Here is a 144,179-nt window from a genome sequence, read left to right on the forward strand (position 1 = left end):
TTAGTGTCATGAAGGAAGATCTTCCTCTGCCCTACAAGGTCCTTCTAGCTGGACTTAGAATCAAATTGACATGAGACAGATTAACAGGAGAAAATCAAATTTAATAGGCATATGTATGGGGGATCCACACAGACATGAAATTCCGAAGACAATGAGGCAACATGGAGTTTATATGAGCTGAAGACGGGTAGGGTCTGAGGATACAGAGGGAAGAAAGGCCATTAGCAGGAAGGTGAAAGGAGTGTTTAGAAAAGGAAGGTTGCTCTATTATGCAGGTAAGTTTTTTAGGTAAAGGGGAATCTCTGTTAATAGCTCTCTTCCCGGTACAGACTCGCCTTTCCAGTATAAATTTAGGCAGCTGAGGGGGAGGCAGAGAGTTTTTCCTGCATCTGTTGGGTTTTGATTACTCTTAACTCAAAATATTCTTTTTTGCCATAGTGGTCGATCATGGGGCATCCTGCCCTGGGCCCTACAATAGGAAAGAAGGGGCTATGGACACTGGATACCTGAAAGGGGAAAGAAAGAAGAATGAAGGGGGAGGGAGCATTGCCAACTTTGGGATGTTTATTCAAACCAAACCTGTTTATCTTCCCTAAGTGACCATGGTGATCATTTAGGAAGTTTTGAGGCTTTCAGAAGAAATCTGGACATCAGAGCTGTGTCCAGCCTTTTGCACTAAGATGCTCTCAGAAGAGGCTTTCATCTCCCTTCGGTTTGCGCCCCACACTCATTAGGCAGAAAGTTCTCTTAGTGGTCCTCCACTAAGCAGTGTCCCCTAAAGGCAAAATTGAGCTGTTTCCCTGGGAAGAGGAAAAGGAGGCTTTTGTGAACATAAATGAAGATGTGGGGCGGGATGTCCTGCTTACTGTGATGACCCCATGGCCAGGTCTGGGCTATTCCCTCCTTTTAAGACCTGCTCCTCCCCTGCTCTAGCCTTTGGATCTGCCTAGGAACAGCCTCTTCATTCTTGCCTCGACTCCCTGAGCACAGTGAGCGGTCCAGAGCAATCAAAATCCTTCCCTAGGATTTAGCCAACTGCATGTGGGAAAAAGGGTCTCTATGATCTGAGGACTGTAAGGTGTATAAAGTTTCTACTGTGGCCCTCCATGTCCTTGTCATTGTAGATTGCACACCGTCTTGCACATGACCTCAGCCCCTCAGTGTTCCTTCCACTTCTCTTAGTAAAACCCAAATTGTCCAAACAATGGCTGCTAATTAATCAGAATAATTCCTCCCTTCCCTGAGTACCATCTTTGAACAATTATTCTTGAAACTAGCTGAACTTCAGCTGACCCTGCTTGCTGAAGCCCTATAAAAAATTCCACCCTTCTTCCCAAGTTAGAACGCTCCTTCTCATGCTGACAGTTATGAAAAAAGACTTATGCTAATGATGCTCTTGTTTTTTTCCACAGAGGATATGAGTAAGAGATTCTGAGATGCTAGCAGCCGGACCACAACTGGTGAGAAGCCAGCCTGGGAGAGTGAAATTAACAAGGGAACAGGTGCTGGAGAGAGAGGTAGGGGGTTCGGGGGGAGATGGGGGCAGAGAGAGAGTGATATCCAATGGTGTTCAAGTTTCCATCCTATTTCTTAAGCACATCTGTTTTTACCATTTTTTTTTGTTATATAAGTGAAAAAGTTAAAATGGTAGGATTTAAAAAAAAAAGGAGAATCACAGCAGTCCTCAAATTTGGCTGTGCAGACATAAAATACTTTTTATAACTCTATTCTGAAAACAATCCAAATCTAGAACCTCTATATCCAGGAATAAGGGTAAACATCTTGTTTTTTCAAGTAGCTCATTCATCTAGTCACTTCTGGGTAAATACTCCGTCAGAAATTCAGGGTTCTCCCTTCACTCCTTGTCAACCCCACTTTTGGGGATGAACGAAGTTGCTGGAGAATCAGGGTACTAAAAGGTAATTTTTAAAAATGTGACTCATACAAATATAAAATGAATTTGTGTTAAAGATTTTATTTTAGTCATTGTTTAATGAGGAAACTAATGAGAAGTAAAAACTGGTTCAAAGGAGATCCCAAGGAAAAACACATCTATAGGCAATCCAGAACAGTGAATTGAATTTGCTGATAGTATCAGGCCAAAACTGGCCTCTTCAGCTAAGTAGAAATTGATGCATCCTCATTGGACAAAATTCATTTGCATTTCTAAGAATGGGAATTATTTGTATCATCATCATTCTTTTACAAATTAACTTCAGTTTCTATAGACCTGTAAAATAGTCAAGGACAGTGAAAGATCAGACTCCTATAGAATCCAGATAATCCTGGAAGTTTGCAGAGATTTTGCCAAGAATTCCGTCTGTACAGTCTGATCCTCTACGCAGGCTCTACAGACTGGCTTAAATAGAAGTGAATTTGAATAACTGAATTTGAGACATTTCCTGCCAAACGACACTATCAATTATTGCCAAACTAAAAATATTCTATTTTCATATAGTCCCCCAACCCAGTTCATGGGCATTGTGACAATATAACCACCTGAATTTCTAGTTTTGCCCGTTGATTTTGACTGTGGCAGGTTAGCCAGGCACATTGGAAACCCCATCACAGCCTTTGGCTCCCCACCTTGAGATGCACCTGCAGAAGGAGTGTTAGCTCAGAAACTAGGGTTTCTCTCATGGGAGCGAATAGGTTTAAGATTTCAAAATCAGACAAAACAGACATCCGATTGTGGACATATAGCCCCAAGTAGGAAAGCCTGCCAACCATGAAAAAACACACCCCCTTAAAAACCAGCACCCCTGTTACCTGGCCCCCACCTGCCTCTTGGACACATTGTGCTTCCATTTGGATATTTCATCCTGACTTTTTGTATTAGGAAACATGCTGCATCACTTTGGGTTCAGTAAGGATCAAGAAATAAAAATATCCATGATCTGGTGGGATTATTCCCGAGAGCTCATGGTGGATTTATTTACTGCCCGCTGGGAGAAAAATTGGTCAAATAAGGCAAATTGAACATTTTGCAAGCAGGTGAAAGATCAGCCTTTTAGAAAGCTCCCCACCTCATGGCTGTGGCGGAGCTGGAGACAGAAGCTGAGGGTCAGTAATTGCAAAGGAAAAGCCAAAATGAAGGTTTGGTGCAGACCCAGGTGAAGGAGCACCAGATAAAATTCTAGATTACGGGTCTGCAGACTAAGAGGAGTTGTCCAGGTGTGCCCCGTTTATTTTGCTTTTCTCTTGTTCCAGGATGGCCTTCTGGGCTTAAATACCAAAGTTGGCATGGTGCTAAGTTGTAGAGTACTAGGTCTGCTCTGTCATCCATCGTTTCATCAGTGCATACGCTAAAGGCATGCTGGCTGTCATCTGGTCTCCCTAAGTCCTCTAGTCTATGTAGTCGCTTATGTATTTAACGTTTAAGCATAAGTGGCTTGAGTCTCTGTCCTACGCTGTGGAGGGTTCAGTGCCTTTCCCAAGGTTTCTGCAAACCCTAAGCTGCGTCCATTGCTGTGCTTGCTCCTTGCTCAGATTTCTGGTCCCACTACACTCCCAGTCCACCTCACATTCCACTTCCAGGTTCTTCTCTCTATCCTTTGTTACCTCATATGGGAAAAACAGCACACACTTCTCTGATTTCCTCACCAATGCAAGAAGTTCATATGTAGCCCACATTTATCAAAGTTTAAGATAACCAATAGTTGTACAATGCCAAACAGCACAGCAGATGATTTAAGATAAAACATGCCTTTTCTTAAAAACCCTTGGAAGGGCGCCTGAGTGACTCAGTTGGTTGAGCGTCTGACTCTTAATTATGGCACAGGTCATGATCTCAGGGTTGTGAGATCGAGCCCTGTGTCAGGCTCCACGCTCAGCACAGAGTTGGCTTCAATTCTCTCTTTCCCTTCTCCACTGACCCTACCCCCACTTGTGCTCCCGCGCTCTCTCTTTCTCTCTCTCAAATAAATAAATAAATAAATTCTTAAAAAAAAAAAACCTTGGAGAAAAATACATGGAGTAAATGTGGTGAAAAGTTGATAAAGTCTAAAACCAGATGGTTACATAGGGTTAATTACACCATATTTCTGATTTTTAAGTTCTATAGTTTTCACAAGAATTTAAAAATACACTAATCCTGAGATCATGAAGATATTTTGCTGTCTTTGTTAGTTAGGATGACAGCAAGACTGTCATAATAACAGAGTCTCCAAAACACAGGGACTGATGACGTACAAGCTTATTACACTTTCACATAATAGTCTTGAGATCTACCCTCTTAACAAATTTTTCAGTGTGTATTACAGTATTGTTAACTACAGACACCAAGTTGTACAGCAGATCTCTAGAACTTATTCATCTTGCATGACTGAAAGTTGATACCCACTGAGCAACAACTCCCCATTTCCTCCTCCCTCCTGCCCCTGGTAACCACCATTCTACTCTGCTACTATGAATTTGACCATTTTAGACACTTGATATAATGGGATCACAATGAGATATCACCTCCCACCTGTTAGGTTGGCTGTTAACAACAACAACAACAAAAAACAAAAGACAACAAGTGTTGGTGAGGATGTGGAGAAATTGGAACCCTTGTATGGTATTGGTGGGAATGTAAAACTGATACAGCTGTTATGGAAAACAAAAAAAAAATTTAAAAAAATTAAAATAGAACTACCATGTAATAATAATATAATATAATTCAGCAATCCCACTTTTGGGAATTGGCATCAGGATCTCACAGAGATATCTGCACTCTCATGTTCATTGCAGCATTATTTACAATAGCCAAAATACAGAAACAACTGAAGTGTCCATTGGTGAATGAATGGACAAAGAAAATGTGGTATACATTGTTGATTTGCAAGCTCATTGGGAACTTCACCGCCCCCCCCCCCCAGTGTAATATGAAACTGGCCCACTGTAGTGAAGAGCAGAGAGAGAGGGAAGGAAGAGGCAGACCACTTTGGACTGGTAGGTGGCAGAGTTTAATAAGCACAGGGACTTACACACAGGCTGTCTTGGGTGGCCGCAAGATGAGTAGATTTCCACACCTCCCTGCCAAATCCTCCAAGTTTATATAGAGGCTTAATTAGGTTCATTCATATATACCATCCAGATGGTCTCAATACCACATCATCATCACCAGGTTATGTCCTTGAAGAAGCCTCTGAGATCAGGGAAGGCAAGCAGAACCCACATTCCAAGGACAGGGGAGGGCTGTGAGATGCTCAGGCCAGCTCATAGGTCAACTGGCAGTTATGTCCTCTTGATGACCTCCTCCAACATAAGCATGCAATGGAATATGGTTCAGCTTTTAAAAAAGAAGGCTACCCTACCATATGCAACAACCAAATCCAGGTTCCTATGGATGAACCTGGAGGATGTCCTGCTAAGTGAAATAAGCCAGTGACAGAAGGAGATAGGGTCTTTAAAGAGGCAATTAAGTTAAAATGAGGTCACGAAAGTGGGCCCTAATTTAATATGACTGGTGTTCTTGTAAGAAGAGGAGGTTAGGACAGAGGGACACACAAAGGAAAGACCATGTGAGGACAGAGGGAGAAGATGGCCCTCTACAAGCCAGTGAGAGGCCTCAGAAGCAGCCAACCCTGCGGACACACTGATCTTGGACTTCTCATCTCCAGAACTGTGAGAAAAGAAATTTCTGTTGTTGAACCCCCCCCCCATCTGTTTTTACTTTGTTATAGCCGCCCTAGCAAAGGAATACATTGCTCATTTGGATGTAAAACAGGTTTCTTCTCCACTTCACAAGTCTGAAAGCCTCCCTTGTTAAATCCTTAACCTCATTAAGCCTCTTTTCGAAACAAAAGACCATTCTCTCAGGATATCTGCCCTTTAGCAGCACAGAGCCCCCGTAGAGGCTGAGAAATTAGTCTTTCCTCAAATAAGATCAAACTCTTTGGCACATCAGTCTCCCGAAGTTGGAAGGGCGCAGTACAACAGTCTATTCTTCCTTAATAAAGAATATTCCAGCTCTTACGAAGCGGGCAGCATCTACCGCCAGAGTGTCTTCTGTTGGCTGGGAATGGCGGTTTCGCCCTTCCCGCTCGTGCGCACGCTTGCATTCACGCGTCCACTTAACCGCGGTCAGTGAGAGCCTGCTGTGCGCAAGCCGCGGTGTCAAAGCCCAGCCTGTGCGGTGCTGCTTGAAGGAGGTCACAGAAAAGAACAGTCGCTGAAGGCAGATGTGGAGGAAGAGAGCAGTTCTTTCTTTCTTTTTCTTTAAGAGAGTTTGGGAGATACGAAGCACTGACGGGAATAACCTGATGGAAGGGAGACGCGACGAGCGCATGCGTTCGCGGGCCTCAGCGGGCGGGCGCTGGCTTCCGCTTGGCGGGACCGGTGAGTGTCCCCGCGGGACATCGCGGCAGGGAGGGAGCCAGGTGCGAGCACCGCACAGGTTTCTCCGGGGGGGCCGGGGTGGGAGCCCCGGAAAGTTCTCGTCAGATTTTCCTAGGGAATTGAGAATCTAAGAGGTCGTGAGTGTGTCGGGGGGAGGGGCTATCAGAGCTTGGAGGAGAAAGTGTAGAATCCTCTCAGAAAGTGGGGGAGTAAGTAGCTCGCTGATGGAAGCGGCTCTCCAATTTTAGGGCATGTCAGAATCGCGGGTCTTGCAGTGGTGTTTCTCCCTCAGTAGGTCTGGGGTGGGGCCGGAGAATTTGCCTTTCTAACGAGGATCCGGGTGATACTGATGCTGCTGGCCCAGGAATCTCCCCTTGAGAACCACTGGACTGGGACTAGACCCTCGTTCCTGCACTTTGTCTACAATAAGACTGTCACACGGAGATGTATACTGCACGGGGGCATTTGGGTGAGGGCTGTGCCGAAAAGTTCTTGGAATTCTGACGGCAGAAGAGAGCCCCAAGTGGGGATCCAAAGCGACTCTCTTGCCAGCACAGAAAAGGAAGAACTATGGGTGTGGGGACACTATGAAGGCGCACACATGAGTTGTGTCTTTCCACTATGTCAGCTTTATTCAATCATTAAGCAAAGTTAAATCACAGTGATAAGCAGGTTCAGGATTCTAAACTCAATGACAATTCACCATGTGATTCAACTTGGCTTCTTACATAGCGCACAGAGCAGGACAGAAGACAACCCACACAACAAACAAGATGACAGAAGGGTGTGGAAAATTAACCAACCACGTGCAAAGTCGGTCTGTGGGCGCGCAGTTGAGATAAGGCCTGGGTCTCGTCCTGGTCAGCTCTCGGCACTCACTGCTTCTGATGTTCAAGCCGGGAAGGATCTCGGTTCAGTTACCAGATCAATCGGGCAGAGCCTTTGGCAGTGGTTACCTTTTTTAAGTGGTCGGAAATTGAGGGGTCGGGTCTGAAGAGTCTGACAGTTTGCTGCCAAAATCCTTCCGTTTTTAAAGGGATTGAATCAGTTTTGGGTCTCTGCAGACCTTGTCTGGTTCTGCTCATTATCAGTTCTGGGGTGTCACCTGATGTGGGTCCCAGTGACATCGCCTACCTGCAGTAGCTTACCTGCTTGCGTCACTGCTTGACACAGGCCCCTTCTTGACTCAAGAGACTCCATTTTGCTCTCTACAACTATAGAGAAAAAAAAAGGTAACGTTAACACACAGAGAGAAAGGGAGCTAACGTACTTCTTGCCTTTATTTAGAAGTCTGGAAAGTTTGAGAAGCAGATTACAAAAGGACTCCAGCAGTCAAGCACACAGGGAAGGTCCTCCCACAAACGATGAAGGGCCTATAAGGTGGTGTCCACAAGAGTGGGTAGAGAAATATGGAAGATAAAGACCGCCCAAGGGAATATCCTGCCCATCCAGCCGGGTGAGTGAAATAAATGATCACACTTTGCAATTCAAGCAATTTTGGCTTCCATCTGCAAATGTTGACCTGATGGTTGTATCGTGCTACTTCCAAAGGTTGATTAATTCCTTCTTCAGATAACTTTGGTAATGGTGTCTGTTCCACCGTTCACATACTTTCAGAAGCCCTGGAAAAAGGGAAATCAATGAACAACAGTCGTATTCCAGGTAATAAATGGCAGGGGATTTGGTGAAACCTATGCCCAGAAACCAGAGTAGTATCTGTTTGTTCCTTCTTTCAGATTTGATCTTTAGATGCTCTCATTACATCCATTTGCTTAAGTTGCCTTCTCAGACTTTGGCATCCCCCACTTGGCTATTCTGGAAGTCATGTTGCTAATCTCTTCAGGCCTACCCAGTCTCAAGTTCATCTCTGACCTCTCCACTCTGTCTGATCACCCCACTGCTCTTCAATTCTGGCCGAGTTCTGCATTAAGAGCTCACACCAGCACCAGTCAGTAACATGGCAGGGTGGAGAATTCTCACCTCCATATTTTTTATTCACTTATTTACTCATTCATCCATTCATTTAAGAAACATTTATTGAATGCCTACTATGGATCGAGAACTAGGTGCCATAGGAGGATGTTAGAGCCAGGGAATTGAGAGATGAATGTGACACAGATTCTGTTACGGAGCTCGCAGTCTAGTTAGGGGAGATAGACATGTTAACCAGTAATTGCCACGCAGTGCAATGTGCTCACCAGTGGAATTACACACAGTTTGATGGTAAAATGGAATAAGAAGTAAATAGCTGTCCTTGGGGAAGAACACAGAGAAGACATCCCAGAAGAGGTAATACTCGATCTGGTCCTAAAGGTTTCCACTCCGAGGAAAAGATAACGGCATTTCATACAGAAAGAATGGGGGAGACGTAAAGGCTCAAAGGAGTATGGCATGTTTCGGAGATGGCAATTGGTCTGATATGACAAAAGAGGCAGTTTTGCACTGTGCTTAATTGTGCAGGCTCCAAAGCCGAACTATGTGGGTGCAAATTTGGCTCTACTGCTCTTACTCCCTGTGTGACTTTAGACAAGTTATTGAATTTCTCTGTGCCTGTGTTTTCCTACGTATAAAATGTGGATAAAAATAGCTTCTATCTCATAGGATTGATTTGGAGATTTAGTGAGTTAACACATGTCACCTTCTGAACAATGCTTCGTATATAGTAAGCACACAGAAAATGTTGGTTATTATTGCTGACATTACTGGCTGTCGTCGTCGTTGTCATAATCATCATCCTAGCTTTGCCTTTTTCTTTTATCATTGAATCTAACTAGTTCTACATCTCTGTTCTACCCTGCATTCTAAATATTTCTTGAATCCATACTCTCATCACTTCCCTTTTACTATTGTATTACTTTAAGCTCTCATCATCTCTTCTAATACCTAGAAAGTGTGCTACTTGCAAAGGTTTAGCCCTCAGCCCTTATGTCTTTCCCAGCACCTTCCAAGCTTCCTATCCCATAAACTTTTTCATGGAGCAAAGAAATCAGTGGAGATAATGTTAGATAGGTAATCAGGGGCTAGATTATGAACAGTCTACATGCCAGGATAAGAGGATTTGACTTCATTCTGTAGCTGATGGAGAACCATTAAATATTTTAAGCAGAGAGATGACTTAACCAGGTTTACATTTTATTAGGATGAGGTGGAAATTCTGGAAATGGAATCTATAGGTCTCTCTGGAAGATTGAGGAAGAGAGGAGAGAGCAAGCGAGGAATCAAGATGATCCTTAGGGGTTTTGGCTGGAGATACTTGGTGGATGGGGTACTATTTTCTGACATGGCTACAGCGTGGAGTTTGGGAAGAAAGGGGCTAGAAATGAAGCTTAAGAGAAAAGAATGACTTCAGTCACAAAACATTTTGGACTTTTCCCTCTGAGTCCAGAACTAAGCATAGAGGTTTAGATGTGTTTTTTTTTCTTGGGAGAATGAGAACAATCCTTCTCTCCCATTGGCCTCTCTTTTCTGTGCATCCTATGATGATATTCTTCTCTTCCCCAATCTTTGATTGCTCCCCTTTCCTTTTCAGGCTGCTTAAAATCCAACCATCATTAAAGAACCGGAGAAAACTCTACCTCCTGTAAACATCTATTGTATGTGACTACTCTAGCCCACATTAATATCTGTTCTGATTGCCCATCATACTGAATGTTTGTATGCTTGGTCTAGTGCTTAAAAGGTGTCTTAGTTTTAGCTTCCTTACTACATTAAAGTACTACTCTTAAGGGCAAAACAATGATGGAGTCCTTCAAAAGGCACATAGTAGGAACCCTAAACTACTTTATGGTTTCAGAGAATGTTAGAGGGAACTTTGAGATCACCTTGTCTAGTGGCGTCCACCTAGAATCTAACATTCCAGGACATTGTCATCAGTGTCCATATGCCATTTTTTTAAAGACCATAATAGCTATTGTACAATTTCTTACATCAAGTCTTTCCAAGCTGCTTTGGGCAAGAGCTCTCTCAATCCAGTTTATTAACTCTGGTGATTGCATAAGAAATGAATCAATGGTTTAACAAATTACAGATCCATAGAAAAATATTTTAAAAAATAGAGGGCATGAAAAGAGGACAAAACATTCTTTGGTAGTAGAAATTAGCAAACATTGATCTCAGCCAACTGTCATTTTAATGAGGGCCCTCGTTGAGAAGCTAGCCCTGGGGAACAACCTACTAAATAGCTCCCCTGGGACTAGGATGCAGGTCTCCTAGCATCTTGCTGCATGGAATTCAGTGCTCCTCCATTGAAGGATCCTCATCAGTACCAGGAATTACTACTGACTGGCAGGATGAAAGAGAAGGAACTACCATTGTTGAGAGTTTAATATTTACTAGCCACTCTAGTGGCTGTCTTGTTATACATCATTGCATTTCCTCGCCACAAAAACCTATTAATTTCATTTTGTTGTAATAAAAAAATTTTTTTAGGTAATGAAACTGAGACCTAAGCGTCTGCCTTCAGCTCAGGGCGTGATCCCGGCATTCTGGGATCGAGCCCCACATCAGGCTCCTCCGCTATGAGCCTGCTTCTTCCTCTCCCACTCCCCCTGCTTGTGTTCCCTCTCTCGCTGGCTGTCTCTATCTCTGTCGAATAAATAAATAAAATCTTAAAAAAAAAAAAAAAAAAGAAATGCTCCCCAGGTCCACCAAGTCAAAAAGTGGTAGAGCCTTCCCAAACTCAGGAAGTCTCTGGCTCTCAGGTATATATTCATCCCATTTTTGAGAAAAGTCTATGATACAGGAAGCTTGAAAGGTGCTGGAAAATATAGGGGCCCAGGGCTCATGAGAGCACTGGGCAAAATGAGAGAAGGTCCTAAATAAACTAGAAAATTATTTAAAGCCAGTTCTTTTCAGGATTATTATCTGGACTGAGCCTCATCCTTTGCCCAGCTCTGTACTTCATTTCTCTAAGTTTCTGTTGCCATAGCCCAACCCCTCCCTTCTCCCGAAATCATTCTGAAACATCCATCCACTAAGGGACAGCTATGGAGATAGGCAACTTTGCTATGAAAGCACTGCACACTCCATCCTTTGGCTCCTCCTATTCCCTGAAATCACCCTTTACAACCCAGTTTTAAATTCAGATATGTTGAACTTCAAATTTAGAATGTGTTCATTGTAAATTAACTCCTTTTCCACTGTTTCCCATTTCTATGATGGCATTTTTATTTTTTTCATCAGCTGGGCTCAACACTTCAAACTCCATCTTGTCTCGCTCCCATGAAGGTCTAAGATCTATATCCCTGGTGTCTTTCACAGCCTTCTCTACAATCCAAGGTCACTACCACTGCTCTGTCATGGCCTCCATGACCTCTTGCCTGGATTACAGCAATAACCTCCTGTTTCCCATCCCATCTCACTTTCTCTTTCCATCTATTCCATATATCTCTGGCAGATTAATTTTTCTAAAGCTCTGTTCTGGTCATGCCCTGTTACTCCTTAAATACCAATATTTTCCTGTTGCTGCCAAAATAAATACCAATGCTCAAACTCCCATGCAAGCCTCACCCAATTTCATTTCTCATCCCTGATCTCCCCATGTAGCATCTTCTATGGATAACTACAGAAAAGGTCTTCCATACACTGATTCCCTCTGGCTTTTCCATCTTTGTGCATTTGCTGACACTGGGATGCCTTACACTCATCTCTCCACCCCTGCTGTCATTTGGAATCCTATGAAACAACCTTGGATCCTCCAAAAGTAATTTTCTGGTGACCCCCAGTTTAAAGGTTCTCTTGGTTTTAGCCTCCTAACATATGCTTCTCTCTGGCATTTATCAAGACCGTTATAGTTTGGTTCTTTCTTTTCTTATGTAGTGGGTATAAATGTACAACTAAAATTCAGAAAGTCAATAAATGTCAGTTCAAAACCATATTATATCTGACTCCAAGTCCCAATGCCTCCAGATGAGTGGAAAAATCAATCTTCCCCAGGAACAAATGAGAATCTAAGAAGCCATGGTATCCACAGAGCCCAGGTAATGAAGTTATGAGCCTTTAGTTTCTAGCCCATCATTTGGTCCCATCATCTGAGCTTCACAGTTCCTTGGAAGAAGCCCATTGACTGGGACATGCCCTCTTTTCACCACCCACTCTTCCCCCACTAAACTCTGTCCTCCTGTTTATGGTACTGGTGGAAGGAGGGACGGTCTCCTGCCACCAATGGATCTGGCTGAATTCTATTCCCTTTCTACTTGGGAGAAATTCCTCTCCTCTCTTGGCCTTCACAGAAAATCCTTTTTCTCTGCCTCTCCTTACTGGATACCTAATATTTTCACAAAAATCATAAAGTCTTTCACAAAAGTTTGAAGGAAAAATTGTCTTCCCATATTTCTGTTTTCTGCCCTGAGGCAAGGAAGCTAATGAGCTCAGCCATCTTCTTAGCCTGGGGGAGGCTGAAAAATCACAGAGAACAAAAACACAAGTTCTTACTTCAATCCAGAATCCTGCCACACTTGTCTAAATTACCCAATGACAGCAGTAGCCTTACTCATGTTTCTATCCTTTGCAGCCTGGGCACATTGCAAAAATATCTGGCTTAGCAAATGGACAGGACTCAGGAAGATTCCCTTAGGAAATGCCCAGTTTTTGTTTCGTTTTGGTTTTCCTCTACCATCACACATCCTGTTGGTTCTCCTTTCTCTGCCCTTGGACAATATCTTGGGCAGATCTCTTGGCTTTATCTGTCACTTCCAGGTACTAAAACACTGTTGTTATCAGCAGTTAGGAAATCCGGACCAATCTAATGGTAGACTTTTGCTCTCTCATGTGCTTCACAGCACCTTCCTTTTTCACTGCTCACACCTAACCTGCACTCAGAACCCTGGAGTCAGGAGGGGGCCTGTGGTCTGTTGTGACTACACAACCTCTCCTGTACCCCGGGATGCTACTGACACCTCCACATTTAGAACAAGGAGCAGAGGGGAGAAAGGATGGTAGGAAACGGGGCAAAATGTGAGTGTTTAGCCAGTGTTGTTTGAACAGCTCTCTTGGCTGTCAAATGCCTTCTCTCTTGTGGAAAAAGCCTGAATACTGGCTTGTTTTTCTTGCAGGGAACATTTGTGGGTTCTTTGGAGGACACTCTCCTCGCCCATGTTCAGACTTCCACTCTGCTGTATTCTTCACTGTATGTAATACACACTTTGGGTAATTCCCACACAGCTCCTTCTCTTGTGCCCAGCTTCTCTCCCTGGTGTCCACTTGGCTCCCTAGAACACTTTGTGCAGGCTTGCCTCCCTTGTCCCATGCCCCCAGTGAAACTTGGCAAGATCAGGCCACTCGTCTTGCCCTGCCACCAGGGGCCATGTGGGGCCGCCTCTGTCTTCATCAGGTAGATACCTCAGCTCCCTGGTTCCATGTAGATTCCCCACCCTGGTGGGAGAACTGGCACACCTCAATGACGACTAGGTGCGCGGTCTCTTTCCCCCGGCCGATCTGAGAGGTTCTCTTGCTGTTTCCTTCACTTGCCTTAGGGTAGAGGAACATTCCTCTCCTACCTGACAACTCTCTTTAAAGAAAGTCTCTTTCCACCACTAAATCCCTAGCCTGTTTCCTTCACTTGCCTTAGGGTAGAGGAACATTGCTCTCCTACCTGACAACTCTCTTTAAAGAAAGTCTCTTTCCACCACTAAATCCCTAGCCTTCTCTTAGACAAGCTGGAGGTGGTGACAGGCCAAGGGCCATATGATCACATTTGGCCACTCTTAACAAGTCCTAAGTACATGTGCCCCACATCTCGTTTTAGAACTTGTAGTACTCCTTAACTATTTTTCTCATCTTTGGATTTCTGCTGAGATTCTGAGACAACAGAAATACCTGTTGAATTAAATAACCTGCAAACCTATTCGTTTCTTTGGGTACATGCACATGATATAGTAAGGAAAACAACTTATGACCAAAAATAATGGACTTCATCCTTGTGAACATATTCTAAGCACCAATTGGATTAGGCAGGCTGTCTGTCTCCCACCCCATAAGTGTTGGAAAGAAGCCTGTCGAATAGCCTTTCTTTATCACCTGTGGTAGATCTTTCCTTGATCATTTTAATTTATTACATGACAAATGTTGGTATAAGTAATTACATTTCAACTGCTTGGGGGAAGTATTTTTTAAATATCTGTCAAACATTCACTTGAAAAAGTTGAGGTGCATTTGCAAAACTTAACCTTCTTCTTCTCAAGTGCCGATTCTTTTCTGAACCCAGAAAAAGGACTAACACATTCACCTATTTCCTACCATACCATGGAAAAAACCAGTTACCCAGTGTTCTAGAAGAACTGTTTGCGTGAGAGGAAATAGCTTTTAGATTCAGGCAGAACCTTCCTTACCATCCAAGCAGCTTGTGGAATTGAAGAGCCCATAAAAGGATGGGGTCAGAACCTCAGATTGCAGGCACCGGCAGACAGTTGCGGATGGAACCCAAAGCCAGGCTCTGCAGGGGCCTGGAATTTAACCTTGTGATCTGGAGGAAGTGCTTGTGTTTGCATTTGTAACATGTTTTTCTTTTAATCATTAAAAATCATTAGTCCTGACTTTATTTGTGTTTCCCAGAATATGGCCCAGGGACCATCAATGAGAGAATCAACTAGAGAGCATGTTTAAATGTAGATGCCTGGGCCCCAAGTTAAGACTACAAATTAGGGCCATGGTGTTGGGATCCTAGAATTTACATTTTCAACAAGGCACCAACCTCTCAGGTTTGAGAATCCCTGTAAGCTTCACTCTCCTTGTGGGCACAGGCACTCTGGAGGCGTATCAGGTCCAGGGCTGTTTGTCTTCTTGTAATAAAACCACCAAAGCCCCCAGTTTCAGCTTCCGGTCTTTCTTGGTACCCTGCTTTCCTGAAATGGTGTCATGTTTGGTCCCCTATTAATCCATGATTCTTTGTCTCTTTTTTCCTCCATTTTCTGTCTTCTACTCTTCCCACTTCCACCTCATTGAGATCATAGTTTTGTTGAGTCAATCAGAGTCCTTAAGTTTCATTTTTAGAGACATTTTACGGTTTGTTTCTTATGTCTCTCTCTGAATCAGTTGCACTCTGGCCAAGATCGTTTTTTGTTTTTGGGGGGTTTTTAAGAGATTTTGTGTATTTTTTTTGAGAGAGAGAGAGAGAGAACACAAGCAAGGGGAGGGGCAGAGAGAGAGGGAGAAGCAAACTTCCCACTGAGCAGGGAGCCCGAGGTGGGGCTCGATCCCAGGACCCTGGGGTCATGACCTGAGCTGAAGGCAGATGCTTAACCAAGTGAGCCACCCAGGGGCCTCTGACCAAGATTGTTCTAAGAGGTACTCCATGACTGGGATATTTTCTCTACAAAATTCCAGGATAGTTTTTGCCCCAAACTTGAGATATACTTCTCAAGTTCTACAACTTGGTTTAATGCACAACTGTGAAAACGTATCTGGCCTAATACAAACCTTTAGAAATGTTCAGAGTCAGAGTCAGTTTTATTACAAGAAGACAAACAGCCCTACACATCCAAATCCAGTCCACAAAGTCACAGGTCGTGGCATTGCCAAAATGGTCCCTGCAGGTATATTGTTCTCAGCCAAAATCCCACTGTTTTAATTTCTCAACATTCCCAGCCAAGAACCAAACACCAGAATCTTTGAGAGGTCAAGCCGCTTCTCATCTGAGTTCCTCCTAATCAGTTGGGAAACAAAAAAAGGGTGGCAGATGGAGGCCAAAATATCATTAATGATAATAATAATAATAAATTCTAAGGTTGAAATAAGGATCATAATTAAATTAGGCAAAGGGCCAAGACCTAAGAAGGCAGAGCACCAGCTGCTTCCCAAGAGCAAAATGTGTAGAGCTGGGTGGAGCATGCCCAGGATATTTTTGCAAGTGTACCAATCAGATTAATTATGGCCCTGCACCCCCCAACCCCCATATCCATGGCTGAGTACAGGGCCATAGGGAGAGAGGCCAGGAGTGTAACTAACAGGACACCATTCATTTTAAAGGAAATATAAAATGCAATAGTTGTTTCCCCTACAAAGTTATTTTATGATCCAAAATCTGTGATTCCAAAGTCAAAAAAGTTCTGAAACAAAAACGTTTTCTTGTAAGTTTGTGGAAAACTCATGTGGTGGCAAAATCAGGCCTGAAATGATATGAGGTTACCTATGGTCTTTATGCCATTTGGTTGAATATTCATATGCTTTGATACTAAAATATAAATGTGTTTGATTATGGGATCCTTCCCCAGATTCAGTTAGATGTGTTATTTAAAATACAGTGTACGTACCATGTTACCTTTCTAAAATCCAGACAATTCTGAATTGTGAAGCCTATCAGATCTCTAACGTTTTGGGGGAGGAAGTATGGGAGACAGTGATTGGCTGAAGATAAAGTAGTAAGACATCTCACGGATGTGAGGAAAGCAAGTGTAAGGGAGGAAAAATATCTTTTTCCCCTGTCCTTCTAAGTTCTTTGTTGGGGCCCCTGTAACAAAAGACAGGAGAAAATCATATACATTGATTTAGCCGAAGTTTTATATGACATGGGAAACTTCATAAGGAAATGAAGACCCGAAGAAGCAGTCAAACCTGAGTGTGTTTTTATGCTAGGTTTGATGAAGAGCAGAAAGTCGGGAAAATGTGACAGAAGGAGAAGGGGTGTGAGCTGAGTGTGGTGAACATGGGGAACCAGCAAGGCCTGCTGGCTCAGATTCCTCTTGGTGTCTTAGAGATAAGGGTATTCCTTTCCTCTGGCTATAAGAAGGGCGCTTCTTGCATGAGGGTTTTGTATCCTGGTTCAGGTGAAGGTCAGAAAATCTTTTCTGCTCCTGCCATTTCTTAAATTCCTTCAACTTAAAATATTCAGTTCATCAAGGCGCTGTAGTTTGGGGAGGATATCCTGAGCACTGTCACAAGGGAGGGGGGAGCTTGCCTAGGCTCTTTGCTTGTGCTATGAAAAACAAGGTGAAAGTTTATAGTAATTAGAATTTGATATGGGATTATATGTCATTTATTTACTTTTGGACAATTATATAAAAAAGGAAACCTAAATAAGGGACTGTTGTTCCATCGGGAGATGCAGGTGCCAATATAACACTGCTGGCAGCAGTCCATGGGAGTCATGGTGGTGGGGATGTTAACAAGCACACGGAGTGAGTTGGAGGCCAGGGAAGACCATTCCACTTTTCTATAGAAGGATCCAGATTGGAGTGTGCACATTATAAGGCTATGCAAAGAAGTATTTGAGTTCTCTTTTTTACTGGCTGAACATTTCCTGATTCAACACTGAGGATATAGTATATCAGCTAGATAGTTCCATACAGAGAGCCAAACCATCTGGACAGAATCAGGATGTCTGTCTCTGAACCTGCCCTCGTGGAGAACAAACAATATTCAATAAGTTTTCTAACAGCCAACCCTGCCTAAGTGTGCAAATGCATGTGAAATTATTCCATTAGCAGTGGAAAAGCCTACGTTACAATCCTCAGAGAGTATTTTCTCCTGGAGGGAATCTCGGATAGCACAACAGTTTCTGATACCAGAGGCATAGAAACACATCTGCCATAGATTGCCACAGAGTTACAGAATTTTCGAGTTGGTAGATAGAAGTCATTTGTTTTCATCTCTTAATCGGTGAAGAATTTTTCTAAATAATTTCATTTTCTATTATTTTTGAAATAATTTCTGTTATTTCCTAAATAGTAATGAGGTGATGACACCTCTTTATGGAGCCCTAACTCTATGCACAGTGCTAAGTGCCTTGCAAGGATTATCTCATTTAATAATGGTAATAGCTATTGTTTCTTGAGTACCTTCTCTATTCTAGATACTGAATTTATACTCTCATTTAATCCTCATATCATGTCAGCAAGCTAGGTGGTATTTTTACCCCTCATTTCACTTAGAAGGAAACTGGGGCCAGTAAGTTAAGCAGTTTATCTTCGAACCAACGTAGTGGGTGAGTGGGAGAGCCAGGGTTGAAATTAGAACATTTAATCACAAGTGTGTCCAAGGCACCAGCCAATCAGACATTAGCTTCTGAGGTCCCCCACTATGCCAGGCATTAACACTTCAGTAACTGGACCTTGGGGAGGTAAGGCTGGTGGACAATTGCTGAGACCAATCTGAATAAAGCAGGTTGCCTTATCTAATGTGAATGGGCTGCATCCAGTCAGTTGAAGACTTTCATAGAAAAGAAAGGTTTACCCTACTCCTCGGTAAGAGAATTCTCTCCTGATGGCCTTTGAACTGAGATACTGACTTTTTCTTGCCTTCAGAGTAGAACTGAAACATTAGCTCTTTCTGGGTCTCAACCCTGCTGGCCTTTGGATTGTAACTACATCATTGGCTCCTCTGGGTTTCTAGTTTGCTGATTCATCCTGCAGATTGTGGACTTGTCAGCCTCCATAATCATGCAAGCCAATTCCTTATAAATATATATACACAAACATTCTATTGGTTCTGTTCTGGAGAACCCTGACTAGGACAGAGGATAATAATAGTAATTGCTTTGTCAGGCTGTTGTGAGATTAAAGTCCATGTATGGTATTCAATACACATACTAGTTGCTCAATAATTGTTAGCTTAAAAAAATACTCTCTGATTTTACATTCTTGATATTAGCAAACATAATTCCCATACAAGTCCAAACCAAAAAATCAGAAAAACTTCACTTATTCTCCTAAGCAGAATTTGTAGCCTCAAATACGTCAGAAAAAAACATTTTTAAATAAATGGTGGGGGAGGTTGGGGCAATTCATTATCATGTGGCCTAAGAATTTCATGATACCCAGAATCCCAGGAAGGAGTGAAAAGGAGAAGGAAGAAAAAGAACTAACATTTAATCCTTAGTTACCCTGCATCGATCCTGAAAAGTAGTTGTTACTCTTTCCATTTAACAGTCAGGGCCTGAGAAGATGGGCAAACTGAGGTACAGGAAGAGGCAGGGCTCAGGGCTTGGATGCAGGCCTCAGGTCAGTTTGTCTGAATCCCCTTTTCTCTGACCACCACCCTAGAGATGGTCAATCCCATCATGTTCAGATGCAGAAACTCAAGACCAAAGAGCTGAAGAGCCAAGCGTCTTGCCCTGGAGCTAGAACCCTGGTGTGCTCCTGGCTATGATTTGCCTTCTCGAAGAATAGAATCTCCCACCACTACCTTTACCCCAACTGAACAGAATTATTTCTATTTCCTTGTTTCCACTGCTTGAATATATAGCTACTTTCTAGCAACTGAATTTGATTTGTATTTGCGTGCTTGTATGTCCCTCTTCCTATGACATTGTTGCTCAAAGGAGAAGACCAGATCTTGCATCCCTCAGAGCCCAGCGTAATTCCTTGCATATAGTAGGTGCTCAATAACTAAACAGAACAAACGAATGGATGAACAGTTTGAAGTCTCTGTTTCTGTAACATTGATTCAGGCTACCTGGAGTAATTCCTTTCTCACTTCCACCTTTCCTCACCCTCCAGACCTCAAGAGACCACACCAACTCTCATTGACATAACAGACAGACATGCTCCAAAGCAAAACTAGCAAGACACACGCATCACAGAAGACTTGAGAACACGTTCCTCTGAAATGTAAATGGTTCTAACTTGAGTACTCTGTGTTTCAAGCCTCCCTCTGACCAGTTCCTTTTGACCAAGTAAGAGAGAATGAGACTGAGAGATAGACAGACAAACAGTTGGGCAGAGGAGGGAGACAGAAAGAAAAACAGGGAAGGTAGAAAGAAAGGAGACGTTAATTCTGCATACACTTTCATATTTTTACAGGCAGCAGGAACTATTAAAAACTGCTTCCAGAACAGGAGGTCCTGTTTCCTAGTGCATCAGAAGGATGAGGAATGTTGATTTAAAAATCAGGTATTAGTGGAGCCCAGAGAGTAGGAGAACATTTTCATTTATTCTAAATGTCTCAGGAGATTGATAGGATGGAAAAATGATACTGGCAAGAAGTCCCATCTCATTCCCTATTCATATCTGCTAGGGGGACAGTTCTTAATTTTTTTGAGTCTGAAGATCTGAGACCCTTTCAAGACTCTAATGAAAGGAATAGACTCTCTTTCTAGAAAATATGTGTTTGTGTGCATACCTATGCATGAAATACATGTGAAACATAATTTTGAATTCAAAGATCCCTAGAATTAAGAATCAACCATTTATATGGGTGCACCCATGTATACACCCATGTACATAACTCTCCTTGTGGTTCCCCATTCTTCCCAGCCCTGGAACAGCCTCAAGCCTATGTGACATAAACACTGAGGTCTGTTCTTCCTATCCCTTCCTATCCTTTCCATAGAAGTGTGCTTCTACCTGTTGATGGCATTCTAGGTGGTCATTAGGTTCGTATTTCTGATATCTTGTGGGTGAACAGGCTGTGAGCTCGCCTGGGGACAGAAACCACTCACCTTGTGTCTTTGGGGAAATGTGTTTAATCTGTTCCAACCAAACAACTCCTAAATGAAGATTTGGAATTTAGTAAAGTTGGGTACTTAGTAAGTTGGAGGCAGCCTGTGCTCCATTTGTAAAAGAGAAGAAATTATCCTGTCAGACAACCGTGGAATTGGGCTGTAAGCCCAAAGACTGAAAAGGATGCCTATTATGGGAAAACACAATTTTCAATTAAAAACTGAAATATATGGGGCGCCTGGGTGGCTCAGTTGTTAAGCGTCTGCCTTTGGCTCAGGGCGTGGTCCCGGCGTTCTGGGATCGAGCCCCACATCAGGCTCCTCGCTGGGAGCCTGCTTCTTCCTCTCCCACTCCCCCTGCTTGTGTTCCCTCTCTCGCTGGCTGTCTCTCTCTGTCAAATAAATAAATAAAATATCTTAAAAAAAAAAAAAAACTGAAATATATACCCCACCACCTGAGGCCTCTATACCTTTAAGCCCTTTGTGCTCTCTGTGATCTAATGTGTCACTTTAGTAGTGTTGGTAAGTGTAGGGAAGGTTAGACTTTGTCCAGCCAGTAAGAATTTTTACATAAACATAGATAAAAAAAATTTTTCTGCAAAGCTGAATAACCAGCTCTTTGAATGATCTGAAACCACCTAAGATTTCAGTAATTTGAATTTGATTTTGATGCATAGTCTTCTATAGAAAGCACGAGAAAAAAAATGAATAATTCATGAATGATGTAGGTACATTCATGATTTATTTACAGCCCAGCACTCATGGTAACTCAGAGAACATCAAACATCCTACACTGGCCTGCCATTTAAAGAAGCATTTAGAGGGGGAAAAAAGGAGAAGCAGAACACAGGGAGATGTACTGTTAACTTTATATAAGGGCAATGAATAAGAAACCTAAATATTTGCTGAGAAATAAATTGGATGATGATGAAAATAAAAGTTGGAGAAGTATCAAGAGATTGACTCTTGAGGCCATGAGAGAAACTGTATATGCTGTTATTTGTTATGGCCTTCTCTCTATGCTTTTTTGTAATTAATTCTTCATGGGAAGAATTAATGGGATTCAACATAGGAATTTGTCGCATTCAGTCCACAGCAGCGTTTATTCCTGAGTTAGGAAAAATCTAGACAAAACAAAACAAACGCAGAACTCTGAACAGATAAAAGCTCTCAGTGGGCTAAGGCCATCGGGGCGTGGAGGTCCATGAGGTCCTGGCTCCCAGACGTGATGTGTGGTTGACTACCTTCCCTGTTCACTTTCAGACCTGCTGCATCACTGCCTGTGGTTGCCCCAGTGGCCCAGTCATTTGAAGGCTTTATGGGAGGCACGTTAAACCATACAGGCAGTTAGAGCAGCATTTAGGGTAACAGGTGAAGCAGGACTCCTTTTTCGTGTCAAATTTTGTTATATCCACAGCCGTTGTTAGGGCATGATAGCCGCGCAGAGCAGATATGACGTCCACCACAGCAGGTCCTCTCAGGAGGATCATAAATGACGATAAACTGGCTCCATTATTTTTTTTTAATGGTTCTTCTCCAATTTCCTCTCCCTTGGGGTTTTGAATTAGCCTGTGTGATATTATTAGCATCTGTCTTACTTTCTCCTTTAGGACAAAGAATAAAGTCAGTTGCTTTAGAAGAACATATAAACATCTTACAAAACAACGGGGAAAACTGAGGGTTTTTGGAATGTGCAGGGCCCAATTAAATGGGAAAAAGTGAAGCTGACCCCAAGTCATAGAAACAATAGTTATACGATAGGAGCATCTGGGTGGCTCAGTCAGTTAAGCGTTTTCCTTCAGCTCAGGTCATGATCTCAGGGTCTTGAGATCGAGCCCCATGTCCCATCCAGCTCTCTGCTCAGCAGGAAGACTGCTTCTCCTTCTCCCTCTGCCTGCCACTCCCCCTGCTTGTACTCTCTCTCTCTGTATCAAATAAGTAAAATCTTAAAAAAAAATAGTTATAGAATGGAATAAAACTCTTCAACAGAGAAATCTTAGGCTGTTTGGTGTGGGCATCATAGCATAAACATCTCCCACAAGCCACACACACCACTGAGCCAAATTCAACTAAGATTATGATACTTCTAGGGAGGTTGAATCTATGTACACAACATTAACAAATGACCTACAAACAGACTGAATACTGTGGACTAGCTGCGTTGTAAGTTCCTCTAAAACAACAATATCAATAGGGGTAGGGTCTGAGATTATTTGCCACTGCAAGGCTGTTGGTGGAGCACCGGGATGGAAGACTTTCCAAGAAATCTGCTTTTACTGAGAGGGGTCCTCCTCTAGACCTCTCTCTGGAACAAACTACCTGTCATGACCTGTAGTGACTGGTGGGGCAAATCACCTAACATGGGGTTGAGCCTAGAGCATAGCAGTCTGGGAGGTAACACAGAGTGTGGGGGAGAGAAAAACAGCTATACCAGGCTGTTTATTTCAAAATGCTGAAATTCTCTGGTCTGCCTGATAAGCACAGGACAGTAAACCCAGGGGATTTGGCCCGGGCTGGAATTGATCAGACATGAGTTGCACACAATGGCAAACAGGTTTGCACTGGCACTCTAAGGCTCCCCAGCTCATAAAGACTCTCTGGACTCTTGTGTTGTGAAGGATCCTAAGGCTATATAGAGCCCACCAGGAAAGTGAGCTATGAACAGTGGCGTTACCTACCATGGACCAGGGGTAGGAGAGCAATGGCCAGGTGCCGTATACGTACCACCATCTCTGAACCACACACTGACATTGAAAACTTTGGGTCTAGAAAAGTAGGTTGGAATCGAGTCATGGGGAGCTTTAAATATTAGACCAAAGAGTCTGGCCTTTATTTTGTGAAATTTTGTGGTTCATTTGGTCAGAACAGTAGTTCTAAAAATAGGGCATGTAAATGCCTTGGGCAAGATTCATTCTCTCCACTTGTCAGCAGGCCTACGTTGCTTGCTCCCTGTTGTCCTAAACATTCAGTCACATCTTACACTTAAATCTCCTGTAGGTATTTGAGTTTGCAGCCCTGTTCCAGGAATTACCAAATTGTTGATGGATTGTGAGTTGGAAAATGACATGCTCAGAACATACTTTAGGAAGATTATTCTTGCAGAGATGTGAAAGATGGATTGGAGGGAGAAAAAAAGAGTAGAACCTTCCGGACTAGTTAAAGAAGTCCCTGGAACCTTCCATGTAAGCGTTATACATACATAAACTGGAACTATGGGAATAAAAAGTAAGCTAAGAGATGTTGTAGAAGTGATATCAAAGTATAGATTGGGTGTAGGTGGTGGAGAGAAGAGAGACTTCAAAATGATGTTAAAGTTAAGCCTGGGACTGGGTGGAGACTGGTGATCCCATTAAGAAATAAGTAATTCAAATAGAAGAACAAATTTAGGCTAAAATGTGGAGAGGAAGGAGATAAGCAGATGAATTTTAGAACCCAGTTATTTTTCTGATGCTGCCACTGTTATAGATGGTCTCGCTCACAACACAGCATTTCCCTGAGAAAAGCTGTGGGTCGGGCATGGTATCTTGTTTTATCTTTTCCAAGACAAATGGGGGAAATCCAGTTTGGACGGCTGGCTGTGGTTAAAGGTTTAGTCTGTGGCCATGGAATGAAGCCAGATTAACTGGGATGAAATCTGTGCCCTTGTCCAGAAAAATAAAGGATGAACTGGTAATCACCTTCAGCCATTTCTGTTACAACATCTGATCAGGTATTGGCTTCCTGGCTTCAACACCTGGCCAGCTGGATGGTCACCTTGCCTTGCTGCCTGGCCCGGTATGGATAGATGTCCCACTGTCACACTTGTTTGATGCCTCATCTCTCTTGATCAAGTGTGAGATTGATGGGGTGAGCATGATGGAGAGTGGGGGAGTATGCTAGGTCAACAAGTGTGGGTACGTGCAGTCTTGCTGGACACCTAGTATTGTCCCCTGCCTGCCAATCCAGTCTCTGAGCACTGCTTCAGGGTGCCGACTGAGGGGTTTGCTAATGAGACTTGCTACCCATCCCTCGCTCAACATCTTCTCACTGATACTTGATGCCAAGCCCTATTATCACCTGTTGAGTCCTGGTTCAGTTATCAGCTAACATAGTGGCTTGGTATGACCTTTTTATTGTTTTTCATAATTCCATAGGTTGACCGGGATGTAGGTAGATGGCTCGCAGGACACTCACAAAGCTGTGGATGGGGCTGCAGTATCCAAGAGGCTTCATTCACATGTTTGGCCCTTTGACAAGGGTAACCGGAAGCTGGAGCCCATGAGCTGGGGTACTATGGCTGGGTCTTCTTCTCTCACCATGTAGTATCAGGTGTCTCCCTTGCCCTGTGTCTCCCTCACATGGTCTCTCCAGCAGCAGCAGGGTGGCTGAACTTCTTAAATGATGCTGAGAGGTTTCCAAAGCACAAGTCAGAAGCTGCCATGGTTTCTGATGACTTAGGCCCAGAACTGGCACAGTGTCCCTTCTGCCTTGGTCAAACTGCATCATAGAGCCAACCTAGATTTACAGTGGAAGGGGCTACACAAGGACGTGAATATTAGGAGGTGCAATTCATAGGCTACATTGGATGTCCCCACTTCTCTCTCAGAATAATCCTCTGAGGACTTCTGTCAACTATCTCCCATACCTTCCGATCTCAACTCCAACCTCCCTCCTTCCCCCACTTCTCTCCAGCTACTCTGGCCCCCTTCAGCCTGAGAAAGGTGGGATAGAAGGAAGCATTCCATGAGGTGGTGGTGGGAGCCTGAGTGAGTCTTGCCAGACATGTAGGAATCCTTTACATAGACAAGTAATGGTAAACAGGGTAGAACATTTAAGAGCACTGAGGGCTTTGAACATTACCAATTGTGTGGTTAGAACATAGAGTAGGTAATGGTGTATTTATTGTAGAAGATGAGGCTAAAAGAGACAAGGAGAGGCCAGCTGACAGGAAGGATTGTAAGCAGGAAACACTAGATTGGATTTGAATTTTAGAAAGAGCGCTCTTTGGCAGTTTGGAAGATGCAGTAGAAACTGTGGAGATTTAAAAAAACAGAGATACCAATTGGGAGGTTATTACAAACTATCAGGCAAGACATGGTGAGGGGCTCAGCAGGTCTGTCTCTAGAGTCTGTGAGTCCCTGGGCAAAATATTTTGGGGAGCACCGTTTATATAAGAAAGTTGATTGAAAGTGTATTACAAAGTTTATGAGCCCATAAAAGAAGATTAACTGATGGTTTAAGAAATGGGTGGAGTAGAGATTCTCCTAATTGTTTTCTATCCAATCAGTGCATGAAAAGATTCCTTGTAGGATCCAGGGCCCTGTCTCTCCCTGTTCAGGTCCAGGAACTATCTCTTCCTGCTCTTTTTTGTTGAATACGTGGTTTCTGGCTAATTTAGATCTCCCACTGCAAGAAAAAGGTAGCAGGGCAGTTATTAGTCACAGTGCCAGGGCTCTTTGTGAGCTACTGGTATAGAAATAAAGTAATACAGATCTTCTTGTTCCTGTAGCTCGCTAACATCCGTTATTTCGTGCTGGTCACATCATCACTCACAAGGTGGCATCGTCTGTTGTGCTGCCTCTTGAGTACCGCTTCCAGTGCTTCTCTTGGGGTTTGTTATGGTGTATCATTGACAATGACCACAAATGCAAGTCTTTCCAAGGTATGCAGGAAAATGTGAGCACTAATTTGTTTTCTGCTCATGTGATATTTATTGATCAGAATTTTATACCTTAAATATAAAATAGCACATATTCCAGGCATGACTTCTCTTGAACTCTTTAGGCTGTAATCCCTACATTCCTAGAATGTTGTCTCTTTTAGTGTGGATCCCACTGGTGCCTTCCACACCACCACCTGCAAAGATGATAGGGCAGGAGCCTGTGGGCCTGCTGGGAAGAGCATGGTCCCACTAGACAAGCAATGCCCATCCTTTGTCGGGCAGGCCTTTAGAACAACCTAGGAGGGGCACCTAGGTGGCTTAGTCAATTAAGCGTCTGCCTTCGGCTCAGGTCATGATCTCAGGTCCTGGGAAGCGAGAGATTGGAGGTAATGGATTCCTGCTACCACTGCCAATAACCTGGGGTGCTGGGACCAGGAGTGGACTGCAGTTGGAGCAGAGACACTCGGGGGCCAAAGCACAAGCTCACACAGACAGTTCAAGTCCAAGGAAGGCAGTGGACTGTCAGTAACCGAAAGCCCTGAATTCTTATGTCTGTTGTGAGTGTCTGCACTCTTCTGGCAATGCAGTCCTGAATGATCCTGTGAAAGAAATACTGCACTGGCCAATAAGAACACTCTGCCTGTTAAACTACATGCCTGGACCTGGGGCCCAACCATGTGACCCCAGAACAGTCCCACAGCGGCCAGCTCCAAAGTTCTTTGAGAGAATTGCCAATCCCACACACCAGGTAGTTTCAGAGAGTTCTCTGAAGAGGAGACATAGGGGCCGGGAACCATGTGGCCTCGCAGTGCCAGTCCCAGGCACTGGAAGGAGACTCAGAAAGCTTTGAGAAAGGCACTCTAACACATACAGCCCCCTTTGTCACAGGGCCTTAGACAGCTGGTCTGCTTGCCCATGTCTGAGGGTGGTTCTTGCAGTTTTAAAGGGTACCAGATTAAAGAGCTGGGGTTCCTTTGAGAGATTCTTAGAAGATGTGCAGGGAAATGGCCATAATAATGATTGCCAAACTCCAAATATTTTTTCAAACAAATCTTCCATGGAACACCAGTGTGTAAAACAGATACAAGCTCAGGTGTTGTGGATGAAGTGGGACATGAGGATTCAGAATCTAACTGAGGCCCAAGTTCGGTATCCCTACTCCTGAGACACCTCTGTCTCCCTGGAGCCCTAGGAACACCTTAGGGCTCCGTGGAACACAGTTCAAAAACTGCATATCTAAAGAATAGGCTGGTGGGACGCCTGGGTAGCTCAGTCAGTTAAGCGTCTGCTTTCGGCTCTGGTCATGATCCCAGGGTCCTGGGATCAAGTCCCGCATTGGGCTCCCTGCTCCGCTGGGAGCCTGCTTCTCCCTCTGCCTGCCGCTATCCCTGCTCATGCTCGCTCTCTCTCTCTCTCTTTCTGACAGATAAATAAATAAAATCTTTAAAAAATGAAACAAAAATAGGCTGGCGATGGATATTAAGGCTGACTTGCCATTCACCCCACTCTTAATATTGTAGCCATCCACTAATGTTTCCCCTGTGGTGGTTTCTAATCTGCTTTGGAAGTTTGTTGAAGAACTTAAGCCACTTTTAAAATCTTTTTCAGTTTCCCTTTTCCCTCAGGAATCCAATTAAAATCTTTACTAAAGTCTCATTGTTCTCCCCTGCTTGCAACCCTTCCTACCTAAAACCATAAGGAAGATTTAGGGAAGGGAGTTGCTATTTACAGATAATTTATTATGACTCCACAAAAAGAAGGAAACACCAAAAAAAAAAATAGTGGACCCAAATCCTAACAACCCAAATGGATTGGAGCAAAACATGTCAGCGAGCCTCACGCACCTGTGCTCGTTCTGCGTTCAAGAGGCTGTCCCAGAGATCCCATTGAAAACTCACTTAGAAATGAGTTATTTTTGCTGGAAAGTCATGTAATTATTTCTCCTTTCTTCCTTCCTTCCTTCCTTCCTTCCTTCCTTCCTTCCTTCCTTCCTTCCTTCCTTCCTTCCTTCCTTCCTTCCTTCCTTCCTTCCTTTTCTTTCTTCTTTCTTTCTCCCCCAAAATCCCTTTACCAAATGGCTGCAGGAGCATTTCCCTGTTTTCTGGAGAACAGTAAGGCTATTGTGCCTTAAACTGAAAAGACAAACAGCAAAGGAGGCTGACCTGACCGCCCCAACCCAGAGACAAAAGGGCTGCTTTGAGATTCTCGCCGACCAGCTGACAGTATTTTCATTATTTCTGTGAAGCCGAACACTGGAAACCTTTTAAAGGAGCGGCACTTTGTGTCTCACACCCAGGGCAAGTTAGCTAACATAGCGCATATTCTCCCTGTCCCAAAGCTTCCAGAGACTACTGGCTTCACTCAAGATGCAGAAACAAAACCCAAACTGGTTGTAATGATGTCAGATCAAAACTGACTGCTGAAAAAAACGTGGAACGACCAAGAGGAATCTATTTCAGTGGCCTGCAAGCAGACGCCTGGCTAAAAATTGAGAGGAAGGATGCAGAGAGTAAGGAAGAACAGAAGCCAGGTCTATTCCACTGGTAGATGGAGTGAGTTCATCTAAGAGGAACTGCTTTTGGATCACTTCTCTTTTCGAGTCCTTGCACAGTGACCCCTAATGTGTTGAGTCCCATGTCTTAACGGTCCTTGAAAAGGTTCCACTGTCAGAGAAATGTGCAGACTTAGTCCTCTTATCCTCCCTGCCTTCCCAGCACCCCCACCCCACCCCGCAAGGCCCCTTCAAGTGGGGAGGTGCTCATTATCAACTCACGCATTTCACCATCCATCAGGACACAGCTCAGTGTCACCTCCTCTGAAACCTGCTTGTTCCTTTTACTCAGGATTAAGCTGTTACTACCGTGAGCTTTAAACCTTATCTGCACACATATACCTTGTGCTTTATTGTACTGTGTATTTTAATGAGATGACCCTCATAGGCACGGATTCTGTCTTAGGAACGCTTGATCCTCTAAGAGCATCGGCACAGCACTTGACTTTTCTGGATTTTCTGACCCTTGGGCATTAATTTAGAAGGCCAGAGGCTTGGTAGATTTCAAAACAAAGAGACATATGGTTATTGGCCATTTTGATGATCTCTTTTATGAGGTACCTGTCTATGTCTTTTGCTTACTCTTCTCTTAGGTCACTTGGCTTTTTCTTATTGGTTTATAGGATTCTTTATATATTCCGGATAAGAATTCTGTGTGGTTATAGTATTGCAAATACCTTCTCCTACTCTATGGCTTTATTTTTCATTCCCTTAATGGTGTCTTTTGGTGAAAAGACATTCCTAATTTTACATAGTCCAATTTATCATTTATAGCTAGTGTTCTTTATGTCTTAAGAAATCATTGCCTGGGGTACCTGGGTGACTCAATCGGTTAAGTATCCGATTCTTGGTTTTGGCTCAGGTTGTGATTTCAGGTCATGAGATCGAGCCCCACATCAGGCTCCATGCTCAGTGAGCAGTGTGCTTGAGATTCTTTCCCTCTCCCCCTGCCACTCCCACTGCTTATTCACACGCACATGCTCTCTCTCTCTCTCTAAAATAAATAAATAAAAAATCTTTAAAAAGAAAAAAGATGGGGGGCCTGGGTGGTTCAGTCAGTTGAACATCTGAGTCAGTTAAACATTCGTGGGATTGGGCCCCACGGGACAGGAAGTCTGTTTGGGATTATCTCCCTGTGCCCCTCCCTCTGCTCTTGCATGATCTCTCTCTCTCTCAAATAAATGGTTAAATCTTTAAAAAATAATAATAAAAGAAAAAAAGAAAAAAAAGGAAATTATTGCCTAACCCAATTGTAAAGGTAGTCTCCTAAATTTTCTTCTAGAAGCATTATTTTTTTTCACATTTAGATAATCAAATGTGATCAACTTTTTCTAGACAGACACGTAAATATCCATGACTCTCAAGTCCACCACTGTTCAGACTAGTTCTATTTACAAATATGTAATAATGCCTTGTGTAAGTTCTCAAACATTTACCTTTAATATCTTAAAAGAGAATACTAGCCAAGTTGTTACAGTTTCCTATACTATATTTACTTCTCTGGAAGCCCTTTGGACACAAAGCCAGACTAAGAAAGGCGGAAAAGATGGTCTGCCAAAAAAATCTTTGGTGTTCAGCAGTTCCAGGTTTAAATCCCAGTGCTACTTTTTAGTTGTTTGTGACCTTGGGCAAGTTACTTAATCTCTTTCAGCCTTGGTTTTCTGATCTGGAAGATGGGGGTAATAATAGCTAAGATGTTGGAATGTTTGCTATATGCCCATGTTCAACTCTGTGTCAAGTGCTTCACCGGCATGATCCCATGTAAGCCTCAAAACAACTCTATTAGTTATGCATGGTTAATATCACATCATGTCCTCTTTGCAGATAATAAACAAAGCCACAAAGCGAGTCATTTGGTAGATTTGAGATTTTAATCTGGGCAGGCTGACCCCAGGGCTCATATATGTAAACACCGTGCATTCTTTCTCCCTATTGAAAAATCAAAAGCCATGTTCTGGCCATAAAATGAGATAAACCATGTAAAGTGCTTAACTCAGTCCTTGGACCCTGTTAAGAGCTTCATAAATGTGGGTTTGTGAATATAATAGTGATTAAAGAACAATTTATATTATCCTGATCCTTAGGCACTTTAAAAGTTAGAGCTACATTCCTTATCCGCTTCAGGAAATGACATAAGGAAATCTTTCCAGTTACACATGAGAAAATTATGGACGTCACGTGTTGGTGTGATTGGGGTTAGAAATCCTTACTGACTGCACAACCAGTATCATAATTTCAACGAATTGCTTAATCTTCTTGCTCACTCCATTCTACCAATCGTTCCTTCCTTCTTCCACCCAGTCAATATTTATTGAGGGCTTAGTATGTGCCAGACCTGTTCTAGGAGCCAGTAGCACAGCCGTAACACAACAGTCAAATTCTCGGCCTTATGGAGCTTACCTTCTGGTTGGAGAAGATAGACAATAAATAAATAAATTGGTAACTGTAATATTAATAAGTGCCATGAAGAGAAATAATGCATGTTAAAATAATAGAGAGTGAAGAGGCAGGGAACAAAGGAATTCATTTATGGATAGAGAGGTCAGGAAGGCTGCTTTGTTAAGGTGACATTTGAATAGACACCAAAAGAAGTGAGGAGAGTCATGAGGATACTTAGGGGTAGAGGTTTGCAAGTAGAGAGAACAGTAGTTTGGGGGCCTGAGGTGGGTATGTATTAGAAATATCCAAGGAATAGCAAGGAAGCCAGTGTGCCTGGAATGGAGTGAGCATGGCAATAAGTGAAACTCGAGAAGTATTTGGGGTCAGATCATAGAAGGCTTTAGGACCTTCGTAAGGGAGGGTAATAGTGAGAGGTAGTTTTACAAAATGATTAAGAACATAGTTTCTGTTGGCAAATTCTCCAAGTTCAAATGCTAATTTTTTTAAATTTATGTGACCTTGAGCATTATGGTACCTCTTTGTGCCTCATGTGTACAATGGGTACACTTTGTGCCTTATCTGTACAGTTTCCTCATCTGTGAAAGGGTATTAATAATATCAAATTAAGCCTGAACAAATTCTGGATTTTTTTTTTTTTTTTTACATCTGGGCAAAATGCTGAAATAAAAGCATTTCTCTTTTGGAGTTGTGATTCATGGAAGGTAGGAAGATTTTATTTGCATAAATACCCAAATTGTATTTTTTTAAACATTTATTTATTTATTTATCTGAGAAGGAGACAGTGAGTGGAGGGAGGGGCAGAGGGAGTGAGAGAATCCCAAGAAGACTCCCCACTGAGTGCCGAGCCTGATGTGGGGTTTGATCTCACAACCCTGAGATCATGACCTGAGCAGGAATCAAGAGTCAGACGCTTAACCAATGGAACTACCCAGGCACCCCAGATTTTTTATTAATTATATAGAGGGTGGTATTTCAGACTTCTGTCATGACACAATTGACAAAAGAGTATCAGTGATAGTATTTCACTAATCAGTAATAGTATTGATCAATAAAAGTACTGGTAAATAATTACAGTGGCTTATCAGTGATAGTATTTCAATCAACAAATAACTCTCACATTACCAATGAGTTTCCAGTGAGACTTAAATGGATCTGAACACAGACCACATATCAGACCACATATCAGAATGAATTTCTCCTGGACTAATTCAGAGCATTTCATCAGGATGGCTTAAGTACTATGAATGAAGACAAATCTAGGCCATAAGGATATAGCCTAAAAAGGAAGACAGACCTTGATGGAATCACATTAGTATTAGTGTTCTAATTATGCAGTATAATTAGATTTCAGGTCTAGACTCTTCTGAAAACAACGTAAGCAGACAAGTACATTAGGCCAAGATTTTAATTCAGAGGGTAGAATGAGAATACGTGTTTTGTGGGGTTGTTCTTTCTGACCTCCATACAGAGTGTGTGTTGAGGTTGATACACATTTGGCAGTGCCAACGCCTTCGATGGCTTTGATTTACTTCCCAAAGTGGAGAAAGAAATACAAGTGAAGGGGAAATTGGGCTTTATTTGGATTCCTTGTTTCCAAATTCTGCATTTATATCTGTAAAGCCTTAGTTGGCCATTAGCCCAAGCCTGAAGAGTTTATTTATTCTCCAGGGTGGTAAGTAAGCAAATGGTTTGAGCAGCACCCTCTATGCTACATTCTGAAGTAAGGGATGGTTGCCAGTATAAGAAGTCTTGCTTCATTTTTGTTTATTCAACCGTCACTTTGTTAAACATCCACCGTGTTGGCCATGAGAAGCTCAGAGTTCCACCCTCCCTGGTATCTTTGCTCTTTCCTCAACAACAGGTTCAAGGGCAAGAAGAGTCCCTGTGACAGGTTTCTGGAGAGTACAATGTTATCGGAAGTGTTTAAATTAGTCTGTTTTGGGGAAAACATTCTGCTGACACTGACTGCGTGGGTACTTTTCATCTCAAAGGGCTAGTCAAGATGAGCCTAGAAATTAAGTCTATAGAACAGCAGGTCAAAGACTAAAAATCAGGGATGCTGTTGCCTAGGAGATATCACAGCTCCTCCCACTCCCCCCACACCCCCACATTTCACTCCCAATAGGGAAGATTGTGGCCATACTGTAGACTCTAGATGCCTTTTCCTTGATAGGGCCAAACCCTAAGACAAAAGGCCTAAGAACTCAGGCTAGTCTGGGTAAAATACATAAACCAAGTTGCACGCGGTCTACTCTAGGTCTCAAGGGTATGTGCTTGGGCTTGGGCCAGAGCCCAGCTAAATATAACATGCTTCATTGCCAGTGTCATTTTCTGTCCATGCATTTCACTCTAGAACAGAATTCAGGTGCACAGGGTTCCTTGGCATCAATCTCTCCATTGCCCTATATTCCTAACAGGTGGTATAAATTTTGTGGGCCAAGAAAGCATTTTCACTGCCAAGTGGAGCATCTGAGGAGTAGAGGTCCTCAGAGAGTGAGGGAAGTTTTTATCGGATTTGGTATTAGCAGAAGAAGGGATTCCTTTTGGGTGCCAGCTTGTCCAGGACTTAAAAAATTCTGGGCCAGCAAAGAGCTGTGAGAGCCAAGACCAGTGTATCAGTCAGGCTGCCTGATGGGTCTGGAGGCTCTGACTGCCACTGATCTGGAAGGCAGGCAAGGAAGCCAAGTCAGGAGGATGAGCTCACCATTGCCTTACTAATGTCCCATGTGTAATAAAAGTGGGTGGCAGGGAGAGTTCTCTTTCCAGAGAACACTATGTCTTATTGCTTAGTCAAATAAGGACAAGTACGTTTCAAAATGTGTGACATTTCAGCAGGAGGCAGACACAGGTCCGCAATCCTTTCTCTGCAAATACAAAATCCCCAAAGCTCTGAAAAACAGAAGGCTTTTTGTAAGGGCAGGGACAAAACTCATTGGGGGGGGGGTGCAAAACCAGTTCTGACCTTTACTGGCTCAGAGTGCCTACCCGTCACTATCACATCTGCTGTGTGCGTTTTTGTTAGTTTGGAATTTGGATTTAATTTCACTCTTGAAAATATCTAGCTGCCAGATTTTTCTTAGGGGTCACCCAGACGTTTCACCACTATTTTCCTCGAGCTCTGGATGTTGCTCTTTTTCTTTACTATAGGATCGATCTATGCAATGACAGCTCTGTAGAAATCCAGGCCACAAATGGCCATCGGTTCTGTTACAGAACTCTCTGATTTAGGTGTCAGGAGAACAGCCACGGAGCTTGTTGAGAGCTGCCTGGAAGGATCTCGCTATGACTTCAAAGCTCGGCTGAGTTACTTCCTATAGCACACCATCAGTTATCTATCCCAGTGTCACTGACTACTTGTCCTAGGGTTTGCTCTTATGTCCTTCATACCCATTTTGAAATTTATGTGGGATTTTAAGCTGGATTAAATAGAAGGGGCTGTAGTATGGCAATGGGTATTACAATTAACTTCACTGGTTTGTTTTTACTTAATGTGGTAACTAGAAACTTTAACATTATATATGTGGCTTGTACTATACTTTTATTGGACAGAGCTGCCTTAGAGAGTTCTAGTTACTTTTTTAAATGAAATGTATGTGTACATTTAAAGAGTACTTAAATTTGAGGGATTACTAACACCTACCATGCTTTCCCCTCAGCCTCAGGGCCTCTCAGGAAGCAGTTTAAATCGCCTCTTCATTTACTAATGACCAAAACCTCAAATGTTTGGAGGGTTAACGAGAACAGAAGGGAGTCAGAGAAAGGGAGATGGTCTCTGCAGGCAGTGTCCTTATCATATGCTGTGAAGTGAGTTGGCCAAATGGTACTTACCATTTGACATGTGAAAGGGAAGAAAACAAGCCAGTGTTTATTCCTGATTTTGTAGTCCAACCTCTAATCTCTCTCCTGCCTCTGTCTTCCAGGAGAGTGGGAGGCTTTGGGTTGGGAAATTGAGTGGCCTTCAGCATGACTAGGATAGAGTGTGGGGAAGCTGGCTCCTCAGAATAAATAGGTAAAGACAAAAAAACAAAAACAAAAACAGAGAGTAAGCATTTGTTTATACTCAGTGGTCTGCACTCATAGGAACCAGTAATCTCAGTCTGAGACAATGGGATCCAGAGAAAGTCAAGGCAGTAAGAAGGAAATTCTAGAAGCCCCCATCCACAGGGGACAGGGAGTAAATAGCTGAGTGCAGCAGTCTTCTGACGGATGGTGAACAGACAGCTCTCCACTCAGACTTGTCCCTGGAGGCAAATGGCAACACCAAAGTTATCTCTCTTGAATGAAAGAGTCTTCAGTTTTCTCTCTTGCTGTTCACATGTTATCATTTTGCCATTACAAAGTAGAATGATGGGAGCACCTGGGTGGTTCAGTCGGTTAAGCGACTCTTAGTTTCAGCTCCGGTCATGACCTCAGGGTCGTGGGTAGGATCGAGCCCCATGTGGGGCTCTGCGCTCCGCTCACAGTCTGCTTCAGATTCTCTCTTTCCCTCTGCCCCTCCCCCCACGCCCACTTGTACTCTCTCTCTCTTAAAAAAAAAAAAAGAAAGAAAAAGAAGAAGCGGAATGATGTGTGAAGTGGAAACTACAGCAACTCCCCGTGTCCTCCCACAGATAATGTATGGATAGCAACATCTACAAATGTATCACTCATTTATTTCTGCAGATGCACTATTCTGAGTATTATTACTAACCGCCTTACGCATGATGTCTTGGAACATTTTAGGGGAGGTGGAAATTTTTTAAATATCTTGCTTTGAATATGGTAGTACAGAAATATGTACTTTACAATTGATTTTTCTAAACACCGTATAAATATGGAATCAGAAATTAGCAGAAAATTTCTAGAATATTGTAACTTATTGAAGATATCATTAAAAAGGTTAAGGTATTAAGATTTTAAGATGCTCTTACCATCTTGGTATCTGATTTACTCTCTTTCTCTCTCTATGGTTTCTTTGTTACTTTAAGGTAAGATCATTGTGTAGTTTTTTCCTAACACCAAATACATCATTCCAACACCAAGCAAATCTCTAATTCTCTGACACCAATTGGGTGTCCAACAATCTAATTAAATTCTGATGCTAAGTACCCAGAGTTAGCATAGACCCCACAGGTTAAGGGTTCAGTCCCACAAGACTGCCCCCACTTCAGACTCCGACTGCAAATATGGTCCCCAGCCTACCCACACTTCTGCCTGGCTGACTACCAATTCAGGGGTTCCCACAATCCCCTCTCAGATTCAAGAATTCACAAGAATGTCTTATAGAGCTCAGGGAAGTGATTTGTTTACTATTGTTTGTTATAAAGGACATAACTCAGGAACAGCTAAATGGAAGAGATACAGAGGGCAAGTATGGGGACGGCAGTGATGCCCTTTCCTGGCATTCCGCCCTCCCATCTCCTTGATGTGGTCACCAACCAGGAAGCTCTCATTTTGGGTTTTTATGGTGGTTTCATTATGTAGGCATGATTGATTAAATCAATAGACTTTGGTGATTGATCTCAGTCTCTAGCCCTTTTCCCCTCCCTGGAGGTAGAGGTGGAGGTGGGGCTAAAAGTTCTAACCTTTTAATCACACAGCTGGTTTTCATGGCAACCAGCCCCTTTGCTAAAGCGATCTAGGGCCCCTCCATGAGTCACCTTATTAGCATAAAAAAGAGCAAATTTTAGGAATTTTAGAAGCTCTGGGGACAGCTGGATGTCTCAGTCAGTTGACTGTCTGACTCTTGATTTTGGCTTGGGTTATGATCTCAGGTCGTGACATCAGACCTGTGTCAGGCTTTGCACTGAGCATGGAGCCTGCTTGAGATTCTCTCTCGTCCTCTCCCTCTGCCCTCTGTACTGACAGTCTCTCTCTCTCTCTCTCTCAAAATAATAATATAATTATTATTATTATTATTATTATTATTATTATTATTATTATTTTAGGAGCTCTGTGACAGGAATCAGGGACATAGACCATGTATTTATTTTTTATTATGTCGCCAAAATGATCATGATAACTAATATCAATCACTGACATTTGAGGATGTCAGACAGTGTTCTGGGTGTATGCAAGTATTTGCTCATTGCTGTGTGGTAAGGGCTGACAGGGTGAAGGGGAGACAATGTGTAATTCTCAGAGATTCTCTTGCAGTAGATAGACAGGAGAAGAGAGGCACAAGAATCAGCATTTTTAATAAATAGTCTAAGTGATTCTAAGTCAGGTGGTCCACAGATTACTCCTTGGAGAGAAAAAATACACTCTTTAAGCAATTTTGACACTGTTCTACTTTGTTTAGCCCAACACTGCAATAAGATCAAATTGTATGTTTTTATTAAGATTCAGAAATGTCTAATTTATATTCTTTAAAAAAATTTTTTTAGGATCTTATTTATTTATTTGACAGAGAGTAAACGAGCACAAGCAGGGGGAGCAGCAGAGGTAGAGGGAGAAGCAGGCTCCCTGCTCGATCCCAGCACCCTGGGATCATGACCTGGGCCGAGGGCAGATGCTTTGCCGACTGAGCCACCCAGGCACCCTAATTCATATTCTCTAAAGCTGATATATCTAATGTTTGCAAAGATTTTAATCTAATGCTAATTTCATGTCATAGAACTTAAGAGGCACTCAGGCCAATTTGGTTTCTGAAATGGAAAGCAAAGGAGTACTTGAAAATCTCTAGAGCCCCCGTAGACTTCATCAAGAGTTACACCTTAGCGATAAATCCAAAATCCAAAAGCAGAGCTTCTCAATCTCATCACTGCTGACATTTGGGCCTGGGTCGTTCTTTGTGGGGAGCTCTCCTGTGCATCATAGAACGTTTAGCAGCATCTCTGGCCTCTATTCACAAGATGCCAGGAGCACACACCCGTTTCCTGCCTCCAGCTGTGACAATCTCTAGTATCTCCAGACATTGTTCCATGTTCTCTGGGAGGCAGAAGCTGCTCCAGTTGAGAACTGTGATTACCTCCCCTCTTTTCGCTTCTCCCCTTTGGCTAAGTGGTTTTATGTTTGGGGGGGACCTATGCAAAGAAGAGAGCTAGTTAAAGGCAACAATGAGCTCAAGGTCAGTAAGAACAAACCACTGGCTCTTTCTCTAGCTCACTCGGTGTCTTCTTCTTCTTTTTTTTTTTTTTTTAAAGATTTTATTTATTTATTCGACAAAGATAGAGACAGCCAGCGAGAGGGAACACAAGCAGGGGGAGTTGGAGAGAAAGAAGCAGGCTCACAGCAGAGGAGCCTGATGTGGGGCTCCATCCCATAACACCGGGATCACGCCCTGAGCCGAAGGCAGACGCTTAACCGCTGTGCAACTCAGGCGCCCCCGCTGGGTGTCTTCTGGAGCTCAAGGAAGAGCCCCTAGTGGGATGGGATGGCATCAGAGAACTTTGTGCCTGAACTCTCCCCACCCCCCAGCATTTAGTGGGATCCTGAAATGTACACTGAATCATTCTGCCCATTTTTGTCACAACTAAAAGTTCCCAGATTAGACCATTAAAAGCATTACCTTGTCCACAGGAACATTTCCAGGAGCAGTTCTTAGGTGTTAGGCGCGTGCTTCTACATAGGTCTGTCTGTCACCGTTCCCGTCAGAAGCAGGACCTGGGACTCTGGGGCCTCTGGGGATCCAAGATGCGAGAAATGACAGCACAGGAGACATTGCCCACATTACTGATAGTTTGCCTCAGGTTGTTGAGACTGGTCCAAGCAGTTCCATCCTTGCAGGATACATCCAGGTGGCCAGGCCACGTGGAAAGACATCAGCTGATCACTGATTTCCCTGTAGATTCAGGAACTTTATGTGTAGCAAGGAAGAAGAGAACAGAGATAAAATCTTCTCCTTATCTTTGCTATCCAGAAAATGAAGTATGTCCTCTTAGAGTCTGTTTGGATGATTCAGTTTCCACAAGATGATTCAATTTTGACAGGATGATTCAACTGTGGAAACCATTTTTAGGTTTTCAATATGAAATGAAAAGGAGCTTTCTGAAATTGTCACTGTAAGGGGCATGACCGGACCTGGGCACATGTAGTTGGACCAACTCGTCTGTGATGCGTCCAAGAGTGAGGGCTACCAGAAGGACTTCTTTCCCTAAACCCACTCCCCCAGTCATCCTACTCTTGTCTGAAATTAGAAAACCATTCAGATGAATGGAGTTACACTTACAGCCCAACCACAGCCCTTTAAAAAATTCAGATATCCCTGGGAAGAGTGACAGTTAGGATGACATCAATCATTCACACTTCAGTGTGAATTAGTTTACTATCTGGCACAAAAATGAGGAATTAGTATAGACACTGAGACTTTGAGGGGCATTTTTGAGGGAGGTGGGAAGGGAGGGATTGTTTGGGACATGGTATTTTAACACTGATCATCTAGAATGAAGAGTCTGAAGCAAAAATTAAGGGCTAACAATTTCCTCTTTTTATTTAATGCTTTATTACCGTTGTTTCAATATCAAAAATAACACACAAAATCAAACAATACAGAAGCATATAAAATAAAAAAGTACAGTTTCCTCCTCCATCCAGTTCCACTGCCATGTAAATCAGTATTAACATTTTGTTTATAGGTATCTTTTCATTGGGTTTTTTGGGAATGTTTTTCCATGTTTATGCAAGCTCACATATGCATGTATAGTAAAGAGAAACAGTTTTTTAAGTTTTTTGTCTTTTGTCTTTTTTTTTTTCTTTACAAAAATGAGGTTATTCTATATGCTTAATAATTTATCATGGACATCTTTCAAAGTTAATGCCTTTCTCTCATTCTTTAAAAGAGTTGCATATATTCTATGATATAGATATGCCATTATTTATTCAACAATTTCTCTGTTTGCAGCTTTGCCTTTTATTTCCAGTTATTTCCTGTTAAAGGTAATGCTTCATCATGTAGGAATCAATAAGTTGTGATATAGTCATATAATGGAATATCATGGTCAAAAGGAATGGACCAGATGTAATAACATGTTTAAATCTTAATACAGTACTGTATGGTGACTAACATAATACAATAAAAAAAACATTAAAATAAAAAAAATCTTAAATACAATCTTGAGTGGAAAAAAATGCAGAATAAAATTACCTATTACATAAAATATTAATCATATAAAATAAAACCATGTATTGATTATGGAAATGTATAGATGTAGTAAAGCTTTTTACAGAAAAAAAGTACTTCAAAAAATATCCAATAGATATATCTGCATGTGCTATTGGTTTTACTTCTGTAAGACAAATTTATGGGGTATTCCACCCAGGACAAAGACAGCAAATTTTTATTCCTTTTTCATATGACATGGTTTGAGGTGAATTCACTATTCTGTTTACCAGCTTTTAAATATGTTTCAACTTGTCTAATTATGTAAATCCTATTTGGAAAAGGTAGAGACATAAGAAAAATAATAATAATTTAAAATTCTTCTTCAAATGTATCGAACTGAACACAAAATTCCTAGGGGAGTTTGAACAGGACATATTTAAGCTGACAATTCTCTTTCTTTGTTCTCAAGCCTATACTCGAGGGATGGCAAAGAATTGTGTTCACTTTAAGGGCATCAATCTTAATAGTTTGATCCTGACTCTTGAAATAATAAATATCCCAAAAGGGATTTGAGAAAATATTTTCTCAGTGGTCCAAATACAAAGCATGAACAGTTTGTCTACCCCAAAGAGATACAGAATAAAACAATGAGGACTAGGCAAGTCTGTACCCTTGAATTTTAGGTTCAAGGGCTTATCCAGTTTTTATGCAGTATAGACATCAAGGATGAAATGTGGGATGCAGGAGACAGTGAGTATGCAGACACACGATCCAGCCTTGCCTCCACGCCTGACACTGTTCCTTTGAGGGTGTTTTTCTACCCGTGCATCGATGTGTTTCAGCAGCCCAGCAGGGCCAGGGCTGGTGGCCTGGCACGTGGTCACTCTGGGAAAGAGCCTTGGGTGCAGTTTGCAGCTGTGGTGCCTGCCCTGATCTAGGCTCTCCACCTGCGACTGCAGGAAGCCTGTCTCCTGGTGCTCTTGAGTGGCAGTGCTCTTCTGCTCTCCCACATCCTTTGCCAAGCAATTTGGCAAGGGCAATCGAGGGAAAGTAAAACAGGTGCCCTCCTGTCCTTCAGCAAAGTGGAACAGAGGAACTTGCTTGCTTGCTTGCTTTTCTTTCTTTTCTTCCTCCCTCCCTCCCTCCCTCCCTCCCTCCCTCCCTCTTTTCTTTCTTTCTTTTCCTTTCCTTTCCTTTCCTTTCCTTTCCTTTCCTTTCCTTTCCTTTCCTTTCCTTTCCTTTCCTTTCCTTTCCGTCCTTCCTTCCTCCCTGCCTCCCTCCCTCCCTCCCTTCTTCCCACTGAGATATAGTTGACATATAACATTAAGATTAAGGTGTACAACCCACTGATTTGCTGTATTTATATATTGTAATATGATTACCACTGTAGCTTAGATAACACCTCCATGGTCACATAATTAACATAGTGCATTATGATCGAGATGTTTAAGATCTAGTTTCTTAGCAACTTTGAAGAAGTATAATGTAGTATTGTTGACTATAATCTCAATGCTATGCATTAGATCTCCAGAACTTATTAAAAAACTAGGTGCCAGTTTGTATACCCGTAAACAACATCTCCCCACTTACCCCACCCCCCAGCTTCTGATAACCACCATTCTACTCTGTTTCTATGAGTTCTGCTTTTTTTAGATTCCACATATAAGTGATGTCATACAGTATTTGTCTTTCTTTCTCTGACGTATCTGACTTCGCATAATGCCCTCAAGTTTCATCCATGTCATTGAAAATGGCAGGATTTCCTTCTTTCTTGTAGTTTAATAATATTTTATTGTACGCATTTATACCACATCTTCTTTATTCATTCATATATTGACAGACTCTTAGGTTGTTTCCATATCTTGGCTATTGCAAATAATGCTGCAATAAACATGGGAGTGTGATATCCTGTTTTCATTTCCTTGGATATATACTTAGAAATGAGATTGCTGGATCATATGGTAGTTCTATTTTTAATTTTTTGAGGAACCTCCGTATTGTTTTCCGCAGTGGCTGAACCAATTTATATTCACACCAACAGTGCTCAAGAGTTTGCTTTTCTCCATATCTTTATTATTTCCTGCGTTTTTTAAAAAATATTTTATTTATTTGTTAGAGAGAGAGAAAGAGAGCACAAACAGGGGGAGCAGCAGGAAGAGGGAGAAGCAGGCTCCCCGCTGAGCAAGGAGCCTGATGCAGAACTTGATCCCAGGTCCCTGGGATCATGACCTGAGCTGAAGGCAGACGCTTAACTGACTGAGCCACCCAGGCATCCCTATTTCTTGTCTTCTTGGTAGTAACATTCCAACAGATCTGAGGTGAGATCTCATTGTGGTTTTGATTTGCATTTCCCTGACGAATCGTGGGGCTGAGCACCTTTTCATGTACCTGTTGGCCAATTGGATATCTTCTTTGGAAAAATGCCCATTCAGTTCCTCCACCCATTTTTAAACTGGATTGTTTGTTACTGAGTTGTACGGGTTCTTTGTCCTACATTTTGGAAATTAACCTCTTGTCAGAAAAATGGCTTGCAAATATTTTCCCTTATTACTTACGTTGCCTTTTCATTGTGTTGCTTTTTCTTTTGCTGTGACGGGTTTTTGAGTTTACTGTAGTTCCACCTGCTGATTTTTGCTTTTGTTGCCTGTGCATTTGGTGTCAGAGTTTCCTAAATATATATTTTAAAAACCTCTCATCTCATCCACTTGTCAGAATTCCTTCCTTAAGGTAAGTTATCTTATCTTAAACAGTACCTAGTTGCAGAAGTCACAAACTGAAGTCTCTCTAAACCCTTGCTGAGAGAAAACAGGGTCCAGGGCCCAAGGGGACAAGGAAGAAACCACTAGGCTGAGTATTCATTATATACCCCAAGTTCTGGAGAGGGAAAATCTACGTCTCCCTGCCCTATTGCCTGTCCACCCTTGAAACTGTCTTTCATATTATTTGTAAATAACCAAAATGTGTCAGGTGATCTTTCTTTTTGTTCCTACATCTCACTATACTTACTACTATCTCCGAATTTGTAACAATTCTAAGATTATAAAATGAAAGTATTGGTGAAGGCATGTTCCAACTGATACCAAGTCTCTTTAGGTCTTTAATTCCCTAATACAAAGCCAAATTTATTATTTATTTGAGTTATGGGCAGTATGGAATTTCTGCTCCCAAAGTACATGCCAGCCTTCAGGTACAAGACAACTAGCTGTTAGACTACACACCGGGACTACCCCCTGCCCCACCAAAGTCGGCAGAATGTCTCGGTCTAGTTTGGGCATCCTGTCCATACTCCTACCCCAGCATTATAACAGGACGCACACAGATAAGCCTCAACCTCTAGGTTATTAGTGTCTAGAATTCAGAGACTTATTTTTATTTAGATTCATCTTCTTGGTTTTAGCTCCCGGTACAGTGCCTTGCACATAGTTGACACTCAACAAATGCTTGTCCACTATTTGTTAAATGAAAGAAATGGATCAGGGAGGGAGATCAACACGTACTGAGCACCTGCTGCATGCCAGGCTCTGGACTAAATGCTTTGCAAAAGTTATTGCAGTATTTGGTATTTGTTAGTGTTCTGTATGCTGGATAGCTCCAGGAATCGCACTAGGACTAGTGGAGACAATAAGAAGATACGTTTCTGTTCAACATTAAGAACTTTGTAATGTTCAGAGGTGACTAAATATGGAGCTGGCTGTCTCAGGGAGGGTGAGTTCCCTGCCACTCTGCATAGACTGCACATGGTACATGGGGACTCAAGCATCTGTTGGCCAGACCAGGACCCCTCACTCAGATGCCCACGGAGGCCAGGCAAGGAGCATAGATGAGAGAAAAGGCCAAGCGTAAGAAGTACTTCACTTCCCCCTTAACTCCATGTAAAACAGTTGCAGCAACATGATGAAGAGTGGCTGACTCTCAGCCTCTAAATTGGAGATACAGTAGGAACTAATGGGGTCTGGGTATATTCCTTCTAAAGAGCACAATTGTTATTCAGCGCCGATAGTTTTCATGCAGGGACATGGGTCCTGTTTTAAGAAATCTTTCTATTTTCAAAGAGGAGCCAGGAATTCTTCTTTTTATAGAAAAGCTTCTAATTCTTAAATGTGCTATCAAATTCTAATGGGGGAGAAAACCCCAGAATGGGCCACATCTGTACATTTGGTCCACGGTCAGTTTGTTATCTCTGCAACTAATAATGTTTAAAGTAACTTCAAACCTGAGATTCTTGGAATATTTGCTTTATAGAATGGTTTAATCCAGTGTTGGGTTATAAATGATAAATCCTGACATTGAGAGATAATGGCCTAAGTTCACAAACTTTCTAACTTTAACTTTTATTCAAGGGGATTGATTTGTGTTAGCTCTGTTTTATTTTACTGCTACGTTGTCGTTATCATCATTGCATCAGAGGCTTATCTGGTTATTTTATGTAACTTCCATCAACCACAAGGTTGATTAATAGTATAGGGACAGAAAAAGCCAAGTAATCTTATTATGACTTCCTAGCCCAGGGCTCAGCTCTCAGGGGGCATGGACTGACTATGATGAATTAAAACCTTGTCCAAGGGGCGCCTGGGTGGCATAGCGGTTAAGCATCTGCCTTCGGCTCAGGGCGTGATCCCGGCGTTCTGGGATCGAGCCCCACATCAGGCTCCTCTGCTATGAGCCTGCTTCTTCCTCTCCCACTCCCCCTGCTTGTGTTCCCTCTCTCGCTGGCTGTCTCTGTCTCTGTCAAATAAATAAATAAAATCTTTAAAAAAAAAAAAAAAAAAAAAAAAACCTTGTCCAAGATGATGGACTCATCAGTAGTCATATTCTGATGGTGCCAGTTTTGAATAATCTTTCCGGATGTTCCCTTAGCAATTAGAAAAGCCCCATTCCTAGTGAAGCTCTTTTGACCGGAAGGTCAAAAAGGACTTTGAATAGAAGTTTTTATCCTTCTGTATCTTTATCCTTCTATAAAGTGACATCTTCCCTTCTTAATTTGGGTTGATAGAAGCTGTTGTCTATTATCCGGAATTCAGAAAAAATGGTGCAGTAACCATACCTGTCTTCTTGAGGGAGGATATACGATGTCCTAGAAGGTTGTAATTGTTGATTTCTAGAATAATCAGGATCAGTTCTGCTCTAGGCTATAGGAGAAGACCAAGTGCAGCCCTTTACTTTCTTTTCTTTCTTGAGTTAGCCTGTTTGTTTATTTGTTTTGCCACTGGAATGATCCTTGTTGCCACCCCTACAATTTTGGTATGGTCCTAAAGAAATGGTGCCAAGGAAGTTATTTGGCTAACTTGTAGGGTTGTAAGACTTAGAGTTACCTTCTTTAGAAAAAAGGAGACCCTGGAGTCCCATGTGGTGTGTCCTCTTCACCAGGAAACAGGGTTAAGGATAAGTCTGTGGATGGGGCGCCTGGGTGGCACAGCGGTTAAGCGTCTGCCTTCGGCTCAGGGCATGATCCCAGCGTTATGGGATCGAGCCCCACATCAGGCTCCTCTGCTATGAGCCTGCTTCTTCCTCTCCCACTCCCCCTGCTTGTGTTCCCTCTCTCGCTGGCTGTCTCTGTGGAATAAATGAATAAAATCTTTAAAAAAAAAAAAAAAAAGGATAAGTCTGTGGTAAGGAACAGAGAATTTTCCCGGGGCATGCCTACTATATATGTCTTCCCTAAAATAACATGACGTGAGCAGTGTTGGGAGAAAATCCTCCAAAGGGCTCTAAATTTCAGATATTACAAGTTAGGTACTGACTTCTAGATGCTGACAGGCCTAATGTTGCCCCCCCCCCCATAAGAGTGGTGGCTATTTCCTGCACTCACTGCCTCTGTCACCTCACTGTGTCTCCTTTTGCTCTTTGTCCCTCCAACAGCTTGTGTAACCAGTTTCTCATATGACTTGTCTGTTGTTGCAATTTCTGTCTTCCTGACTGGACCCTGACAAATACAACTTGGTTTAAGATAAATTCTTTACTTATATTTCCATCGGAGAATTATGTTGTCGGTGACTATTAGGGGTCCTTAAGACTGCCAATTTGACTTTTATAACTTCACTTGAGGCAAGAAGTCTGATAGAGGAAAACAGTTAAAATCATGAGCAAGTGTGGATTTTGAGATAACTTACAAATTTCAGTTACTATCCTATTTCCTTTTTGTCATTGTGTGTCAGGTGTTTCTTGGAAATAGCATTTAAGGGTGGTTTATTTTTTTTAAGCTCACTCAGTTTCTGACTTTAATGGGCAAACTCAGTCCATTCATAATTAGTGTAAAAACAGATATACTTGATTTTAGTTTTCATTTGACTGATTTTTAATAATGAACTTTACAGTTGTTTCCTTTTTTCTTTTCCCTGTTTTTCCTAGTTTGGTCATCCTAAATTTTATCCCCGTGTCCCTGAATAATCAAAAGTTAACTAAATGACTATAGAAAAATGTCTTATATATTTTTAATTTGAAAAAAAGGCCAGAGGTTTAAAATGCCGTTTTTCTAATGGTCATTCTCTCATTCACCTGGTTCTGCCAGGGAATCTTTTAAGGAAACTAGGTCAGCAGAAGAGATTCAGAAGATGTCATCCTGGGTGCTTTCGAACTCAACAATGGTGAGATTGCTTTGACTCTCCATTAGATATTTCCACAGACACACTTTCTCTAAAATGTAAAGAAAAGCAAATCAAAAGAGAAAACCTTGAAATAAAAAAAAACCTTTGCTACGAAAACAGCTTTATTAACCAAATTGATGTGAAAGTTGGTGCCTGCCTTTCTGCTCCGGCAAGTTTTGCTATGCTTTCCCTCTCTTAGGAAAGCGCTGCTTACGCTGGAAAACTCCTATTCACCCTTTGAGATGCATCTTTTTCAGTAAATCTTTCCCTGACCATCCTTCCAAACTTGCTTCCTTCTTTGTACACCCCCACACGACTAATGCACGCCTCCCTTACAGCCCTTATTACACTGTTTTGCAATTATTTTCCTCTGCTCTAGGTTATGTGCTGTTTGAGGGCAGAAACTTTCATTCATCTTCCTATTTCCAGAACCTAGTGCCAGTGCTTAATAAATGCTTGTTGGGTAAATGATTAATTGTTTTGCCAATAGTAGTGGTTTATTTACTACAACGTATTTCTGGCATCTCTTTTATTTTTGCTTTTTTCCTAAAGCAACAGGAAAAAAAAATTCAGATTTAATGTTGCCTCTAAGGAACACAAGTAGTATCCTCACTAGTCTTATTGCATCCCCCTAATATTTTGAGAATTTGGGTTGAGGCCATCTGCACCCATGTGTCTCTCTGCTCCTCAAAGATTCTTTGGCAGATTCCTGTGTGTGTCGATGACTAACCATCTGAAGTCAGTTTTCAACTTTCTTCCTCACGGGCAAACATTGGCAACTAGCCTAACTGGTAGGCCTACTAGCTAAAATCATTTCCAGGAAGACTTCCTTAGGACTTACCCAGTTTTGGGTAGTTTGGAGCTTTCTTTTTGAGATGCTCAAGTGAACCCCCATCCTTAACTTAAAATGATATTTTTAATCCCTTCTTTCCCAGATTAAAGCCTTTATTTAGCATGACAGCAACTGAATTCCCCAACTCTGCCAGACATTCAACTTGATTATAAGTTCAGTCAGTACCTAAAATCAATACAAAAAAAAATAAAGTCAGAAGGTTTGAAATATAAATCCATTAAGGCCTGACATTTTCTTGAAATTTTAGCGAATAGCACACAGTCACTCTCTGCTCCAGCTATAAAAATAACACTATGAGTTTAAACTAAAATAAGTAACTTGGGCCTCCTTTATAAGAAATGCATCATTTAAAAAAATGCAGAGAAACCATTGGGAAGCAATTTCCACAAATGCAAGGACTCTTCATTGAGAGTAAATATTCTAGTCTACACACTAGAGTGAATACAATGAAAATCACCACCAAACTGGCTCAAACACAAGGGCTAACAGAGCTGTTGTCATGGAGTCCATTTGAAAGGGATTGTTGGCAAGACAAATTCATCCAGAGGGTTTCCAATCTCAAGTATTTATGGAGGCTGGAGACCGAAGGGGGATCCTATGAGATCCGTGGCCACATTGGCAGAGTAGAAGTACATGGACTCCTCCAGGAAATGGAAAACAAAACAAAACAAAACAAAAATCTAGAGGCCTCTTGCTTTTGTCCACTGACAGGCTGAAACAGTAAATGACCTGTACAGCCTGCAGATGTCTAAGTAGATGGGAGAGTTTGGATAGGTTGAGTCACATTATTTCCCTCTCCTTCTGGGCTGTCAGACTGCCTTTCCCAGCTCTCCTACAAGTCAGATGTGGCCACATGTCTGAGTTCTGTCAATGGGAAATTCCCACTAGACACTGACCAGGTGGCCTACAATTCAACTCAATTCTGAGAGTACTTACCTAGAAAATAGCATCAGATCCTACAGGTTAAGGACTCAGTTGTATAAGACTGCCCCTCCACCTTCTTGAGAAGTCAATGTCAGTGCAGGTTTGTCACCTGTGCTTCTGACCGAGTGGCTATAGATGGGAGGTTCCTACAACCCCCTCCTTAGGTTCAATTCATTTGCTAGAACATCTCACAGAACTCAAAGAAACATTTACCAGTTTGTTATAAAAGGGTAAGTTATAAAACAGTACATGTGGGAAGGGGCTCAGAGCTTCCCTGCTCTCTGAGCTTACCACTATCCTCAAATTTCCATGCAGTCACCCACCTGGAAAGCTCTCCGAATCTAGTCCTTTTGGTTTTTTATGGAAGCTTCATTAAGGAAGCATGATTGATTAAATCAATGGCCATTGGTGATTGAACCAGCCCTCCTCCCCTCAAAAATCAGGGGGTGGGGTTGAAAGTTCCAGCCCTCTAAACACCTGCTTCCCCTAGCAAGGAGCCCCCATCCCTTCTAGCGATCCACCAGTCACCTCATTAACATAACAAAGACACCTTGTCCCACTGTCAACACTTAGGCAGTTCCAGGGGTTGTAGGAGCTCTGTGCCAGAAACAGGGATGAAGAGCAAATATGTATTTCTTATTATAAATCACAATATCACAGATTGGATATAATGAATAGTAAAAATAATGTTCATAAAGAGTTTTTAATCATGTAAATGGTTATTGCTAAGGATAGCAGAATATGCCATCTCAAAATATGAATGTAGGAGTTCAGGACATGCCACCTCAAAATATGCTGCTTTGGCATATTAATTATTTTGAGTTGCAGACATTTGAAAAACCTTAAATTCAAGAAGGGGCTTTCTCTGAGCTCCTCATATCTGCCACAAGACACAACAGTAAAAGGAATGCAGTTAACCCCTCTCTGGGAGTTTCACTAACCAGGAATCACTGATTCCACACCCAAACTTTATCACAAATTATTATATCTCTCGTCTATTTTTTCCAAGAACCCATTCATCTTCCGTAAAGATCACTTGCTCTCCCCTAAGAGGCCTATACCACCCCTCCCTTCCTAATTGAGATTTTTTTTAAAGGTTTTAATCTATTTGAGAGACAGAGAGGCACAAGAGCGGGGAGGGTCAGAGACAGAAGCAGACTCCCTGATGAGCAGGGAGCCCAATGCAGGACTCGATTCTGGGACTCCAGGATCATGACCTGAGCTGAAGGGAATTGCTTAACCAACTGAGCCACCCAGGTGCCCTGCAATTAAGATGGTATTTAAGCCTGAACTCTAAGCCACCTCTGAGTTATCAATTTTCCCCTGGGCATCTCCCAAATATACATGAAGTATACATGTTAATAAATTTCTTTTATTACAGAGGTCTTTGCTAAGAACTCCAAGGGTAGAGGGAAGATTAATTTTCCTCTCCCCACAGTTGTTAGAATGGTATGTGAAAAGAACAGGGTGTAAAAACTTTTTTTCTAAATCATCTCCAGTGCATTTTTGGAAAGTGGGAAAAAATACGCCAAAATGTTCAAGTTAAAAATTGAAAGAATAATTTCATTGGAAATCCATATTCCTTCACCTAGATCCAATACTACCCATCCTTTGGAGAGCCCCTTTTCTCCTCCAGCCTTGGTCCTCCCCAAGGGATGAGAAGTAATCTGAGCCAAGAGGCATGCTCATCTGGAGCTCAGTTTCCACCACAACCCCTCACTTTTATTCATGCTGCAGGTATCCTAGACCCTGGAATTCCTGCTACTTTCATCTTTTGGGGGTCTGTTTTCCTGAGGTTAGACCACATCCATTATGCATATCTTTGGCCCAAGGGTGGCCAAGAAACAGCCGTTTGTGGGAGTAGGGAGCTGTGATATGGATGTGTAGGGGAGGAAAAGTAATTTCTTGGCTAGACCTGTATAACCAAAGACAGATTAATAAGAGAAAAACAGAAGTTTATTAACATGTATTCCTCATATGTGCATGGGAGATATCCAGGGAAAAATGAGTAACTCAAAGATTTAGTTAGAACCTGAGTTTAGGGATGTCTGGGTGGCATAGTTGGTTAAGTGTCTGCCTTCAGCTCAGGTTATGATCCCAGGGTCCTGGGATCAAGTTCCGCATTGGGCTTCCTCCTCAGCAGAGAGCCTGCTTCTCCCTCTGCCTGCCACTCCCCCTGCTTGTACACTTTCTCTTTCTCTGACAAATAAATAAAATATTAAAAAAATAAAAAGAACCTGAGTTTACATAGTATCTTAGCAAAGGAGCAATACATTTTTATAGAAGTGACAAGACAAAGGAAAAAGACTTTGAGTCTCTAAGGACAGCAAATAATATGGGGGCAGATATATAGGAAACTAATGGTAGACAAAAGCTGAAAGTAAAGTTTATTATGTAGATTCTTCCAGTGCCATCTCCGGCCTGATAGGATCTAAAGTTATATCTGGTGATCAACTTTTGTCCTTCTTGGTAGAGGGGAGAAGAGAAATACCTTTAAATATTTATGTCCTGGTTTTAGGCAAATAGAGGGAGGGCAGGGAGCTTTTTTATATCTGCTTCTCAGTTGCCTTCAGCTCAAGATAATCCTTATGCAAAAGGGGCGTGTTTTGGGGTTTCATATTCTGCTACCCCACAGATGGTGCTTGAATGCATGAACTGAGGCCCACACAAATGTGCATAAAACCCCTTATGATATGAATGGACTTAGGGATGGGCAGAGAAATGGAACTGGCTGCAGGCCAGGAGACCAGGGATGGCTTTCCTTGAATTACTATGTTCTAACATAAAACTTGCAGGAGTTTGTGAATCTAAATTTAAACTTGGATTCCAGATCATTATGACGATGTATTAGTCAAAGTAAAGGATAGAATGTATTTTATTATTTTATGAGTTTGCTTTATAACTTTAAATATTTAAGCATGATATATAAGTCTCCATTTTTACTTTTGACCCAGGCCCTGCAGGGTTAGGAACAGCCTTGCTTAAACATACCAATTATCAACATTTTGCCACATTGGCTGCTCTATCTATTATCTATCTATCTATCATCTATCTATCTATTTCCATATGCCTTTTTTTTTTAATGCTGAGCCATTTGAAAGTATATTTTAGACATCATGACACTTTCCCTCTAAATAGTTTAACATCTGTTCTCTAAGAACAAGGACATTCTCCTATATAACCATAATACCATATCACCCCAAAGAAATTTAATGTTGATATGATAAAATTATATAAAATATTGCTTATATTCAAACTTTCTCCATTGTCTTAATAATGCCTTATCATAGATTTTTTGTTTTTTGGGTTTTTTTCCAATCTAGGATCCAATCAAGGATCACCCATAACACTTGTGTTTCATGTTGTTTAGTAATAAACTTACAAAAAGACCAAGAAAGCCTTTCTCTTAAATGGAGGTCAAATTAGACTGCTTGGCATAATTGGTGGAATGTTAAAACACTAACCACATTTTTTGGAAATAGAATGCAAAGTCTCCAAAACTTTAAGGGAGTGAAGAGAAAAGAAATGCCAACAGCCTTTGAGCTTTAATTTCAGTTTTTTTCTGAGGCTGTTATTCCTAAGTGATATTCACTTGCTTTTTTTCCTGTAGGCTTCTGTTATGATTTTATATTTGTCCTAAAATTTAGGAAGAATAAAGGCAGTATTAGATGAAGGAACTTTAAAGTATATAAAACTTTAAGCCAGTTGGTCTTTTTTTTTTTTTTTTTTTTTTTTTTTAAAGATTTTATTTATTTATTCGACAGAGATAGAGACAGCCAGCGAGAGAGGGAACACAGCAGGGGAGTGGGAGAGGAAGAAGCAGGCTCATAGCAGAGGAGCCTGATGTGGGACTCGATCCCGGAACGCCGGGATCACGCCCTGAGCCGAAGGCAGACGCTTTAACCGCTGTGCCACCCAGGCGCCCCATAAGCCAGTTGGTCTTAATAAACAAATTTGCACTTTGCACATTTGCAAATCCTTGCAGTGCTAAACACTGATTTCCTAACCTCTCTCTTGGCCAGACTTTTTCTGTTTCCTCACACAGCAGTATGACATTGATGTTTCTGAAAATTCAGTCATTTTCTGATAGCTCACTCTTTTTTGTGGCAATAAACTGTAATGTTATGAGCATCTGTCTTATAAGGTTTCATTCACAAATAAAAATGTTCTTAACAAGAAACACATTAAACAGATAAACATGGGGCATTAGAGATTAATATCTGTAGATATTCATTTGGGGTGTCCAAGATATTTTTATTTGAACACACGAGTCCATGGGAAAACTGACATTTTTTTGAATATTTATGAGTGCAAGGAAATAAGCAAAGAACTAAAAAGTACTTCACAGACAAAAACTTGATTCCTTAAAGATTATGAACTTCAAATTATTTGCTTTATTTTAAATGCATAAATAGAGGTGCCTGGGTGGCTCAGTCAGTTAAGCGTCTGCCTTTGGCTCAGGTCATGATCTCAAGGTCCTGGGATCAAGCCCCACATCAGGCTCTCTGCTCAGTGGAGAGTCTGCTTCTTCCTCTGCCTCTCTCCTGGCTTGTGCTCTCTCTCTCTCTCACTCTGTCTCAAATAAATAAATAAAATCTTTTTCTAAAAAAGTCATAAATAGCTGAAGATCAGAAAGATAATATTGTCAATACAGTCTGTTGTGTATATATAGAAATAACAAATTCCTATTCATTACACAACATTTTACATAGACAAATCATCATGCATTTAAGTCAATGCTATTGAAAGTATGATGCAAGGGGAGGCACAATGAACAAATTATTTGTTACCAGTTTTTGAAATAAATCTCTAATTAGAAGATGGAACTGCTCCTTCTCTGGGTGCCACATCAGTGAAATGAAACTCAGATAACTTTCATGTCCCTGTAAATGCTCAGCTCCACCAGAAACAGACTATCCAGTCAGCCAGCCCCCACTTGCCATGCCAACTCTGGACTCTATACTTATTTCCTTCTTCCTTCACACTCCAAGCAAGGTTGACTGCATAGCCCTGGCCAATCTGATATTTCTATTTCTTTCTTCCTTATTCTTTACTCTTTGTTCTGTAAAAGCTTTCAGCCTTCCTCCCCATTTTACAGTTCTCTGAATGGCGGCTGTCCACTTCATGAGGTGTATCACCTAATTTTTCTCTTTAATCATTTTTTAACATAGTCCATAAGGAAATAAGTAATAAATGGAAGGTGAGCATTTAGAAATTTTTAAAGCAAAATGTCAGAGTACTTTTATATATGTTGAATCTAAGAGCAGAAAACTTGCCTTATATTTTGTCTTTTTATTCCATTTTTCTAGTTTTGTTCTTTTTTTTTTTGTTGTATTTTATAGAAGTTTGAGTTCATGATGGATTGGGAAAAGAAAAACTGGTTCTTCACCTTAGATAGCTTGAGAAACACTGTTCTGAACATGGTGTTTGGCAGGAGTGTGAAATGTGTGTGTGTGTGTGTGTGTGTGTTTATATAGTGTTGAAGGAAAAGAGAGGTTAAGTGGAAAGTCATTTGATTAAATACAATATCATTTGCAAAAGAGCTGGGGTTTATGTTTAATAATAAAAGACCATATATATTTCCCAATATGATGCAAACAAAGGGGTTCAGAACAATACCACCCTCACCCTCCCCTCCAAAAAAACCATGCCACTCCTGCATGAGGATTAGCTTGAGCTGAAGGCAATCAATACCCAGAAGGCTCAGGAAGAGCTCTTAAGGTCCCCCATAACTGCCTAAACGAAATATAAATTTCTCCATTTGTGGGGAAAATCTGCAATAATAAAGGAAATTTACATTGGAAAGGGGGTCTATATCAGGAAGAGAACTACTACCAGAGATAAACCATTTTTACTTAAGAAATGCATCTGCAGAACCTGTATTTGCCAAACATTTCCTCCTCTCCCCTTCCTGTAAATTGCCTTCCACACTTTAAAGCCCCAGTACCCTTTCCTTTCCTTAGCTCAGGATGTTATATAAACCTAAATTGCCTGGCTGCCTTGTGGATCTCCTGTACATGTACATAATTAAATTTGCTTTTCTTCTGTTAATCTGTTCTATGTCGTTTAATTATTAGACCAGCCACAGAATCTAGAAGGGTAGAATAAAAATTTCCTCCCCTACACAAATTCAGAAACCGGCAAATGGGCTAGCTAATATTCTGTTAATATTTGAAACCATTTTTAGGACATACATGAAACAACAAAAGATGTGCCAGGTCACAGCGCTCCAACATTTTTAGGGTTTTGTTTTGCTTTTCGCCCTGGTTTACTTTTTTCCTTTCCACTTGTTTTTCTCTCGCAGTGTCCACACTATCCAATAATGGCTTCCCATGTTACTAATGTAGGTCCCTCTACCCGTCTAAGTTCTCAGCTGGAGTCCTTTAAAAAAGACAGATTAGAGGTACCTGGGTGGCTCAGTCAGTTAAGTATCTGCCTTTGGCTCGGGTCATGATTCTGGGGTTCTGGATTTGAACTCTGCATTGTGCTCCCTACTCAGTGGGGAATCTTCTTCTGCCTCCTCCCACTCATGCTTGCTCTCTCTCTCTTGCTTACTGTCTCTCAAATAAGTAAACAAAATCTTTAAAAAAATTAAAAAGACAGATTAATAAGAGAAATCCAAACAGAAGTTTATAACATATATCTAATATATACATGGGACATACTCAGAAAACTGAGTAACTCTCAGAGGTGGTGTAGAATTCAGGCTTGAAAACCATCTTTAGCTAAGGACAAAAGAAGGGTGTGGGGGAAGTCAGTTATGGGGAGATGAGCAGGACAAGTCTGGTAAACAAGAGTAAGATTTGTGGTGAAGATTTAAGTCGGTGACTTCTGCATTGTTGAGTTTCTTGTAACTTAGTCATCCTTCTCTTCCTGGTACAGAGAGGGAGACAACCTTACAAATGGAAATTTCCTTATAAATATAAATTTCTTTTACAAAAGGGTAAATTCTATTCTGTTTTCAGAGCTTCTCCTGTGACTGCTATTTCTTGAAATACTCCCGATGCCAAAAAGGTATCCTTAGGCTGGCATATTGTGCCACCCTTCACTAATCAGGGTCAATATCCACATTTACTTCAGATTTGCCTCAAACTCTCTCAGCAGGCTGGGTGTGAATCACTTACATCTTTCCCATCTCCTGTTCTTCAGGGGTCCATCTCTTTCACTCCTCCAAATGGTCCTTTTTTCTTTTACTTGCCTCTGCTCTTCCTTCCTCCATCATAGCAGTTCCTGAAATCCCATTTTCTCTAAATGCTTTCCTTCCACTAACCTCATCCCACACAGATCGCTTCATTAGATGATCTCAGTGTTTAGACATATTTGGTATAATTTTGAATTTTATACAATAGTTTGTAATTGTTCTCAAGTCGTGCCTCCTGCTGGCCACCCACTTCTACAGTAACATCCCTTTGGATTCTAAATTTCCTCAAAATAGGACTAGCTACTCTGGTTCTAGAGCTGCACTGCCAAAGATAACAGCTATTAAAGTCAAACATTTTGATTTTTAAAAGTTACCATTAGAGGGGCACCTGGGTGGCACAGCGGTTAAACGTCTGCCTTTGGCTCAGGGCGTGATCCCAGCGTTATGGGATCGAGCCCCACATCGGGCTCCTCTGCTGGGAGCCTGCTCTTCCTCTCCCACTCCCCCTGCTTGTGTTCCCTCTCTCACTGGCTGTCTCTATCTCTGTCAAATAAATAAATAAAATCTTTAAAAAAAAAAAAAAAGTTACCATTAGAGGTGCCTGGGTGGTGCAGTCAGTTAAATGTCTGCCTTCAGCTCAGGTCATGATCCCAGGGTGCTGGGATCAAGCTCTGCATTGGGCTCCCTGCTCAGCGGGGAGCCTGCTTCTCCCTCTGCCTGTGCCCCCTGCTCTTGCTCTCTCTCGCTCTCTCCAATAAATAAATAATCTTAAAAAAATTAAAATACATTAACATTAGGTAAAATTAAACATTCAGTTTCTCAGTTGTATTAGCCAGATTTCAAATGCTCAATGGCCACATGCAGTTAGTTTCTATCATAATGGACACAGTACCTTTGAAAATGCTTAAAAGCGTAAAGTTGAACAAACATCAAAATGGGTGCACTAATGCTTCAGCCATGCTTGATTTTAAAGTAACCTTTTTTCTCTCTTCTGCAAACCTCCCCTTCTCCCTTCTTAGCCTTCTGTTTCAGGAACCCAGTACCACCCTAAAGACAGATCAACAAAGATGGCAGCACACACACAATTCCTGTCAAAACTGACTAGATCCTGTATTTCCTTATAAAACCTTCCAGCCCCGTCCTTCAGGCAGGCTTGCAGTCTTCGAAGGCCTTAGCCCACTCCAGGCTCCTTTGCCCGCCAAGCAATCAAGCTCTTGTTCTTCTTTATCCCACATTCTGTCTTCCCATTATATTTCGGCTCCATAGCACAGAGGTCGGTTTTCGACAACACGTTTAGAATATTTTCATCATTGCAGAAAGTTCTACTGGACAGGAATGGTCTTGTATTCCCCATAACACCTCACTGTTTACAGAAGATAAACAGCAAATGAATATCTAACAAATACTATAGAACACATGGTATTACTAATAAGATTACTATTATGGAGATCAAGAAAAGTCATAATACATCATAAATACTGAAGGGTTGGAATGGGATAAGAGATAAGATATTATTAGAACTTAAAAAACAAACACCAACAATAAAAATAAAAGAAAACACCTGCCCTCATTTATTTTTGCAGTCGCACGTGCACACATGAGATCCTTGTGAGAATAAAATGAGAATCTCCATGAATATAAAGCTCAGGCAAGTGTGAGGGATTGTTAGCAGTAATTACAACAACGTGAACAACAATTTGACGGTTATTCCTGGTTTTAAGACAAAGGAGATGGGATGGTGAGGTGAAATGGTTTGAGATGCACTGGACCGTTTCCTTCATTATTTTTTCTCACTGTATTTTACCATAGCATTTGCAGATTTAGTCTCTCCAGGGGAGCTGAACACGCAGGAAGCACTGACAAATAAATATTGCTGCTTTCTGAAGCATCACGATGTACCACCCACCAAAGCTTTGAGCCCTGCAAGTAGCTGAGCTTGTGGACAGGTCCTTCTCCATCTGGTGAGCAGCATTCCCGGGTTCTGAATCCCATTGCTAGAGAACCACGCGTCCCAGGCAGAGAAGCCACGGACTCTCCAGGGACTCCCAGTTGATGGCTGCCCTTCAGCACTGACACTGGACTGTCAGTTGCTTTTTCTCCATTCCTTTTTCTTTTTAAATCAAGTGCAGGGCCAGGGGAGGGGGCGGTCACAAAACAACAGCTTCTGGGAGGATAGATGTTGCTGTGTCATGTATAATTGAATAAAAACACAACGCATGTCCTCATTAGTGTAACTGTAAGCAGAAAGACTCTCAGAGCTGGAAGAGGCATGAAGAGCCACGTAGCCCTACAGAGGAGGAAATTCCTGTTAAGAAATGGTCACCCCGTCTCTGCTTAGGAACTACATGTATACTAGTGAGTGTCCTCGCAGGAAAGAGAGGGCACTCTCCGACCACGGCAGCAGGTGCCTATTTACTAACTCATGGGCAGGCTTTACAGAAATCAGAAAGGGGTAGTGCAGGGCTTTGAGACTGGTGGTCTCGGGGAGCCCCATGTCCCCTGGGCCTGAAGGGGCCGTGGAAGGCAGCAGTCCTGGCACTCTGAGAGGGTAGTTGTCTTAGGGTGCTGGGCTGCTTTAACAAAATACAAGAGCCTGGGAGGCTTGAACAAGAGACATTTGTTTCTGGAAGTTCTGGAGGCTGGGAAGCCCCAGCTCGAGGCACTGGCAGATTCGGTTCCTGGTGAGAGTTGGTTCCCTGGCTTGCAGACAACAGCCTTCCCACATGTCCTCACGTGGCAGAGAAAGAGCAAGCTCTGGTCCCTCTTCCTCTTCCTATAAGAAAGCTAATCTCATCATGGGGGGTTGCCTTCATGATCTCCTCTAAACCTGATCACCTCCCAAAGGCCCTCCTTCCAAATATCATCACTTTGGGGGTTAGGGCTTTAACATATGAATTTGGGGGAGGGGGACACAAACATTCAGTCCATAACAGTAGCAACGGAGAGGGCTGCCTGATAGGAGTCATCACCTTCAGTAGAGGGATGAAGATAATCTAAGGCAATAAGACATAGAGAGCCAGGGGAGTAAGTACCTGGATCTCCCTCTCCACCGGTCCTACCATGAGCCGATCCCCATAAGAAGCAGGAGGATATGGTGGCTGGTGGTTGTGGTTCATATCATGAGCCTCTTTTGGCACAGAGCAAGATCAATAAGGATCTGAAACAGCAAAGAGAAAATTCCCAGCCAGACTCTCAGGACCACTTTTCCCCCAGGATTGACTAAATGTGACAATGTGTATAAGGCTCTTAGTCTAGCCCACAGTACTTTGGAAGCTCAATAAATACTAGTACGCTGGGTATGAATTTTATAGTCCCAGTCCTCATTACTCAGGTATACACATATTCAGCTTTAAAAAACTGCTTAAGTGGGGATGCCTGGGTGGCTCAGTCAGTTAAGCTTCTGCCTTCAGTTTAGGTCATGATCCCTGGGTCCTGTGATTGAGCCCCACATGTAGGGCTCCCTGCTCAGAGGGGAGTCTGCTTCTTCCTCTCCCTCAGCTCCCCCTCCCCTTTCATGGGATCTCTCTCTCAAATAAATAAATAAAATCTTAAAAAAAAAAAAAAAACCTGCTTAAAAATGAAGTTTGGATCTCAAGTTCCAGTTTCTGTTGAGTAGATCGCAGATAATGTCATCTTGCCGAGTCATTATAACGCAGTCTTTTTTGAAAAATTCCTTTTCTTTAGATAAATTGCCACATTCAAAGGTTTTCTCTTCCATCTTCTTCTCCCTTTCTCCCCTACTCTCCAGGTCTAATCTAAATTTCTGGAAGGGTCTTATGAATTATGTAGGCATTAGTAGTACATGACTCACTGCCACCCTCCATCCTCTTCTTTATCATCGCCTATTCTTTCCAGCTCTATGGTTTATGACATGTATTCGACACTCTGACTCTTCCAGGCTTTATCCCTAATATTCACAATCAAGCTTTGGCATTAAAAATAAACAAAACCAAAAATTTTCCAGTCTCCTTTGCCCCCTTAGCTAGATATCCCAGTGCGATGAATGTTATGTACAACCACATACTGCTGTTTTCAAACTTGGTGTTAAAGTGTTTTACTCGGAGTCAAATGTCATGGAATTTTGTCTGAAGTAATTGAATTAAATAGCAGAGGTGATATTTAATCAGAGACAAGCAGCCAGCTATGATCCTATTTATCCTGACTCTTTTGGTGCTTCATATTTACTAGGGAGTAAGACTGACTATCCAATAGCCACACATCGGTAATATTTGACCTACTTTGTCAGGAGAGACTTTAATTTTCATAGATGTGTAAGTTTGAGGTTTGGCTCTCCATTGAGTTTCTGTTTCCAGATAATAACCCTTTTTTTTCCCCTTTGGCCTCACTGTATGTAAATGGAAATAAGTTTGCTGGCATCTCTGGGATTCAGTTTGGTATATGCTGCAAGGGGATGAAGGAATAAAATCAATGATAACACTTTGATTTTTTAATGTATTCTAGAAGGATATTTGCACAGCTTCAAATGCTCTGCATATTGGAATTTTGACATTTTGAAATAGGATTAATGTGGTCTGTGGTTTGTACCAATATTCAAACTGGGAAAGACTGGTGCTGATTCTAGACGTGAAGGTCATCACCTAAATCCAAGAAATGACGAAGGAATGTGGAGCTACAGCAGTCGTGAGGATTTAGCTCATCTGCCCGCCCTTTGTAGTTAGTTCTGAACAGCTGAGAGACTAAAGTCCAGGTTCCTTTGTCCGTGTTAACACGTGTGCATCCAATAGAAAAATAAGAATAACGAGCATTCTGTCTTCAACATACACACCTAGGGAGTCCAGTAGCAGCTACTGCAAGATCCTTACTTGCTGAGGGCTTGTTAAATTACATAAATGATACAGAATCATTTATTTGTCTAATACTTACTGAGCGTCTACTATGTAACTGATACCGGCCTAAGAATTAGGAATACCTCAAGGCATCCCTGCCTTCATGGAGTTTACTATCTAGTGGTAAGAGACAAAAATAAAGAATAAAAATGTAAATTATATGGTAAGTTAGAATGTGATAAATGCTACTGGAAATAGTAAGCATTAAAAAAGGAAAGGCTTCTACGTATGTGTTTCTGTGCGTGTGTGTGCAATTTAAAGGCTGATGTGAGAGGAGGCTCAACATCACTTGTCAGGGAAATGCAGATTGAAACCACAGTGAGATATCACCTTACACCTGTCAGAATGGCTAGACTCCAAACAATGTGAAATAATAACAAGTATTGGGGAGGGTGTGGAGAAAAAGAAACTTGTGCCCTGTTGTTGAGAATGTGTATTGGTGCAGCCACCATGGAAAACAGTACGGAGGTTCGTCAAATAGAAATAGAAATAACATATGATCCAGTAATTCCACTACTGAGTATTTACCCAAAGAAAATGAAAACACTAATTTGAGAAGATGTATGCACCTGTATGTTTATAGCAGTGTTATTTACAATAGCCAAGATATGGAAGCAACCCAAGTGTCCATTGATAGATGAATGGGTAAAGAAGATGTGGTGTGTACACACAATGGGATATTATTTGGCCATAAAAAAGGATGCCCTCTTGCCCCTTGCAACAATATGGATAGGCCTAGAGGGTATTATGCTAAGTAAAATAAGTCAGAGAAAGACAAATATCATAGGGATTTCACTTATATGTGGAATCTGAAAAAACAAATGAATAAACAAAAAGCAGAAACAGACTCATAAACATAGAGGACAAATTGATGGTTGCCAAAGGGGAAGGGGTTGGGGGGAATAAACAAAGTGGGGGAAAGGGAGTGGGAAGTATAGGCTTCCAGTTCTGGGATGAATAAGTCACAGTGATAAAAGGTATGCAGAGGGAATATGGTAGTGGTATTAGGATAGTGGAGTATGGTGACAGACGGTAGCCACACTTGTAGTGAGTGTAGCATAACAAGTAGATGTGTCACATCACTACCTTATACTCCTGAAACTAATGTAACGTTGTGTGTCAACTAAACTTCAATAAAAGAAAAAGGGGGAAAAATTAAAGGATGATGAATAAGGAAAGCCTCACTGAGAATGTGACTTTAAGCAAAGATTGAGGGAGATGAGGAGAGACCCATATAGTAAACCTCTGGAAGAAGAGTGTGTCACAGTGAAGTGCCAAGTACAAAAGCCGTGAGGAGGTGCCTGGACTGTTAGAGACCAAGCAGGGAGGCCCCGGTGGGTGGAGTGAAGCAAGCATGTTGGGGAGGAACAGAAGAAGTTGGAGAAGTAGGAGAAATGGCCAGATCCCGTGGGCCTTGCAGACTTTAACTTTTATGGAGCTGAGAGGCCTCGGGAGGGTTGTGAACAGAGAAACTACATGATCTGACTTCTGTTGTAAAAATATCATCTGGCTGTTATATTGAGAATAGACTATGTGGGGGCAGGCAGGAGATGGGCGCCGGTAGGCAAGGGCAGAAAGCACAGAGATGGGCTGGGAGGCTATTAGGATACTCTGGGGGATCTAGAGACCATTAACAATAAGCCAGGAGAGTAATGGAGGGGCATGAACCCATGTAGCTGCACGGGAGGTGATGAGAATCATCAGATGCTAAGTATATTCTGAAGGTGGAGTCCACAGGATTTGCTCACAGATTGGATATGAGCTAGAAAGAGAAGAGAAGGAAAAGTTGACTCTGAACGTTCTACTTTAATCAACTGGAAAGGTGAGGTTGGCATGGACTGAAGTTGAGGAAGACCTAGAGAGGAGAGGTTTGGTGAGATCAGGAGGTCAGTCTGGATATGCCAGGTTTGACATGACTATAAGACATCTGTGGAAGGCAGGGTAATGACCCCCCAAAAAGGGCCATCCAGTTTCTAATCCCTGAAACCTGTGAATATGTTTGGTTACTTGACAAAGTGGATAGAATTAAGGTTGCTAATTAGCTGACCTTACAATAAGGAGGGTTCCTGCACTATCCAGGTGAATGTAATATAATCGTTAAGTCTTTAAATGTGGGAGAGGGAGACTAAGAAGTCAGTGTCGGAGTGATGCAATGTGAGAAAGACTTGACTGGCCATTGCTGGCTTTGAACATGGAAGGGGGCCACAAGCAAAGAAATACCAGCAGTCTCTAAAAACTGAAAAGTCTAAGACAATGGATTCTCCTGTAGAGCCTTTAGGAGGAATGCAGCCCTGTTGACACATTGACTTTACCCAGTGAGACCCATTTTGGACTTCTGACCTCCAAAACAGAGAGATAATAAATTCATGTTGTTGTTCTTTTTTTAAGATTTTATTTATTCGAGAGAGAGCGTGTGTGCGTGACTGGGGGAGGGGCAGAGGGCAAAGCAGACTCCCTGCCGAGCAGGGAGCCTGATGTGGGGCTCGATCCCAGGACCCTGAGATCATGACCTGAGTCAAATGCAGACACCCAACTAACTGAGCCACCCAGGCACCCCATTAAATTCATGTTTTAAGCCACTCAGTTTATGATGATTTGTTGCAGCAGAAATAGAAAAATGTAACATTCAAGCGGAGATATCTTATAGACAGTTGGATATTTGTGTCTGGACTTGGGGTAGAGGATGGGGATCTGAATTTGGAGTTACCAGTATATTGATGGTACTTAAAACCAGGGGACTGGATGAGATCACCCGGGAAGTGAGTAAAATCAGGAAAGAGAAGAGAAAAATCCAAGGACTGAGCTTGGAGGAACTTTGACATTGAGAGATCAGGAAGATGAGAAGGAGCCAGCCAAGGAGACCTGGAAGGAGAAGCTAGTGAGGGAGGAGGGCAACCAGGTGGGTGTGTGCTGCCCAGAAGCCCAGTGAAGGAAGTGTTTTGAGGAGACAGGGTGAAGACACGTGTCAAATGCTGACAGGTCACATAAAGTGAGGAGGTGGGAATGGATCGCTGGATAGAGCAATATAAAGGTTATTGGTGAGTTTGACAAGAGCCGTTTGGGCAGAATGGTGTGGGCTGAAACCTTTTGGAGTAGGTTTTAAGCAAAAATGGGAAGAACAGAATTGGATACTGTGAGTACAGACACATTTTCAAGAGTTTTGCTGTAAGAATGAGCAGAGAGATAGGGTGTTAGCTGGAGTTGAGAGTGGACTTTCTGGGTGTGAGTTAGAGAAATGACAGTTTATTTGTGTGTTGATGAGAGTAAGCCAGCAGAGAGGACCAGAGAGGCCAGGAAATTGCCTCAAGTGCACAGGGCCTGTGTGGAGCAGAGATGACCTGTCCCAGCTGAGGTCATCCTAAACAAGCCCTCCCTCAGAACGAGAGCCCCTTAGCCAACCAGCCGCTGACCGTTCATTCATGAGTTAGCCCAGCCAGGACCAGAAGAATGGCTCAGCTGAGCCCAATGCAAATTGCTAACCCAGAGAATTGTGAGCTTAACAAGTGGTCTCTGTGTTAGGCTGATAAGTTTATGGGTGGTTGATGGGCAGAAAAAGGTAACTGGTATTGCGTCAAATTAGTTACATGTGTTTGGGGTGTAAGTGACCATATAACTTCAAGATCATAACTGATTAATATGCAAGAGGTGTTAGTCATTTCATTGCAATGAGGTTATAAGAAAGCTTTTGCTCTTATAGGCCTGCCCAAGTATAATGTGTATTTTATGCTGAACTTTCAATTTCCTTTTTCTCTGGGGAACGAAGGGGGAATGTAATCTTCAGTGACTTATTTATGACATGAAAATCGATATTCTTTATCTCAATAGGTGACAAAAAATAAGAATAAGTAACACTATCACTGTTCTCTGAATGCCTGTCTAGACAACACCCAGGAGCTGTTTTCTCTTGCTCTAATATTCTGTCATTTAATTTTTTTACAGTTTCACTTCATTTCCTTTGTATAATCATGAGGGAATCATTTGCAACTCAAATTTTTTAAATTTGGAAGCATCATTTTTTCATGTTAATTCGCTTGATTGTGACAATTATTTTACAATGTATATGATGTCAAAACATCAAATTATGTACCTTAAATATGTACAATTTTATTTGTCACTTACACCTCAATATAGATGGGGGGAAAGGAAAATAAATTTTGGTTCTTCAAAGAAAATTCGTCAAAGGAAGGAAGGAAGGAAGCCTCATTTTCCAAAGCTTTAATTGCCCTTAGTTCTGAGCCAGAAGTAATTGTGCAAACTCACTTTGAGGATATTATAACGGCCTATACCTTTGTAGATCAGGTAAAATGTACACATGGTTTCCTAGAGGTGTGAGGCAGTAATTTGCTAGCTTAAATCTAAGAAACGAGTTTGCCCAAAGGCACAGTGATATGTTAATCATCATTCCTGTCCACAGAAGTTTTTGAGTCATTTTGTGCTAGATCATTATACAATGACCTATCAGGAAGTGTTTGAGAGACCATGAAAGCATCTCATGACCGCGAAGGACCGCTGTTGTTAACTGCTCTATATGACAGATGATGGAGAAGTCCTAGAAACCATGCTATGGGGGGCATTCTTGATTAGAATTGTGGGAGCTCTTCTGAACTTGACATCCACTGTAGAATGCAGGCTGTGTTAGCCGATAGCTCTTCCCCACTTTGGTCTCTAGGTATTAAACACTTCCTTATCTATACAATAGAGAGTCAGTCTGTACTTCTATATAATAATAATTTTATTGAACACATATGCTAGGAACTGTTCTGAAACCTTCATATACATTACCTGCAAAGGAGGTAAAACATTGAATGCCCAAAGCAGTTGAATTCCACTATTTAACTTACTTATTTACTGAGAGAGAGAGAGAGAGAGCAGGGGGCAAGGTGGGGAGGGGCAGGGGAAGAGGGGGAGAGAGGATCTTAAGCAGGCTCCATGCCCAGCACAGAGCCCAATGTGGGGCTCCATCTCAGACTCTGAAATCATGAGCTGAGCTGAAATCAAGATTCGGACGCTTAACTAACTGAGCTACCCTGGCACCCCACTTAAATTTTTAAAATTCTTAGACCTAAACATAGTCTTCAAAGATCTTCGAAGGTCATTTTGTCATGAATTAAAGAGCAAACACATGAATTAAAGAAGTATTGAAAGAGAACCAAGCCCTATGGCTGCGCTTCAAAGCAATCAGTGGATTCACAGGAAGACCAAGTAGGAAAGCATGATGGAGAGTAATGTACCTACTGGACAGCCGTGAAAGAAGGGAAATTTTGGCAAAGGCAACCGTAATCTTGAAATACTAGAGATGGAAATCACAGTGAGACCCCTACTACATACAATAAGGTCGTTTTTCTTCCTTTTTAAAGTTCTGGCTTGAGTGAAGCTGATTTTAAAACCAGGTAGCTAAGAAAATGCTGGTACTAACTTGTGTCTTTTCTTATGAAATATATGTTGCCAAACAAAGTGCATAATTTCCAGGAATGGTGAAATAGATGTTGCTCATATGTCCCAGGAGAGGGGAGGTCTTGGGGATGCAAAAATGTCTTAGTGATCTATGGCCGCATAACAAATTACCCCCAAATTTAGCAACTTAAAACAACAACAGGGCATTACCTCACCTAGTGTGAGGATCACAAATCAGGGGGAACTCGGCCAAGGGGTTCTGGTCAATCTGTCAGCAGGGACAGCCATCTTCTGAAAGCTTGAATGAAGATTTGAGGAGAATCCATTTGCAGATGTGTTCACATGGCTCTTGGCAGAAGGTTTCAATTCCTTACCTTTTATGTTTATAACCTAATCTAGGAAGTGGCGTACCACTAGTTCTGCTGTATGCTAATGGTCAAACAGACCAACTCTAGTAAGATGCGGGCGGGAACTACGGAAAGGTGTAGAGCTCAGGAGGTGGGACTGTGGGAGGCTATCTTGGAGTTGGCTTTGTTTATGGTTTATTCACTTATAAAAAGTCATTTGGCCCTGCCAGTTAATGGGCCAGCATCTGTGAATATACCTATATCCTTTTTTTAAAAAAGATTTTTATTTATTTATTTGAGAGACAGAGCATGAGCAGGAGGGAGGAGCAGAAGCAGAGGGAGAAGCAGACTCCCCACTGAGCAGGGAGCCTGATGTGGGTCTCCATCCCAGGACCCTGAGATTATGACCTGAGCCAAAGGCAGGTGCTTAACCAAATGAGCCACCCAGGCACCCCTACCTATATCCTTTTGGATTATACAAATCATAGTTCCAGAACTTGGAGCTGAAAGGGATTGTTTTCAGGGCCCCTGGGAGGCTCAGACGTTAAGCGTCTGCCTTTGGCTCAGGGCGTGATCCTGGCGTTATGGGATCGAGCCCCGCATCAGGCTCCTCCTCTGGGAGCCTGCTTCTTCCTCTCCCACTCCCCCTGCTTGTGTTCCCTCTCTCTCTGGCTATCTCTCTCTCTGTCAAATAAATAAATAAAATCTTTAAAAAAAAAATGAAAGGGATTGTAGAGATAACCCTCTAACCCAACCCTCATTCTCTTCTAAGACTTATCAAGGTAGAATAGGGAAATAAAGCCCAGAATGTATTAATGATACTCCAAACCACCCTCTCCCCAAGAGCTGATTCCGAATTTTATCTTTAGACCTGTCAGTACCTCTTATCCCAGTTTTATTGAGAAATAATTGACATACACCATTATATAAGTTTAAGGCATACAGCTTGGTGGTTTGATTTACATAGATTGTGAAATGATTGCCACAATATATTCAGCTAATGTCCATCTTCTCATATAGCTACAATAAAAAGAAAAAGAAAAAAGTTTCTTCTTGTGATGAGAACTCTTAGGATTTAGTACCTTAACAACTTTCCTCTATATCATACATCAGTGTTAGCTAGGGTCATCATGTTGGACATTACATCCCTAGTATTTATCCTTTACTTAGAAATTAGTATCTTTTGACCACCTTCCTCCCCTTACTACTTCCCTGTCCTAATATCTCTTTATAAAATATTAAATCCAGAGTCTTTTGTTTATGGTTTGTTTTACTGATAAATCACAATTACCCAAATGTTGAATCAAATTTAATTTCCATAGGTCAGTATTCATTCAAGTAAATGTTCATTTTTTAAAATTTCTTTTTGGGTCACCTGGTTGGCTCAAATGGTTAAGCATCTGCTTTCGACTCAGGTCATGATCCCAGGGTCCTGGGATCAAGCCCCGCATTGCACCCCCCCCCCCCCGGCTCAGTAGGGAGTCTGCTTCTCCCTCCCCTTCTACTGTTCCCCCTGCTTGTGCTCTCTTGCTCTCTTTGTCAAATAAATAAGTAAAATCTTTAAAATTTCTTTCTTTTCTTTTCTCTTTCTCTCTTTAATAGGGTGGGATCTTTAACTTGCATTTTGCAAGCCTTAGGTATGAGGGTTTTGTCAATATTTTATTTTTGAGTAATCTCTACACCCAACGTGGAACTCAAGCACACGACCCCAAGACCAAGAGTCTCACACTCCACCAATTGAGCCAGCCAGGCACTCCCTTTATTGAATGTTATTTTGTGCCAAATGCATAGTAGATACTGGATACATTGTTCAACATAACATTCAGTCCTAATGAATCCTAGTCTATTGGAGACAGAGGATATATTTATGGAGCATTGAAACAGGTGCTGTGTGAAAAAAGAGGAAAATATTGTTGCTCTAAAGGAGCTTAAAATCTAGTACAATTGGGTGCCTGGGTGGCTCAGTTGGCTAAATGACTGCTTTTAGCTCAGGTCATGATCCTGGGGTCCTGGGATCGAGTCCCACATTAGGGCTCTCTCTGTTCTGCAGGGAGTCAGCTTCTCCCTCCCCCTTTGCCTGCCACTCCCCCTGCTTGTGTGCTCTCTCTGTCTCTGTCAAATAAATAAATAAAATCTTTTAAAAAATCTAGTACAATTAATTTTGGAATTATGCATGTAAAATGCTAATTGACATAATTTACTTTTCATATAACTGGCCTCGTAGCACTGCTGTGCGGCCAAAAGCCTCTAAAACTATGTTGGTGGTGGCTGGATTTGTTGAGGGCAATCAAGCTGGCTCCGTGTTGCTTTAATGTGATTATATTTTTAATGCTTTTATAATATTGTCTTGTTTATACACACTGGAGTATATGCATAAAACAGAAAAGTAATAAACAGGGTGGATGCATTTAAAAATCTCCAGTTCACCATGGGATGCTTAAAGAATGCTAAATGATGACAGTTGTCCCCATTAGCAGCGGCTTATAGCAGCATTAGTAAATTAGTTTTAAAAAACAGTTGGCATTAGGCCCAAGATCTGCATGGCACCATGAAAAGTGGGTTCTTCCCAAGGACAGGGGATGCCACAAGTTCTTCCAGCATTATGGTTATTGTGGCTTCTTCAGTCAATGTTTGCATCCAGGAACTTGTAAAGAAAGCTCACTATGTAGGAGATAAACTGCTTCTCGGCAATATCCCCCCAAATCCAAACAGATTTTGGAAGGAAAAGTTCTCTTTGGATGATTTCCAGAAACCCCATCTTGTCTAATAATGAAACTTCCATGGATTTGCTCTCTGACTGATCTGTAAACATTGGTTCCCAACACCTGTCATTCAGGTCTGAGTTGTACTTGCTATGGGTATTCCATTTGTTCATCGGCACTGTGCTTTCTTTCCCAGTAACCAGCCAACTGGAGGGGGAGCTGGAGCTGGAGATAAACATTCTGGTTTAGTATTTTCTGCAGAGTACCTAGCAGGGCATCACATACAAGAAGGCACAGAATGAACGTTCTTTGATAAAGCCAAAACTGCTGTTAGCATGGTTTCCAGGCCCAGGATGGGTTGGACTTGTTTCTTCTTTTCCTTGATAATACAGAATGTAGGCATTTATTTAAAAAAAAAAAAAAAATTCCTTGGCATTACAAAGTAGCCTAGAGGCAAAAAGAAGATATGATTAACACAAAGGGTCTGAGAATATCATGGTGGAAAGGGAATAGGCTTTGGAATTAGATATTTATTCCATTCTTTCCACAGATATTTCTCAAAAAATATACACACACTAGTGAACAAAATTGATAAAAATCCTGTTTTGGAACTTGCATTCTAGTAACTAAAATGTGTGGTGTCAGAGAGTGATAAATGCTAGGGAGAAAAAGAAAGTGGGGAAAGGGTGAGGGACAGCCATGAGTGAGGGCGTGGCTCTAATAAGAGAAGGGGAGGGAAATCCTCACTGAAAGGTGACATTTGAACAATATGTGGAGGAGGTGAGGAAGGGAGGCGTGTGGATATGGGGGGAAGCGCACTGAGGCAGAGGCAACACTTAGGGCAAAGGTCCCGAAGTGGGTCTGGCATGCAGGCCAGTGTGGCTGGAGAGGAGACTGGAGTTTAACCCTTGGCCTGCTTCAGGAGTCACCTACCCTCTTTAAGCCTCAGTGTCCCCCTCGCCCCCCAGGAAAAAGTAGAGATGAGAATGCCTGCACAGCTTACAGGATGGTTGGGAAGACCAGACTCAGTAGTAAAGCTAGAGAGCCCAGCACAGTGCCAGGTGTCCAGGTAAGAGCTTTAATTAAAATGTGAAGGATGTTTCCCAGCACTGATGCTGCTTCTCTTCTTCCTGGAAAATGAAGGGAGTAACAGTACCTTGCCGGTTTGTCGTGAGGGGGGAGGGGTGGTAAGATGTGCCACCCCAAAATATACCTCTTTGGCATAAGAATTATTTTGAGAAACAGCAGACAAAGGAGAAGCTCTGAAAACAGATTAGAAGTCACCCTTTTGTAAGGGAACTTTACATTTATGAGAAAATCTCCATTTGTAAGGGCGTCTCCCTCTCTGTCCCAGGGGGAGAAGGATGACTAAATCACAACAAACTCAACCCATCTGTGGAGAAGGCACTGACTTAAATCTGCATAACAAAACTTACTCTTGTTTACTGTACTTTTCCTGCTTATCTCCCCATAACTGACTTCCCCCATACCCTTCTCTCTTTTGTCTTTAGCTGAAAATGATATTTAAGCCCGAAACTACCTCAGAGAGAGTTACTGAGTGTCTCCCATTCATATATCAGGTATACATGTTAATAAATTTGTTTGTATTTCTTTTGTTAATCTGTCATTTGTTAGAGTTCTCAGCAGAGAATTTAGAAGAGTAGAGGGAAAATTATTTTTCTTCCCCTACAGGAGTAAATGCAATAATACATAAAATGTTTAGCTTAGGGGCGCCTGGGTGGCTCAGTTGCTTAAGTGTCTGCCTTCAGCTCAGGTCATAACCCCAGGGTCCTGGGATCAAACCTCATGTCCAGCTCCCTGCTCAGTGGAGAGCCTGCTTCTCCCTCTCCTTCTGCCTGCTGCTCTGCCTACTTGGGTTCTCTCTCTATCACTGTCAAATAAATGAATATAATCTTTAAAAAATATATGTTTAGCTCAGACGGAGACACATGGTAGGCCCATAACTAATGACAGTTCTCATTACTATTAGATGCTTCAATAAGGCATTCATTAGGATAGACATAGACAAAATTGGAAGAGCAAACTCATGCCACTAACCAACAGGATTAGGCAGAAAACAGGAGCTAAGTTCAGGGCCCAAGAGAACCAGGAAATATAAAAGCAGTAGATCTGAAAATCAGGGCAAAGTGATGATGAATTCCATCAAAGTTTTACTGAAGCCCAGGGCAGGCTTTGTGGGTAATGTGATTTATTTGAAGGGGCTGGAGTGGGAGAGACAGCAAAGCAGGGGCAAAAACTAGGTGAACTTGAGGCTTCAATATAAGGCAGGAAATATACCCAATCGGCATCATAACGCCGAGTGAGTAGAATCAGCATAAACAGACTTGGCCGCAAATGGGCTTCCACATATGTGGAAACCCATAACTGCTAGGTGGGAGGACAGTGGGGAACATTTGGATGAGAATAAAAGTAGAGAGAAAGCAAAAATGATGTAGATGTGGGAGGATACTAAAGACAGTTCCATCAGAAGGAGGAACTAGAAGTTGTATTCCTGAATGAGACAACAAATGCTGGCCAAGCTATCTAGACAATTTCTAGATCCCAGGTTCAATTAAGAACAATGCACCAAATAAATTCTTGATAGTCTGAGTATTTTGCTAGTTAACTTAAGGGATTATGAAGGTGAATAGATCTAGTTTCAGATGTGTTAGGTGAATTTGGATAAATTAACCTCTCTCAGCCCCGATTCGCTAACAAGTAAAATAGGATAGTAAATAAAGTTATCTTAAGGACAATATATGAGAAGTCTTTTGAAGATGGTTAAACATTTTCCTAGGATTTTATCTTTCACTTAATATAGAAATGAAAAAAAAAAAGAGTTGCTAATTTGGGGGCGCCTGGGTGGCACAGCAGTTGGGCGTCTGCCTTTGGCTCAGGGCGTGATCCCAGCGTTGTGGGATCGAGCCCCACATCGGGCTTCTCTGCTATGAGCCTGCTTCTTCCTCTCCCACTCCTCCTGCTTGTGTTCCCTCTCTCGCTGGCTGTCTCTATCTCTGTCGAATAAATAAAATCTTTAAAAAAAAAAATTAAAAAAAAAAGAGTTGCTAATTTGGATTTAATTTTGACCAACAAGGCAGAACTTGTGAACTGAGTTGGAAACTTAGAAGAAAGGGGAGAAAAAAACAAAGATTATCTACATTAGAGCTGTAGATAGAGCAGCGCTCAAGGCATAAGCCTTAGATCAGAACGTTCCATTCCATTCCTCCAAGAGTTTCCCAAAGCACCACCTGAGAACTTTGTTTTTCCTTTTTCAGCAGGACCACCCAGACTGCCACACACTTCACGCTTCTTTGAAATGTTCCCTTTCCCTTTGTCTTTCTGTTTGACATTTTTGTGCAAACATTAATTATTTTCTCCCCCTAAGTGGTGGGAAAAGTGCTGAAGTTAGAGTCAGGAGCACTCAAGGTCTCTTTCATTTCACACCCAGGTACATGACTGCTGCCTTTTTTCTCCATCCCTCCTTTTCTTCTTCTTTCCCTTCTCTCTTTCCCTTTCTATTCCCCATCCAGGCTTGCTCCAAACTCAAATTCCAAATATATGGATTGAAAGTGTGAGGATGGCAAGAGCTCAAGTTCAGTGAGTGGGGCCCAGGTCAGGGCAGCGTGCGAGAGCCAGTGGCAGCCGGTACAATCTCTCAGTTACTTACCCACTCCCCTCTTGGAGCAAATGCTCTATGTATTCCTGCCTTCACCCCAGATGACAGTATCCTGATTGTGTTCGGGGTTGCAGTGTGCCCAGCCCTAGGTAATAAATCATGATCAGGTACAACAAATCATTATAAATCTGCTTGGCTTCCCCAGCCTCCCTTGCTGCTAGAGGTGGAGTGGTGGATATCACTCATGTCCTTTCTTTTCTGGACATAATTCCCCTGAAGTTAAGCATGGCTGTATGACTTGCTTTAGCTAATGAAATAGGAATGGAAATTTCACCTGTCACTCTGGATGGAGGGATGTAAGAGCCGATGTACAATACACCACACTCTTTCCCTGCTGCCACCTTAGCCCTACCCCACTGTTCCACTTATCAATTGCTGCATCACAACTCACCCCATAACATAGTGGCTTATAGCAACCACTATCTCGTGCTTCTGTGAGTTGACTGGGATCAGCTAAGAGGTTCTTCTGTTGCTCTTTCTGGAGGTTTCTCATGTCGGTTCAATCAGGTCATGGCCAGGGCTGCAGTATCCAATGGCTCACTCACATGTCTGGCATCTTGGAAAGGATGGCGGGAAGGCTGAGCTTGGCTGGGTCTCTCTCTTTCTCCATCTCATCCCAGGGCTTGTCAGTTTCCATCTGATCTTTTCGTGTGGTTTCTCTATGTGATCTTTCTAGACCTAGTGAAGAGTAGACGAATGTGCCACCCCAAAATATGCTACTTCAGCATAAAGGATTATTTTGAGCTAAAGGCAACTGAGAAGAGTAGATACAAGAAAAACTCTCTTCTTTCCCCCATCTCTCTAAAAACAGGACATAAATTTGTAAAGGTGTCCCCCCTCCCCTCTATACCAGGAAGGACAAAAGTTAATCACCGGAGAAAAGTCTAGATGCTTATCAGCCCATAGACTACACCAAAGGAATCTATATAGCAAATCTTACTATAGCCAGCCCTGATCTAACATTTTTCCCAAATAATTTACCTTCCCCAGTTTGCTGCCCTAGAAACAAAGTCTCTTTCCTTTGTCTTGTCATTTCTCTAAAAATTTACTGTTCCTCTGCTAAGATACTATATAAACCAAAGTTCTAATCACCTCTTTGAGTGACTCATTGCTGAGTGATTGTGTGTGTGGGGGGGGTACATACGTTAATAAACTTCTGTTTGCTTTTCTTGTGTTAATCTAACTTTTGTCAGACAAGGTGCTTCCAACTGGGGTAAGGTTCCTAGGAGGATTCTCCTTCTCTACAGTAAGTATGTAGTAACACAGAGTTTTGAAAAGCATAAACTACCAGCCTTTTAAAGACTTAGGTTCAGGAACAGCACAGCATAGCTATCACCACATTCTCTTGGTTCAAGCAGTGACAACCAAACCAAATGCAAGATGGTGGGAAATAAATACCAATTCTCTATGTGGGAAGTAACAAAGAATTGGTGGCCATTTTTAATCTACCACATTAACATTTACCATTAGAAAACTTGATCCCCTTCACATAGACCTGGAAGTGCTCAGATTTGGGATGGAGCTAGGGAAGACACCTGTCCTAGTTGTAGCCTGTCAGCTTTCACCCCAAATTCCTGTTCCCAAATTCTTCTTGGTTGCTTCTGGTCATTTTATTACCAAATCTCCATTTCTTTCTGATTTATTTCTTCCCCAAATAGGACCATAGCTGCACTTCCATTCTCCAAGGTAGTGGAGTGTCCTACTGGTAGCCATCCCTCTCCCTTAGGCCTGCTTTTCTGCCAAGTTTTTGAGGGTTTCCCTAACTCTCTAGGTTTCCTTTTTCCATTTCCTCTCTTACACGAGTTCTACTTTTTATATCTATCCAGACAAGACCAGAAGTCATTTTGCATTAAAAAAATCTCCTTAGCTCAGTGAGAAGCACTTTGACTTTATCCTGCTGATCCTTATCTCAACCTCGGCACTCCACAGGACTGGCCCTGGGCCTTGTCTCCCACACCTAAAAGGCCCATCAATGTGTGAAATGGAAATAACAAGGATTTATCTTGTGCCTTTTCTTATTAGTGACTTACACTTTTATCTTTTATAATTCTTATGTGTGGCCAATTCTCTGTTCTGTCAGAGCTGACTGCTGGTTTTGGGGGGGATTATGATGGTAGCGGTAGGAATGCAAAGAGGAGGTGAAATCCATACCCAGCTTTTGACTTCCAGAGCAGCTGGGAGACTAAATAATTGTTTTAAAAGACATTCTTTTTCAAGAGGTGAGATGACTTTCTAAACTTCTTGAGCCATCATTAACGTATCAAGAACAGAGTCTGATGGGCTAAAATGGAAGTATTATTCCAGAGAGAGAGAACTCGGAGTAAGACTAGTCCCCGCTACAAAGGTATAGGGGTATTGGGAGGTGAAGGTGGACGGCCTACCTCCTGTCCTGAGGGATTATGGGAAGAAGAAGGGAGACACAGGTCATAGAACAGGTAGTGAGGCTGGGAGAACCTTGTGTCATTCCCATCTTCTCCAAGGTTGATGTCCTCTCCAAGGGAGGTCATCAAATCAATAAGAGGAGCGCAGACAGCAAAGGGCTTTTGTTCTTTCCTTGTTTATGGCATTATCACAATTACAATTAAGTAATACACTTGTGCAGTTTATGTTTGGCGACTTTCTTTTGCTCTCGTCCAGAAGCTCCGCAGAAGCTGCCTTGTTATTGCTTAGCAGTGGCACGCACAGAGTCGAGATCAAAAAAGAGAGGGAGAGGTGCAAAGAGACATCTGAGGTAGAGCTCATGACTCCTTAGGGTCTATACGGAATGTGAGGAATCTAGAAGTTCTCAGATACCCTTAGGGGCTGCTGAAAATAGACGGCTTTCAGGCTGAGAAACTGGACACAAGCTATCACTATGTGGGGTGAGGCCAAGAAGCCCTGTTGCTGGAAACTCAAGGTGGGACTAGGAACGTCTGGGATTAGTGGTTGGACTTCCCACAACAACCAGCAAGCGGGGTCGGGGTAGGGGGGCAAGTCCCACAGGTGACCCTAACCAAACTCAGAGAACTGACCGAGATGAGTTCCTCAGCTGCAGGCTTTAGCAGCCACCATCTGCAGGATACTCTGAAGGGGAGACCAGACCCAGCCCCCCTCCATGGGCACCAGCCTGGACACACCTGAGGACAAGACCAGGTAGTCTGCAGTAGAGACAGCAGGAGGACAGGCTCCAGGCCAGCCCCGGCCCCGTCTCCCTTGTGGCAGCGAGATGCAGTCTCTCTCTACACCCAGAGGCCACGTTGAGGAGAGGAAGGGAAAGGAGAAATCCAGCTCCCACAGGAAGTTTAACTTTCAATCCACAGAATGTTTCGTTAACACAGAATACTTTAAAGCAAGTGCACCATCCATTAGAAAAGTTCTCCCCACCCCCACCCCCCAAACTGGCTGCTACCCAGTGGAATGGGACTCATGAGGATTAGGTCTGCTACAGAAAATAAAAATTATGCGGTCTTTGTGCATTTCAGTTTTAGTTTGCTCTCAGTTTGCAACTTCATTTTTGTACGTTCCTTAACAATGAGAAGGTTTCCTACCGAAATGAATTCTGCAGGGCCCTGGGATCCAGAAAACTGCTGCATTCATTTTTAAAGCAAAAGTATTTCTTCCCATTTCATCAGAAACCATTATCCCTTCTAAACTCCCCCTTTCTCTCAGGCTTTATTTAGAAAGATCCAGAACTGAGAAAACAGGAAACTCAGATTACTAAGCACATTTCTAGCACATACCCTCTAAATAACTTGACTCCTGGACTCTCCAGTCACCTTTTCGTGTTGTTTGCCGCTTGTCTGAAGGAGGCTGTCAGAAGCTGTCACCGAACACGCTGAGCAGAATGGCCCAGGTGTGTTGGGAGCCGCATCCCAGCTGCCCCAATTGTGTAAACTTTTCTAGGTTCCCATCTGTCTCAGCCTCAGGTAACTGTCCTGCTGCATCACAAAAAAAATTTAAGCTCCTCTTCTTAGTTCAACAGAAATAAAGTTGGGGGGCGCCTGGGTGGCACAGTGGTTAAGCGTCTGCCTTCGGCTCAGGGCGTGATCCCGGTGTTGTGGGATCGAGCCCCACATCAGGCTCCTCTGCTATGAGCCTGCTTCTTCCTCTCCCACTCCCCCTGCTTGTGTTCCCTCTCTCGCTGGCTGTCTCTATCTCTGTCGAATGAATAAATAAATAAAATCTTTAAAAAAAAAAAAGAAATAAAGTTGGAATTGTTCAAGAGATATTTTCAGCAAACAATTAAGAAATAATTAAAAAATCAAAGTATAAAAACCAAGGATTTTTTGGAGTACAGATTTATTATAGTAAATGAAAAAAAAGAACAAAACAAAAACCAAACCTGCCTCTGCAGGGAGAGCCTCATATGCGTAGATTTTGGGGCATTCAACCACAGCCTCGTTTTCCTCTTCTTCATCCTGCCTGCGGACTCTTGTCCTAGATTCTGAAATACCTCCTGCGATTCTCTTCTTTCTTTGAGCATTGTTTTTCAATTTGGCAAAGTCTGGAGATACTTTTGGTTGTCTCAACTTAGGGCGGACGGTGCTCCTGGCATCCAGCGGGTAGAAGCCAGGGTTGCTGCTAAACTCAGGACACCTCCCCTCCCCCCCCAACAACCACCAACACACACAACAAAGAACCATCCTGCCCAGAACTGCAACTGTGCTGAGGTTGAGAAACCCGGCTGTAAGGAGAGGCATGCGGAACCACCCCACTTCGAGAATCCTACCCACTGTGACAAGTAACTGCTATGGTCAAAGGAAAGTTCTCTCTGGAGAAGAGAAACAATCACAATTCTGTATTAATTCATTAATACAGAATAATCTATTTGTGTATCAAATGTTTTTTGGTATCTACCAAAAAATGGCAGTGTTAAGCAGTAACAAGATGGGCAGCTTCTACTCCTGCAGAGCTACGGACAAGTGCAAAAGAAAGTCATTAAACATAAAATTATATAGATATAATTGTGATAATGCCATAAACAAAATATATGGGCTGATACAAGAACACGGTGTGAAGGGAAAACTGGCCCCTCTAGAATCAGTAAATCTTAAAATTTTCTAAATATTAAAAATTTAATGAAAATAATTCTTCATGTTTTATTCCCTTGAAACTTCATCATGACTATTTTCAGTGACATAGTCTTTTTGGTCTTTTTAGTTTTCTAAAGGAGTATTGTGACTCTCCTTGTTTTCAAAATGTTCGTTTGACACTCTTTTCTGATATAATGGCCTATTGAAGTCTGTTTGTTGCTGAGCACCAGCCCTACCTTTCCTGTGGATACCAAAGTGATTCCAGAAAAGGATGGAGTTGGAGGGAAGTCTTGGGTTTCTTCAAGAATTAAGACCAAAGAGACAGTCTCCAGTTTCTAGCTCTTGGTCAATTTCCTTCCCTTCATATAGATATTCAGTAAGCAACAAGACCCATATTTCAAAATTTGAGTCTATGATCTTTTCCCAGGAGTGTTGATAGGGTAACGAAATATTTAAGCCGAGACCTGAGGATGAATTAGGTAAAGCTGGAGGAAGTGGAGGCAAGCATTCCAAGAATGTGAAAGTCTATTTGGTATGTGTTGTCATGTCAAAGTAATCCTTAGACACAGAAAAAGTATTCATTATGGTCTCTTGCTTCCTTGTTCTTAAGAGCAAAATCCATTTCTCTAGAGAGAAGATCTTGATCTTGGACTTGTAGCCCTACCTAGGGGGAAGGGAATCCTGCCAAAATTTGTTTTACTGTGACTCCCAGCCTGCTATCTTGCAAATTTATGACAACAATGCATGCAAATTTGACAAACGCATGCAAAAACAAACCAGTGGACATTCTCCATTGCAAATGCACAATGCTATGCAACAATGTTTCTGTAGCTGCGACTGAGTGTCTTGCCAGGGCAGACCTTTCTTTCCCTTTTGAAGCCCAAGATTCTGTGGAGAATCTGATGAAGGCTATTGATCTTTCCCCTGCAAAAGCCAAAATGTTTGCATACAGTTCATGGGGTTTCCAATTCTGAAGCTCATCGACCTCAAATTAACACAGCTTTTTTCAGGCTGTAACAATGAATAAGGAAGAAGAACATGCTGGTGGTGGGAGGTATTGTGTCCTGTCTTACACGTAATGAGTTTGAGATGCATATGGCAGGATATTCAGGTGGAAAGCAGTTTAAAATGCTTCCTGGTTTTGTATGATTTTATAAGCATGTTGAAAGTAAGAGGAAGTGGGTGGGTGTGTATCAGTACAATGGGCCCCATCCCTAGAGTCCAGGTTCTCCTGTGTCCATATTTAGAAATTTTTTTTTCCTTAGAAAAATGTTCATTGTAGAAAATTTTCCTGGGTTTCTGCCTATTTAAAATATGACCCACTGTTTACATTTTTTAGGTCCTTTCCATAATCACTCCCTACTGCAGAGCCAGATTACAGACAAGGCAACCACATGGATATGTGGGGAGCCAGTCTATGAAGAGGGGCTGAAATGTTGTATTAGTGTGGAAAGTAATACTTGACAAACTAAGGCAAACTTCTGCTCCCCCTCCCTTGCTCTGCTCAAGATTCTTGCTAAACTGCCCTTGGAGGAAACTGAGCCTATGAGCTACACTGTTTTCGGGTATAAAGTTTGGGGGTTGTAGTGGGCTGAAAATGCCTCCCTAAAGATATCCACATCCTAGTCCCTGGAACCTATGAACGTTACCTTCTACGGCCAAAAAAGGATCTTTGCAAATGTGATTAAATGAAGGGTTTTGAGACGGGGAATTATCCTGGAGTATCTGGGTGGGCCATAAAAGCCATCACCTGTCCCCTCATGAAGGGGAGGCAGAGGGAGATTTGACACAGACAGAAGAGGGGCAGCCAGAGAGCAAAGGGGAAGGACAGGTGACCACGGAGGAAGAGGTTGTAGTGATGTGACAAGTCAAGGAAGACGGCTGTGATCAGAGCTCAAAGAGGAAAGGAACAGCTTCTTCCCTAGAGCCTCCAGAGGGAGCACAGCCCTAGTGACGCCAGTGATATTTGTTTCAGAATTCTGGCCTCCAGAACTGGGAGAGAATGAATTTCTGTTGTTTTAAATCAGCGAGCTTGGGGTACTTTGTTATAGCAGCCACAGGAAACTAACTAGGGGCTAATCTGGGCAAAGGAGGGGAGGACGGACTGTCTAGATCAGAGCCTGACCATCAGTCTCAGATTTTTGAGGAAGGTTTCTGGCTTCCTTTTCCTTTCCAACCCCTAATATGTCTTTCTGAATCCAAGTAAACCTTCCTCTCTCACCTTGACACTCTATTTTAAAGCTCCACTGCTCTATACAGACCGATTTTGATTTTCTAGTATAAAATCCCATTTTGTTTGTTTTGCCTCCTTCCCCCTCAGCTTATATTCCCTGCCTCCAAATAATCATATATTGTTTTGGAAGTCTCTCTGTCTCCCTCTCCTCCTTTCCCAACTCCCCTCCTCTTGGGCTTGATCTTAAAATAAAAGTTACTTACAATAAACAGCCTCTTCTTTCTTTTCTTGTTATTTCCTCCACTCAGCAGCTCAAAGCTGTCGGGCTGCTTGCCCCCAAGTGTTTGAAGCCACCCACACACTTTGAAGCACAGTCCCCAGGCGCTGACGACTCAACACTGTCAAATGACAGTCACAACGCCTTCATCATTAGTTTGTCAGACGCACTATGGAAATGGGGCTGTAGGATGTAAGGAGAAAAGGAAGATAATATTTCATGACTGAAATATTGTAAATCCGAGAAACAGGAGATAAATTGGGCCAGGTGATTATTTTTGAAGAACCAGTCGTTGAGAGTGAGAACTAAAAGGAAATCTGTATCAGAGAATTTGAAAAACCCAAAAAGCTATGTCAAGCCTTTTTGCATGAAGACCTCCTGGTGCTTCAGGGAGAAATGGCATAAAAAAGACTCTAGGAAGACGCCAAGAGATAGGGCACCAGGATCACAGGTGAACATCTTCATGCAGGGCTGAGCAAACTATGACCCATAGGCCAAACCTGGCCCACCACCTGCTCTTGTGAATAAAGTTTTATTGGAACCCCATCGTGTCCATTTATTTACATATTGTCTGTGGCTACTTTTGCACTGTCAGAGCAGAGTTGAGTAGTTATGACAGACTGTGTGGCATGTAAAGCCTAGAATATTTAGCATTTTGCCCTTTATGTTAAAAAAAAAATGCCAACCCCTGTTATGATGAAACTGTAGCAGTAGGACTGGGTATGGAAAGTAAACTCTAGCAATGAAATTATGAGTGTATTAGTTTCTTAGGGCTGCCATAAGAGTTTATTATAAGCTGGGTGGCTTAAACATTAGAACTTTATTCTTTTGGACCTCAGGAGGCCACACATACAAAACCAAGGTGTCTGGAAGACTGATTCCTTTGGAAGTTCTGAAGGAGAATTGATTTCCATGGTGGCGGCCAGCATCCTTGCCATTCCTTTGTTTGTAGACTCATAATTTCAGCATCTGCCTCCGTATTCACATTGTCTTCTGTCTTCTCCATTTCCATCTCTTAGAGGGACACATCATTGAATTTAGGTCCCATTCTAATTCCACAATGATCTAATCTTGAGGTTTATGACTTCATTAATTACATCTGCAGAGACCCTTTTTCCAGATAAAGTCACACATTAACAAGTACCAAGGGTTGGGACTTGGACATAACTTTGGGGGGACACAATTCAACTTACTACACCACCACCCATTAAAAAATGTTAGCCACCTTGGGGAAAAAGGAGGAGGCTTGAGGGACTTGGAGATGGCTGGGAATGTCGTCCACCCACTCTTGAACGTGGACCCGGGAGACAGCAATTACATACATATTTAATTTTGACATATAGTTTTTTATATTTTATGAAATATATTCCGCAGAAAACTCTGACTCCATCTGACAATCTACATGTAGAAAATATGAGGAATTTAAGCCACTGTGGCCCTAAAAGCAGCAAAGTGAGTAGAAGGCATATGAGGAGGACCAGGGGCTCAGGACCAGGAAAACGGGTTCCTGCAACCTCCGTGGTTGACACGGACAAGAGCCGCGGCATCTTGTGAAGCTGTTAAATAGCAGTGTCGTGTGAACTCAATGAAGTCCTTTCAAGTCTGCAAAAGTCTCTTTTGTCAGACAGCTTTATTTTTTTCATCACGACTTGAGAACAAGGAGGCGTTGCTACCCTCTGTGCGTCTCATCTTGTCCTTTGTTTCATTCTCTTCACCAGATTCCAGATTAACATTTAGACAGAACTGGGGAGAGGCGGTTGCAGCTCATATTTCTTCTAGAATTTCTTCCCTTTTCAAGCTGGGGGTGGGGGGGAGCCACAGTCAAGTTAGCACATTTTTGGGGAAAAGTCTGAGTAGAAGTGACAATTTTCTTACAGGGATTGTCCCTGATTATCACTAAAACCAAGCTAGAGAGAGTGAATTCGGAGATCAGAAGGACTCTTCTCCAAAGAATGGGCAATGAGGTTACCCTGAGAATGTGTCGGTGGAGCCCCAGGGCATGAGAGATGAGACAGTCAGGATAGGTGTCAAACTAGGTGGAGCCCAGGGCATGAGAGATGAGACGGTCAGGATAGGTGTCAAACTAGGAATTCCCTGTGTCGATGTCTTTCTGCTGTGTCCATGTCTTTCTTAGACCTAGAGTAAGTTTGGTTTTCCTGTGTGAACCACTCTATTGCCTCTAGAAGCTGGGACAGATCAAGGCTCCATGACTTCTTTGTAATTTGAAGATATTTTCTAAGGATTCACACCCATGTCACACTGGTTTCTTTATTCTTTCCTCATTCAGGACAAAGTTTCCTGCATTCGTTAAATATAACTTGCATTTCCCAAGTGCCTAAGCCTAGTTAAAAAGAGACGCATAGGGGCTCCTGGGCGGCTCAGTTAAGGGTCTGACTCCTGATTTTGGCTCAGGTCATGATCTCAGGGTTGTGAGGTTGAGCCCTGCTTGGGACTCCTCGCTGTGTGTGGAGCCTGTTTAAGATTCTCTCTCTCCCTTTCTCTGCCCCTCCCACCTCTAAAAAAAGAGGAGGTCCATAAATGAGTAAGTCGTGGGAATAAAAGGCACGGCATGAAGAATACAGTCAATGATATTATAATAGCTATTGTAATCTATCTGTAATGGAACAGATGGTAGCTACACTTGTGAACATAGCATAACATATAAACTTGTCAAATCACTAAGTTGTACACCTGATGCTAATGTAACACTCTGTGTCAACACTCGATTTTTTCAAAGGGTCCATAATACGAATTTTTTTAAAAAGAAAAAAGCACTTCTTTCTCTGAACGTACCATAGCGGAGGTAAAAATTTTCCTCTACCTTTTTTTTTTTTAAGATTTGTTTATTAGAGAGAGAGCGTGTGTGTGTGCTCACAGGAGCAAGGGGGAGGGGCAGAGGAAGAGAAGAGGGAGGGAGAATCTCAAGCAGACTCCATGCTAAGCCAGCGCTCAGTGCAGGGCTTGATGTGGGGCTCGATCCCATGACCCCAAGATCATAACCCTAGCCAAAACCAAGAGCTGGTTGCCTAACCAACTACGTCACCTCGACACCAATGTTTAACTTCCTTTTTTTTTTTCCTTACACAAAAATCAATTTATTTCCTTAGGATACATCTCTAGAAGTGGAGTACTGGGTCAGAGGGGAGCTTTTAAATTTAAATTCAATTAATTAACATATAATGTATTATTGGTTTCAGAGGTAGAGGTCAGTGATTCATCAGTCTTATATAATACCCAGTGCTTATATAATACCCATCAGTCTTATATAATACCAAGTGCTCATTACATCATGTTCCCTCCAGTTACCCCGTCCCCCTACCCCTCACCCCACCAGCAACCCTCACTTTGTTTTCTATGATTAAGAGTCTCTTATGGTTTGTCTCCCTCTCTGATTTCATCTTGTTTTATTTCTTCCTCTTCCTCTATGATCCTGTTTTGTTTCTTAAATTCCACAGATGAGTGAGATCATATGATAATTGTCTTTCTCTGCTTGACTTATTTCGCTTAGCATAATACTTTCTAGTTCCATCCATGTCGTTGCAAATGGCAGGATTTCATTTTTTGAGGGCTGCATAATATTCCATTATATATATATATATATATATATATATATATATATATATATATATATACACATACATACACACACACCACCTCTTCTTTATCCTTTCATCTGTCGATGGACATCTGGGCTCTTTCCTCTACCCTTTTGAGGTTTCTGGCGGGGGCTGACATAACAGATTTAACAGGATGGGCACCCGTGTGGCTCAGTCAGTTAAGTGTCTGCCTTCGGCTCAGGTCATAATCTCAGGGTCCTGGGATTGAGCCCTACTCAGCGGGGAGTCTGCTTCTCCCTCTCCCTTTGCCCCTCCCCCCACCATGCTTGTGCTCTCTCTCTCTCTGAAATAAATAAAATCTTTTAAAAAGAGAGAGAGATTTAACAGGAGAAAAGCATATAAATTTGATTTACACGTACATGAAAGCTCTCATGGAAAAAATGTATACCCCAAGAAGTGAGGAGGCCTAAGTACTTACATACTAGATGGAACAAAGAGTAGCAATTGTGGAAAGTAACTAAAATATATGGAGACTAAAGGAAGCTAAATTAGTTTAATAGCCTAGACACCCTTCTCAGGTGATTAAGAATGTTTCTTCCTCCCGGTGTAGGGAGGGCACTTGTTTTGTGGGAATTCAATCTCAAGCTTTCAGGGAAAAAAGGTAGGTCAGAGTGCCCTTCTTGTATCTGCTGTTTTCAAGTGCCTTTAACTCAAAATAATTAATATGCCAAAACAGCATGTTTTGGGGTGGCATGTCCTGAACTTTTTAGTGCCCACCTGTTCTTTTGGAACTATGGTCCCTTTCCAATTTCTTTTGTACAATTCCGGTGTACTGTGATTCACAGACTAATGCGCAGGCTTGGGAGTCAGAGATCTGAGTTCGTATTTCAATTCCATCACTTACAAGTTAAGTAGTTGGCGTTTCTAAGCCTCCTTTTCTTCACTGTTAAAGGGGGAGGGTGTAAAAACATACCTACTACATAGAAAAGAGTTCTGGGAAGCCTGAGACTGCTGTCATCAGGAAGGCCTGACTGCAATGTTGGCTCTTGCCTGGTGTCTGGGAACTTGTCTGGTATTTGGGAGGGTTCCCACTGTTCCCTGAATGAGAAGCATGGTTCATTGTGCTTAAACTGTTCGTAAAACAATGTAGTTTATGCTGAACCTCTGCTTTTCTTTTGGGAGTCTGAAATTCCAGTACATGCCAGGCAGAGAGTGCCTACACAACCATCCCCCGATAAAGCCCCCCCCACCCCAGACCCAGTCTCTAACGAGCTTCCCTCACACTTTGCATGTGTCATCGCAATTCAGTGCTGGGGAAATTAGGCACATCCTGTGTGACTTAGGAATTTTGGAAGCTTGCACTTGGTTTTCTCCACTTTTACCCCATGTGTCTTTTCTCTTTACTGATTTTGCTGTAATAAATCCGAGTCTTGAGTAAGATTGTATGCTGAGTCCTATTTTCCTTCCAGTCACTGAAACAGGGTGTGTGTGTGGGGGGGGTGTGGATTTGAGGACTTCTGTCTTTGTTCAGGCTGCTATAAGAAAATACCACAGAGTGGGTGGCTTATAAACAGCAGGAATTTATTTCTCACGGTGCTGGAGGCTGGGATATCCGAGATTGGTTTTGCTCAGGTGAAGGTGCTCTTCTGGGTTCACACTGGTGCCTTGTCTCCGTGTCCTCACATGGGGGAATGGGTTAGGCAGCTCTTCAGGTCTCTTTTATAAGGCACTATCCATAGGCCCTCACTAACCAATGGATTACTTACAACCAGGCACAGTTACCAAAAAAGGGAAAATTCCATAGCTACCTCAGAATATCCACAGGCTCTCTTATAAGGCCCTAATCCCATTCCTGAGAGTTCCTTCATGACTTAAGCACCTCCTAAGGCCCCACCTGCTAATACTATCACCTGCAGGGGTTAAGACTTCAGTTTAGCAAACTCTTGGGAAAACTTCTCTCTTCTCCCCCCTTCTCTTTCTGTTCTTCGTCAGCAAGGTCCAGGACACACCTGAGGGGGGGGGGGGCGGGTCAGGAAGCCAAACCAATCAAGTCAGAGTTCTCTGTGGCACATGGGGGAAAAGGAAATGGCAGGGATCCTTCAAACATTATGTGTGTTCTGACACACACCCGAATTCGTGTTGTCCATTTCGGAGTAGTCGACTTGAGAGTCTCCCTCCTTTATTACCAATGCCCCAAACACTTCAGGAAATGCACTTTTGGAACTGCCTTACAAACCACTGAAATGGAAATCTACTGCATCCCTTTGTGATCACATTCCACAGAATACAGCTCCCGCCTGGCACCCCCACGGCTGTCAGGATTTTCCTCTTTAATTGTCACAGGCCTCCATTGCTCTGAGCTGGGAGAACTGAGTGGCTCAGGGCCAGCCCGTAGGCCGACTGGTGACAATCAACCATGCCCAAGGGCCCCTGGCTGTAGACATAGGCTGGTACAGGAGAAGGGTGAAGGAGGAAGGAAGAAAAGAAAACGTACAGAGAGAAGAGCACAACAATGGGGGTCAGAAGGAGAAGGCAAAATTGAGAGGAAGGAATAAAAAAAGTAAACCCTTCTTGAAAGCAGAGGAACAGTTAATGACTCAGATTCTCCAACCTCTGAATGCAGTTAAGTTTGTTACTTTGGTTTCCAGCAGGTTCCCAGCCACCTGGTGAAAGGGGCTGGGGGCGGGTGGGAGGAGGAGGTGGGAGGGTGTGAAGAGGGACTGCCCAGAGACACGGGTTTGGAGCTTTGTTATCCACTGAGAAGTTGCTCTGTTGATGATTAAGCTTTGCTCTCAGATAGTGGGGCTGTGAAGCAAGCTACTCACTCTATCAATAGAGAAATCAACGTGTCCTTTCTTTTCAAAGTTCTGAGGCCATTATCTGTGGTGTGACAGTTGACTACAATAGAATTAATTGTCATATCACAAATGGTGGGTTAAGGGATGAATGAGTGAACCAAGTGGGTGGACAGGCCTATTATAACCGAGAATACAGTTTGATTAATACAAGGAAAGGCTGAAGAACCAAAAACAAAACAAAACAAAACAAAACAAAAACCTTAAAAAAATAGGGAGAAAAATTGATATCAAGAACTTAAAAATATAGGTTGTAAACCATGTGCATAATGATATAAAAAGGGGGGAAATCCATGCTTTTTTCTCACCCCCACTTCTAAATTTCACTGATGGAGGGGCACCTGGGTGATACAGTCGGTTTTGGCTCTTGCTTTTGACTCAGGTTGTGACCTCAGAGTCCCAGGTCAGGCTCTGAGACCAGCGGGGAGTCGGCCTGAGATTTTCTCCCTCCCTCTCCCCTGCCCCACCCCTCCCTTCCTCTCTCTCTCTCAAAAAATAAATAAATAAATAAATAAATCTTGAAAAAAATAAAATAAATTTCACTGATGGAATAGACAAAAATCCTGCCTACATGTGGCTGCAGTGTGTGTGTGTGTGTGTGTGTGTGTGTATGTATGTTTGTGTGCGGTGTGTGTATAAAGCATTCCATATTTTTACTAAGTTACTAGTTAAATACCTAGTGCTGTTTCATGCTGTACTTTGCTCCAGAGTGTAAAATAAGTTAGGTGACTAGTGATGGACCCAGATGTTACTACTGAATAATTTTACCTGTAGCTCTAATACAAGTTTTGAAAACAAAAGCATATTGTGCACCTGTATAAAATCTTGTTGGAGTTTTGGTTTTTTTTTTCATCTTTTCTTTCCAATACTGACACCCAGAAGTAAGCTGCCTAAGGAATTAATCTATGTTTTGACATCTTGTATGTTGATTTTTTTAGAGATAGTCTTTGTTATTGAATCAGAGATATTGAAGTCCCTGATAAAAGTCAAGAGACTACTTGTTATTTGTTAATAGATGTGTCCTATTATTATTATACTTGACACGTTAATATACAAAATTTGTTTTTATAGAATAATTTGAAACCAGGATTACTTGGCAAAAATAGATTTTACAAAAAAAGTGGAAGTGGTAATCCACTCTAATGATAATTGAAAAAAATTGTTCTTGGGTGGATATAACATATGCTAGTGTTTTTTTAATTAATTTTTAAAAAGATTTTATTTAATTATTTGACAGAGAGAGAGTACAAGCAGGAGGGGCAAGAGAAGCAGGCTCCCTGCTGAGCAGGGAGCTGGACATGTGGCTCAATCCCAGGACCTGAGATCACAACCTGAGCTGAAGGCAGACACCCAACCAACTGAGCCACCCAGGCGCCCCTATGCTAGTGTTTTTTTTTTAAATTAATCAGTTGGGTATCTTAAGAGGAATACAAAAGAGTGCAAAAACTTCATGCATACGTTGAAATGTTTATCATTGCCTTTCATTTTATAAAATGAAAATTTCTAATAAAACTGAAAAATAAAATTTTAATACACTTATCATCTTGGTACTCTTATACAGATGGTTCCCTACTTATGATGGTTCAACTTGATGATTTTTCAACTTTACGGTGGTGCAAAAGCAATATCGATTCAGCAGAAACCATACTTTGAATTTTGATCTTCGCCCAACCTACGAATACTCTCAATTCTGTCTCATGCCGCTGGGCGGAGGCTGCGAGCCAGATCTCCCAGTCAGCAGGTGATCACCAGGGTCAACAACTCACAACCATTCTGTCCATGCTATTTTTCACTTTCAGTACAGTATTCAATAAATTACATGAGATACTCCACACTTTATTATTAAAATGGTTTTGTGTGAGATGATTTTTTAAAAGATTTTATTTATTTATTTGTCAGAGAGAGAGAACAAAGCAGAGGGAGTGGCAGGCAGAGGGAGAAGCAGGCTCCCTGCTGAGCAAGGAGCGGGATGAGGGACCCAATCCCAGGACCTTGGGATCATGACCCGAGCCAAAGGCCGGTGCTTAACCGACTTGAGCCACCCAGATGATTTTGCTCAACTGCAGTCTATTGTAAGTGTTCTGAACACATTTAAGTTAGGCTAGGCTAACCTATGATGTTAAGCGTATTAAATGCATTTTTGACTTACAATATTTTCAACTTATGATGGGTTTATTGGGACATCGAGGAAGATCTGCACTTAGTTTTGTTATGTTTATCTAAAGTGGATCACAATTCTGGCTGCATATTAGAATTATCTGGGGGAGTTTTTATATATTTGTTTGTTCATTTGCTTGCTTTTTAAATCTTGATGCCCAGGCAGCAGCCCAGACCCATAAACCAAAATCTCCCAAGGATGGAGCAGAGGATGTGGTTTTAAAGTATCCCAAGTGATTCCAATGTTCCAGCAAGATTGTGATCCACTCACTTAAGTAGTCCCTGATCAACCTCATTTTCATCATCACCCCTGTTAAAATCATTCCCTCCTCAGCACTAAAAGGAGAGCACGTAGCAAATTGTATCATTGCCAGTGAGGTGCTTGTTTCACTGTTCTGTAATCTTCAGTACCTGACAGGTGCTCAACAACGCGACAGGAAGAACACACACGTTCCCATCCAGCGCCATGGAACGAGCTTGCCACCATTTTACAGATAACAGATTCCTCCAGAGCATAGAGATGTGACTCATTTAGTTACAGTGCACAGCTCTGAGTCACCTGGCACGGGGCCAGTCAAAAGTTTCAGAACCTGATGTTTCAGATTCTTATCCAATAGATATTTTTATCCTGGGAGCCCGACTGAGGATGCAGCTGACTGAATCAGCCCAGGGTTTCTCTTCGGGAAGCAGTGGGAAGCCACTGCTGCTCCCTGCTTATGTAACCATATGTCGCACAAGGCTGACCCATGGAATGTGATCCAAACATTATTTTTGTCTCCCTCTATCATTTTAAACTAAATTCAGTGGAGATCAATTTCTCTTGTCCATGAATAAAGTCTTTCTTGCATCACTCTTGGTGTCAGTCACTTTTAGTTGTAAACCAGTCTCATTTTAGAACCTTAATATATTCAGTTGCACATACTGATCAAAAATCCAAACTTGAAGGCAGGGTTAAACCATCACCCCTTCTCCAGCCCTGGTCTGCTTCACAAGCTTGCGGTGATTTATTGAAAAAATGTTCTCCTTAGAAGAGGAGTGGCAAAAACAGGATAAAGCTTGCGGAAGGGGGAAGGTAAGCAAGAATGTAACCCTAGCTGGAGACTAGTTTGGATCTGATCCCAGAGGGAAAACCCTACAGCTCAAAGAACATCACAAAGACAGTTCCACCTTGAGGCAAGTTCAGTTTATATCCTCCTGATAGTTGGGCCAAGGTTTGTTGTGGTGCTCAGGGTGGGGGTGTCCAGGTGGTGGGTGCTACCTGGCTGAGGGCAATTCTCCAGAGAAGGAGACAGTGCATGTTGGTATGGGTGGGAACGAGGGGTGGGCCAATTGGTCAAGGGGATTTGGAGGGGCATTAACAATGTCTACTATACCCATGCTATTCCCCCTATCTAAAGATTTGTTGCTTCTTAATCTTATCTTGATCTCCTGGAGCATTTCAAGGATTACGAACAGATTCTTGGAGACATTTCCTTTTAAATGTACTAAATCGGGAAAGGGAGTGTCTGTCTCGTTCACGTTGATATCTGAATCTATCATCTTGCTTCCCTGTTGAAAGAGAGGCAGGGAGAGTTCCATTCTAATATTCTCTTACTCTGAGCAGTGTTCAGGGGTTTGATACCAGTGACCGCAGAGCTCAATGCCTTCATTCTACAGGACAGAGCCCAGAATGGTGAGTGAACTCAAAACCATGTTTAGCGGCTTCCCTGGTAGCTATGAAGGATTTGTGCTCTTCATATTCTTTCTCTTCACAGACCCCACTTGAGATACAGCTGGTGAGAAAAGGGAGTCTTCTCTGTCCTTGAAATTGAATACAGTCAACTAGGACAAACCCATTACTTTCTCACAAAAAAGCAAGCACTTTAAGTAAACTGGACTAACAAGCCACAGATAACAACTTCTAGAATATCCATGACTAAGCTGGGGCTAGGACAGTTTTTTGGAAATCTTATGGAAGCATTCAGGAGCTACAGGAAAAGTAACAGAGAGAAGAAACCATGATCCGGTGTGGTAGTATATCACCTATTTCCCCAAAAGCCGGGGCTTCCAGAGAAGCCGTAAAATGGCTGGAGTTAATCAGGGGTGAGGAGTAGCACAGGCAGCTGACGGAATCAGCTGGTTTCCCATGCCCATTTCTTCCTTGTTCTCCTCTGTTACACAACAGAAGAGTCCCATAGTCTGGCATGGCGATAACCACCCAGGACTGAGTGATGATGGCAGTCTAGTTTGCTGAGTCCCATAGCCGGCCATTTAGATCTATCTTACCCACCTGGTTGGTCCCCATAGGTAACTGGGTTTATGGCTTCTCAGTTATGATATTTATCCAGAGCCATATAGTTAGTGACAGATTTGGGTAGGGGCCCATGCCAAAGTTGAAACTTAGTAGGCACTATCATGAAAATTATAGAGGGGCCAGGACCTACAAGTACTCCCTGCCTGGTCCAGAAGTGGTGTTTGATGTTGAACCAAATTGGGATAAGTATTCAGCCAGGCTGGCCAAACATAGTTCTGGTGAATATAATGAAGAGACAGGTGATGGACAGTAATCCAAAGAGGTCTGCTAGACCAGTTCAGAGTCTTGTGGCAAGCCACTGGTTGCCATTAGAAAAATTTGGTATGAATTAGCAAGGCCCCGGGGCTGGCAGTGAGGAGCAAGATCTTAATCCCAGCTTGAAGGAATGGAGCACTGGTCAGAAAGAGGCAGAATTCAATCCTGGAAGAAGAGCTGTAAGATCAGGAAAGATCTAAGGGCAGAATAATAATACCGGGACATTGCTAGAACTGGTACCTAAAGTCAGGTCAAACCTTGGAGGTGGGCGACCCTTGGCAGAGTCACCTGAACTCTGCAAGTTTTTCCTTGCTAAGGTCCTAAAGCTTGGGGTGGGGGCCTGAGGGGTAGCGAGAGCTTAGTGTGGAGGCAGGAGTGTTTCAGGGTCAGGTAACCAAGCCAGCGATACATTTCCTGCCAGTCTCTTTGCCAGGCGTCTCACCCGCAATTTCTCATTCACCTGCAAACTCAACCTTCACAGGAGTAGAAAACTGACTTTGCCCTGAATCTTCACTACGTCTCATCTCATATCTCTAATACCAACGCTGGAACAAAACAAAGGGCAAATTCTGAGAATTCTTCAGCTTGGCCGCAGGTGGAAAAATGAGCCCACAATGTCATCAAGTACCATGTGAAACAACAATTGCGCTTGGCAGCTGTTATTTTAGCGGGCACTAAGGTTGATGAAAGAGCCCAGTTGTACAAAAAGGGGGGGAAATACGTGACCTCTGTGGACACAGCTGATGAAAGACTTGTCTCTGCACCTACAGATACAAAGTTTCACTGAAATACATTTGAAAGTGACCTCTTGGATAATCGTGCCTCACTATGAACTGACTTTAGTTTCTAGGGTGTGTTTCTTTTCGTTAAATTGTGGGAAGGGTCAATTCTTTAATGTGGGCAACAAAACAAAACCCTTGAAAGGTCATCCAGGCTGAACGCATAATAATTACCTATATTTTCTGGGGCCCTGCTACTGGCCAGGTGCCCTGCTAGCTGCTTTATGTCTCACTTAATTATCACAACAACCCCAGGGATTGCTGAGCACTATTCTCGTCTCTATTTGCATGTGAGGAAACCGGAAGCTTAGAAAAGTGAAGTGAGTTACCCACATAGACAGCGCAGGTGAGAAGTAGAGCCTGATTCAAAGCAGCTTGGCCTGGGCCAGAGGCAAAGTGTGTAAGTCCTCCCCATGTGGCCCCATTGCTAGTTGACCACCCAGCAGCCACCCTCACAAGAATCTCACATTTATTCCAGGTGGCAATACTAAAGAATTTTAATCTACCAGTGTAGTTGATACAGTGTTCTGCTGGCCCCAAGGAATGACTTCCCTGTGCCCATGCCCTTTTCAAGGTTATGACTTGTAATAAAAACCATGAGAACAGCCAAGCATAATAATAACATTCAGTCAGCGCTTACTCTGTTAGCCATTCTGAGCCCTCTACGTGATTCTGACATTTAGTTGGTTATCTAGTTATTTGCTTATTAATAAATTTGTTATGTAGCATCAATATTAATAGGCACATATATATAAAATACGCATATTATACATAAATACATAAAAAAACGCTGAAGTATCCAGTTTATCCATTAAAGCACTGTTTAATCCCTAATAACGTGAAACCAGTGTGCTAGTTTGAGTCTGAATCCTGTGAGTCGACAGTCATTTGATAAAGCAAGAATAAGAGGATAGAGAATATCTTTACTCTGGACAGTTTTGAAATAAGTAATATCACGGGTCTTGACAGTCTCTTATCCCTCTGCGTGTCTCAGTGTTCTCTGATCCCCCGCCCCGCCCCCACACCCATTGTCTTCCTGCGGCGCAGGTCCTGAAGTGTGATACACCACGTTTATCAAACTCCTCCCACATGCCTCACGATTCAAACCTGACTTCAATCAAAAGTTGCCTTTCTCATTGTAGAAATTTCAGATCGCTTTTTGGAGGAATATAATCTCTAATGAGGAACTTGTGGAGAGAAGCAGGAGAGCCAGCCCAAGCCATTGGGAACGCGGGGCCACGGTATCCTGAGATGGGCATGCGCACAAAGGAGAGCCGGGGCGGGGTCTGGAGACTCTGGAGTCTGGCTTCTGCCTCTCCCACATCCTCCCTGCTGACGACAGGGCTTCCTCGTCCGCTTCCTAGTTCGAGGAACCTCTCAACCTTTCAGACACAGTTTGTACAGTAGCCTCGGTGGAAACTTTGGAGGTAGGAAGCCGCGGTGGCGGTTCTTCATATTTTTGAGCCGGTTTGTCTGACATGTAGTAAAAGCATGAAAAGCTTTAAACATTGGTCAACCCAGCAATTCCACATTTAGGATTGGTTTTTCAGCAATTAGTGAAGGAACACACTACAGTGTTTGCCAAAATGCCCTTTAAAATATGGAAAACAGGCAACAACCCAACTTTCCAAAATAGAGGGTCACTGGAGTTTTTTCGTTATTTCCCCAAAGTGTTATTTAGAAAATTAATTTCTAGAAATTATCCTTGAAGGCTGGAGGGGAAGTAGGGGAACCCTCCATTTCTTAAATAACATGTAACATTTTTGTTGGGGTTTGTTGTTTCTTTAATTGTTCTACAGTTAGAGTGGAGGCTTACCAAGGGCAGGCGCGGGGCAGCCTCCTTAGGTGCAGCGAGCAAAGGAGTACATTTTCTGTAAAGGATTTACAAAAATAATAGCTTGAATAACCAATTGAAAAGGTTGGTCTGCTTTTTGTTATCACGTGCTGGCTATTCTAAGCGATGTCAGTGATAAAATGCTCTTCCCCACAGAAACATTTTGTTGGTTTAAGTTTTAAACAATTGCCATGGTTACTGTGGAGTTTAAGTAGGTGTATGTAAGCTTCAGAGTGGCATATCTTGCTCTTACCCTTTAATTAGCCTTGTATATCAATTGGGGGTTAATTTGGAGAACTAGCAATTATTCAGTGGCTGCCATTCTCTGTCCTCCCCGCACCCCACCTGTGCCTCCATCCCAATGCCGATTCAGCCACAGAGTCTTGTGAGAATACAGTCCGAATTGTTCAGAATCATTTTCACTCACTTCAGGTGTATTTTTGTGTCTCCACCCCCTTTGGTACTACATATTTCCTCATTTAAACAAGTAGACTTGAAAGAAACAATCTTAGCATAGTGACTTCAAAAACAAACAAACAAACTGAAGTTGTCTCACTTTAATTCTGACATTCTCGGTGACCACTCTGAGTTTATTTGTATCTAAATTTTAAAAAGTGATAATGAGCGTAAAATGGTAAGTGTGATATTTTTGTTTAGTAAGTGCAAAGTTTACTTCATGCATGAAATACTTTACTGAATTTAAAGTGCTGTTTTAAAAAAAAAAAACCTGTAACTTATTATTCTCTTTAAATTATTGTTTGTTTTAAACCTAAAAAAAATCAAGAAAAGAATGAACGTTCCTGATTATTACATGACTGTTACTAAAAATAACTTTGTCTTCTACAACGGCAGTGTGTTGAAAATTCATCTGCTTTAAGTGTCAAATACCTTAGGTGTGCCATTGCTTGGGGGGAAAACCTACCAAGGAACCAAGTGTTACTAAGATTTCTCTGAGACTTGTGAAAATTTGGTGGGAAAGCAATTTGCCACTGTGCATGTTAGTTCTTCCAGAAAAGAAGTCTGGGGTACATGGATATGTAATCATAAATTCCTTCCTTGTGCATGGTTTGTGCCCAATAGCCCACAGTGACATCCATCTACCATCATGGAAGATAGCAGTACTGAACAATTCTCCAAACTTTCAGAAGTAAGCAGTGCTTCAGAAGCTGAGTTATTTAAGGATAGCAAAAGCATTGAGGGAGACATTTAACGTCTACGATATTCATGAGTAGATAGAACTCAAAGCAACCTATTAAGAAAGTAATCTGGCATCCCAGAAGAAGCACAAATTTTGGAGAAGACCTGGACTTTGGTTATGACCCTACCAAAATAATTTTCTATTAATTCTTTCAAAATATTTATTGATTCTCCACCATGAAATTGCTGGGAATACAATGACATACAAGACAGATACGGTCTTGTCCCACAGGAAGGGTACTCCCTACCACCAAAAAAAAAAAAAAAGTAGGGGCCCCTGGGTGGCACAGCGGTTAAGCGTCTGCCTTCGGCTCAGGGCGTGATCCCGGCGTTCTGGGATCGAGCCCCACATCAGGCTCCTCGGCTATGAGCCTGCTTCTTCCTCTCCCACTCCCCCTGCTTGTGTTCCCTCTCTCGCTGGCTGTCTCTATCTCTGTCAAATGAATAAATAAAACCTTTAAAAATTAAAAAAAAAAAAGTAAACACACAAATGGATGAAACACTTATTTGTTCTTTTAAGTGCCATGAAGGAAACAAACACATGGCTTCTCATTGCTCCTAGGATAAAGACAGAAGTTCTTAATATGGTCCCCACCATCCTCTCCAAGTACATTTACCACTTCTCCCTTGCTAGGTCTGCCTCCTCTAGCCACAGCCTCCTTTTAGTTCCTCAAAAGCACCAAGCCTTCCTGTTTCAGGGCCTTGACCTATGTTGTCCACCTACCCCCTACTTTGCCTCAGTTAATTCTTTTTTTTTTTTTTTAAGATTTTATTTATTTTTTTGACAGAGAGAGAGACAGCCAGCGAGAGAGGGAACACAAGCAGGGGGAGTGGGAGAGGAAGAAGCAGGCTCCCAGCGGTGGAGCCTGATGTGGGGCTCGATTCCAGAACGCCGGGATCACGCCCTGAGCCGAAGGCAGACGCTTAACGACTGAGCCACCCAGGCGCCCCTGCCTCAGTTAATTCTTAATACATCCTTGGATCTCAGGACAAATATGTTGGCAAAAACATTTCCCTGATGTCCACCTACCTACATATCCACTCCACATCCCCCAACCCCAATAATTAAACAATCAGTCGCCTTTTCATATATTCCCCCATAGCACCCTGGGCTTTTTCTTCATAACTCTGTAATTATTGATTTATCTGTGTGATCACATCTATGTTCTCTCCCACCACAATCTACCGCTGCTGGACTGTAAGCTTCATGGGGGCAAAGTTCTTCTCTCTTTGACTTGCACCATTGAATTCCCAGGTTGTGGCCCAATAAATACTTGTGGAATGAGTGAAGGGAGGGAGGTGAATATGTGAACGTGCCACCAGGGATGGGCCTTAAGAGAATTCTATGAGGAGGGGCACCTGGGTGGCTCAGCTGTTAAGCCTCTGCCTTCGGCTGGGGCCGGAATCCCGGGGTCCTGGGATCGAGCCCCACATCGGGCTCCCTGCTCGGTGGGAAGTCTGCTTCTCCCTCTCACACTCACCTTGCTTGTGTTCTCTCTCTCGCTGTCTCTCTCTGTCAAATAAATAAATAAAATCTTAAAAAAAAAAAAGAATTCTATGAGGAAAGTCTGACTGTCCAAAGAACTTCCTCATTTCTACTCTCCCTCGGCTGGCCTGCTAGTCAGGTTATTGTTGTTGTTTTGAGTTTTTGTTTTTATGAGTACCCCCTCTTTTTTTTTTTAACTTTCTTCTACTTCTTTAATTACATTTACCTTACTTTTTTTTTTTTTATCGTTTGGGCTTTAGCCCCATCTTAATTTTATAACTTTCCATTCCAAAGCTTTCATCTCTATTTCACTCGCCCTTAGGCTTTTGAGAATTATAAATATTTATTTTATTATATTTTTATCAACTAATCTTAATTTGGATTATTTGGCTCTAGTCTTACTCCTTTTTGTCTCACTGCTTTCAGTTTTTCTATATCCCATTTCAAATACAATTTTAAAATAGGTATCATTTCATAATCTATTTTTAATTTGTTAATTTGCTTATTTTTAATTTAATTGATAGATTAAAGCATTATCTGACCATCTAACCTGTCTTTTTTTTTTGGAGCTATACTCCATTTGTTCTCACTTCCCTCTTTCTTTCCCTTCCTCTCCTTCAACCCACTGCTTCCCTCAATGCTCTTATCCCACTTCCACTTCGCCACTTTTATTTGTGGCGACTAGAAAGTTGGAAGTCAGAGAAATATGAACAGTGGAGAGAGTTTGCTTTATGAACATGGAAAGATAGCTGTCTCTTCCCTACCAGTTTTCCCTGCATCAGCCTCAGACTTGTTAAGAATGGTTTCCCCAGAACCCCATTACAGACGATTTGATGAATTTAGTTAATTCTATTAGGAGAACAGGCCTTATTTTGTAGTTGGAATACTTGATTTACTGGAACAGTGTTGCTTATTAATCCCTCACCATCTAGTCCTTAGATGAGGAATTTAGGGGGAACTATGCCAGCTCCATGCCCAGGAGAAGTTCAACCCTGGAGGGGATTCTCTAGGTAGGTGCTCTCCAGGCCTGATCCTGGTGAGATGCTAACAATAAATACTAGTAGGATGTTCCAAAGTGGAGAATCCACAGCTAGTGCTTTGGTATCATTTTAAACCAGCTTGCACTCATCATTCTACCAGGGATGATTCCCTTCCCTTCTTGCCAGGTTGAGAGGACGATCTTCCTGGGTTCTGACTAGTCTCAACTCTCTTCCTTGTCCTGAGGGCTAGTAGAAGCTAGAGAGTATGGCTGAAGGCAGTCTCACAAACAGAGTTTTAACTAAAAGAAGACGACTCATTCCTTTGCTTCAGAATTAGTTTAAATTTTAAATCCCGTACCTGATCATTGACGTCCGCTTAGAGGAATGGATTTCTATGAGGTAGTAGAAAACCCCCTCACTATCTGCTCCTAGGACATGGGTCTCTCCACCATTCTAGGAAAAGCCCTTGCACCAGGGATTTAGGCTGAGTTAGTAGGATCTTTTGCCCATCACTCCAGAGGAGAGTTAGATGGCACTCTGGGAGATCTAAAGGACATCCTGACTATATACTCACACCCCATCCTCCCTCCTCAAATCTATCATTGGGTTCCTTTGTAGGCTTCTATTCTCCTTTACTCAGTGAGATCTGCTTTACTCCACACTCATTGGATAGTCTAATTCCCTTCCCACCCGGGTTCAAGAAGAGAAGCACTCTTATGGTATAGACCTTCAGGTTCTCACTGTCTGGCGATTCTTAAGAAACTTCCGTTGAAAATCCTCCTTTGACAAGCTCATCAGCTAGCCCCATTCCAACACCAGTGATCTGGAACTGCAGAACCAATTGAATTTCCTCAACCTTAAAATGTGGATAATAAGATCTACCTCTTAAGGGTTCTTCTAAGGACTGCATAATATATTTATACGAAGCAGCTGATGTGTATGTATACCAGTGTCTGGCATATATGAGAGGTGGTTAATAAAAGTTAGCTATTTTTATTATTGGATTTATCTCCTTTCCTTTTAGAAATAGATCTGATTCATCAAATCCATAGATCTATAGTTTCTGGCACAGAAAAATATATTCAACACAATCTAGAAATCTTTCCAGGAGGCCAAGCCCTGTCTCATACTGAAAATAATTTGTTGGGTTAGTCCTGCATTTTATTTTTTTAAAAATTGAGTTTTAATCCCAGTTTGAGCAAGTAGGAATTACCCTTACTTCCCACTGCTCGAGTCTATGCTGGTATGGTGTATCCATTGGCTGAGACAGTCCAAATGTTATGGTAGGACTTGGGCTATAAACACAAAGGCCCTAGAGCACTTTCCATGAGAGAAGTGAGTTAATCCTTGTATTCTGGGCACATTTATAAATGCAAAATTAACCCACCAACATGATTTACTCCATTAGATACCCTCAGTTTCTTCCTCAACCTAAAATCAGATTGATCGTTACAAAAATCTACAATTTTAGTTTGACAGAATTTTATTTTAATAAGGAAGTAGACATTTAGTGTTTTAGGGTATGGATTAGAAGTGTACTTTTAGAGAACAAATTGTAGGGAAGCCCATAACCACTTAACCCTGCTGCAAGTCTAAAACCAGCCTAGGTCAATTTGAGCAGAGTAGGCCTGGGACAAAGATTCATTTCTAGAAGACTGAAATGGCTTTAGAAACTATGGTTATTATTATTTTTTATTATTTATAGTAAACTTTATTTTTAGTGTATTTCATTTGACATAATCTCAAAGTAGGTCAGTACTCTAAGATGAGCCAAAGAACAGAAATCCTAAAGTTCATAAAAGATGTTTTTCATACTCTTCTGTGTAGGGCATGGGTTTTCAGGGCCCCCAATGTTGATACCTAACATTTCACCCCTTGAGAATTTACCTATAGATACAGAAAGAAGTGATAACATCAACATACAAGAATCAAACGTTATAAGAGTATAATAAAAAGCTCTTGGGTTACATACTACCCATCTTTTTAAGGTTATAATGATAATGACTGATTTCTTCTCCTGGAAAGTTCAATGTCATTTTGTTTTGCTTTGTTTTGTTTTAAGTAAAATGTCAGAATTGTTTTTCTTAATATAGTAAAAATAATGGAAGTTTTTAAATTCTTCATGAGTCCAAGCTGGGACACAAGTATTACTGATGGAGTCTATCAACCTACTGACTCCAAGTTTGGTGATCATTAGTCAGCTGGCATCCGTGATTAAACCTGTAGGAGTAAATTTTCCAGAGTGATAGAATCTCATTCCCATAATACCAGCTAAGGTTCCAGATGTAGCAAGGAAAACCCAAAAGTTCCACAGATCCTGAGATAGCTGATAAGCACCTAGGCCTGCTAAACTACTGAAAAGAAGCCCAGCAACCAATGACAGGACACCACCTGCTTTTGTATAGCCAGTGATCCCATCAGAAGCAACCAGAACTGCATAGCCAAAGCCAATTCAATGTAAAGGCACTAGTGGGCCAGAGTCCTTCTGCATTGTTCTTTTTCACTGTGACCAGACAGAAGATTATACCAGGCCTGCACCGAACTGCTTTCCCATAGGTCTGCACTGGTTGACAAGGGTGCACCTAGATTTATGGTTATTAATTAATTTGGTTATTACAATGGCAACAATAGCGACATTTATTGAGAACTTACTCAGCACCACTTCATTTGCTTCCTGGTTAGCTAAGCTGACAGTTTTAGAATTGTGAATTCAGGAGATTGTGGAAAGTGATTCTATGTTATCATAACATTATCTGAGCACAGTGGAAAAAACAGATTCAGAAATCCAGTTCCTGGGGCACCTGGGTGGCACAGCGGTTGAGCGTCTGCCTTTGCTCAGGGTGTGATCCTGGCGTTATGGGATCGAGCTCCACGTCAGGCTCCTCCGCTATGAGCCTGCTTCTTCCTCTCCCACTCCCCCTGCTTGTGTTCCCTCTCTGGCTGGCTGTCTCTATCTCTGTCAAATAAATAAATAAAATCTTTGAAAAAAAAAAAAAAAAAGAAATCCAGTTCCTTGTTCTGAGCTGACCAACAAGTGTTTGGGAAGTCTCAGGCAGATGCACTTTTGCTAAGGGGGGTTAGGCCACTTAAAAAATGGACTTTGAAAGACAAGGCCCTAATTCACACATGTAGGATCACTGATTTATACAAGTATGACACCTGATTCAGTGGGGAAGGAATAAACTTCTCAGTAAATAGTCTGGTCAACTAAACATTCATGTGGAAATTAGTAATGTGGACTCCTACCTCACACCATATAAAAAAGTCACTTATAGTCAGTTGTAGATCTAGATATGAAAGGTAAAACACTAATGATCTTAGAAGAAAACATAGAATGTCATCATATCCTTGGGGAAAACTAACACTTTACAAACAGGACACAAAAATGTTAACCATAAAAGAAAAAAAATGGATTAATTTGGTTTTAATAAAATTGTAAACTTTTGATTCATTAGAAGACACCATTAAGAGAATGAAAAGGCAGGTCACATAGTGTGAGGAAATATTTGCTATACTTATATCCTGGAAATGACTAGTAAATAACTACTGAAAGACAGATAATCCAATAGAAAAATGGGCAAAAGATTTGAACAGATGTTCACAAAAGAAAATAATCAAATGTTCAATAGAAATAAGAGAAGACATTAGAGAAATGCAGATTACACTGTGATGAAATATATCCCCACCTGAATTGCAAAAGAGATAAGAAATACTAAGTGTCGGAGAAGCTGTGGAGAAATTGGAATTCTCAAAGTATAAATTGGTACAAGTATGTGGCAAACTATTTGGCAGAATCTACCAGAAGTTGAACATACACATACTCTATAACTCAGCAATTCTACTCATAGGTAAAAACCCAACAAAAGTGCATGCATATATGCACCAAAAACATGCTCAATGATATTCACAACAACACTATCTGTAATAGCCAAAAGTTGGAAACAGCCCAAACGCCTGTCAATAGTACAATGGATGAACAAATTGTGGCATATTCATAACATGTAATGCTGCCTGAGAATGAACTCTTTACGATACCTGGCGCAACAGGGAGGAATCTCATAAGTTTACCATTGAGTGAAAGAAGCCCAGCACACACAAAAAGCACATATTGGATGATTACCTTTACGTAAAGTTCCAAAACAGGCAAAACTTAATCTAGTGTGAGAAATATGCATAATGGTTGCCTTTGGGAGAAGAGTAATAACTAGAAGGGGCTTCTAGGGCGTTGGTAAAATACTGTTTTTTGGCTCAGGTGCTGGTTGCATGGGTATGTTTATTTTGTAAAAAACTCATCAAGCTTGGGCACCTGGCTGGCTCAGTCAGAAGAGCAAGGAACTCTTGATCTTGGGTTGTGAGTTCAAGCCCCATGTTGGGGGCAAAACAAAAAAACAAAAACAAAACAAACAAACAGCCCCCCCCAACCCTCAACTCATCAAGCTGTACGCTTGATTCATGTGTGAACTTTCCTGTATATACGCTGCACTGCAATAAAACTTTACTACGGAAAGGCAAGGGCCAGTGAGTTTGGTCGAGGCGAGTGGTTGTCCTGTGAGCTCAGGCATGAAGAGAAACAAAATGATTACAGACATACACATTCAAAACAAAACGCAAGATATGCACTAAGCATCAGTAAAGGTTATCGCTGGATAATTGGATCAAGGGTACTTTTCCCCCCTGTTTTCCAGCCCTTTCCAAATCTCTTTAAGGAGTCTATATTCGTTTTGCCACTGAGGGAGAAGCAAAATCCTGAAAGACCCTTAAGGCATTGGATCAAATTGCTGATAGTGAGCACTTGTTGCAAGAAGTGTGGATTTCATTCAAGACCTCTGTGTGCCTTCCAGGACTGTTGGGTAAGATGGTTTCGAGTTAACGATATTTGGAAATATAGATATAACTGTAAATATAACTATATTTGGAAACTGGAGAGTTATAAGAAATAAATAGATATTAACCTTCAAGGAAGGAGTGTGGGAAAATCAGGAAAGGCTTCCTGATGACATTTGATCTGGGGTCAGGAAGGAGAGGGAATTTGTGAAGCACAGTGCGGGAAGGGGGTCAAAGGACAGGAGGGTCATTGTAGACCAAGGAGATAGCACAGGTAAGGCATGGAAAACAATGATGTGTTTATGGATCAGGAACGAGTTTGGCATCATTGGGGAAGAATGAAGGGACAGGACACTGGAAGGGAATCAAAGCCCCCCAACACTTCTGACTTTGTACCCGTGCCATATATTCTGTTTGTAGATATAGTTGTAACACGTGCAAAGCACGGTTCATTGCATCAGACCATGGAAATGTATAATACAAGTCCTAAATTTTTTAATTGCTTTCTAAAAACATGTTTTATAGCATATTTATAGCTTAATAACAAAAATAAGTGTTCCTGCATTAGCATTTATACTGGAAGCCCTGAAGTAATCAGCTGGAATGAAACCAGTCTTTACAGAATATCTTGAACTTTAAATTATTTAAGTTGATGAAAATCCAAGCATGGATATAACAGGTGTTATGCCAAGTACAGAGGATTCTCAAAAGCTCTTTCCCTAGAATTATGGAATAACTTGGTACCAACATCAGCATCTTCACATGAAATGAATTTTTAAGGAGATGATGTTACATTCGGGTATATTGATATTATAGGGATGCCTATTATTATTATGAAAAGCTGCAGACACAATGTCTGTGGCCTGTTATAGAACAGCTCCCCAGTTTGCCAAAGAACCACTTAAAAATGCATAAATGTTCTTCATGCTAATGGAACAGACCTCTTCAGTGATTTCCAAAGAGAAGAGAGAAGAGACAGAGAGACAGCGGCTCTTCTGCCACTTCCCATGGTCCCACAGCAACATAACCAAATTAAGTAAAGGCACTTTGCTCTCAGGGCAACACTAAGCCAGGAGGGAAGATTTGAACCACCACCACTCTTTCTTCTCACTTTTAAATTACACCAGAAAAGCAGAGGCAAGGAGGTGTGCCACACATTCAAATGCACCAGCTTGTGATTGGCTGAGGGGGTGAATTCAGCAGTAACGGCAGTGGCTGTGTCCAGCTAGTGACCACATTCCCCTAACTGACCACTGGCAGCTGTGAATACATAGGCGACGTCAAGATGTCATGCAGCAGGCAGTCTCTGCTTTCAGATTTCCTTCCTGCAAGGAAGTCACAGAATGAAACACCTTGGGGCATACTCCTGACTGTTACAAGTGCTATAAATTGAACGGCACAATATTTTGTTGCTTTCACTGGTTCCGACACTAGCAGAAATGGCTGAGTAATCAGATAAGAGGCTTTGGAAAAAGAAAATGGAAGGGAATTAATCTTGTGCAGCTGCTCTGTGCCGGGCATAGACTAGGAGTCTTCACGTGTGCTATGGAGGCAGCATGGGGCTGGTTACGATTCTGTGATTACCACTTGCTGGCTGTGTGAACTTGGACGGGCTCCTTAACCTCTGTGGACCTCGGTTTCCTCATGTCCCCCTCCTAAGTCTATGTGGGAAGGAAAAGAGAATCCATGTTCTTATGGCACACAGTACACGCTCTGACAAAGTAGGTATTTTTAGTTGTTGTTTTTACTATCATTATTTAATCCTCAAACCAGCATCATGGCCCACTTTACAGATACGAACACTAAGGCTCAGAGAGGTAAAAGGTTTACCTGGGGAATATAACTTTGCTACTATGATTCTAGCCCAATCTCATATCAGAATTCATGCTCCTTACCCCTCTAGATGACACTGCCTTTATTAGTCAGCCTTGAATAAATGCATTACAGAAATGAGAAGCAGCAAAAATGGGCTTCTTTGCAAATATCCAGGAACCAAAAGATGGTATGGTGTATTAGGGTTCTCCAGAGAAAAAGAACCAAGAACCAAATACAACCAAGAGGATGTATATATATATATATGTGTGTGTGTGTGTACACACACACACGGATCTATCTATCTACGTCTATCTTTTGAGAGAGAGAGAGAGATTTTAGGAAATTGGCTCACACACTGATAGAGGTTGGCAGGTCTGAAATCTGCAAGGAAGGCTGTAGGTTGGCAGGCCGGAGATGGGGCAGAGTTGATGTTGCGGCTATGAATCTGAGGGCAGTCTGGAGGCAAAATTCCTTCTTTCTTGGGCCACCTTGATCTTTTTCTCTTAAGGTCTTCAACTGATTGGATGAGGCCCACCCACAGTATGGAGGGTTATCTGCTTTACTGGAAGTTTATTGGTTTTAATATTAATCTCACCCCCCAAAATACCTGCATGTTGCAATCTAGACTGATATTTAACCAGATATTTGAGTACCATCTCCTAGCCATGTTGGGACATAAAATTAACCATGACAGGTGGGGAGCAGTGATCTGTGGCAAATATGAACCCCAGAGCCAAAATGTTTGAGCTGAAGTACTATCCTTAACTGACTTCAGCTATCACACTGCTTAGGTTTGGACTAGGTTTTGTTTATAATTTTTTAAAACCCATATACCTTTTAGGCAGTTTGACTAGTCAGAAGAACAAATATTATTAAAACAAAATAAAATCATAGTGAAAAATGTAGCCTGTGGGTTCTTAGCGGCAAAGACAAAAACAGCTTCAGGAAGTGAGGTCCTTTTGCCTAACTGACTATTTTACCTAATCCAAGCTCGAGGATGAGCCATTATTTTAAAAATAAAGAAAAAGCTTTGTATGTTTCCCTTCTAGTCCCTGTCACTGTGGAACTTACTCATAGCAAGAACAGAGTTATTTAAAACAGTTGTTGGGATATTTTTTGGAAGGTGGAAATTAGTTCATTTTCTAGACAAAATTGGAAAACACTTTTATTATAATCATTCAAAAGTATCCATTTCCCCAGGTGGCATCTGCAATAGAATAAATTTACTGTCTTTCACCTGTGAAAATGGTCCCCCAGAACCTCAGTCAGGATCATGCCTCCCTGCCCAGGCTCGTCTCCTGATTTTAAGGTGTTGGAAAACAGAGAGGTTTATTCCTCCACCAGCCCTCACCCACCAGACCTCACCCACCAGACCTGGTGTTTGGAGAAAGCTGTATTGGACCAAGAAAGTGATCTTTAGCCAAGGAATCCAGCTGAGAGAACTGCCTATGACACAGCCTGCTGGTTGGTCCCCTTTCTTCTTAGAAACAGGACCCCAATTTTATTTAGGGTGGTAAAGTGCCCAGACAAAGGACATCACTTGCTAGTCAAAAGATGAGCCCTGTTCTATTTCCCCCTTGCTCCTGGAACACAGATGTAATGGTTGGCATCCTAGCCATCATATTGTGTTAGGAGGTAACCTTGAGGTTAGTGGTCACACACAATGGGACTTCTTCATAAAGTTTCTTCATAAAGTCACACTACATGCTGTAGATTTCCTACTTTCCAAGTTCTTTTTTATCAGAGAAGAAACCTTTGTGTTTTAAACCACTACAGTAGTCAGATCTTTTTTTTTTCTTGCAATAGTTTTGTCCATACTAAATTATTAGCCCAGGAAGTGATCAAACACTAAGCTTCCTTTACATGCTTCATTGAAGGGTAAGAGACCACAGGATCAATATAATTTTTTTAAAGATTTTATTTTTAAGTAATCTCTACACCCAACATGGGGCTTAAATTAACAACCCCGAGATCAAGAGTCATTTGCTCTACTGACTGAGCCAGCCAGGCGCCCCAGAATCCATATAATTATAAAATCCATTGAAATTTGATATATAGGACAATTTAAATAACCCAAAAAAAGAAAGTTGTTAGTCCTTATTACCTATAGCCATAACATAAAGAATCTGTTAGACCTGGGAAAGTACTTTAGAAATCCCAATCTCACTTTCTACCCCACCATTCATTTCACAGATGAGGAAACAGAGGCCCAAAGTTTAATCCAGCAAAGATTCTCAATAACGGACCAGAACCTGAACACAAATCTCCCAATAATTACCTCATGGTTATTTTCTGCGCTTGATCTACAAGTGGAGGCATTATCTGACATAATCTGGATATTTTACATAATAGTGAAAGAAACTAGAAACCATTGCACACACTAGAGTAGGGTTCATCTGGATACCATTTTGTCTACTTTGTAACGTAGCTTTGCCCAATTTACGGATAGAATAATCTGATTTCACACCACAGTGATCATTCCACATTTGAGTAACACAGAACAGTCCTCACCCAGTGTCTAAAGCCCTTTGATGCCCCACTTTTGGCTTTTAGTGCCAATTCTTGTTAGCTGGAGACAAATTATCTACAGGCCCAGCAAAGAAAGGGGCCCATTTGGCAACTATTCATCCTTGTCAGATTTGAAGCCATTCCGCGAAGGCATTTTAATTAGGCGGTGGGAGAGCTGCCACATTTAGGAGCAGCTCCTAAATGGGAAGCAGAGAATTCCAAGACCAACTGAGTTCTTGGTGCTTGTGCTGTTTACCATTTAAAAGACAGCCCCAGTGATTCTTCTCCAGCCCTCCTTTCGTACTCCAGGCTTTGTAAGATTCTGAACGGTTCAGTGATTTCTTGAGGCTCATTCCTTAGCCGTTCTCGTTGTGCTTCTGACTGCATGGTTTTCAGACAGAACACGGGTCCTTTGATCATGCTTTAATGAACTCAAGCTATGCACCGTATAAATGGTGATTGTTTTGATTATTATCTTCAGTTTTTCCACAAGTGCTAAGGGACAACACATTTTAATGGAGGCCTTTACAGACCGTGCATTTGAAATCATTTTTGTTCACTCAAAGCAATAAACCAAAAATCCGCAACGTCCTGTGTTAGTTAACTGCTTGCTTACAAAAAGTGGGCCAAGTAGCTCAGTTGTTGAGCATCGTTGTCTCTATTTCACAGCGTGGAAGCTGTAGGAGAGAAAGATTAAGTCGGCCAGCTCGTGAAAGGCAGGGTAAGACCTCAAAGCCAGCACCCAGATCATATTGTAGCAGTTGTTCGAATGAGAAATCATCTCCCGATCGATGTCAAACATATTGGCAGTATTTATAGAAGCTCGTGAGTGAGCATTTATCTAAAGGAAGTTTCCCGGCTTAGATAAAAGAAATGGAACATGGCCATGTGATAGAATAGAGAACTCTGGACCCAAAACTAGGACTTGATTTCTGTCCTGAGCTCCGCACCTGACAACTGCCATGACCTTGAGCAAGTCACCCCATGTCCCTGGGCTTCCAGTTCCTTACCCACAGAATGAAGTCTCAGCATCAATAATCTTTTATTAAAAGAAATATTTGGCAACGGGGCGCCTGGGTGGCTCAGTCATTAAGCGTCTGCCTTCGTCTCAGGGCGTGATCCTGGTGTTCTGGCATCGAGCCCCACATCAGGCTCCTTGCTGGGGGCCTGCTTCTTCCTCTCCCACTCCCCCTGCTGTGCTCCCTCTCTCGCTGGCTGTCTCTCTCTCTGCCAAATAAATAAATAAAATCTTTTTTAAAAAATTCAAAAAAATAAAATAAAAAATAAAAGAAATATTTTGCAAATCCCAATGTACAAAACAGGTAAGAGCAGAGTGCTCTGGTGGAGGAGGGGCCCAGGGTCCTGGTGCTTAACGCTCTTGGTCATGCTCTTCCCCCATGGATCAATAGCTCACAAGAGCCCCTTTCTAAGCCTAGGAAAGTGATCTATGTAACTATAAATTCCCTTCCAATACTGTATTTTATTTTATTTTATTTAAATTCAGTTAATTAACATACAGCATATTATTCGTTTCAGAGGTTCCAATATTATGTTTTAATGTTTATTTCCTCTCTACTAGGCTTTTCTGAAACTAGAGGAAAACAGGTAATATGGAAAATTCAGGCAGCGCTGTTATTTGCCTATCACTTAAACCTTGCTTTGTTTCAAAAGACACCAAGCAAAGCCAAATCTCGTTGCATGTTGGAAGGGAAATATTTCTTCAGTGCCGATCTGGGGGCCTTGACCAAGAGTGTTGACAGGTGGCAGCTAATGTCTGTTTTCACTTCTCTGGCTTCTGGCGAGAGAGAACTTCGTGAACAGGCCATTTGGGGAAGAGGGTGTTATCACCTAAGAGGGTGAGATTGGGATGGGGACGAAGAGAAGATCCCTAGTACAACCTGATTCTCCCTCATTATCAACAGGGGACCTAAAAAAGTGGGGCAAGTTGCAGTGCTGTCCAGGCTAAGAGAATTACCACCTTCCTCAGACCAAAGTTTCTCCGACGTCATCGCATAGAGCATGAGCCCACTTTGCGGTAGTTCCTGGAGTTTTTGTCTCACGGTCTGTCTCTCATCCAGGGACCAAGTCATGACTAAATGCCCTATCTTTCAGTCACCAAATATGCCCCCTCACTAAATCACATACACACTTTTTTTTTTTTTTTTTTTTGCCCAGTGAGGCCACATTTTTTGGCTCTCATCAGACAATAGTGTTATTACTGTTTTCCTTCTGCTTCTGTCACCTTTTAGTCCACGGAGGCCTCGTGGAAGGAAAAGCTCACCTGACTACGTTGAAAAGCCAATTCTGACAGAGCACGGGCAGGCTTTCCTCACCACACACACCACCCGTCTCACCACACTTCTGTCCAGCCGCAGCTGCTGTGTGTGGCAACTAGCTCTGCGGGTAATTTGAAAGCTAAAGTGGTGAAAGAAAAGTAGGGGTTTGTTGCCGAATGGGATTTTTTTTTTCCGGACTTGCCCGACTCACAACTCCATCAGCACAAAAGGCTAAAATAAAATATCAACTACAGCCATTTAACCGTGGCAGCTTCTCTCTCTTTTTAAAATGTTAAGCTTTTTACAAACTAGGCACTTGTGCTGGATTGCAAAGAGGGTCACAATTTTCCCATCTCTGTAGCCACACCCCTTTACAATGTGAATTTGAAGTTTCTTCCATCAAGAGGTAGGTTCCATTTCACAACACCTTGAATCTGGACTTGGCCACGTGACTTGACTTAGACAATGAGACTAGCAAATATGAAGCCAGCAGAGACTTGCACCGTAGGCCTGGTTGTCCTTTCCTGTGGTTAGAACGCTGAGCTCACCGTGGAGAGGAATCTAAACTGGCCTGCTGAAGGATGAAGGGCACAAGGAAATGTGAGGTATCCTAGCCAGCCAGGCCCCAGTTATCAACCTGCCAATTGCTGGAGATACGAGTGAGGTCGTCTTAGACCAGCCAGCCTCCAGTTAAACTGCCAGCTGACCACAGACAATATAAGAAAGCCCAGCAAAGGACAGCAAAACCAGCCGAGAGAAGAGCCACAGCCCACAGGATTATGAGCTAAATAAACACCACTGACTGCTTCCCCACCCCGGTGCCCCATGCAAGTGTGGACAGAACTAACAAACTCTTGTTCAGAAAGAATCCAGGGCTCCTTGGATGACATAGGAAGGACAAAGCATTACTGCTGATACAGTTAGAAACAGCATCAATGGTCTCTGCGTTAATATGCAGCAGGAGGGAAGCGTGTTTAGGAAAGGGGATGTGTTGGTTCTGTAGCCAGGGATAGAAACTTGAGAAAGCCGTGGGTGGGTTCAGGAAGTATGGGGAGTGGTATGAGTGTGTGAATTTCAAACATGTTCCTATTTTTACTGTTGGCTAGGCAGTGTCTATATTTTAGTCTGTTCAAAGAATACACCTTCTCAGGAAATGGTGAGGATATAAACATCGGTGTAGCATTTGCAACCCAAATTGCAAACTTCCCAAAGATTTAACTTTTCCAGCAGCCTGTCTGTTAATACTTCATAGTGTATAGCTGGCAAACTATGTGATGTAATAGTTTTGTTGAAACCAAAATATTTTACTTATTTGAAAAGATTTCCCAAGTAAGAAAAGTTTAGAAAATAAGTTGATATTTTTATACATCTTCGTAACTCAAAAACTATGGTTTTTAAAAAAATTTTAATTTTAATTTTTTAAAGATTTTATTTATTTATTTATTTGAGAGAGAGAGAGAGCACAAGCAGGGGGAGCAGCAGGCAGAGGGAGAGGAAGAAGCAGGTTCCCCGGTAAGCAGGGAGCCTGATGCGGGGCTCGATCCCAGGACCCTGGGATCATGACCTAAGCCAAAGGCAGATGAGCCACCATGCTGAGCCACCCATGCATTCCTATGGGTTTTTTTTAAGAACAAAATAGGTATGTTTTTCTCCCCAAATCCAATTTCATTTTTAAATGTCCCTTTAGTGTGTACCAGTAAGACCAAACTCTTTGATCATCAGAGTTCCTAAAGCCTTTTCCAACATATAAAAACCTTGGCCTCACTCACAGATGTTCTGAACTGATGGAATCCAGGATTCTATATTTTGAAAAAAGTGACTCCCTAGATAAGCCAGGAATCACTATGAGAAAATGCAATTAATGGATGTAATCATTTGACTTCTCTATAGTCATCATAAAGAGATGCATCTCAAAATAACTTTTTTTTTTTTTTTTGCAATCTTACATGAGTGTCTAGTCACTTTAGCAACTGGACTGTTTCTTTTTTTTTTTTTTTAAGGATTTTATTTATTTATTCGACAGAGATAGAGACAGCCAGCGAGAGAGGGAACACAAGCAGGGGGAGTGGGAGAGGAAGAAGCAGGCTCATAGCAGAGGAGCCTGACGTGGGGCTCGATCCCATAACGCCGGGATCATGCCCTGAGCCGAAGGCAGACGCTTAACCGCTGTGCCACCCAGGCGCCCCAACAACTGGACTGTTTCTGAAGCAAAAACACCACTGTCTTTGCTGAAAAAGAAGAATCACTATCTGTTGCAGAAGGAGTTGTTTGGAGCAAATGCGTTTTGTACTTACTTGTACCCTGTATCAGACACAGTCATTTGAGCTCACACACAGATCAATTCTTACCTGCAAATCTAACTACTAATGCGGCTCATCGACACTAATATGCTCCTGGCTTTTCCCCACCTGGCTCTTTTCCCAAGGGAAGGGAATGACTTCAACTGATTGAGATTTTTGATGGGGAAACTGGGGATGCTGAGCCCCACCCCTTCTTGTATCTTCCCCTTGAAAGAAAGTTTCCTGGCTGACTCATTTATTATTCCTCAGTGCTCCTGGGTCTCACCTGCCTCCTGTGTCCTGTGGTGTAAATCTACTTTATCCTGGAATTCGGTATTATAAACCACTTGACTGAAGATAAAAGCCATATGGTTCTTTATTTTTTTTAGCAGACCTAATGGAAATATTTTGGCCTCTACCAGATCCAGGCAAGGGAAAGAGTATGAGTATGGGACCCTCTTCAAATATTACCACCATGTCCCTGTGAAATCATTATTTTTATTATTTCCTGTTTAGAAATGAATAAATTAAGATTCCACAGACCACTTGAGCCATAAGAGCTAGCACGGAGTCTTGCACACAGTTGTGCTGACACTAAATTAAATACTTGAAAAAAAGGCTTCCATGTGGACTTTAGTTAGTAATGCATCAATATTGGTTCATTAATTGTAATAAATGTACCAAACTAATGTTAGATGTTAATAATAGAAGAAACTGGGTATTGGGTATATGAGAGCTCTCTGTACTATGTTCAGAGTTTTTCTGAAAATCAAAAAACTCTAAAAATGAAAGTTTATTTTTAAAAAGATCATGTATGAAACGAATGACATCGTAAGAAAGGATACTGTCTTGGGGCGCCTGGGTGGTTTGGTCGTTAAGTGTCTGCCTTCGGCTCAGGTCATGATCCCAGGGTCCTGGGATCGAGCCCTGCATGGGGCTCCCTGCTCAGCGGGAAGCCTGCTTCTCCCTCTCCTACTCCCCCTGCTTGTGTTCCCTCTCTTGCTGTGTCTCTCTCTGTCAAATAAATAAAATGTTAAAAAAAAAAAAAAAAAAAGGATACCGTCTCTGAATTTTTTCTCGGTGCTAAATAAAAATAATACACCTTCTAGTCTGAGTTTATCTGCATTGCCTCACTTCTAGATCTGGCAGAATACTGGAGTTAAGAAGGTTCTAGAAGCAGACCTTGTTTTGAATCACAACTTTCTGACTTGCTGCCAGTTACTGAATGTCTCTGAACTTTAGCTTCCTTACCTGTAAAAAGGGACAAATACCTGACTACTGAGTTGGCTGAATGAATTAAATAATATTATAATGGCAATTATAATAGTGCCCCAAATAATACAAGTGCCTAGAACAGTGCTTGGCACAGAGTAAGCACCCCATCCTATATCCACCCCACCCCCATTCTGATTCAGGGGGCCTGGGGTAGAGCCAAGAATCTGCTTTTTTTTTTTTTAAGAAAAATTATATTTGTATTAGTTAACATCTGACTCACCTCCATAATGCTTTTCTTCTACAAAGTGACTAGGTATTTTTTGCCTCTTACGTGAAAAGTACTCTGTAATATCATTTTATATAGAGAGAAGAAAAAGTTTATTTCCAGTTTTCCCTTAGCAACACTGTTAAGGTTTGATTTTACTATTTAGGAAAATACATTTCATCATACCAAATTATTAATGGTTTTGTACTGAAAATTTTTTAGAATTGCTATCAAATTTGGAAAAAGCTCTAACAATTTTGTATCAGCTGTGATCTGTTTGATGTCAAATCTTTGCCAAGTGTCTGTTTTTTAAATGCTCCCCAGGTGATTCTGACAGTTTGGGACCCATGAGTGAAGCCTGACCTTACCTGCAGGTGCAGAACTTCACCTGACTTCCCGGACTTCAAATGTCAGCTCACTGACTGGCTTTCAAAACTCACTCTCCCCTTCCTTTTCTCCCAAATTCCCCTGTGGGGTCCTCATCTGGCACCATTCCCTTTACAAACCAGGGATGCTGGCCAGAGCTCAAGGAAAGATCCTATCAGCTCAGGTTACTTCCTTATTCACTTCTCTCTGTTCTCTTTAAACTCTGATTCCTGAACAATTCCAGAGAGAGAGTGATTCTTTCCACAGTACTGGAATCACATCCTTGCAGCATATACTATGACCATTCAAGGTCATAGTATCCATAATATGCATGGTCCTAGCTAATGCATAGAGAGCTATGCCGTCACAGAATAAAATAATAGACATTCTAAACGCACCAATATTCCCCTGCCTTGAATTCTACCCACATCCCATGGCTTCTCCTGGCTCTAACATGCTTAAGCGTCTATCATTTCATAGAAACTTCTGCCATGGTGACTGGCTATCTTTTCTGCATGATAGCTTTCTTACCGCACATTGAATGTATCAGACTCTTGGGAAAATAGATGGATATATGAGGAGTAAAGGCAAGAAGAGGTTAAAAAAAAAGAAATCTACTTCAAGGGGAGAAAATTCTTTCAGCTGCCTCTAAAACTATTCATGCTTCATTTGGAGAGACATTTAAAATATCTTTCTATTAGAATAGCATAAGTAAAAATAAATACAAAGGCAAAACACAAAACAGGAAATGCTAAGAAACCTAGAAAAATATTAATTATAATGATGGATAGAATTGTCTAGGTATTGATGGCATACTGATGTATCTTCTCTTTGAGATTATCATGAAATAGATGGCTAGGTAAAGCCATTACAAAGTGCCTTTTACAACATTCTGGGTTAAATCCTATCCTTTATGTACTTTCGGTACATAAAGTCTTTTGCATCCTTGTTGTCCTTTTCCTCTAACACCAGTGTAATTCAGGGATTTTGTGGATGTCTGTGTTTTGCCTATGTAGCATCCTTTTCCCATTTTTCTTGCAACAAATTTTTTTTTAAATTTAAATTTTATTTTATTTATTCTTTGAGAGAGAGAGAGGGAGCATGAGTTGGGGGGTGGGACAGAGGTAGTGGGAGAAGCAGACTCCCCGCTGAGCAGGGAGCCCTATACAGGGCTTGATCCCAGGACCCTGAGATCACGACCTGAACCAAAGGCAGATGCTTAACTGACTGAGCCACCCAGGTGCCCCAACAGTGTCCTAATTTTTTTTATGGGGTCGCCCCCTTCCACACTCCTCACCTCACCATAGTTCCAGGGGTAGGCATATGTCTCAGGCTTAGCTGGTTAGAGTATTCCACTATTCTAGACCATGGGTTGATTTAGTGTTGTATACATGACCTATTCAGGGCCAGTGAAGCTCAAATCCAGGACTTTCATGAGAACCATCAGGAGAAGGTCTCTGTTTCCTCCATAGCAAGTTTGGACAAGCTAAGCCTGACAGTTGCAGTGATCACCACATGAAGAGGGTCAGCCTGATGCCAAATCCAATGATAACAGAGCTGAGAGATGATGAAAGAGAGATTATTGACATTTTTTTAGTTCATGGATCCAATCAGATTGAAGGCCCCTGGTCTTTTCCCTTATTAGGACCAATACATTTCCTTTTCTACTTAAGCCCATTTAAGTTGGGCTTTCTGTCACTTGCAACCCAAAGAGTTCTGACTAAGAAAGCATTCAATAATAGTTATTTGTCTATAATATAAAACGATATTTTTAGTAAAAAAAGTAATTTTTTGACAGTATGAATATCTAACAAAAGAACTCTTCCAATGTCTCAGAATTGGATCAAAAGAGTATTTCTCATGAACTCATTTAAGGTGATAATAATAATTTCCATTATTGAGCTACCTTGCACCAAACATGTGCTCAGTGCTGAGCTTAGAGTCTCTCATTCCACCCTTACAACACATATTCCACATTTTATGCATGAGGAAACTGAGGCCACGAGCCAGAATTTGGAAGTCTGTTTCAATTCAAAGTCCAGGTCCTCAATTACCTCTCCTCTTGGATATTTTCCTGTTAGAAACATGCAGAGTTTAGATACAGTTTAATGGTAACCTATTAAAAATTTAATCATTTATTCTAAAACATAAGCAGAAATATTTAAAAGGTTCCTGTTCCTTGTAAATATTAATATTAATGTTGTCAAATAAGTTTGTTCTTCAGCCCTTCCTCACCTGCTCCCATCTGTGGCTATCGTCTTTTCAATATCACCTCACCTTGCTTGGGGACACACCTCCCTCCCTCTCTCCATCAGCTGCTAAGAGCCACTCACCCAGGCCTGCTTTAGAGCAGGATATTACAGCACGTGAATTTCAGCTACTACAATTCTTAAATTTCTTTAGATATCCCTACCCCTAGAAAGTTCTCACTAATCATCTTGCCTTGTGCAAGTACATACCAGTACTGGAACCCTGCTTCCCTCTTTTCTTCAAATCCCAAGACTTGCAAGCCTCCCATCTCTTAGGCTGTTCCAAGAAAACAAACATCCAACATTTAAATATGCGGTACAGTTTAGACCTCTTGTGTTAATCTTTCTCATTCAGATTAACTCAGGCCTCTTCCAAAAGATTCATGAAGATGTTTTCTTAACCCCTCTAGTAGGTTTCTGCCCTTAGTGATACAGAGATCGAGCAGAAGCTTGAAATTATTTTTTTTGCCCTATCTGATTTTATAATTGCAGTTGTTTAAAGGTAGGTAATCATCTGAGTTTCCTTTCATTTTTCATAGTACCAGTTGCAATCTGGAACATATAGTAGGAAGTTAATAGCTGGTTGTTAATGGAATGTCCACTGAATAACCAACTTTCTTTTTCCTCTGATGCCATTATATAGACTTATATATTTAAAAATTGCTCTTTGAGAGGCACCTGGGTGGCTCAGTCAGTTAAGCATCTGCCTTCTGCTCAGATCATGACCTCAGGGTCCTGGGATCGAGCCCCGTGTGGGGCTTCCTGCTCAATGGGGAGTCTGCTTCTCCCTCTGCCTCTGCCTCTCCCCCTGCTCATGCTCCCTCTCTCTCATATAAATAAATAAAATCTTTTAAAAAAAGATGTTTTAAAAAAAAGAAAATAGATTCTTGAGGTATTGAACTTGGAAAATAGCTATACTGAATTCAGCATTAAAACATATCTGAAGTTCCAAGAGATTTAAGCTTAGTGTTCCAAAGAATACTGAAACTTGAGCCAATCCAAAAATGGTAAATCTACAAAGACCACAGAATAATCTCAATCCTCTCTTTATAAACAAGTGCAGACCACGCATCTTCATCTCTACCATGTCAGAATACACAGTTGGATGATGGGTCATGCCTGGGCATCCCTATTTTGTAAAGTTTCTTTGGAAAAGATTCTGATCATCACTAAATTTTCAAATAGCATTTTAAGGGTGCAGAGGGGCATAAAGCAAGACATATGTACAAATGCCTTGATTTCTCTATGTAGGAGATGGACATACTTTAGTATATCCTTTCTATCTATTGAGTCGGGCATTCTAAGGAGGAACCAGAATTTGACTACTTAGTGCTTTGTGCTCTGGAGAGGAAAAACATTTTTAGATATCATCATTAATAATTCATAAATGAAAGAACTTTACCAGGTCAAAGGAACTCAATATTTCTGTTTGTAACTTCTCTTTAAATTTTGTCAGTGCCTTTAAAATGCATGCCTCCCGTGAATCACTTTGAATGATTTTTTCAAATGATTAATGGCATCTCCACGATATGAAGATTGATGGCTGTACCCCAGCCCCAAGTCACTGCGTTCCTCAGCAGACCTCATTTGAAAGCTTATGATCAGTATGGAATCATACAAATCATATTAATTGTTGACTCGGGGATGTGTATGCTTACATTTCACATCTTTTTGCCCATAATTTAGATGATTTTATCTGAGGATAAGAGAAAGAAAGAACAATTTTAGCCTACAGCTTCTCCATGATGGTGATGGAAATTCAGGAAGAACAAGGTCATTTTTCTCTGCTGTTGATAGCAAGGTCCCCTGCCTCAGAACCTGAAGGAATGACAAATGAAAGGATTTTCTCCCTCCCTGTGATCTTTACAAACCAGAAATGACATGCCTTTCCTAGAGCGTGATGCTTGTGTAAATGTAATTTTACAATTTCTGAAAGCTATGGTTTTTTTTTTTTTTTAAAGATTTTATTTATTTATTCGACAGAGATAGAGACAGCCAGCGAGAGAGGGAACACAAGCAGGGGGAGTGGGAGAGGAAGAAGCAGGCTCATAACGGAGGAGCCTGATGTGGGGCTCGATCCCATAACGCCGGGATCACGCCCTGCGCCGAAGGCAGACGCTTAACCGCTGTGCCACCCAGGCACCCCAAAGCTATGGTTTCTTGATCTGATAGTGTATTTTGGGAGGTCAGAATCATCTGGGGGAACTTTTTGACATGTGTGGACACACACACACGAACACATACACACACACACACACACGTTTAATAGGTATCTAATATGAAAATATCCAAGAGGAGAGGTAATTGAGGACCTGGACTTTGAATTGAAACAGACTTCCAAATTCTGGCTCGTGGCCTCAGTTCCCTCATGCATAAAATGTGGAGTATGTGTTGTGAGGGTGGAATGAGAGACTCTAAGCTCAGCACTGAGCACATGTTTGGTGCAAGGTAGCTCAATAATGGAAATCATTATCACTCCCTAGGCAGAATGCTAAATCACCCTACCTGGATGTCCTTCAGAAAAATAAGGCCAGCGGAACCTTGATAGGATGCTGGGCCCACTCTCTGCTCCGTAATGTAATGGGAAAGGCCGTGCATGTGAGGCTGGATTGGTCTCACAGTGTATCCAAATCTGTAGGAGAATATCGTATAACAGGGCTTCACTTGCTTCCCCACTTCTTCTCTGCTCTTCTGGGAGACCCCCAGAAAGAACTGTATTGGCTTTCTGTCCAGTTTATTTGATTAGTAACAAAAATCTCGGCTTCATCAATGGTCATAGGAAAGGAGAAGAGGCTAAGGAGAGAGTATTTTTCATAGGGAGGAAGATGACAATCCCAGGGCCAAGCATTTCCATCATGGCTTTTTGTTACTCTTGGCTGTTGAATCCCAGGGAAGTCAAACCCTTTGGGCAAGTAGCTTAACCTCATCGTGTCCTAGTTTCCTTCTCTGTAAATGGCAATAATAATATAGGTAGTGTTATGATGATGATGATGACGTTGTAGAAAAATTAGTGCAATAAAAACAAGCTAATAATTGCCAGCTGAATTTTTCTGAGTGCTTGCTATGGAGCAAACAGTTCTGAGGAATTGACACATATGAGTTCATTTAACTCTCACACTATGAAATGAGTGAATATACAAGAGGTACTCAAAGCAAGATGGGGCCCATGCAAGCACTCTTGAATTGTTACTTGTGATTCTGAGTAACTACTAAGAAATAATCCTTATGATTAAACACATTTCCCATTCACATGGGCACTTGTCTCCCCATTTTTCCTCTTACACACAGTGCTTCCGTGAACATCCTATGCATGTTTCCTGTGAACACGGGCAAGAGCTTCTGGGTGACAAGAATGGGTGCGGGAGGTGTGTCTACAAATCCATGGCTGTCATGCATCTAGCCTGTTTCCTGCTTTCTTTTTTAAAAAAAAGTCAGTGGAGATGCCTAGGTGACTCAGCTGGTTGAGCAGCTGCCTTCGGCTCAGGTCATGATCCTAAGGTCCTGGAATCAAGTCCCACATCGGGCTCCTTGCTCATTGGGGAGCCTGTTTCTCCCTCTCTCTCTGCTGCTCGCCCTGTTTGTGCTCTCTCTCTCTGATTAATATAATAATAATAATAATTAAAAAATCAGTGACATATATTTCCTCACTTCTCAAGAGAGGTATCCAAAAATAAAATAAAATAAAATATCACTTTTTTCTCTTTAAACATTGATTTGTAGATAATATTCACCATACAATGTGCCACACTAGACGAAGTCTGCCAGGAGAAGTAAAGACGCTTTTTAATTTGCAATTTGAGTTAGAGGGTAAAATTGACCAAGCAAAAATTACTTTGGGAAGTTCATGAAGGGTAGTTAGTGATTATGTTTCTTTGTCTCCATTTTGTTATTAGCATGAATCTTAGACAAGGCAAAGGAGGACTCAGGTTAGACTTGTTGTGGGCAAGAATTTAAGTAAAGAAGAAAAGTATTGGTTGTTGAATTATTTTTATTTTCAGTCTGTTGCTGCTGCATAAATATGGTGTATCTTTAGTCATTATTGTTTGATGATGCATATTCATAAATAAGACATTGCTTTTTTGAGCCATTATTGAAAGTATATTTGCTTTACAGATTAAAAAGTTAAGAAAGGCATTTGTTTAAATGAGGTAAGAAATGCATGCCAAGCCTAGTAAAGGGACTTAGTATTATCTTTTATATAGATTTGATTTAATCTCTCCATTTCATTCTTAGCCTAGGTGATAGATCATGATACTAGAAACACATTTGAAAATATTCAAATGATTAATTCTTTACTAAAGGACAGCTAGCTCAAAATTAAAGCCACGATCTTATAATAATTTATTTTCAAAAAAAGCTAAAAACCTGCACAGGTGTAATTTTTGGCAAAATTACTGTGTCAGTATACATTTGGCACAAAATACTGTTTTAGAATCCATTGGGTAGAATTTATGAGATGCAATGTATTATTTCATCTTAAATTTCAAGTTAATCTTGCCCATGTAGAAACCTAAGGAATTTTTGTATATGTAGTCGTAGCATAACAGCTGTGTGATACTGAGTATGATACTGATTTTAAACACTATGTAAGAAACAAGTCTGTTAGAGGTGGGGGAATTAAGTGGGTGGGCCGCAAGTCAAAGAGTACCAGTATCAGATAATACTGTTATTTGCTCTGCTCAGATAATCTGAAATTTTGGCATTGAGATCACTGCTTATAAGAATTATACACTTATGCTTCAGATCCCTCCTGATACAGCTTTGAACCCTATTGAAGGGATATCATGTCTCAGCAAATCTTAGACCAAGACATTGAGTCCAAAAATGGGAAGTTTTGTCATAGATCCACTAAACTAAAAGTACATTTGCATATTTTTAAAAAGATTTTATTTATTTTTGTGAGAGAGAGAGAAAGCGAGTGCTCACGAGTCAGGGGGAGGGGCAGAGGGAGAAGCAGACTCCCTGCTGAGCGGGGACTCCACCCCAAGACCCTGGGATCCTAACCTAAGCCAAGGGCAGACGCTTAACTGACTGAGCCACCCAGGCTCCCAGTATATTTGCATATTAATTGTCCCTATTTTCATGGATTCAATAGAGATAGAGTGGATTTTCTCAGACACAAACATAATTGTGACACACTTCTTAAAAATCTTTCAAGAAAGCGCATGGTCTGGCCCCAGCCCACACTCTATTCCCACCCCTGATATTCCCCTATGTGCACCTTGTTCAGCTACTCTTTTATCCCAACATACCATGTTTAATCATCCCTCTTTGCCATAACTCTACTGTTCTTTTTGCCCTGAATACTCTTCCCTATCTCAACATGATTAGCTATTTTTATCTTTCAAGACCTAGCTCAAATTTTAATGCCTGTAAGAAGTCTTTTTGGGCACCACGCCCCCAACCTAATCAACTACATTTTCTCCCCATAGCACAGCATTTAAGTATGTGTCTCATCCTAGGCCATGAATCTTCTTCAGTAGATTGTGAGCTTCTTGAGAGCAATAGCAATGTCTTATTCATCTTTATATTCCCATCCCTCTCACTGTTCCCTCATACTTCTGCCTACGATGTCTGGAATAATACATTTTTAATGGATGAGGGAATGCTAAATCAATATGATCCCTGGTTGCTCCATCTAAAGGAGATGCCATTTGTGTGGTTAGGCAAGAAACAAACCATCTTTACAATTTAAACAAAAGACTACACAATTTCTACAATTTAAACCAAGATTTTATTCAAAGAATAATATTGGAAAGGTAAGTATCCGTGACAAGTACAGAAATTAAATATAAGCCATTTAGAATTTGCATAGGAGACAGTGCTTGGAGGGGGAGGGAGCATCCAAATCTTGTTTCATAAATGCTGAGTCTGTGAATAGAGTGAATTATTATGACCAGAATAGCTCATTTTGACATCCATTATGTCTTTGTTTCATCAGTGGTTTTCCTATGTGTTTGGGTTGTTTCTTTAGGCAAATTTTTTGCAATATCTAATCACAATACTTTGTTAAAAACACCAATACTCATCCCAACAGGAATTGACTTAGATTTTGTGGAACCTGAAGCTTGAACAATTTAGTAGAGGAATCCTCTTTAAGAAAAAGAATACAAAAGCACAGATGTGAAAGCAAATATTTTTTTTAGAACAAGATAAGAAATCATAACAAACTGCAATTTTTAAAAGGTGACAAAGACTGGAAATATCACAAAACCCAGAAAAATAATATTATATTGTTTTTATTAATTAATCACCTCTATAATTCCCCCCAACATTTTTGGCTGTCTTCCCATTGATTGCCTCTTCATGTGACAATAATTTTTTTTATATCACTTTTTGTAGAAAAATAATTCATTCTTGTCTCTAGAATGTTTTTCTTAATCTATCCATATCCTTCCAGTGCTGGTCAATTTTCAGTTTATCTGTATTTTCTGAATTTTTGAAATGTGCATGTATCATCTAATTATTGTAAGTACAAGAAATGTTTAAAAGGTGAAGATTTTTTAATTGAAAAGATGACTATCTAAAAATAGATGAAGATCCAGGGGCATCTGGCTGGCTCAGTTGGAAGAATATGCGACTCTTGATTTTGGGGTTGTGAATTCTAGCCCAGGTTGGGTGGAGATTACTTAAACAAATAAGTAATTAAAAAATAAATAAAAATAAAAATAGATGAGGATCCAAATTGGCCATCACCAGGCTATTGGGAAAAAATGTATAGGAGTAAAAAATTTTCTTACTTTTGGAAAAAATTTACGAAGACCTAAAAAAGTTTAAAGAAGATGAAAAAAAATTGAGAGAGAAGAAATATTACAAAGAAAAGGGCAATTAGATACAATTTGATAATATCATCAAGTGAAGAGGTATTTGAGTAGTCTATTTATAATAATTACTATATGGTTTAAAATAATTTACATTTGTAAAAATGTCTTTCAAAAATTTTACCACTTATAAGGAAACAGTCACAGACAGCACATTAATGAAGACACACACACAAATTCACAAATTAAAAATAGAAGTTACTATAGACTCCAGATCCAAATATTTTGTAAAGAAATTTATCTCCACTTTTCAACATCAGCCTGTCTTTTGGTCATTGCAGTTTTGTTAAAGGGAGGAAAAGGTAATTATCCTAAGAGATGACTAATTGTTCAGGGAAATGAATCTCTCTAAAGGAATGTTAAAAAGGAAATTGCTTAGTAATAGGATTTTAAGTTGCTGAAGTCCACCATGCCTGGAGGAAAATATGGCTACTGGCCAGGCATTGTTCCTTCACTCCATGTGGTCATTGTAAGTCCACAATACGGGAAATATTTTTACAATCAGTATCTACTCTAAGATGCTGTATGCAGTATTAATAAACAGATATTAATAGAATTGAGATCATTTTATTATATCTTCAAACAAGTTTTGAATGTCTGCTGCACTGTGCTCATCAGGGAAAATGCAGAAAATGGGGGGCACAGTCTAGATCCAAGAGAAGCTCTTAGATGCAGAGGGAGACCAGAAGGGCAGGTGAAAGGATGGTTTACAGTATCTGTGATATCATCTGAGTGACAAATGAGTAGACCAAGTAGTCAAGACTGATGGGAAAGAAGGATCTAGAAGCTGGTTTTATGGATGACATGGACTTGGTCTGGGCCTTGAAGGAAGAGCTGTCACAAAGTAACAAAATTTGTAGAAGCCATTCCCCAAGTAAGTAAAACTGAGTTTAGGTAGCAGTGTGTAGGGTGAGTTGTAAGTACAAGAACACTTTGTCATACCAAATCTAACCAGGTAAGTTAAGTAACTTTATGATCATATTTATGTCCACATGAAAATCATAGACAGCAATTCAGAAGACTTTAATCTCACCTAGTCTGGGGTTTTGGATAAATTTATTTTTTCTTCCTATATTTTGTAAACTTTTCGCAATATTTTTAGTTATATAGGCACTACAGGCTCAATGTAAAAAACAAAAACAAAATAAAAATAATAAAAATTGGTAAAAATTTCAACTCTGAAGTTATTGCTATTAATATTTCATAGGTAATATTGCTAGATTGTTCTCAGAATAAGTTATGTCAGTATATACTCTCACCATAGATATTACTTTTATGGAAATATACATGTAATTAAAATATTTTAGGAACATTTAAAAGAAATAAAGTGGTTTGTTAAGGTCATTTGGTTAATTCCAAATTAGGTGTGATTAAAATCATGGTCTTCTGAATTGTCGTCTAGTATTATTATGCATGTATTAGGTTAGAAGTAGTGATCCCTGGAGGTAGATGGAAAAGAGAGTATAACTCTTGGTGATATATTCTTATTTCTTTCCCAGACTCATGATTGGGAGAAATGCACAATTATTATAAATAAATTGCTGATGGATATGGCTATTATGAGGATGAACTTTGCCAAAATTTTTACTTTAAAATTATGATCAGAGAGGGGAGCACAGGGCAGAAATATAATTTCACAGATTCAAGCAATTTTATATTTTGCAACCCATGAAAGTGTAAATTATTCGCAGAGGAGATGTTTGAGGAGATGGGACTTCCAAGAACTAAGACAAACAAACAGACAGACAAAAAACAACCAGATTTGCAGATGAAAAGGAGAAATGGCTATGTCTGGCCGGCAAGTTGGATCTGGATAGGTTAGGTTTCTTTTGGAGGGAAAGGGGCATTTATTTGTCTTCATTTTTAGGTGAGGGGCCAGGAAGACAATGAAAAGAGATGTTATAACATTTGTCTGTATTAAGGGTCTGAACCTTGGGATAAAAGAAGAGAAAACCAAACACTGATGGCAGTGTTTCCATGACACCTGATGAAATGCTGAGCAAGATTTGAGGGTCTAGAACTGATGGAGCTAACCCTTTTTTGAGACTTTGAAACTCTGGCCTAAACAGAACTGCTTTGTCCTGGTGGTCAAGTGTAGCATGGACTTAGAAAAGAGGCTGAGCTTTCAAGTTGTTTTCCTGAATGGAAACCAGCACTCCTCAGTGCCTGGATGACCCGTGGAGACCACATGGAGCCCAACTCTTAGCTTTATCCCTCCTTGGGTGTCCAGACAGTTGGTGAAGACTACACCAGACATTGATCTTGGTGACCCATTGTGAGGCTTTCTGAATGGCATCAGATGGGAGGTGGAGGAGGAGGGGCAGAAAGGGCAGGTGACTGAGTTGTGATGACAACCAACAGGGCTCTTGGAGATTCCCAGAAATATCCCTGGGATACTTCGGGAAGGGCTGGTCTCCTTCTGGGTCTGGTAGGCAGGGGTGGGGGAAGGGAGGGCAGGTGTTTGGAGAAGGACTCAGTCTGCTTGCTGTATGAGCAGTAAAAGCAAGTGTGACCGAGTTTCGTAATCAGGCTGGTGAGGTCTGGTTTTATGAATTACATAGAAGAGAAATCCAACATAAATGTTGATGTGCTTTTATATGTAAAAAAAAAACCACAAAACCAAAAAAAACGGAGGGAGGGAGAAAAACTGAGGGCACAAGAATCCTCCTTCCATCTCAAAAATTATATTTTTAAAGAGATTTCTGCTTCCTCCTGAAATGCTCACACACACACACATATCCTGTTGCCCTGGTTTGTGTGTGTGTGTGTGTGTGTGTGTGTGTGTGTGTGTGTGTGTGTGTATCTGTTGTCCTGGGTTTTGGTCAGGAATGCCCAGAACTGGCCTGCAGACCAGTCACACAGTAGTATAGTGCCCCAGAATATACTGCTAGTGACAAGACAGTGTTGTGTTGTACTTAATTTTTCTACCCTCTCTGCAAATGTAATGTCTTGGGCTACAAATAAATGCTCTGTTGGTTTAGCATACAAAATTATATAGTAATCTGAACAATCCCTGACGACACTTTATCATCTAGTGGCAAGGCCGGGGAATTCCATAAGGAGAGTTTGCTGCTTTTTGCTGCTTTTCCACATTATTACTAAGGGAAGGACTATTAAGTGAGCACCTATTATTTATTCTTCGCAATTGCCCTGAGAAGTTTGTGTTTCTCATCCAAGCATTTTATTGTTGAGGATCGTGAGGTTCAGAGAAAGTAAGTAAATTGCTTAAGATTTGCAGGGCGGTCCTGGAGTGGCTCTAAGCTAACTGCTCCTAAACATCAACCATTCACACATCAGCTTTAGAAACTTCGTTACATCTGAATATCGTACTCATAAGCATTTTACCTTGAATCAATTCACTTTGCAAAATTTCAGATACTTATTTAAAAAGGAAAGTATGTTACTACCATAAATGGGAATCCGATATCAATGATTATGAATAGAAGGTAACCATAAAAATCTCCATGGGCAAAATACTTACCCTGCAGCTCATCCTGAGGCTGTTTCCACTTCATTTTGATTTTTTAAAAAGGCTTTTCTTTCTATCTCTGGTATCCCCTTAGGTCTTGGTCAAAGTTCGTTTCCCATCCTGCCCCAATCCTCTCTCAGAACTGAAGGCTATTTTTCAAATAATTTGGAGATCATATGTCTCCAAGATTGGCCTAAGAGGCCCTCCTTGCCCCACCTCCAGGGATATAATACCCATCCTCCTGTGTACAGTTGATAAGCATGCACACTTTGGGAAACTCTGAAACAGGCTGTTTCCTTTCCCTCCCTTCTAAGAAAAAAAAAAACAAAACAAAACACTAAAACCCAAATGCTGCTGAGGGATCAAAATACAAGTAAACAGTGCCATTCTGAGGCATGTGAATTGCCCTAGTCATTCAGTAATGACTTTGGAAAAACACAAAGGGCTAATGTATCCTTTTTAGGAGATAACATTTTTCTTCTAAAGCTCTCTACAGTGACATTTATTTATTTATTTTTAGAGTCCTGTGGCGACCAAACTGGACTGCGGCATGATTGATCTATTCATTTATGTTCTCTTTAGTGTTGAAGGCAATTGCTACAGTTGAATCAATTGTCATGAACCAAACTAGTAGTTATGGCCACCAACACAAATGGGTTTAGTGGTGCCTTGGGCTTTTATTTTATAGGCAGTCATCATCTCTCTCTGGTTCCATTCAGAATGAGAGGAAAATTCTTTGTTCTTTTCTTTGAAACATAAATTGTTAAATGTTGATTTTCTCTGACTGAAACTTATTTGGGTGGTGACATTTTGGTAGCTAGATAGAGCCTGTTCTTTTCGGATTTGTGGTTTCTAATTCCTGTTCTTTTTTTTTTTTTAAGATTTTATTTATTTATTTGACAGCCAGCCAGTGAGAGAGGGAACACAAGCAGGGGGAGTGGGAGAGGAAGAAGCAGGCTTCCCAGTGGAGCAGGGAGCCCGATCTGGGGCTCGATCCCAGGACCCCGGGATCATGCCTTGAGCCGAAGGCAGACGCTTAATGACTGAGCCACCCAGGCGCCCCTCTAATTCCTGTTCTATGTACATGTGCCCTTGTTAAAGAGTTGTTAGGTTGTATCCCCATGGAATCTACCTTTCAGGATAGCCAAATTTCCAAGTTTGTCTTTCTTTCTTTCTTTCTTTCTTTCTTTCTTTCTTTCTTTCTTTCTTTCTTTCTTTCTTTCTTTCATGGAATCTTGTTAGGTTAAAATAAAAAGATACTTTGCAAGTGAAAAGAGAACCAAGAAGCAAAGAGCATAAGACCTAATTCTGGGAAGAATAGGGCTCAAAGTGTTGGGCTAGGGATAGGGAAGGAACTCTTCAGGAGACTGGAAGACAAGGGAACATTAAACACCATTTGTAAGCAGTACATTTTACAATTGTTATTGCTTAAGGTGATGTCAACATATAAATCATGTAAACAAAACAAAATGGTCTGCTTTCCACAACTAAGTCTCCCTGGATGATTTCTGCCCTATTTGGTTGCTCTCTGCAGAATTTAAAATTTTGAGAGCTGTTTTTCTTTTTTCTTTTTTTTAAACCAGTTTGAGATGTGGTGGAGAGGGGAGGTTGCTAATGAGAAAAAAAGGACATTTTTATGATTTATGACATGAACCAAAATCGAACTATAAGCAAATATAGGACAAGTTCAAATAGAATGGTTGGATAGACTCATCTCTGGAGAAGGCAGAAGAGAAACTGTTGAGAAGTCGATTTGGTGGACAGTGCCCAAATGGCAAAAGGAACTTTACTGTGGAAGCACCATAGGTATGATATAAAGAGATATTTATTGACTTTATGAGAAAAGCAGCAACCTCTTTAGACTGTGCTTTGGAAATAACAGCTGGAAAATATTGTTAAAGTGTTTTTTATTTTGAGAACTCAGAATACTATTAATAGAAGAACTTTAAGATATCTTGAAAATTGAAAAGGATAGATCTTTCGTTTTTAACAGTTGGTTCCATACTTTTGTTTCTAGTGTCCTTGTAAACACATTCATCTCACTTAAATTTAGATTATGAAAGCACTCACTGGTTTACATTCCAGCATAGAGCTCTCTTCTAGTTTAATCAATCAGTGATTAGTTACTGAACTTCCTGAATGTTTGCTAAGTCCTGACACTCTTCTTAGATGAAACTAACTATACCTCTTGTTCTGATGCTCAACTTTTGCCACATGTCTATAAACTTGACTTGACTGAGCGACTGATTACGAAGCCAAAAGTGTGTTCCACCTATGAGATCCCTAGTTATCCCTTGGTTTCTGGGTGTTGGTGACCATTTCTACCCTAAGCACTGCTCCCAAACCATTTAATCACCATAGGTTGTAATAACATTGACTCTTGTCTACCCCCAGGCAGGCAGGAGGGTCATGAAATGGTGTTAGGTCTATTTACAGTTTGGGGTCCAGCCTTATTACTCAGCACCCCTTCTCTCCTCTTTGCACCCTTCTCTTTCCTGCTCCCTCCCTCTCAGGAACATTTTTTCATTTTCCTCATTTTCCTTTCATTTTCCTCCACTGAGCAATTTAACTCATTCATGTCTCTTTTTCCAGATTCTGTCCCAGGACCCCAGCACTGCTTGAAATAGCCTTTCTAATTCAATTTTTAGACAAGAGGTATCCTTCTCCAACTTGTCCAAGATGAGGATGTTTAATTCTTCACTTTTAATAGAAAATATTGTTAATTCAAATAAAACCACAAACTTCAACACAGTTACCACTTGCAAGTGCTCACAAACCCTTCTTTTTCAATCCTAACGAGGTAAATAAACATGCCTCCAACACATAGGGAGCCTTCATCTATTCCTAAAATATATATGTTGGTTGTTTGGAAAATTGCTAGGGAGGAAAAAATTTCCCTCTACCTTTCTAGACTCTCTGGCTGGGGCCTTGTAAATTAGACTGAAAGAAGATAAAATAACAAGAGAAAAGCATGCAAGTTTATTTAATGTAATTTTCACGTGACATGGAAGCCTTCATAATGAAACAAAGACCTGGAGAAACACTTAAATCTGAGTGTTTTTATACTAGGTTTGATGAAGAGTGGAAAGTCATGGGAAAATGTGATAGCACAAGACCTGAGCTAAAAGTATAAGATAATAAACTGGGGAAACTTAGCAAGGCCTGTTCATTCAGATACCTCTCTGGGTCTATGTGTCTGTCTGTCTGTTTTAGGGCTTAGACACAGGAATGCTCATTTCCTCTGGGTACAGGAAGAGCACCTCTCACAGGAGGGTCTTATGACCTGCTTTTGGGGAAGGTTAGAGAGTCCTTCCTGTACTTGCTGTTTCTCAAATTCCCTCAGCTTAAAATATTCAATATGTCAAGGCACCATATTTTGGGGGAGTATGTTTTGAACCCCATCAACACTAAACATGTTTTTGCATAAACAAACATTGGTTGAGAACCTACTGTGCTCTAAACATTTCCTCTATTAACACAATAGAATGAATACTCTTTGAGTTTCAGAGTCAGCTCTCTAACATGGAACTAACTGTATTAGGAATTGTGTAAGTCATATCTCTGAGCTCTGGAAAAATAGGCCATGTAATAAGAAGCAACGAGGGGACAGAAGGAGAAAGAATGGAATTATCTCTGCCTATTGTGGGAACTGACAAGCCCTAGGACCAATGATTAGTAAGTACTCATTATTTTCATATTATTTGGGGCTAGCCACTATTCTAAATGCTGTACATAAAGTAACTCATTTAAAACAAATATGTTTTGCTTTGTGTTGTCACCCACCTTCCTTCTGTACCCCTTCTCAACTCTCTGAACACCTCTCTCAACATCACCAGGATACACGTGTTGTCCTGTGTTTTTTGCCCTGGCCAATCTACAGCCCAAGGTGTTCTGTGCTCCAAAATCCCCTATTTTCCAATCCCTACTCATCAAAATTCCCAATATGACACTTGTTATGATGAACACTGAGTAATGTATAGGGTTGTTGAATCTATATCATATGCCTGAAACGAATATAACACTGTAGGTTAACTATACTGGAATTAAAATAAACACTTAAAAAATTACCATTATGTTAATGTTTCTGATCTTACATGCTAGGAAAAAACTTTCCAGACATGCTTTTATTTTCGAAGAGGAAACCTCATAAATCAAATGCATTTCTGGTTGTATTTCAGGCAGGTGGGTCTGGCAGTGAGGGGCGGGCATGGGATGATTCTAGGCTGCTGAGTGGAAGGGTTGGCCCTTCTGAAGAGAAAGCCATGGAGGCTGTAACTCAGAGCTATTCTGTTTTACAGCATCTTCCTTTCTCCACTTCTGAACACAAGAAAAACACAGGGAGAAAATACCAGCAAAGATAAATTAGCACACTCAGCTTCTTTAAATTCTGCAGAACATACCAAGGCATGAGCAGTGAAGGCAATGTTGTGGAGAGCACGGGAGTCTTCTTTGGGTCCAAGTGTCCCGTTACTCTGGTTATGTGCTAACACCCATATCTGCTGATCATTGGCTGATCCGTGCAAAGATTAATTTAGATTTACCCTTTTTCAGGCAAGCTCTAAGTACAAAGGAATGTCCTAAGTTGATTTCTGGGACTCTTAACCCAGGATATTTTTTATCTCAGTTCTTAATATGATAGTGGACTATAGCCTTCAAAGGAAGAAAATGCTGGTTTTTCTTAGTCATCTTTTGGATATAACTATCTGAAGTAAGAATTAATTATTTCACAAAGACATGATGTTTGTCGTTCTTAACTTTTGAACAGAAGGCTAAGACCCTATTAATCTTTGTCTTCTCCAAATTATTAATGCAGTGCCAAAAGCAATGACATCATTGCAACTCAATTTCCATTTTTATTATTGCAAACTGCTCTGTATACATTCCAGAAGAATTTTTAAAATTGATGTTCTACTGAAAGAAAAATAAATGCAAGAATAATTGTTAGATAAGTAAGAGGGATGTTTATGCCTCTTATTTATTCTTGTGATTTTTCTAATGTATTTATTATTAAATTATATACAATGAAATAATGCATAATGGAATTGCTGACCAATGATCACAGTTTACTTTTAGAGGTTTCTCTTATTAACTAGCCCATTAAGCTAGGCCTATTGACTGGCAAGGTTATGCTATCATTCATTTACCTTTTGTGGCTCTTGTCACAACTATAATTATTTATTTGTGTTGTTGTTTATGTAAGCTTTTTCTTCCCTATTCAACTGTGGGCTACCTGAGGAACTTACTGTCAACTTTACCATCATATTTTGCATCTCGGGTGTGATTATAGCCCCTGACACACAATAGGCCTCGTAAATACAATAATTATATATTGAGTAAACAAATGATATTGTTAGGCACCTAAGATAAGTTCACTGTGATAGCTGAGCAATGCATTTGGCAAAGTTTCTTGGCAGTTAAGGCCCAAATGACACATATTGAGCTTTTGTTCTAACTAAAAATAGCATGTATATGACAAAACAATCTTCCTTGAATTGAACTCAAAGACACCAAGTAACAGAAATGACCACATCTGTGGCTCTGCAGAACAAGCGAATGTTATTGGAATGAATTATTTCATGGACACTTCCTGAACGTTTACATTACATTTAAACTAATGAGAATGTTTTTGTAGTGAACGGATTACATAGGCCCAGGTACATTGATATCAGTTAATCAAAACAAAATACAGTTTGGTACTTATTGTTCTTTGGAGTCAGAAAGATCTGAGTTTAGGGGCACTTGGTGGCTCAGTCGGCTAAGTATCCAACTCTAGATTTCGGCTTAGGTCATGATCTCAGGGTCATGAGATTGAGCCCTGAGGTGGGCTCTGCTTAAGGTTTGGAGCCTGCTTAAGTTTCTCTCTCTCCCTCTGCCCCTCCCGACCCCTTGTGTGTGGGCTCTCTCTCTCAAAAAGGAAGGAAGGAAGGAAAGAAGGAAGGAAAGAAGGAAGGAAGGAAGGAAGGAAAGAAGGAAGGAAAGAAGGAAGGAAAGAAGGAAGGAAACTAAAAGAAAACTAAAAGAAAGAAAGATCTTGGTTAGCATGCTGGCTATATCCTATACATGAGCTGTGTGATGTGGGCAATTTCATCACTTCCTCTGAGCCGTGGTTTCTATATCTGTGAGATGTGACACTATTCCTTATTCATAAATTTGTTGTGTTAATTAAATGAGATAATTTATGTAATCCTGACAAAGAGTGAATGTTCAATAAATGACAGCCTAAGTATTATTAGCTAAAAATATTGAAGCAAAACTAGGGGAATCTAAAAGAATCAATAATAATAAAAGTTTCTCCCACTCTCAGAGGCTTAAGTAAGCATTATGAAGTGACGAATCTCAATCAGTCCTTGACTGAATTTTTCTAGTAAATGTGGGAAATGAAGAAATTTTATGTCGATGGTTACAGGGAGTATCATATTTTAGATACCTGCTTGTAGGGAGCAAATTTGTTCTGCCAAGAAAGAAGAAGATCCCAGCTCATATTCTTACCCAACAGAATTTTCACTCAACTGATTAGAAGTGGAGATAGCAGAAGTGCTTGTGGATATTACCAACCTCTTATCAAAAATGTCAGTAAGTACTTGATTGAGAGTCCCACATCTTATGCTGAACAGCAGAACACATGGCATCCTGGACTGCCAAATCAGTCAGGTAAAAGCTGCAACTCCCAAGCCACTGAATGAGCTTAGATATTTTTGAGTCTGTCCATGGGCTCTACTAAAATGTTGCAACCGGCTATAGGTACAGCTCTTTGAGTTCCGAGGTTAAGGCCACCAAGACCTTTGACATCAACTACCCAGTAGGTGTGTGATCATTTCTCTGGATGGCTTTTGCTACAAGAAACAGAGTAATATCGATGGCATAGAGGAATGCTCATCTTTCTGTTTTCTATGGCAGGAAAGTATTTATTCAAATCACCTATAAATCATTACAATGAAATGGGTCTGTGATATAGTTTTGATTCCTACCTGTATTCTCAGTATGTTGGAATAAAGCATTATGGTCATAAAAAAGGAATAAATGTTTCTTAGACTTGCGAACAGATTATGGAGGAAAGCTGACATAGTTCAAAACACTGATCAATCTACAATTGAGGGGTGAGAACAGATCACACCTTGATTCCATACCTGTATGGTTCATTAGAATAAATAGTTACATAATTTTATTTTCTATCCTGCATTTAGGACAGATAATAAAAAATTCTATGGGGCACCTGCGTGGCTCAGTCAGTTAAGTGTCTGCCTTTGGCTCAGGTCATGTTCTCAGGGTCCTGGGATTGGGTCCTGGGATTGAGCCCCGGGTCGGGCTCCCTGTTGAGCAGGGAGTCTGCCTCTCCCTCACCCTTTGCCCCACCCCCTGCTTGTGCTCTCTCTCTTTCTCTCTCTTTCAAATAAATAAATAAAATCTTTAAAAAAAATTCTGATACCTAGAGACTTTGCTGTTGTTTTTCTTCAGATGAAAGTAGTTGATTAGATCATCTAAAGCTCTGGTGTCTAATTTCGTAACCACCAGCCACAGGTGGCTGTCTACATTAAAAGTAATTAAAATGAGTTAAAATTAAATAAAATTACAATGTCAGTTCCTCTATCACATTAGCCATATTTCAAGTGTTTAAGAACTACTCTGTGGCTAGTGGCTGCCATATTGAACAGTACAGATATGGAACATTCCCATCATTGCAGGAAGTTTTATTGAACGGTACTGCTCTAGAATGATTAAAATCACTGGCTGTAAATTTGGATGGTGCCTAGAACTTTACAAAGTACCAAGATCATTCTAAGGTGGTAGAGTTGAAGGAAGTCATTTGTCCAGCTATCAATGTAAATGCATACTTTTGTAATTCCTCTTGCAGATGTCGTGCCACAAATAATTCTGTCTGGACAGCTGAGAATAGTTTCTCATTCCAAAAACAATGCTATGTTACCAGTGTCTCTATGAAGAATAGGTTTAATTTTTTTTAATCTACATAACAGTTCTATGGGATCGGTATCATTTTCAAAATGCAGGTATGAAGCTAAGAGTGACTAATTGACTTTTCCCAAATGATTTGGCTGGTAAGGGGAAAATAAGAATTCAAGCCCTGTGCTTAGCCACTTTGGATGCTTGAGCCAGATTCTCACACTTAGTAGCTGTGTGACCTTGAGCAAACAACTTAACCTCTTTATGCCTCAGTTTCTTCATCTGTGAAGGGACAGTGAAAATAACAGTAGCCAGCTCTAGGGGCTGTGGAAATCAGGTAGGCACATATGAAGTATTTGTAACAGTGCCTGGCACGTGGTAAGCTCAATAGACGTTTGCCACTATTATCTAATGCGGTGTTTTTAAAAAAGAGATTGAGAAAAAGGTTTTAATAGTTTCAATTGCTAATTATTTATAACAAGGTTGAAAAACTCTTTTTAATGGTATCTGTTTTTCAGGTTCTCCAACAAAGAGATTGTATGGCCAGGATTTCCCTCATGTCCACCCTGAAAAGGTGGGCTGTCTTCAGCCAATATACTGAGGTATCACAAAAAAGGGAACCTTCTCCAAAAAGCCTGAGCATAATAGCAGAAAATCCTTAAAGCTCAGGAGTTTAACCAAAACCTAGACAGAGTCTATTTTCATTTAACCTTATTTTTGGAGAATGCAAGAAAGGGACACAGGATTGGGAACTTTGGGTGGAAAGAATATTGTCAGGGCACCTGGGTGGCCCAGTCAGTTAAGCATCTGCCTTCAGCTCAGTTCATGATCCCAGGGTCCTGGGATCAAGCCCTGTGTCGGGCTTCCTGCTTAGCGGGGAGTCTGCTTCTCTCTATGCCTCTCCCCCCACTTGTGTTCTCTCTCTCCCTCTCTCAAAGTAATAAATAAAATCTGAAAGAAAGAAAGAAAGAAAGAAAGAAAGAAAGAAAGAAAGAAAGAAAGAAAGAAAGAGAAAGAAAAGAAAGAAAGAAAGAAAGAAAGAAAGAAAGAAAGAAAGAAAGAAAGAAAGAAAGAAAGAAGGAAAGAAAAAAAGAAAGAAGAAAGAATATTGTCAGATAAGGGACCATGTGAGTACTGCGGTCAAATGCAAAGCTTACTTAAGGTATTAATTTTGCAGTTTTGAATCTCAGATTCTAGGAGAGCTTTTCTCATTGGCTCCTGAGAGGTAGGATTCAGAATTCATAAACATAGGGAACCTGATGGGTTTTAGGGGCAATATTTTTCATAAACTGGGGCAGAAAAACAGAATGTCAGTGCTGAGCACCCCTTTACCACTCAGGACAGAAGACTGCGTTTTATGCCTGCCTAGAAGATTGAACAAACTATGGCCTCACCGTTCTAACGGCGGTGGACACACACACACACACACACACACACACACACACACACACACACACAGGCAATAGCAATAGCCCAAGTCTCAGGGAAGAGGGAACAAATGAAGTTCCGATAGCAGGAAAACGACCTCTCCCAAAATCCAAAACACACCCACCAAAATAAATATCCGGGCCTCCTCCTTTTCTTTTCCTTAGAAGTACTGTAGCTGTGACCTTCTGGAGTCAATTATATAGTTCAACTCTTAGAGTAATTCTAGGGATGGGGGATGGTGGTAGATTTCAGTCAGGCTCAGCAAAATAGAATAGCCTCTTGCCATAGACTGGTGGAGGAGACAGAGAATGTCACGAGTGGAAATCTTTCGGCAAATCTAAAGCAGCATTTCATTTTCGTGTAGGGCCAGTCCTCATCATACTGTCCCTTCTGCAGACCTAGGTATTGCAGGCAAGAGGACAGGAACACAGGATCAAAAGCACTGGCCATTAGCAAAGAAACCATTTATTATTAAACAGCTTCATTTAATTTAAGTCAGAATTTAGGAACAAAAGCCAAATTGTGTTTTCTCCTTATTGTCTTTCCAGTTTTCTCTAAAACTCCTATCACTTTTTAAAATTAAGATTATTTCTGCTTTTTCTCTAAATTGACCTGTGTTTTGTTTATAAAACAATGATAAGCTTCTAAATGTTTGATATGTGCCAGGCACTGTGCACGCCACTTAAGCAGGATTTCATTTCATCTTCACAGCCCTTGAGCAGGATTGCTAGTAAGTGGTGGAACCAGGATTACAAACGCACATTTCTCCCCCCTTTAAACAGGTGCTGCATTGGTATACTATTCTGCGTTGTGTATAGTGGGTAATCCTAGCAAAGAGCACATCGGCCCCCCACCCCTGATTACGAGCCACGCTGAGGCCTTCAACTATAAAGAATGGAAAAGTTTGCTTTTGAGGTTTTTCTTTTGAACTCTTTGGCGGCATGGGGTCACTCCCTATCATTTTCAGTTCAAACAGGACTCACACCATCTGGACACACACACACACACACACACACACACACACACTTACACTTTGATCTTGGTCTCCACCTAAAATTCCTCGATAGGGTACAGCTGCCTCTGCACAACCGGCTGCAGAAAGATGAATAGGGGGTGGGAATCACATTTTCTATTGTCTTGGCTTTATTTCTTCCCTACATTCCATTGCAGCCTGTCGAGTTTTTCAGGTTTTACTTAAAGTTGGGGTTATGACAGGAAATTATAGGAGTCAAGAGAAAATAATTTTAAACTGTATGCTAAGTAAAACTGTTCCCATAGTCTAGACCAGAGGTTGGAGAACTTTTTCCATAAATGGCCATATAGTAAATAGTTGAGGCTTTGAACAGTTTGTCTCTTTTGCAACAATTCAACCCTGCTATTGCAGGGAAAACAACCATGAATGTTATGCAAACAAGTAGACTTGGCTGTGTTCCAATAAAACTTTATTTACAAAAATAGGGTTTGGGCTAGGTTTGGCCTGGGAGCTAAAATTTGCTGATCCATGGTGTACTGCCGTACTGCCCAAGAGAAATGCAGTGCAAACCACAACCGTGATTTTAAAGTTCTCAGTAGTGACATTTTAAAAAGCAAAAAGAAACAGGTGAAATTAATTTTAATGATACATTTTATTCAACCCAATATAGCCCAAACATGATCATTTCAACATGTAATTAACATTCAAAAATATTAATGAAGTATCTTCAATTCTTTCTTCACTGCCGTCTTTGGAATCTGATGTGTATTTTCACATTTACAGCACATCTTAATTGAGCCTAGCCGCATTCTGGTGCTCAATAGCTGCATGCAGGTAGTAGCTGCTGCATTGGATGGGGCAGCTCAAGACTCTGTAGGTATCTCTAGTTCCTCACCTGGTTTCCCTTTTCTTAGGTTTGTCTATCTGCATACTCTTTCTTTATCCACACAGCCTGCCCCAGCATCCTTAATCTGTCCCCTGAGTTTGACTTCTTTATGATAGAGTAGCATTCAGGCATTGCCTCCGGGCTGCCCATAGTAACCTTTGTCACTCCAAGTCCCACAGAACTGTATGTATGTCTGTGGGGTGGGGTCGGTGTCTGTCTTAGTCTGGCTAGGCTGCTACAACAAAAATACCATAGACCATGTGGCTTAAAAAACCATTTCTTGCAGTTCTGGAGACTGAGAAGTCCAAGAGAGGGTGCCACCAGATTCGGTGTCTGATGAGAACTAGCTTGCTGGTTCATAGACGGCCATCTTATTTCTGTGTCCTCACATGGCCAAGGGGGTGAGGGATCTCTCTGGAGTTTCTTTCGTAAGGGCATTAATCTCATTCATGAGAGCTCCACCCTCATGACCTAATCACCTCCCAAAGGCCCCCACATCCAAACACCATCACATTAGGGGTTAGGTTTCAACATATAAATTTCAAAGGGATGCAAACATTCAGCCTATAGTGGTGTCCCCAGAGAATCACCCAGCGACCCAAGTTCTGAAGGACAGCCAGGATATGTGTGCATGCTCTGAAGCTATTACCTTGTGAGGTTTCCCATCAGAATGAATTCTAGATCCTCCTCTTTACTTTTTTGTCCAATTATCCAGAAAGTAATTATTGGATCTGGAGTCTCTCTGTCTCTCTCTCCTCTTTCTCTGTGTATCTCTTTCTCTCTCTCTGTCTTGGTCTTACTGTGTCTCTTACTATGTCTCATCTTGTGCAGAAGGCTAAGGAATTTAGTCTAGGAGGGCAGCCATGTACCTAGAAAGGAAAGGAGAATGAATTTTAGTGGGTAAATAATAGTCTCCACCAAGAGATATTTTCCTTCCCAGACTGACTGGCCTGTGAGTGTAGGGATCATTCTTCTAATTCCAACTTCATTATCTTATATAATGATTTCAACAGTCCTGTGGAATCAAAAATTGTTATTTCCATTTTACAGATGAGAGAATTAATGCATTAGGTTATGCAGCTTTCATAGATTATTGTTCCTTGTTGTAGTAGGTTCTTCCTTTTATTATGTTTATTTGGGCTCTATCCCTAACTAGATCATAACACTCATGTTCCCAACATTACAAAATCCAACATCTAGACATAGCAGTTGCATAATAAAGCTTTGCTAATTGAGTAACTGAATTAATGATGAATGTATATTTATGTGCTGACATTAGAAACTAATAGAAGCAGACTTCTTGCTACACAAGTAAATTATTTTGATAAGCACTAATATTTTAAAATTCAAATACTCAAGAAAACTACTTAGGAGTATCAAGGATGGCTGCTAATTTCTTCTACAATGCTGAGTCATGGAATCATGTTTATTTAATTAGCCCATCCATCCAACATTAAAAAAAAACTACTCAAAAGGTGAATTTTTTAACGGTTCAAATGATTTATACACATAAAATTCACTTGATTAAAAAGTAAAGTGTGTTGTAGGTAAGGTCGATCTTTAGATTAGAACAAGAAAAAAGGAAGAAAACTAACACTTATCGAATGAATTATGTGATCGGCCCTTTATATAATCCTCACAAAACCCTATTAAGTAAAAAGGATATAAGCATTCATATATGTAGACAGAGAGGAAAAACTTTTGTCCGGGAGGAAAAACTTTCCCTCTACTCTCTTAGGTTCAGCATGCGGTGGCCTGTGAATTAAACTAACAAAAGACAGATTAACAGGTGAAAATGCAGACAATTTTTATTAATATTTACATGCACAGGAGTTTACAGCAAAACTCAAAGAAGAAGCTATACTTGAGAACTTTTTTTTTTTTAAGAGTTTGGATTGCAACCAAATCTTTCTTTCTTTTTTTTTTTTTTTAAAGATTTTATTTATTTATGTGACAGAGAGACAGCCAGCGAGAGAGGGAACACAGCAGGGGGAGTGGGAGAGGAAGAAGCAGGCTCCCAGCGGAGGAGCCTGATGTGGGGCTCGATCCCGGTACGCCGGGATCACGCCCTGAGCCGAAGGCAGACGCTTAATGACTGAGCCACCCAGGCGCCTCTATACTTGAGAACTTTTATACCCTTCTTAACTAAGGAAAGAGAATTTGGGCTTCAAAGGGTGATAAATTGTGGGGAAATACGTAAGGAAAATAATGGAAGATAAGGGCTATTTCAGTAAGGTCTGTTTATGCAAACCCATCTTGGTATTGGCTCTCCATCTTTGATGATAGGAGCCGTTCTTCTCTCATTGATACGGGAGGGGCACTGTCCTCAAAGGGAAATTTATATCCTGGATTTTAGGCGATGAGGAAGGGCAGAGAACTCTTCCTGCATCTGTTGGCTTTCAATTGCCTTTGGCTCAAAATAATCCTTATATCAAAGTGAAATATTTGGGGGTAGCATATTCTGATCCCCATCCAGATTCAGAAAGATTAAATTACTTGTCCAGGTTTACTCAGTTAGTGTGTGGAGGACTCTGGAATTTAAATCTACCTCTGCTTGCCTCTACAGCATCTGCTTTTCAAATGTAAACGTTCAGAAAAACAGTCTGGTTTTCCTATTCTATTTAATATTATTGAAATAATAACGTCACCCCAAGTAACTACGATATCTTTTAACATAGCATGATGCTTGTTCAAAGTATTTTTATGAGATACCTTATTTGATCCTCTAGGTTGGTAGAAAGGCAGGACTTGCTAAACTGGTTTTACAGACAAAGAATCTAAGCTTATAAAGAATGTAGTGACTTGACCATGGCCAAGCAACCTGTTGGTAACATTGTTGTAACCATATTTGAGGTCTTCTGAATCCCCACACAGTGCCTTTTTGGGGGCTATTTCATTATTGTCTCTTCCCTAGCTTCCCACCAAATGAATTTAAATGGGATCGTTCCTTTTAACCACAGACCTCTGAGGCATAGCCTCCCAGGATAAATGAAGGTCGCTGTTCTGAGATCATATGATCTGGGTCTGAGTCCAGGTTTAGTCATTTGCTAGCTGTGTGAGGATAATAGGAGACGCGTTGTAGGATGAACTTGAAAGGAGGTAAGGCAGTAGGGTGTATTAGGAGTGGTTTCCATTTCTCTGGCCTCAGGCTTCAGTGTGGAAAAACCTTCACCAGAAAAACCTGCTTTGCTCTTTCCTCTGGATTGTTTATCCCCAGGGCAGAAGGAGTTATGTATCTGACTGGGGAGTTTGGGAGAAAAACTGGGTAAGAGAAGCCCAGTCTCCTTTTGGGCTCCATTTTCTGCAGAACTTATCCATCCAGGTCTGCATTCTGCCTTGCTAAAGATATGGAAGGGCCTGTGCCTGCTGGGGAGGCCTGTGTTAGTCAGAGGTGAAGTATGAGCAGAGCCAATCTGCTGTAGATATAAAACTATGTTCTCCAGCCTACCTTCTCTGTAAGAAGGGAACTATTTTGATGTCCACTTGCTCACCTCTTCCGTCTCCCTTTCAATTGGTTCTAACTCGGGCAGGGAAAATGACTCCCTGGAAACCCAACAAGTAGATAGGTTCCTTTACCTTCCGTGTTCGTAGACAAAGGGGTCCCAAATTCACTGTAAGATTATGTCTGAGCAAAGTTATAAATAATATGTGATGTGTGAACCAAGTTTTAACTTGTAGGTGTGGAAAATGCTTTTATGTAATTGTTAAATCTAAATGGCTATTGGTTTCCCACAAAATCACAATTTTTGTTATTGGTGGTTCTGCTGAAATCTGGCATTTCAGAAATTTCAAAATGTCTTAAGAGCATACCAGACACAAAGAATACCCAAAGAAACAGAACTATAATTATTGCACTAATAATATTACAGAAATTGGAAAAAGTGGAAGTAAAATACATCTGCCTTTTAAATTAGAGCCATCGAAGTGGTCAGCAGTAGGAAAGTGCTGGGATGTTCCTCTAGTGCTTTTTGATGCAAGAAAGCCATAGCCCACTTGGGCCTTAAGAAAATTTTTCTTTGAACTTAGTAATAATATTTCTTCTTACTGATGTCAGAGATACCTTCTACCCAAGGAAATCAGTACACTGACTCTTCACAAGATTAGACTGATAGATATTATCTGATTCCTCTTCCTCCTTTGGCATCTCCTCTGCCTTTCCTTCTATTACAGGTCTTTCTTGCTGACTCTTTATCTTCTGCCAACTTTCTAAATGCTGGAGTTCCTGGTCCTCTTATTTTTTTCTTACCTTTTCCATGGCCCTCCTCATCTGTACCCCTTGTGTTGAAGATTTCTAAATCCATACTTGCCTCCCACATGATTCTCCGGAACTGCCCATTCGAATTTCTACCTGCAGGAGGCCTCATAGCCAGTTCAAACACAGCGTGTCCAGAAGTAAACTCAGTTTATGCACTCCTCCTCCCGAATTGGCAGATTTCATATGAAAGTCAGTTTCTCTGGACAAATTGGAAAATTTGATAATACCGAAGCCATGGGGCAACAACTGGCTGGAACCGAGGAGTAGCTGCCTGCTCTGCATGAGGCCTGTGGGCTCCCGTTAGCACCGTTCGCTCCGCTCCTTGCTGTCCTGCACCTGCCCGACTGCACAGAATCCATCCCTGGCCTGGCAACGGTGGATGTTCGAGTTTGTGACCACAGATCTGGTCAGACTAGACCATTTGTTATCTTAAGAAATGAATTCAAGAACCAAATAGCATCCTTCCCATCTCTATTCAGGTGGGAATTACCTGATTTTATTGAATCCTGGCTCCACCAGTTACAAAACTAATTGCAACTTTGCATTAATTTACTCAACCTCTCTATAGCTCAGTGACCTCATCTGTAAAATAGTGGTAATAAGTAGCGACCTCACAGAGCTGCTGGGAGAGGTAAATGAGCTAAAACACGAAGGCGACTGAGAACAATGACCAACACGTAGGAAGCCATAGTGTTTGCTGCCTCAGCCCCGACTGTTTGTCACTCTCTCTTGGATTTTTGTGACCTCTTTTTCAAAATTGCTTTTAAAAGAGATTGTGTTCTAAGATTTTGGAAAATAGATTTAATCTGGTTCGTGACCTGTAAAGAATACAACCTTCATGGCGTGAGACTATGTAAAGGCACCTTCTTCATTACCAAGAAGTCACATTTCTGGAGTTCGATAGCGGTTCAGTTTGATAGCTGAAGTATGTAAGCGTGATAGGCCCAAACTGAATTGACAAATACTTGGTACCAACACATTACATGACTTGGCTAGAGTTTTTCTGTATATGAAATCCATGCTCAAAGGTGGAAGTCGTTTGAGTGATTTGTATTCCGTACTGTATTTCTCACATGACCTTGAACAACTAGACCAAAACTTCTTCTATATGGCTGTTCTCTTGCCAGAAATACTGCCCTGCTCTTATCACACAGCAGATTCTTCCCTCCCCTTCAAGATTTGGTTTCAGATGTCACTTCTGGGACGTCTTCTCTGGTGCCTACTTCAATATTATTAGCACTTATAATTGAATTGTAGCTGCTTGGTTACATGTCTGTTTCTTTCAGAGTCAATTCCTTGAATTCTGGGACATCTTATGCATTTAACTAGAAAAGACGTGGTTACAACCTCGGACTCTTGTGCCAGGCTCTGCAGATGTAGATCCAGACCCTGCCACCTATGGGCTCTGTGGCCTAGAGACAGATCCTGGATGTCTCTGGACCTCAGTTTCCTCATCTAGAACAGAAGGCTAATTATAGTAGTATCTCATAGGGTTGTTGTGAGGATTAAATGAGCTAATATTTGTAAAACGTTGTAGAGCAGTGTCTGGCACATGGAAGGCATTTAATAAATGTTAGCGATTACTATAATTGTTACTGTTGACTTGATTTTTCTTCAATTTATTTCCATATTTTATCTCTAGCGTCCTGCAGTTGCTCAAACTTACTCTGCTACAACTGATGACAAATCTAATTTTACTGCTTTTTGCTTCTTCTAGCTTCAAGAACTAACTTTTCAAAATATGAATCACAATTTGATTCTGCAGAGATAGAACATTGAGGAATGAAAAATATTGAATGTCTGGTATAGGCAAAAGATGCATAGCCACATTCCACTTTTTTTTTTTTTTTTGGTCTGTCTTTCTTTTTAAAACTTGTAACTCCTCTTAACTCCCAGATAAGACCTTTCTAGATCAATAAATTGATTCCCTGTTACTTCTATACTTCATTCTCATTCCCTTCTACCTCCCAAGCCCATTACAATGTGTTTAATATTAATCTGTTTAATACTAATTCTTGCTTCATCCTATCAGGGAGTACTTGATATTAACATGACTTCTAACAGATGATGTTAACCGTGATCATTTTAGTTAAAGTGATGTTTGTCAGATTTCTCTACTATAAAGTTAATATTTTTTCCTTTCCTTACTCTTCTTTGGAGGTGAATCATTATATCCAGTCCTCAACCAGAGGGAATTAATCTTCACTGCCTGGAGTGGGGAGTATCTACATATATTCTTTGGATTCTTCTATAAGGAGAATTTGTCCCTTCTCCACTATTTATTTGGCATTCAGTAATTTTTTTTGAGGGGAGGGAGTGGCAGAGAGGGAGGGAGAGAGAGAATCTTAAGCAGGCTCCACAACCAGCACAGAGTCCCATGTGGGGCTTGATCTCAAGACCCTGAGATCACGACCTCAGCTGAAACCAAGAGTCAGATGCTTAACCCGATAAGCCACCCAGGCACTCCCACATTCAATAATTTTATGTCATTATGAACTCATGGATATTTATTTTATTCTTTGGATTATATTCCAATACTATCATTATTTTGTTACTGAATTAGTCCAGCTTTGGCCATTGGAGGCCATTGGCAGCTCTTTCAGATTGACTTCTGTGTCCTTTCAATATGCCCCCATCACTTTTATTTTATATTTATTCAAACTTATAGTAACATAAAGACGTTCTAGACTTATCTTGTATTTTCCCCAGTCCTAGAATCAGCTATCTCTCCTTCCCTTGGAAAAATGGTAATTAGAAATAAAAATCTGGGTGATGGGCAAGCTTATTGCTACTAGAATGTCACTACTTCTAGGCCCTCTCAATGGCTAGGGAATATATGTATATATACTAAACCTATATATGCCCACGTCTGTCTGTCTGTCTATGTATGTATGTATGTATGTATGTATGTATGTATCTATCTATCTATCTATCTATCTATCTATCTATCAACATGAATTCATTCTGATATTTCTAGCCCCAATCCAGCATCACAGGGCTCATTTTAGCCTTCTCTCCTTGC

At 41.3% G+C, this 144,179-nt stretch overlaps 3 long non-coding RNA genes and 1 pseudogene across 10 annotated transcripts; 1 reads left to right on the forward strand and 3 right to left on the reverse strand.

Moving 5' to 3' along the window:
* The first annotated feature begins 6,268 nt into the window (after positions 1 to 6,268).
* LOC123801208 (uncharacterized) lies at positions 6,269 to 95,387 on the forward strand. 6 transcript variants are annotated; one of them, XR_015727185.1, is made up of 3 exons: positions 6,269 to 6,321; positions 7,609 to 7,777; positions 93,275 to 95,387. It is a non-coding gene; the product is annotated as an uncharacterized LOC123801208 (long non-coding RNA). The 6 variants fall into 6 exon arrangements; XR_006782163.2 differs by lacking the exon at positions 93,275 to 95,387 and adding an exon at positions 88,210 to 90,025; XR_006782160.2 differs by lacking the exon at positions 93,275 to 95,387 and adding an exon at positions 57,618 to 61,527.
* On the reverse strand, positions 6,315 to 14,720 carry LOC123801207 (uncharacterized). Of its 3 annotated transcripts, XR_006782158.2 has the most exons (4): positions 14,649 to 14,720; positions 7,844 to 7,943; positions 7,470 to 7,535; positions 6,315 to 7,277 (listed from the first exon to the last, which is right to left on the reverse strand). It is a non-coding gene; the product is annotated as an uncharacterized LOC123801207 (long non-coding RNA). The 3 variants fall into 3 exon arrangements; XR_006782157.2 differs by having other exon boundaries at positions 6,315 to 7,535; XR_006782159.2 differs by having other exon boundaries at positions 6,315 to 7,535; positions 7,799 to 7,943.
* Positions 67,284 to 80,309, reverse strand: LOC148108666 (uncharacterized). Its single transcript, XR_015727183.1, has 4 exons — positions 80,223 to 80,309; positions 73,166 to 73,452; positions 72,766 to 72,859; positions 67,284 to 67,416 (listed from the first exon to the last, which is right to left on the reverse strand). It is a non-coding gene; the product is annotated as an uncharacterized LOC148108666 (long non-coding RNA).
* Positions 95,388 to 99,415: 4,028 nt separating the features above from the next.
* On the reverse strand, positions 99,416 to 100,147 carry LOC123801233 (transmembrane protein 14C pseudogene; annotated as a pseudogene).
* Between the last annotated feature and the right edge of the window lie 44,032 nt (positions 100,148 to 144,179).

This window comes from Ursus americanus, chromosome 17 (assembly GCF_024610735.1).
Source record: "Ursus americanus isolate L20-20 chromosome 17, mUrsAme1.1.p, whole genome shotgun sequence".
NCBI lineage: Eukaryota > Metazoa > Chordata > Mammalia > Carnivora > Ursidae > Ursus > Ursus americanus.